At 41.9% G+C, this 140,129-nt stretch overlaps 6 protein-coding genes across 9 annotated transcripts in view; 2 read left to right on the top strand and 4 right to left on the bottom strand.

Annotated features, from left to right (window-relative positions):
- The window catches only part of LOC307016173 (insulin-like growth factor 2 mRNA-binding protein 1), a 61,332-nt gene extending 50,138 nt beyond the window's left edge, over positions 1-11,194 (bottom strand). The window contains exons 1-2 of the mRNA XM_079645209.1: positions 10,620-11,194; positions 8,436-8,496 (exon numbers count right to left, since the gene is read on the bottom strand). Coding sequence (XP_079501335.1) covers positions 8,436-8,496; positions 10,620-10,794 — 236 coding nt within the window. The 5' untranslated portion in view covers positions 10,795-11,194. The remainder of the gene's footprint in view (positions 1-8,435; positions 8,497-10,619) is intronic.
- A 7,286-nt stretch (positions 11,195-18,480) lies between these two features.
- Positions 18,481-35,656, bottom strand: LOC307017102 (uncharacterized protein). Of its 4 annotated transcripts, none has more exons than XM_079646574.1 (7): positions 35,310-35,656; positions 32,890-33,143; positions 31,654-31,903; positions 28,395-28,484; positions 26,593-26,844; positions 23,060-23,239; positions 18,481-20,142 (listed from the first exon to the last, which is right to left on the bottom strand). In XM_079646574.1, exons 1-7 carry the CDS (start codon positions 35,562-35,564, stop codon positions 19,975-19,977), a joined length of 1,449 nt encoding a protein of 482 aa, XP_079502700.1. In that variant the 5' UTR covers positions 35,565-35,656; the 3' UTR covers positions 18,481-19,974. The 4 variants fall into 4 exon arrangements, with proteins under 4 accessions (XP_079502700.1, XP_079502701.1, XP_079502699.1 ...); XM_079646575.1 differs by having other exon boundaries at positions 23,108-23,242; positions 35,310-35,641; XM_079646573.1 differs by having other exon boundaries at positions 23,060-23,242; positions 35,310-35,638.
- Positions 35,657-36,762: 1,106 nt separating this feature from the next.
- Positions 36,763-92,605, bottom strand: rab11fip4a (RAB11 family interacting protein 4 (class II) a). Its single transcript, XM_079646572.1, is given in 16 exon segments — positions 36,763-39,130; positions 41,794-41,937; positions 42,852-42,986; positions 43,070-43,207; positions 43,563-43,644; positions 44,297-44,437; positions 45,551-45,654; positions 55,928-56,036; positions 56,384-56,419; positions 57,657-57,791; positions 58,790-58,919; positions 58,922-58,935; positions 60,336-60,487; positions 87,712-87,800; positions 88,239-88,326; positions 92,316-92,605. Coding segments are annotated over 16 exon segments (1,764 nt in total). The 5' UTR covers positions 92,466-92,605; the 3' UTR covers positions 36,763-39,013.
- On the top strand, positions 68,070-69,267 carry LOC307017103 (zinc finger BED domain-containing protein 5-like). Its single transcript, XM_079646577.1, has 2 exons — positions 68,070-68,351; positions 68,590-69,267. Exons 1-2 carry the CDS (start codon positions 68,178-68,180, stop codon positions 68,980-68,982), a joined length of 567 nt encoding a protein of 188 aa, XP_079502703.1. The 5' UTR covers positions 68,070-68,177; the 3' UTR covers positions 68,983-69,267.
- Positions 92,606-93,445: 840 nt separating the features above from the next.
- Positions 93,446-109,676, bottom strand: coil (coilin p80). The gene is made up of 7 exons (XM_079645880.1): positions 109,362-109,676; positions 103,991-105,032; positions 102,722-102,820; positions 95,165-95,212; positions 95,020-95,089; positions 94,614-94,702; positions 93,446-93,852 (listed from the first exon to the last, which is right to left on the bottom strand). The coding sequence occupies exons 1-7, from the start codon at positions 109,610-109,612 to the stop codon at positions 93,805-93,807; spliced, it is 1,647 nt and encodes a 548-aa protein (XP_079502006.1). The 5' UTR covers positions 109,613-109,676; the 3' UTR covers positions 93,446-93,804.
- An 11,287-nt stretch (positions 109,677-120,963) lies between these two features.
- On the top strand, positions 120,964-139,946 carry scpep1 (serine carboxypeptidase 1). Its single transcript, XM_079645461.1, has 13 exons — positions 120,964-121,121; positions 121,257-121,399; positions 129,314-129,403; positions 129,668-129,823; positions 132,314-132,388; positions 133,052-133,124; positions 133,246-133,283; positions 133,775-133,903; positions 136,434-136,518; positions 136,601-136,714; positions 136,793-136,930; positions 139,396-139,559; positions 139,723-139,946. Exons 1-13 carry the CDS (start codon positions 121,073-121,075, stop codon positions 139,783-139,785), a joined length of 1,317 nt encoding a protein of 438 aa, XP_079501587.1. The 5' UTR covers positions 120,964-121,072; the 3' UTR covers positions 139,786-139,946.
- Positions 139,947-140,129: the final 183 nt, after the last annotated feature.

Genomic DNA, 140,129 nt, shown 5'->3' with positions numbered 1-140,129 from the left:
TGCTCAATGGTTAGAGCTGGCGGCCCATATACATACTTTGAATCCGACCTATTGTCCCTTTAAATATATCACACCCTCCAACTCGCTCTTACAAACATATAACTCTCTAATAACTAGCCCAAAACAAATATTGTAAAAAGAGTGCACACCTCCATGGACGTATTATTGACACGACAATAATACTTCTACTTCTACTTGTACGACCAACAAGTAGAACTAGCCCGAGGGCTAGTTCTACTTGTTGGTCCACTAATATTGATCTGAGTTTAGACTGTCACTACAGTGACTCCCAGTCATCTCTGGAGGAACCAGTGGTATTACAAGATGGCAAGGACCAGGGGCCTCATTTATAAAGGGATATACGCTCAAAAAATGGCGTACGTCCGCAATGTACATTTTGTCAATAATTATTTATATTACTGTAGCCTACTATTACATGTTAATAAAAAAAGTTAACTATCAAAGAAATCACATAAACTCAAGTATAAAGAAGAGACCATGTTGTAAGAAAAAGCTTAACAGATAAACTACAATTTTATTTATCATGAAAATAATAAAAGAAAAGAATCGAAAAAGAATTGGAATCGCAATTCTTGACTTGGTATCGGTATCGAAACCAAAATGTTTGTATCGTGACAACACTAGCTCATTAGCCTGCTAATTTCAGTAGATATATCTGAAAACACTATATATTTAAGCAACACTCTTCGAATGTCAAAGTGGAGAAGGTAACCTTCATTTCCGTGCTGGCCACACTACATTATGTTCTTCCTTTTTTTCCTTGTACTGTACGTCTTATTTGGATATGTTTTAAAGCAGAAAACTGAACTTTAGAGTATACTACAAACGTGAAATGCACCTTCAGAGGGAAGAATAAAGTTCTGTTGACCAAGTCGAAATCTGAAAACAGGATGTAAGCACGCGACTTAGATGTCCTTTAGACAAGTTTAAAGGGTGAGCTGTTAGCAGCCAGCATCTGTAGTTCCACTGACTTGAATTCAAGCTCTTTTTAGTAGAAATGTGTATTAGGCCAAGAGAAATTATAATGTTAACAGTTTTAAAATATAATCTTTTTAAATGTATCAGGACATAATAAACTCAAAAAAAGGGAATATTATAGTATCAGCAACAAAATACTTAAAGTGTCAAAGGACACATTAAGAAGAATAGCCTCTTTATATAGTTATAGTCATTCTTGTTTTTTTTGTTATTAACGAATATATTAACAGTACTTGACACAAAAGGTTTGATCAATTACAATGCATCATATTCTATGAGATTTGAATGAACATTTACAATGTGATGAGTACTAAAGCTCTTCAACTTATCTGATGAAATATGTAATATTTATTGTTCGTATATTTGTACGGTACTTATATTGAGGGAAATAGATAACTTTACACCACTGACTGCAGTCCATATTATTAATATTATTATTCATATTAACCATATTTATTTGACTGATAATTTTCATGATTACTACAATTCCTAAAGCCCAAGATACTGCTTTTCAATTAGCATGTATTTACAAATATCACACCATGATAAAGCCCAGAATCAGATCAAAATTCAAGGAGTATAAAATGCAAAAAGGTATGCTAACGGTCATCATATTCTAGGATGAATGTCTCCTCACATTGGTGACAGAGGGTTTATGTTTCAGCCTGCCTGAAATTCACTTCACCATTACACAGCCCCGCTGCACAGCACAGGATATGACAGTGACCCACAGCTGTACGGCCTTGGTGCTGAAAACAACACAATCAGCAGCCACTTCTCTGCTTGGGTTCTGAAAATACTGGACAGACAGAGCTTACAACTGAGAGAGCAGAAACACTTTGTCCATAAACACTCTGCAGTATGTTGTTCAGCTCACGTCCAATTTAAAAACACGTTTCATCCGTCTGTCTGCCTGCCTTCATTTCTTTCCCTGGATGAAATGGTGCAGAGAACATGGCACAGTACCAGGAGGGAGAGAGAGGGAGAGAGAGAGAGAGAGAGAGAGGGAGGGAGGGATGAACATACTGTACCAGAGTGAGAGAGAGATGTACATACTGTTCCAGAGAGAGGCTGAAGTATGAGCAGAGAGAGAGGAGTGAGTGAGAGCACGAGTGTTGGCGAGCAGCGAGGGATGGCCCGCCTCCCTCGCTGCTCGCAGGTGATGCCGCCACACGATTGGTCGCACCCCCTTGCTTTCCCCGCCCACTGTCCCCTCCTCCTCCTCCTCCTCGCTGCCATGAGAGGAGAGGAAGACAAACCATGGCGTGCTACTCCTCCTCCTCTCAGTGTGAAGGCCACACGCACACACACACTTTTTGAATGCATTTAAAGCAGAGCAAAGAAGAAGAAAAAGGAAGACCGCTGCAGCTCTTAAGAGTTAAAAAAATTAATAAATAGAACAGTAGACAACAAGTAAAGAAGCGAAATATGAGAACTGCAAAGAAGAGTCAGATTAAAAGGCAGGGAAGACTATAAACACTGTTAAAAAATGTTTTAAATGTCAACAGGAATTTCCTGTAAGTGAAAAAACGCTGTTGCTAAAGACTAAAACACATGGTGCACATAGAATGATGTGAGAGTATGTTACTGTGAGTGTGTGTGTGTGTGTGTGTGTGTGTGTGTGTGTGTGTGTGTGTGTGTGTGTGTGTGTGTGTGTGTGTGTGTGTGTGTGTGTGTGTGTGTGTGTGTGTGTGTGTGTGTGTGTGTGTGTGTGAGCATTTTTATAGCAGGGCAAATATTAGTAGGATACAATCATGACAAGTAAACATATAAAGCCCAACAATGGTGTTATGTTCATATTCTTTAGCAGGGATCACACATCAGAGTCTCAGCAAGAAGCCAGAGGACTCTGGCCTTCCTGCTGCAAAGAACACAGGAGCCCCGCCCCCATCTCCATCACAATGCATACAACTGAGTAATGAACACAGTAGCAGTGCATTAGTAACATGCTCGATGTCAGAACATTTATCTTATGCACTATTGAAGAACTGCCAGTGATGTTAAACCAAGGCTGCAGGTGAGACGTCAACAGATAGGAAGTAGTTCTGCTCACCAGGGGTGTTGGTGACCCTTCTGAGAAGGCACACAATCCCTCTGCGCCAACTAAACTTTGGTGATGCAGAAATAAAGCTACAGACTTTTTAAATGTCTTGCTTAGAAGAAACTTGTTCTACATTTAAACTCATATCAACTGCTGGAGGAATACTGTTTTCAGGGAGAACACTAAAAGACCAGAAGCGTTGTTCATGAATGTGCCAGTATCCTTCAGACAGGAAATGATGGAGGGAGGACAGAGGGAATGAGTCACAGAACCAGGCGGTGTCGCTTCAGTTTGTGAAGAACTTTGATGGATGGTTCGGGAGGTGGAGGGGTGTGTCGGGAACGAGACTGAAATGAGAGGAAAGGCCTGGGATTCACAGAAACTGCTTTTGATTGACTTCAAATAAAAGTCTGAGCCTACTGAAAATGATGACTGCAACACATAAAAAAAACAGAAAAACAGATAAAGGTGCTTCACAGTTTGGTGATTATGCCTTATCAAACTATGGGGGAGGAAACCCTTTTTGAGAAGGCATGGAAATCTGTGATGGGAAGATTGGTATGAGTGAGAATATGTTGGTGGAGTGTGGGTGTTTGTATTGAATCCGTCTCTTGAAAATAAGCAATATTGACACAAGAGTCCAGAAAAAGGGAAGGAGACACTGATGAAAATTAATATTCTCATTATTTTCAAAAGTCACAATGAAATGAACTTTGTTTCAATTATGCCATTCTTTTCTAATGTCGCTGTGTATTCTTTGCACACTACACAATTCTGTAAATGCAAAACTTCTTACTCTGCTTCACAAAAACGTTCAAATAATAATAACAATGTAAAAGTGCAATAAAAAGTGTTAAAAAGTGCATTAGTGTATTTAAAATACATAAGAGTATGTCATGCTTTTTCCTATAAATGATTGTCTCACAGTGCTGTTGTGTTAAGTCAGTTAAAGACCCAGAGGAGGGGGGACTTCCACACACATTGTTTGTTTATTGTGGATTTGTAATCCCAGATATACTGTATGGCATGTAAAGCCATTATGAAAGGCCATATGACAACATTGCACAGATTTACCTTAATATCTTAATCGATTTTTTTTTTAAATGGTAAACTAGAAAACTGGACAATAGGACATTTCTGCCATACTGATGACATTAGGTCCAACTTTGGGGGAGGGTGTAGCTAATCTGCCATATTCATAGAGCAAATATGCCAATGTTTGTAGACCAGGTTGCAAACTAAAGATACAAACTGTATTACATATAAAAGAACAAAAATAATGCTATGAAATCCTGCTGCACACACACTGACAAACACACAGAGGGGCATCACAAGAGTTTGTTTCAGACCAGCAGTTATGGTTCATTATTGTAAGCTAAATCTGACTAGAAGGGATTCCACTAAAGACCTGCAAATACATTACATTTGAATGTGTTGCATCTAAAGTGGAACAATGTAATAATTTGTGCACACTGTAACTTAGAATTATGAAAAAAATCAATGAAATACTAGGTATTTTGTCTTCCGTTCACACGAGACCGCTCGGGAGCGCTGGAGACGCTGTAGAACATATGCCGGGCCTGTAAGTGGCGCTGTACTTTTGCCACAAAATACACCAAAAGCAGCGAAGAAGACCCCCGAGCATGGTTGCCATGGTTGCCCTTCTGTTTATGCCCCGCGGTGGATTTAGCAACATGTAGTTCATGTAGTTCTCCATGTCCACTTGTTGCTGATGGTTGTGGTAGAGGAGCTGAAGATTTGCACTAACATCTGTAGCATGGTCATTAGCAGTAGCTACTGACCATGCTACAGCAGTGAGCAGCAGAGGTGGGGAGAGGTGGGGCTATGCAGCGCCGTATAGACTGATTCTATCTATATGGCGCTGGGGCTATGGCTTCATCATTATCAGGAAATGATGGTAAAGGGCAGGGGTCGGCATCCGGATCCGGATCCGGACCCAGACGCCGACCTATACGGACCCGGATACGGACCTATAATCAATACATTAATAGGGGATTTCAATTTTGACGGGACGATTCTATTTTAACCCCCGCCGACAGGGGGCGAAAGAGACAAGTGAGCGATACAGGGAGAGAAACACAGAAGAAGAGACGAGAGCGCGGCAGAGAGAAGCAGAGAGGAAAGTGAACAGGCGTGTTAGCGGCAGACAGGGAGAGACAAATAATTACACATGGCGCTCTCCAAGAAGAGGAAAGTGGACAGTGAGAACAGAGCTTTTAACCCTGAGTGGACGGACCCATTCATGTTCATCCTGCCCACTAGGAGCACAGAACCAGTGTGTCTCATTTGTTCAGAGACCGTGGTGTTCATTAAAAGTGCCAAAACGCCACTATGAGACAAAACACAAAGTGTTTGACCAAACATTCCCTCTCAAGTCAGAACTGAGGTCATAAAAAATAAGCAGTCCAATATGATCAGTTCACCAGGATCAAAAATAAATATTGTTCCAGGGCAGGCTAACCGAGGCTAACCAATGAGCACCTGACTGTGTATGAGAATGGCCCTTACACAATTTCAGCCCAGATTTAAACTCCTGGCAGGACAAGCTCCAGCTCAATTCTTGCACTGAACAAAACAAAGTGAGAGAGGGACTACAATATAAGAGGGAAAGAAAGAGAAACTTTAAAACGGTTCAATTGTTATGTGTAAAGACTGATATTGTTTTACAATCGTCTGAAACTGTTAAGTCATGATGTGAAACGGTTAAAAAGAAAAAGGGAAACTCAAGCTGCTGCTACACTTTATTTTATTTATCTAAAATTAAGCACTTTTAAGATGCACATATTTTCAAAAGCTATTTTATTTATTTTCTCTATTTTATTTTTAAATGCAGCCCGAGAGGAACATTACACATATCCACAGTATTTACTGTATATCTGTATAGTTCAATGTTAATTGACAATAAATATTGTTGTTTTTGAATTGTACTTTCTTTATTTGATTGACAGCCAGTTATTGATTACATGCAGACGTTGATAAAGCTACAGACTACTTCAATATATATCACACTAATTCATAAAGCAAGTTAGACATTTTCTCTAACTGGACCTCGTTGAATTTTTGTTGAATACCCCTGGTATAGGGCGTACACAAACACACCTCCACTGACATTCTATTTCAGAATGAAACTGCACAATAGTAACTTAGCCTATAGGCCTATGCAGATATCATGATGCGGTGTCTTTTTGACAAATACGTAGTTATTCACACGTAAGCACACATACCACATATTTGCAGCGCCCTTTAATTAATGTGCCACTGCTGTAGTGCACTAATTGTCGTATTTTAAAGATTTACTGAATTATTTTGTAAATGCGAGTTAAATCACACATCTAGTTTGTGTACATATAACCAGTACAGTGTCGGTGTAACACATGAGGGCGGGCAGAGCTGCAGCAGGCCGGCCGGGTGAGCTCAGCCCGGGGACAGTCAGCTTCAGAATCCCCTGCGCCATTTTGCTGCCTGACGTGGAGTATACTCCTCTGTGCCTGAACGTACCACGTATTGCGGAACCACTGAGGGCCCCAGCTCGCCCACAGTGGCCCCTTATCCAAAAACACGCTCATAGTGGTGGCTCTTCAAGGCTATCACAGGTGCGCTACAGCCCTCTCGTCTCCAAACGTGGCGGGGGTCCTGCTCCTGCACTTTGACAAGTCACTCCGCGCCCCCGCAGGAAAAAGGCTTTCTGCGGACTCTTCTGCGCCACAGCCATGTTGCAACATTTATTCTTCATGGTCTGACTGTGTGGTGCAAGGCAGGCACACCAACACAGGCCAACATCTAATATTTTGCCACATTTACGCACAGATACACTAATGCTGGTTGTGTTCAAATGTTCATAAAGCCACATTAAGCGACTAGCATGACATCTACGTCCACTGCCCTTTCTGATCACACACGCACACGCATGGCCATATGGCGGAACATGGAGAAGTGCTGCTGCTCACCTCGTATCTGTGCCAAAGGTTACAACAGTGAATGATGGGCTGGAGGCGAATTCCATAATACTGTTTAAAGCAGGTCAAGTCTGGATCTCAGCACCGAGCAGCTGATCCACAATGCACACAGTTTACCATTAATAAGCCACAGGTTCGTCTGCCCATTCAAATACTTTGGAGCCATAAATACAAAACTGAATCAGATGTTTTTTATATGCAAAATATAAAACCTCTGTCTTATTTTAAATGCACAGCTGGCATTAAAATACATACAAAATAATACAAATTAAAATGATAATATTTCACGATATAACAATGTGAACACGTTAAAACTCAACATTCACAGCTTATTCATGGTCAATTTAAACAACGTGTGTTAAGAAAATTGGGAAACCGTTTAATAATATTAATTTTTGACATTAACATTTTGGAAAACGTAAAAACGCCAATTTCACAGTGAATTTTACGTGAATCCGCCACAACGAATCATATTCGTTGTTTTAAATAATGACAGATTAAATGTATCGTGTAGGCCTATGTATTTTTGTCGAGATACAGCTCACGATAAAATGATGTGTCCACAATGAATGGGGGACGGGTGGGGGGTCTGCAGCCTGCTGACGCTTATTATAACTTTATGAAAACAATATATAGCGACATGCATTTAATCAACCAAAACCGGCATTTCCAAATATAGACAAAAGAGCTCCTCAATCTGCCGGCTAATAACGGAAGCTGTCACACACACACACAGCACCAAAAACTCAGGCTTCTACGTCAAACACACACCACGAACACACACCCTCCAGAGGAGAAGTACTCCGATATTGTACTACTCCAACTTCAGTAAAAGTAGAAATACGAAAGTGTAGGAGAACTCTGTAAAATCACTTATTATGCAGATTTGTCCATTTCAGGATAATATAGATGATACGTTTTATAATTATTGATCATCAAAGCTGGTAAAGGTGCATAGTTTGAATGACTTTGTATAGGCTACTGCAGGGTAGCTTGTGGATTCACTCCAGGTGTAACTAGAGTCTTATTTAAGAGTTGATCATATTGTTTATAACTAATTTATAGGCCTACCTTGAAAATTATTAAAGCTAGGCTACTAAATAAATGTAGTGGAGTAAAATCACAATATTTACATTTGAATGGGGTAGAAGTGCAAAGTAACATAACATGGAAAATACTCAAGTAAAGTACAAGTACCACAAACTTGTAAGCTACCTAAGTAAAGTTTGATTAAATGTACTTAGTTAGGCTACTTTACATCATGGTCACTCAGCATAGACACACAGCCCTGAACAAACAGCATGAACACACACCAAGAACCAGAAGTGTCATGGCGGCGGGTCAAAGTAGCACCAAATGAAAATTCACCAGAGTACACATTCTGAAAGAAGGACACATGAAGTTGGAGGGGGGGGTACCTTAGCTTCTTGGGGACGGAGTGCTCCACCTCAAGACGTTTCCCCTGGATCTCCACTTTACCTGAAAGATACAGAAGTGTGCAGTTAGAAACACACCACGGCTAGCTACATGCTAACTAACTAACTGTCCACTGTGGGGGCTTTGACGTACCAGGGTCAGAGCTGAAGGTAAAGCAGCTCAACAGCTGGCTTTGTTAAATGATACAAAGTAAAAAAAAGAAAGACAAGAAGCTGAGAGGAAGGTGAGGGCTCCAGAGGGCCCGAGCCTGTCACCTGAGTCCGATAATGAGCTCCTGAGAGCCCGACACATGCACCGTGACAACCGTTGAGCAGGAACTCGCTCTCTATGGGATTAAAAGTGATTTCGGAATATTAAAGGCAAAGTAAAAGAGGAAAGAGAAGAAGAAGAAGAAGAAGAAGAAGAAGAAGAAGAAGAAGAAGAAGAAGAAGAAGAAGAAGAAGAAGCTGACATGACGACTTTCCCCTTCATGTTACACAGTGGCGGCTGGTGGAAAATATTTTTGGTGGGGCTATGGAAATGGTGACGACAACCATACTAGGGTATTTAAAATCAGGAGACTAAATACGAACTTTGTGTGTGTGTGTGTGTGTGTGTGTGTGTGTGTGTGTGTGTGTGTGTGTGTGTGTGTGTGTGTGTGTGTGTGTGTGTGTGTGTGTGTGTGTGTGTGTGTGTGTATGTGTGTGTGTGTGTGTGTGTGTGTGTGTGTGTGTCATACTTGCCAACCCTCCCGACACCCGCATTTCTCCCGATTTCTGACAAAATCAGATTTACTCACGACTGTTTCCACTCTGACTTTAATACAGGTACACCATTGTTTGGTTTCCATGGTAGCGCGTCTCTTTAGCAGCGCGCGCAACTCAAAGTCTGAGAGGGTGAGGAAGATGAAAACTGAACAAGAATCGACAACTCGACCCTCTGATCACTCCTTTCCTGTAAAATACAGGTCCAGCCCACACATATGCTCCATGGTGCCACAGGCCTTGCCCTTACAACTACAATAACCATGCAAATGTTAATCTACAGCTCCGGCGATCCACTAGCACCGGAGTCTACAACTGCAGACGCAGCCATCCCCTACTGTAGCGTCACCTTGGATACGAGTCTAAACAGACACACAGGCCAGGGCGCTGAAAGGGCGCCCTTTGAGCATCAGATCTGGCGACGCTGATTGGCTGAAATTATGTTTCGGCGGCATAGTTTACAGATAGCAACAGTCAGCTTGTTGGTTGCAGCTGCTCTGGCTGAGGGCTCTTTTCTACCGCCCGGACGAGAGAGGGTAATGATACACGCTGCGGCCAGGCAGGAAACATGTGACTTATCAGTAACTTTAGACTTCGTAAAACAATTTTAAACAAGATTTTATTGTAGATTATACATTTTACTGATACCAACTATATAATATTTACCTTGTTCTTTAAAAATAAAAAAAATAAAAATTTGGAAATATATTTTTTAATGAATTTTTTATTTTTAATGACAATCAAACATGTGGGAAGAGGGGGGGCGGAGCCCCTAGCGCCCCTATGGACCGGCATTGTTGTAACATTGTTACATTGTAGGAAATCCTGAAAAATGCAAAGCACGGACACTGAATCCAGCTTTCACCATCACTGTATCCCGCACTGATCATTTAAATATATTTCTACAAGGATAGGCAATAATAGGCCTATAGATAAACATCTTTAGACATATATTCTATCTTTGTCACAGGGGAGACCCGGCTTAAAGGGGGAGGGAGCAGCGAGGCTCTCAACAGCCTGTTTCGGTCAAATAGCCTATGTCCAGATAGTAAGCACACATGCACACCGAGATACAAACCAACGCAAACACACACACACACACACGCACACACACAATTGTAATAATGTGAGTTAAATGCTGGCCTCGGGCTCAGGCCGCACTGTGGAGCTGTAGGTGGGTGACACCAGTGTGTCCCTCCCCCTGCAAAAGTTGAATGGCTCCCCTGGGTGGATAGCTCTCCACACGCCATTAAACCAGCATCAATGAAATCATTTTGTGGATGTATTTTTATCCAGTATGCGTGAACCCCGGGCCGCTATACGGTGCACCGAGCGGCTCCACCACTCCCTCTACAATGAATGAATGAATGAATGAAAGTAAAGCTGTGGCTCGGAGGCGGACAGCAGGCCACCTGGACTCACCAGAAAACGTCTCGATCGCTTTCATCGCCCACTGGTCGTCCGGACAGTCCACAAACGCGTAGCCGGTCTTCATGAGGAACTGTCCGGAGTACGGGATCTTGTGCTCGTCGAAGGTTTTCCCCAAGTCCTCGGCAGTCACGCTGTCGCTTAGATTCCCAATGTACAGCTTGTGCATGGTGGCAATTGTTGTTCCAAGTCCCAAAAACGATTATTAAAAAAATACAGCCCGGAGTAACTGAAATTAAAAGCCGGCTAAAAAAGTTCCTGATTCCGCTAATAACGCAACAAGATGTTGCCACACTGACTGAGAGTAGAAATCACAAAAATATGTAAAAGAAAAATAAGATCTAAAAAAGTAGCAAACGAAACGCGTGTTAATACTAACTATATAAAGATCCGTTAAAAGTGTAAAAACTGGTAAATCCAGGAGAATTGGAGGTGCAGGCGGCCGGGTGAAGCAGCCTAAAGCCTGTCTGTCTGTCTGTCTGTCTGTCTGTCTGTCTGTCGGTCTGTCTGTCTGTCTGTCTGTCTGTCTGTCTGTCTCTCGCACTGTGAGCACTGGCTGTACTGGTGGATGCTGATGGGTCTGTGCTGGAAGAGTGAGGAAAACTATGGCGGGATCCGCTGTGGAAAATGCGTTCCTCCCCCCTCTCTCTCTCTCTCTCTCTCTCTCTCGCTCTCTCTCTCTCAGTATCCCCCTTCAGCCTGCTGCCGGTGGAGGGAGACGCCGCCCCTCACTGATTCACGTTTTTTTTGTTGCGAAGGGGAAACCACGTGGTGTGTTTAGAGTAGGTTATACAGGGGAGGAAAGGGGGGGCATCCCCTGCTCATAGGGTATTCACCAGATCAGTGCGCGTGTACATATCCGCGCGCACACAACAAGCCGAGACCCCTAATTCGCTGCACCGGGGCTTTACGCAGCACGCGGACACACATGCGCTTTGTGCGCTCGATCTGCTCGTGCGGTAAAGAGTGCTGTGGCCTACAGCGAGGAAGATGCTGCCTGGACTCCCCCCCCCCCCCCCCCTTTCATTGGCGCATTTCGGCACATTTCGCCAATGAAAGGGGCAGAATGGTCTGCATGATGTTACATAAATGACCTATGGTGAACCTCGGGCTGTGTGGCACGCACGGGGAACAAAAGGTCCAGGGCCCCATTTACCTATAGGGGCCGCACGCGCACGGGTTACTGGAACCTGCTGAAAGCCTCTCTCTGACCCAGGGGGCCCTGAGAGCCCCGTCCACCCGCACAAGGTGTCGGATACATGCAAGCTCAGCGAGGCCCAACAGGCGGAGGCTCGTGAGCGTCATGTGTGCGGGCGCAGAGGAAATGACGCTATGGCGCAATTGCTGGGCTATATAGCAGCACGCGCCCTCCAGCATGGATTTCTCAAAATGGAGGCAGTTACTAATGCCCCCCCCCCCCCCCCCCCCCACCCCGACGTGGCACGAGACCTCATAGAACCTGGACCAAAAACAACAAATATAGGAAAGAGGTTCTTCAAAATCATAATGTAATGTTCATCTCCATTATGAACGTGGTGTTCTACACTACATGGTTTGGTATTCTCATTCCTGCATTACCTGCACATTACTCTTGCAACATTCTCTTGCGTTATTTAATTTCTACTCTGTTATTTTCTGCACAATTTGTATTGTTTTTGTATTTGTTTAATGTCTTATATATCTTTATGTTGCATTGTTGGTGCTGGTGGAGCCTGGGACTTCAGATTCTCATTGCCACATAGGACCTACTGTGCATATGAGTCGACAATAAAGCCTTTGATTCTAAAAAATGTAATAGCACATTTGTGCTATAGCCAGAAACAAATGAATAAGCCTTTATGGACTAGATTGAAATCAACAAATGGAGTAAACATTTGACCATATCATATGCTGATCATATTCATCTAATCATCATATCCAACGTTAAAACCATAATCATGTCACTGCTTAATCACATTGATAACTATTTTAGATGAGCCAGTAATAATGTCATTATGTTTAATTGATGGATATGTATTATGCGTAATCCCCCTTTCTCTCTCACACACACACACACACACACACACACACACACAAATGCACACACACACGATGGTGAATTCACAGATTTAAAAAAGGCCCAGGATACCAGATATTTTGAGGAGCTTTTCTCACAAATGCAACATCTTTTTCATACACTTGAATTATGATTCATATTGGAATCTAAAACCAATAATCATTTTCTAAGTGTTTGTTTCTTACATTTGTTTGCAAGAATAGGTGTGTTTATCTCCAAACATGTTAGTGTGTGAATGTTATCATTTCCAGATCTCCCTTATGCTCACACATGTTGAGCATTGCATTGATACTGTGTGCTTTCCAGTGATGCATACACAAGGAATATTCAATATAAAGGCTCAAAATTCCAGAATGCGCAGAAATAAATACAGTAGTTACGCCACAGACCTTTAGTTTCACACTTGTCTTAACTTCAGGCACTGAGGACTAAACTCAGATGATGTTTGAGACCAGAATATTCTCTATCAAGAGCAGAACGAATTGAGGAAGTCTGAGCAGATGTCATAGGAAGCTTTCATTCCTATATTCAGGGAAATATGCTTCCCAGAGGCTAGTGGAGAAAGAAAAGTATTGTCTAAGAGTGGAGGTTGTGAGGGGCCCGAGCGACACTTCCTGCTGAAGCCCTGCACAATGTGCCCTGTGGAGGGTCCCTGACAGAGCAGCATCTTTTACACAAATTACAAGTCATATATAGTTGTTTCTTTGTGGCGTCTTAAGCATGACCGGAGTATACTCTGACCTGTAATAGTGCACATTGAAAGAGCTGCAGTTAGTATTCCCGTTCTTTACAGATGTCAATACTGCAATATATAATAACTGTAATAGAGAAAGGCTCCTGCATTGAAAATACAACATCATTATTACTAGGAAACAATGTACTTCATGCATCAAAAGTGAAAGTTATAGCAATGTCCAACTTTGGCCCCTGTAAGTGTTGCACTGTGATAGTAATGTATTATTACTAAGGATGAATTTATTTGAATTGTAATTGTCTCGGCTATGTTCATCTCTAACAGTGCATCATGGGTCCTTGTGTAAAGATATCCCTCTGAGATGTAGCAGAAATATAAAGTAGCAGAAAAAAGAATGATCTGTACACACTTTGTCCATCCATCTTCCTCCTCCGTCCTTCCCTAAAAACATTCACTAACTGCACTCAGCAGAACACCAAACCTGGATTAGTCCGCCGGTGAAAATAGTCCCCACTTTTTCCTCTTGTTGTTTGACACAACCAAGGGTGACAGACAGACAGGAAGTCAGAAAGTCTCAAAGACAAGCTCACACACCGAGTGTTTCTCCATTTGAAGGCTGCTTAATTCCTTTGTAGGTTGGGTCCTGCAAATTTGGTTGAAATATATTTTGATTTGCAAATATAAATAACAAAACAAATGTCAACAAATATTCGCTACTCGAAAACAGCAACTCCCATTATCAGAAACATTCATTTGATCTTTCTACATAATCTTTGTTAGTGCAACAATCACCTGTGTATGGTCACTGTAATGCACTGAGTCCGAGGACTCCTTCCTTTATTTAGGAAGTGTCTTTGTTTTGTGTCAAGTGATAGAATTAAGGCACTAAATTCACTTTTATAACATATACATCTAATATAATGCAATGCAAGGCTCTCAGGTATTCTCTATTAACACATGATATTCAATGATTTCATTTATTAACCCCTGGACGATAACAGCACTTGTGCTTCAGCAAGGTAAGGTAAGTTTAAAACTTACTGCCGAAAATATATGTCTATCTAAGAAGTAGAAACAAGTCATACTACAATTGGAAGAAAAACATGTTTTTTAGAAAGTCATTGTATTTAAAAAAAGACATGCTCTTGCAGTGTTTGAAGAAATGTCTCTGTTGTGTTGGCAGTATTCTCTTCACCCTGCTGGTACTTTGCACGAGACACAGTTTAGAGAAGTGCACTGCTTTACATCATTATGACTTCATGCTCTTTATCCATTTTTTTGTGCAATAATCTGATGCCCTAATACCCTGTGCAGATTTCTCTCATTGGGTTTGATCTTATTTGATCGCTCATTTTGAACCGAAACGATTGCTGTATATCAGATGCTGAAGAATCCTTTTTTAACATTGGCCCAGCCGCCGGGTGTATGGAGATTTATATTTGTAGTGAATGGTGTTAAAGTGTTAGGTGAGGGACTAGCAAAGACAAAAAGCAACATTTGAAGTCATTGTTTCCAAAAACACAAAATGTACTATTTCTAATGTGATGCTGGTGCTTTGGTCCCAGAATGTCACAGAGCCTTTAGGGAGAAATGTGAAGTCGAATTGAAGAAACTTTTTGGAACTAAGAGCCCCAAGCAAACATACGTCCCAACAGCTCCTTGATGCTTTAACTACAGGAGAAAACTACATTCAGATTTGACCTCTGTGATATTTTTCAGCTATGGGTGCCTTTTGGATGGGGCCAGGGCCACGGACTGCCATGGGGCCTCCAAGCCTCAGGCTGCACGTGGTGTGTGGCCCACTAGGACGTTAACTGCCCGGGCCCTTAGTGTGCACACCACAAGCTGAACACTATGGCCCCTGGGTGCAGGGTGTGCCTTTGTTGCGGCAAACAAACCCAACCTGTCTCTCAACACGGGGCCAGTGTTTAGAGAAGGGCCTGACTACGGATGTGTGGGTGAAAAATCATGAAAATAAACTTCAGTTGGCAACTGTGACGGAAACCAAAATATTTAATAATGAAACAAGCACCTGAACTGAGTCCCCCGCTCTTCAGAAGTTATGTTCAAGTGTTCATTGTTTCATATTTCATGAATGGGAAGAGGCTCAGCAGGAAGTCACTCTTTGTTCTTCCAAACCGTTCACGCACACCTGCCTCTGTTGGTATGTGCAGTCATGGGGATTGTTCATGAGACAAATTGGACAGTGTTTTATCAAGTTGTACTTTAATGAATATTGGAAACATTCCATTTTAAGTAGCTGTTCAACTGAATACCTTTTTAAACATCTCTCTAAAATGATCATGTTCCCTCACTTTATCAATTGAGTGAATGCTTAATTTCTTTCTTTTTTAAATGATACGATAAAGACCACAAGCTAGGAAACACGTGTTTAAATGTAGGATACTTCTGTAGTATTCTGATCTGTTGGTAGAAGTCCTAATAATCGAGTCCAAGTATCATCAAAAAATGTACTAAGGGCAAAAGAAGTTGGCTGGTTGAGCCTTTTGGCTATTATAATATTGGATTACTACTTACTCATGATATCATTAATGTTCATTTAAGTAATTTATATAAATAGTTATCAACGCAATAAACCACATTTAATTTTGTCTTAATTGTGTATACAGACTTTTTGCACTACTTTTTATTTTGCATTTTATGTTGGATTGTTGGAGGAATTCAGGTCAGAATAATTTCATTGCCATTTCTACACTAACAAAGCTAGTGTAGAAACGGCAATGAAATTCTTGACATTAAAACCTTTGAATCTTTGAAACAGTGTATCGTATTTTATAACATCAACATAACTCATTAATAAGTCACTAAAATAGCCTTGAGTACAAATAACTTCCTAGCAATGACATTATTTTTAAGTATTTTGCAGACTTAACACAAAGAAAATCCAACGCAAAACCACATTAGAACAAATATATTACAAATATGCAATAACAGCTACATCATGTGAATTCGAATTCAGGAGAAAAAAATAGTCTACTATAAATGTAATAATCAGCTGAATAATAACCTTAACAAAAAATAAGAAAATGAAATAACAAGAGAGTGAGATTTAATAAACGATATTAAGTGTTAATTTGTAGAATGTTTTTTTAAATGGATATGGAAGTAGCATTTTAGGAGGAACAAGTGCAATACTGAAAGGCAGCTATTGATTCTTAATTAGTACTTCACATGCAATCAATAGATAGCCTGCAAAACTCATTGAGCAGAATTAGCCTATCTTATAGTAATTCAGTTGTTCTTTAAGTCTGGCTTTTGAAGTGTAATTGCTAATGTTGTTAAAGACTGCACAGTAAATATAAGAACTGAATTCTCCTTGTCTCCTATTGTCCGGAACACTACCGCCCCCCACCGGTGTGAGGCGGGGAGCTGAGGCAGGGGAGGCCGAGGCCGGGGCCTTCTGCCGGGAGGCCTGCTGAAATTCATCGTCCTGAACGAGTAACAAACACTTTTAGTTTGAAACGAATGTTTTTAAAAGTAGCCTAATTTCATTTATGGAGGCCCAAATATTCATTCTTCTTAGTCAGAGTTTAATTCAACGTTAAAGTAATAACTCTCTGCTTTCATTTCTTTGATTGTTATTAATCAAATGATATTATCAAAATTAATGCTTAGCAAATGCCACATTTTTGCACAGGAAATATTTGCTTTTTAAAACTTCCATTGACTTATTTCGCGGGATGCAAAGTGTTTCCGGTATGCGCACCGCGTTTAGGATATTAATTAACGCACACATTGTTACAATATTATTACAATTATAATGAGTCACTAATCACTACAGCCCGCGGGTCAGAGCAGTGTTAGGGACCGAGCCCCGGTAGAAGCCCCGGTAGGATCACCGGACCGGGCCTCAGAGGCCCCGAAAGGAGCCCTGCCGTCGGATGTGAAAATGATTGTTTATTAATAACAAGCAATGATACTGAAACTACGTCTCGTGCACCGACACGTGGATTTTAATTCACAGTAAACCGCAAGGCAGTGTCGCGCGGCCGAAAACTTCAGAGCCTTTAAACGAGCCGGAAACCGCGCGCGGGTCGCTCCATTAATTCCTATGAAATCTCAATTAATGCGCGTTCCCGCCACGTGCAAGCGGGTTGTTGAGATATTTGGACTTCACGTGATTAACTTGACGAAACATGTCATGTCATTTAATGATATTTGAATCTATTATTAATAACAATTACAAGCCGCAATGACGAGTCCACCAAAGCTGTTTACACTAAAATAACCCTCCTGGGGGGCGAGTGTGGCCCCCCTGATGCAGGTCAGGCTACACTGTCACAAACACAACCTCCACTCTTTGAACACTTCCTGTTTCACAGAGGATTAAAGGGGATGCTTTTGAAAACTCTAAAAACAAGGATCATTCTGAATCCCCGGATGCAGACCAATATTTAACACTATTTGATGATGTTGAGATAAATCAATTAATCAAATTCTATGTATACATCATATTAGTTCACAGCAGTTCAATCTGTCATAACCTCGTCATGTAACATATAAGGTTGAAAAAGAAACAAAAAAAATTATATTTATCAGTTTGTAGAAAACTGCTTTAATTTTGACTTGTAAACTAGACGTACAGCTCCTCAATAATGACCTAATGGTTGTCCTGATAGACTGTAGTTTGACTTTTTGATCCAACAAATATTTTGGCTCCATATCCATCATCACCGACACGAGCGCCGAGCACTCTTCGTGAACAGGAGGATCAGTGGTGTGAGTCTCAAAGATTTGATCAGGTTCTTATTCAATTCGATATGAGGTAAATTAAAGATATGTCGCCCTCTGGTGGCTGGAACAGAACATCAAACCAGTGTCAACAGAAAAATAAGAGGACACTTTTCAGGTAAATTTACTTGCTTTTCTGGAGCTTTTTTATCCTCATCAGATCATTGGATGTTCAGTTTTTAGAGAACCATAGTGTCTCTACTCTGCACTCTTCATGGATGAATCTGCTATCCATATCCATGTGAAATACCTGCATGCATCTTTTCATTTTACAGAAAGTCAGTCTTTTGATTTAGAAAACAACACTAGGTACTGGGATTAGATCGTGGTCTACATAGGAGAAGCAGCCCTGATGGTGATAATAATAAAACATTTTATTTGTATAGCACTTTTCTAAATACTCAGACACTTTACAAGGAGAGAGAAAGCAACGATGAAAACATGTCATGAATAAAAATAGAAACAACTTTAAAAAGAGAAAATACAATGTCAGTAGAATTGTGGGTATTTCAGTGAACACCATGTTAGCGAGATAACGTAACAGAACTACATATTGGAAACATGATTAAACTGTTATTCATTAAACGGACCGTTTCAGATGATTCACCTCATCTTTTAATTGGAGTTATCTGGCCAGTTGTGATTGGCTGTTTGTTGAGACACCTCACAGGAAGTTGTGAGACGCAGGCAGGACGTTTTCTGAAAGGGAAAGCAACACTGGAGGGTGTGTTAGGGGGGAGTGTATTTTGGCCACTGAAGCTTGCGGTGCAGCCGTGGTGATCGTGTGTGTGTGTCGTGATGGGGGGGATGAAAGGCAGTGTGACATCCTTACAGCCCACACAGCTTTAGATAAGGGGGGGGGGGGGGGGGGGTAGGACAGTAATAATTATACAGCACTTTTCTTAAAGTGCTTCTTAAACATGTTAACAGTCAGTTTGGAACAAAAGGGATGGAGAAGTGAATGTTCTGGATGTGATTCCCAGCAAACAGGTTATTAAAACTACAATAACAACAAGCCACCACGTCAGGAAAAAGAGTGAGCTTCAGTTGTGTTAAAGAAGGAAACCGTGCCAAACTAGTCCTTGTGGCGGGAAGCGATGAGGTCCTTTAAACAGCAGGGCTTCAGTCTTCACGTGAAGAGGGGCCCCACTGCACACATGTTGTCAGCGGGGCCCCTTCCTGTGGAAAACGGCTTTTAGTCATGACACCCCCCAAACGTACAATATACACAAACTTCATTCTGGAGCAAGTAACAAAGAAAAGTTTCCCTTTCTCTTTCCAGAGCCTTATCTGACTAAATGTTGGGTTTATGTTCAGAAACATAAGTGAGGGGAGAATTTTGTCACATTACTCGACATTTTGGCGCCCTGGAATGTTCAGATTCAGACTGGTCTGGATCTGAATCCCTCGTCGTTCAGGGTTAGGAATGCTATCTTAATAGAAAATAGCCTTTTGTTTAACATGGAAAAAAAGGGGAAGGGGTGGGTAGAGACAATATTCATAATGGGAAGGATAGATACGTTCATAACTAGAGTGGGGGGGGGGGGGGGGGGGGGGGGGGAGAATGGGGGACAGAAATTCTTAGTGAGAGGACAGATATTTGAACTTATATCCAGTACATGGCATAGATCATACATGAGGGGCAAGGCAACACATTTTAACCTAACTACTCAGTAATCAATCTCAACTAGTTCTCATGGGGTGGGGTCCCTGTCCCCGAGCCCAGAGGAGGGGTGAGGCGCTGGAGGGGCGTCCAAAGTCCTCCCCTCCTTGATGCTGGGTCCAACAGGGGGTAGGGCGAGGGTGTGTGGGGGTGTTGGAGGGGGGGGGGGGCTGCAGGGTCCCTCTCATTGATTGTAGAGAGAGCGCTGCTCCCACGGCATGGCCTGGATGCTGCGCGGAACGGGGGAGGGCTTCAGCGTGGGCGCGCCGTTCGGGTGGAGGGAGTGGCCGATGGGGTTGATGGTGGTGAGGGGCCGCTGGGGAGCCAGAGAGAAAGTGTCCTGGTGCTTCGGCTGCAGAGGGGGAAGAAGTGGAGGAACGTCAAATACCAGTCACAGCAGAGACATCTCCGATGAAATAGCAAGGTGACACACAGAGAGACACACACACAGACACAACAAGAAGGTGTAGTTAGAGATGGAGCTGCGAGAGAAGAGAAGGGCCACATTACATTGTGAGCATATTCCTGTTCCTACATTAGTGTGTTCAGTCTGCGACTTGGGGTCAGATTCTTGCTATAAAAGGCACTCTGATCTGATGACATAAATTTGACTTCACACTAAAAACCTGTTGGATTCACTGACTAACAATAAGATCTGAGGAATCCAAGTGGTCCATTAAACTAGATAGCTCTTGATTTTTCAGTGTTGCTAATGTGATCAAATATGAAGACTTGTGTGCAGCCCCAACTCCAACGTGCACCACCATGCTAAGAGAGTGGCAGGTGCGAAAGTGTGAAAGGCGGGACTAGGTTAGCAGGACAGCCCTAGGTTAGTGTCCTACTGTCAGGTCAGAGCCCGAGCTACACCCGGAGAAACCCGGAAACTGAGTGGGGAGGGGCTTTTCGAAAGCCGCTGTTAGAGAGCGGTGCAGGGATGGTGTAATTTTGGAGGTTGACACAGCAGTCAATACATTTAGCAGATTATAAGATCTGTCGCAAACACACGTTTCTGATACTTACCCGTCTTGTTCAGCAGGATAATCTCCACATATTAACACCACTTCTATAGTATTTGAAGCTTAAATACATCGGCAAAAGAATGCTAAAAAGGCTAGGCTATAAACGAGCTGCATCACAATCAAATGACTTCACGTCACAACCGCTAAGCTAAAGGAGGATAACCCCGGGATTCCACCGGGTTCGTCTTCGCCGCAGTTTTGTTCCGACCTCCTACAGCGTCAAACCCCACCGGGCGCGTTGCAGAAGCGGAGCGTCTTGCGTCTGTCTCCTGGACAGGCTACTTTGTACAGACAAAGTTAATAATAATTGTAATAGTCCAGTTATAAATGACACAAATCAAAGATGTGCTGCTGTATTTTAGTGGTAAAACAATGCATTTATCATCATAATTATTCTATAGGCTATATATACATTTAAACAGTGCCTGTAAACCGAAGGAGAACGCTGGCACTTATTCTCCTACTTGAAAGACTACGGAGGGATGGAGTCTGCAAAATTAGTTTATTTTGGGGATTGACTGGATGCTCTGACCATTCCACTTCCTGCCCGGTGCTATGCAACGCCTTGCGTCGAAAATAGACCAGCCTTCTGAGCCGTAACGCGGCGCGTCTGGTGGAATAACACGCATTGACTAGAATGGCCGCGATCGTTGTGCACGCGGCGGCGCAGCACAGACGGACCCTGTGGAATCCCAGGGTAAGGCTAAGGCGGCGTTTGGTAGTCTTAAGTAGTCCAACATGATGAATGATTTAAGGGTTAAGGACTCCTTCAAGCACCCCTCTTTATTCTCCTATAATCTGGTATTAGTATTTGGACAGGCTAATACATGGCAGCTAGAGAACAACATATGTGCTCCTCTCTTGTAAACATACAAGAAGATACAATAAGATAACGTATCTGCATCTGCTGACAAGTCAGGGGGCTGCTAATACCGCATGAAGCTTCTGTGAGTCTTAAGAAAAGAGGTTGCTAGTAAGTCTCTAGATGGGACTACTAAACGCCTTCATGCTGAACATTAGCCGCCTTTAGCTTATTGATGGTGACGGGAAGTCATGTGACCTTGCTGTAGTTCCTTTATAGAGTGCCACAGTGACACGTCCTAAAACCCGGAAGTAAACTCCTTCCGGTTCCTTCGACAAAAAAAGCAATGCAATTTCTCCATAGGATTTTGGAAAATAGCTCGAAATAAGGTCTGTGGTTGACACACATTTAAGAGACGGATCACGTTTTGTTCAGTTGGATAATCTCCACATGTCTAGCCTACATTTATCATTTTCTAATAATAAATCTAGTCGCCAGAAGCAAAATGCTAACGTTATGCTATAAACGAACTACAGCAGGGTCGCTGCTTCAACGTCACGCCAACTTAAGATCCATATTCAAACATACAGATTGTAAATGGTACAAGTTGAAGCGTTTGTTTTAACAGTTTGCAATAGGCAGGTACTTGCTTTCAAGCAGAACACGGGGAAAAACAAACTTAGCGGGTGTGTTTACGTGTTCGGTAAACAAAACGGCATTGACAACTTCTGTAGTCCTATTCAGCCCCTTGTTAACAACCATCGTTTTTCAGACACTTAAACTCTTCAAAAATCACCAGTGGGGTCAATGCTGATGTATTTAATGTCGTAGAACAAAACGTGATCTGTCTCTTCAATTTGTGTCAACCACAGACCTTATTTCCAGTTCTTTTCCAAAATCCTATGGAGAAAATGCATTGCTTTTTGTCGAAGGAAGTGGTAACATGCTAACTTACTTCCGGGTTTTAGGACGCGTCACTGTGGCACTCTATAGCCTAGCGTTAGCTTTTTACTCCTGGCTATTACGAGATGTCTTTTTTTAGCATTACATTTGCTTCTGTCGACCGCAGTCATCCCTTAACTTTTAGTTAAGTGGTGTATTTATGTAGAGATTATTCTGCTGATGTATAATAAACGTGTGTTTGCCACAGATCTTACTTTTAGCAATATTCAACGGGGTCGGCCTACAAAAATACGTCATTGCTGCACCACTTTATTTCCATCTCGGCTCCTAATATTTTAAATGAAAACAGCAGACTAAGAGCCTAACACTGTGCCCCCCTCAGACAGCAGAATCTCTAAAGGAGGAAAGACCAGAGCTGAGAGCAGAGGCTCTGCTGGACGGACATGTTAGTCCTCTCTCCTGGTGTTAGTAGGCAGACAGAGAGCAGGAAGCTAGGAAGCCAGCGGGAGTGGGCGGCGAGTGGGGGGGGGGGTTCTCTCTCCTACCATGGGGTTGGCGCTCAGCCTAGTGTATCCCGAGCTCATCTCCTTTACCTCAGGCACCAGGGGCTGGAGCAGGGAGTAGGAGGAGGACGGGGGGGCACTGGAGGAGGAGATGTGTTTGTTGGAGGAGGAGCTCCTCATGCTCTGCTGGCTGCTCTGAGAGGAGACGGAGCTGGGGCGGCCCTGCTGGAACACAGAGACCCACACTCAGTACAACACAACCACTAACATGTACCTAGTCAAAGAAAATATCGATACGTTCAGGTATTGCAATATTATGTTTTCGGATACTGAATACATTTTTCGAAAACACTAAATAATTAGCAGTTCACATCAGGGCTTTGCTCATACATGCAGCTAAACCATTTCTATTTGCTGACCTTTGCTTCTCTGTGTGTGTATGTTTCATTTTCCCATCCTCAATTTAATATCGGAATATGAGTCATAAAACCTGGAAATTAGTTTGGTTTTCTCAGCACATCTAATTCCCTCGTCGGGGATGGTTTTTTAGAAAGAGTTTTTGGTTTGATTCCCAAATAAAGTCTGTGGTTAATACACGCTTACATTTTTTTACGCTGTATTCTAAGACATAAAATATGTGAGTAAATACCCCGCTGGTGAATGTCTAAATCTTTTATTAAAAACAGTTGCTGACAAGTGGCTAAATGACACTAAACGTAATGAAACCAAACATTAGCTACCTTTAGCCTAGCGTGACATCATGTGACCTTGCTGTAGTTCCTTTATAGCCTAGCGTTAGCTTTTCACTTCTGGTGATAGTATTAACACATCAATATTTCTAAAAAATATTTTTTTTTCTCAGATATTCCAAAATCCAATGGATTAAAAAAAAGAAAAGAAAAAAAGTCACAATAGGCGCTTTCACACCGGAGTACTTTTCCCAGGAATAGTTCCTTTGCGAACCTTTTCAACCCTTTTTAGTCCCTGCTAGAGAGCAGGGACTTTCCTGGGGAGAAAAAGGTTCCAATTTCTGATTGGCTGGGCGATTTGCAGACCACGCCCCGTAAAACTCTGAAAAGTTTTTGTGAAGCTGCCATTTTCTTTGCTCGCATTAGCATTATTAGCATTAGCCCAGCGCACCAACGGAGAGAGACTAACTTATGGCAACACAAAAAAAAACATGGGAGCGGTGGAGTGATGAGGAGGTGTCGGCGCTTCTGGCGATTTACTGGGAAGGCTTCAGTAGAAGCTGCTGGGAGTCCCAGCAGCTTCTACTGAAGCCAGTCCCAAACTCCGGGGACTTCCGGCCAGGGACTTCGGGCGGCAGTATACGCCGTGAAGTTGTTTACGGCTTGCCAGTAAACCCAAAGCAGAAGAAGAAGAAGTGACATCAGCGGCTGCCTCAGGGACTTATTCCGGTGTGAACGCGATTTATTAGATAGTTTTAGGAAATAAAGGTTCCGGGGAACTAATGGCGCTTTTCCACTGCAGGGCCTCGCTCGGCTTAGTACGGTATGGCTAGGCTTTGTTAGGCCTCGTTAGGCCAGGTTCACTTTATGCTGCGTTTCCATTACAGTTTAGGAACTGGGGTAGGAACTATAGTAACGCAATGTCGGCGGAGCCGTGACGTCATCTTCAATGCGAACCACAAAACCAACCTCAGCCGTTAGCTGTTAGCACTCAGAGCTCACAGCTCCTCATATCTGTTCAGAAACTAGACAAAAGTTAAACAAGTACAAACCACAGACTGTCTGTGTCATGGCGAGTACAGTCGCCGCTTTATTTATGTCTGTATAGGCCGTTGTTGTGAGTGTGGACGGTCAGAGCATATACAACGTTAGCTTAGCCAATCTCCGTTTAGAAAACACGCATTTTAAAAGGTTTTTCGCCTGCCGTCTGTCTGCAGACTTGTCAAAGCATTAATTCATGGTTTTTACTAACATAGTAAATCAGTATGTTGTTACTTCGGCATCATTTTGAAAACGTGTATTACAATTTAATCACGGTCAAATATGTTCATTTTGTTGTAGTTGCCAGCGATTATTTCACTAGTTTAGCATACTCAGCCCGGTTGTTGGCCCGGAAAGAACCTCGATTTTGGAGAGCCAGAAAAACTATGAAAAAGTACCCGCTAGCCGGAACTACGCCTAGTGGAAACGCAACCAAAAAAGGCACGCTTAAACCGCGCGGTAGTGGAAATGCACCTTAGTTCCGGGAACTATTCCTGGCAAAAGTACTTGGTGTGAAAGCGCCTATTGGGTTTTTGTCGAGGGAGCCCTTCCAGATGTGCCCGCTAAAATACGTCATAACGGCACCACTTTATTTAGAGAAAATACAAATATTGAATGTTTTACTGGACAATAAAATACTGCAGTGCTATTTCCGACACAAAACGGCGAGACCCTACATCGGAAGAATCACATGGTCAGATACAAGAGGACTTAACCAGAAAAAAAGTATTCATTGCATTTAGCCCTTTCATGCATAGAGGTCACTACAGTGGACAGCTATTCAAAAGGTGTTTTTCCTTGTATATGCATTGTTTTTTTTTGCACAGTTGCACCATCAGCCACTACATAGGACCCTATTGCATCATCCCATACACTGCCCCTCAGTGGAAAGTCAGTGTAAGTGCATGATACATGTCTCTAAACAAAGATGGACGACAGAAAGCCACATGGACCAAGTCACCCATCTATATCTTGCCAATCCTTTTATGGAAAGCGTCCCCTGCAGGTATAAAAAAAATGTAGTGACATCAAGTAACAACTAAGGAATCATATAATTCATAAATGATCAAAGTATTCATTTTATGTTTGCAGGAAATCATGATTAACCACCTGTCCACTACAGTGGACGTCATGCATCACTGGCTATATTTCAACTACAATGAATACTGGTACTGCTGCTGCTGTACCCAGGGCTGTCCCTCCCTACAGGCAGATCATGCAGACTGTGTGGGGCCTCACCTTGTGGAGGGGGCCACACCTTGCGGAGGGGGGCCTCATCTGAGGCGCACTTATGCTCTTATGTGGCGCAATTAGGGTGGCGCGGCACGGTTTCGCCGCTGCGAGGCTCCACTCGCACTCATCAAATAACTGCGTGGGGCCTCAAATTGGCCCCTGGCCCTAGTTATTCTTGAAAATACTTCATCTGCAATATCTTTTTGGGCCGTAAATCAATATACTTATGTTATTATAATGTAATTTTAAGTTTGCACATCTTTATTTATCATTTTTTCAAAATGTACATCTCTTCAGTTCAAACCCTGAACGCACACTGTCCACCTGAGTCGAAATATAAAAATCTCTTTGAAAAAACTAGGTTTAAAAAAAAAAAAAAATTTAAATCTTGTTTTTCATGCCCCAAGAGCAATAATAACACTTGTTAAAAAAATCCTGACTGAGGCTTTCATAATTCATGCATGAAAGGGCTATGCAGCAAACAGAAAGGCTGGAACCGGGTTTTAGCTGTTCGAGCGCCAACCTGTAGGATCACTATATATTGAGTGGTAAACCCTGTGGTATGGGAGGGCAGTACCCAGCCCTAGAGTTAAGGTTTCCTCTCCTCCATACCTGGTGGGGGTCCGGTTGGCTGCCCACGCCTCCCTGGGACATGGGGGAGACGCAGTGAGGGGGCAGAGGTTCCTGTTGGCCATGTGCCCCGTGCTGCGGCTGCATCATGGAGTTAGCGCTGTTCTGCTGCTGCTGCTGCTGCAGCTGCTGCTGCTGCTGTTGCTGCAGCTGCTGCTGCTGCTGCTGACGGCGGTTGGAGTAGTTGGCACGACGACCAACACCAGCCGCCCCACCTCCACCTGTAGCTCCGGACTGGAGGGAGGGGGGAACAGAGGCATTTGGTAAATCATATGTCTTTAGTAATGCACACAGAAGATATAGAGCGGAGGACCGGTGACGAATGAATGTGATGAGTCAGGTCCTTGAGCCAATCAGTGCAAAGCCCTACAGCTCATGTTTACAGACTCCTGAACATCCAATAGCCTTTAGTCAACCTGGAATGTGAGGGATGGAGTACACACAAACAGAAACACTCACACAAAGCTAGAACTTATTCAGGCCATCAACTCCTTTGCTACCAAGAATCCAATCGATCTTCTGTAACCGTGACAACTATAAAAGTAGCTTGCCTTGTCAGCTTGTCCTCTCACCCCGACACCTTTACATTGGTGTTAAAGCCTAATCATGCCACTGATCATTTAAAGCTACACTAGTCCTTTAAACTTTAACGTTAATCTTGAGATAAATTCAGGTTTTTTTTCAGAATCAGAATGTTTACAGTTTCCTGTCAAGCCAAAGTGATATTACAAGTGAACTGAAACTAATCCAGTTTCCCAATGTGTAGAGTAGAACACCAAATAGACAGAAAACAAGTTCCCAAACCCCATTTTACACACACATTTTGAGTTAGGAAGTTCTTTTTTTTTTTTATATAAATACAATGGACTATTCAACACATTTTCAGTACATTAAACAGACATTTGGTGCAAGAACAGACTGGCACCTCATCTTCTCTTTGTGATGTTTTTGACTGTTGATCTTGTTCTCCACCTCCACATTGGAGGTGTGTAGGGATTTGCTCCCAGCCAGTATAGATAGGAAAAATGATCATTTCCACTGATATGAGATTTCAATGTCACATGAGCACGAGTCTTATTTTTTTATGATGGCCGTGATGCATGTTAATTTGCAGAGTGATTTTCACGTTCAATTCTACTAATTTTGATAAACTGGATGGTCAAACCAACAGATATCATCTAATCAGACCTGCTCTGACACCCATCAATAAAGTGGTGCATATATTTGTAGCCCAACCCAGAACTGAGAATTGCATGGTTTGATTTTTCCTGTGATTTTGGAATATTGCAAAGAAAAGAAGATCTGTTGCTTACATGTTATTTATTTGTTTTGTTCAGCAGATCAATCTCCACATATTAACACCACTTTAGGATTTTTTAAAGTGTAAATGCAATTGCCAGAAGTGAAAAGCTAACATAATGCAATAATCAAAATGTCACTACAGTGACATTGATGCGCATCACCACCGCTAAGCTATAGGCGGCTAATGTTTGGCATGATAACTTTTAGTAGTCTCATTTCGACAAATCTTTGCAAATTCACCAGTGGGGTATGTACCGACACATTTTATATTTTAGAACAAAAAGGTGAAGGGCTCTTCAGCTCTGACCACAGACCTTATTTCAGCGGTCTAACTTGGTTTAGTTCCTGACCATCACATCTAAAACTTGTGTATAGGTTTGCCCTTTCTCACAGCTACAGTTCCACCTGCTGACGCTACCTTAAAAACATACACACAACACACACACTCATACACACACATGCCCACTGATGCTCACACCAACCTGGTTTTTGGCCACGGCGCTGCAGCGGTGCTGGGCCAGGTCCAGCATGGTTCTGTAGCTCTTAAAGCAGGACGGGCAGTTGAACCGGTTCTTATAACCCCACACACGCACGCACAGACACACACGCACAGACACACATATACATTTGGATTACTATTCCCGAGAGGAAAAATCCATTGAAATGTGTGCCTGCCCTAACCTCTAAACCCTGACTCTTTCCCTAAACTCAGCCTAACCCTGGTCTAACCCTGACTCCACACACACTTTCACTACAGGGGAGGGGGTGGAAAAAGGAGTAAGCTGGTGATCAGACGGAGAGAAAAAAAAAAAAAAAAGGGCTACAATATGTAACACACTTCTTACATTGGGGTGAAAAAACAGTGTTGCACTGCCAGTTTTTCCACGCCTGGCAGAGTAACATATATAATGTCCAATCCACTAGGAAATGTTAAACTCACCGGCAGGACTGGAGGTCACTGCCGGTGATTGCTGCTGTGAGTGTTGCTGTGGGTGCTGTCAGACTGAGCAGTGAAGCTCGTTTATACAGAGTTTGACAGCAACACTTCTCTGGTTAGTGTTCATGGTGGAAAACAAACCGAGTGTCAAACAAATAGCAAGTAGCATAAATAGATAACCAAAAGCAAAAGGGCGATGTAGAGCTGGGCGGTATACCGTTTCATACCAAGAATGTTATACCGTATGATTTACATTTTTCATATACCTTTGGAAAAGTGGCGAAGGGTGCTCGAGCGGCCGAGAAAGGAGTCTCCTATTCAATCATAAAATAAGTATTTAAATGTGCACACTGCAGTTTCAGGGGAGGGGGGGACTTGTTTAGATTTTCAAAGGGTGCTTTTGTTGTTAGTTGTTATGTGGTACGCAAAGTTTGCACAATTAAATGGTTTACATTTTGCAACATAAGACTCCTGAGGGCCACCACGGAGCAGGTGTTTTTGTGGGGCCAAAACGTATAAATGTAAATACATTTCCAATCATTGAAAAATAAATAAATACTGTGATCATTTGGAGAAATACTCTGAGAAAGACATGAGTTTTTGTCATACCGCCCAGCATTAGGGTGATGCGCGTCTGTTGAAACAACAGCTACGATTTGTTGAGTCGGAGTGCTTTTCTTAGGAGCAAACGCTGGGATGAGGCTCTGCCCAGCACCTTTCTGCCAGATAAAGACTCTCCTGGTTATACTAATGTTTACATGGAAGCTGAGGCACAGTGACTAATCAGAGCTCTTTAGCATAGTGCTGGAGAGGGCTGCAGCAGAATAGACTAGACCAAGTGAGACATCCAATGGTCATTATACGCCTCTTTGAAACCCACAGAGCTTTATTAAGGAAAGGAAAACTGGGATTCAATTGTGGTGGGCATTTCAGGTGGCTGCGTTCAACCATTTCACTTTCATGTAAATAAGATCCATCATTTAAACTAATTAAACTGTCCATACCTCAAGATTTTGGAGCTATAGCTGTGTCAGAACGTTGTGACATTTGTGAAGAATTGTTTCTCAGGGGTATCAGGGTCTCATAAGGTATACAAAAGATGCCAACTCTCCAAAAATTGGTAATAGATTTAATGTGTTTTAAAACCTTGTATTCCACTTTTAAAAGATTGAGAGAGCAATAGAAGCAGGAGCAACCCCATCCTCATACCCTCTGATAGTAGGAATAGGGGTTCTACATTGTGCAAAAAATTCCTTTTGGCACATATTCTGACTGATTTAGCAATTGTGATATGATTCCCAACATTGGAGGAATAGATCATTTTGCATCATAAATCTTCCTATTAGTGAAAAAGACATTGGCATGATATGGCGTGATTTCTTTAAGGGAATCTGTACCAAACAAAGAGAGTCTAATTAGGGCTGCAACAAACGACTAATTTGATAATCGATTAATGGAACGATTAATCGACTATTACTGTATGCCTTGCACAATTTCTCAAACACTCTTATTTAGCCATCAACTTTTAGATTTAGCTTGAGGTTGTTTTAGGCATGTGGAAACTAAGAGTGAAGACAATAAAGATTAATACTTGATTCAAAAATACATATATTATTAAATTAACTAAACACATTTTGAACAAAAAACTAACATTGCTTTTTATTTAAATTAAATAAATAATATTTCACATCAAAAGAAACAACAATGTTTTAAAAAATTGTACTAAATAATCTGATGACAGAATTGTAAACAGAATAGCTGAAACTTTAACAAAATAAATAACTCAGTTACCTCTAATCATTAACCCATGTTTGTATAACTGAGTTAAGCCTGTGTGTTGCTGCTAGCATACATAACACCTGACGTGGAAACGTTACTCGTGGATGGGGCTACAGAGCTACTAGAAAGACAGTCGAACCCGGTGCATTCCTCCGTCTGGATGTGTTGCACTTTTGCTAAATGTTTGGACAAATTGCTCGTGTTACCGCCCTTACATGCTAAACTCTTATTGCACTTTTGGTAACGAGCATTGTCCACATTGAGACGGGTAAAGTTTAACCAAACCTCGGTGCGCGTTCTCTCCGCCATCTCCGCAGTGTGTTGCTGCATGTAGCAGCCGTGTGTGTAAACTGCCCCGCCCCCTCCCACACAGACGGGAGAGAGATATCTCGTCTGATCGAAAATACATCATAGACGCATTTGTTTGTCTTTTTGCATATTAGAAACGAGTTGACGACACTAAGACTGCGATATAATGTTTTTGTAGCAATAATACACTACATATATTTTTTAAATGTTTGCAGTACCGATAAAAAGACCAATAACTTTGGAGCTTAACGGTGCGTAAAACACGTGATGACGTCACCAACGAATCGACGACTGAATTAGTTGGCAAACTAATTTGGTAATCGATTTTAATCGATTAAGTCGATAAGTTGTTGCACCCCTAAGTCTAATTAGTCACAGAATACCATTTATAGGTCGGGACATTTCTGCAGCACCACAATACTAGTAATTCCAAATGATAACGCATATTTTGCCTGTAACAAATATTGGACCGACTGTTTTAATATTGCACTAACCCATGTTGCAACTTTGATTACATTTCGATTTACTGTGCAGGCCTAATAACAATCACATTTAGGAAGTGTTTATGTAACAAAACCACACGCATGCAAATCTCACCATTCAAATAGAAAATATGTAAGCTTTCATGTGACTGCAATCACACATTTTTGTATTACCAATGCAGCTGCACACACACCGTCCCAGGCCCCCCCACTCTGTCCCAGAGCCCCACCCACCTGGCTGGTGTTGGCGGCGGCGGTGCAGCGGTGCTGGGCCAGCTCCAGCATGGTCCTGAAGCTCTTGCAGCAGGAGGGGCAGTCGAAACGGTTGGGCCCGTCGTCGTGGATCCTCTGGTGGTTGCGGAGGTACCGGGCCAGGCGGAAGGCCTTCCCACACAGGTCACACATGTAGCGCTTCTGACCGTGGATCCGCATGTGATTGCGCAGGGACATGTAGTTGGTGTAGGGCTTGCTGCAAAAGTCGCACCTATTTTTTGGAGACAAAAAAAACATGGAGGTTAGAGGGGAAGTTGGTTTAGGCTTTACCTGATGCCCTCGATATAGTAATCATTAGGGAGTAACAATGCATAGGCCAGTGTGAGCCCTATTTTCTCTCTTCGGCAAATAAGGTGACATGCGCTGATAGCTAGGGTTGCAAAATGTATTGAAATCTTATAAAAAATTACAATATTGACTAGTGCAATATCCCAATCACGGTAGGCGCAATATATGGTAAGGCTAAATATGTGAAAATATCTGAATTAATTATTGTAGAGATGAAGTGTAACAAACAATTTGCTACACATAGGGCTGCTCAATTAATCGTATTTTAATCGTATTTTAATCGTATTTTAATCGCGATTACGATTATGGCTTGCAACGATTACGAAAACAACGTAATCGAAATAAAACGATTGGTTTTTCAGTTGAATTATACTTAAAGTTCAGGGTAATCAACTGTTAAAAACATACTATTCACGTTTTTTTTCTCCAATAAATTGATGTTTTCAAAGTAAATGGATATCGTTTTTAATAATCGTGATATCGATTATTGACCCAAATAATGTCATAATTGAGCAGCCCTAGTCTTCAGTACAGGTGGCAATATTGTCACCTGCCTGCGCTCATCTCTGAAACCATACCATGTAAACAGGCTGGTGTTTTAATAATGACGCTGGACAAAATCTAAAGGTTGTCTGTTCTTTGAAGCATTAGAACCCTGAATGAGGACGATCCCAGCAACTTCAAAGTAGACAAACACAACCACTGACGGTTGGTACTTCTCGTCGAGTAGGTACTTGTATTCAAAGTTAGTATGATGAAAGGATAAAGAGCTATAATAAAGATGTATTTGTTACCTGGCACAAAAGGATAATAAATAACATCATCCAAACTGTTATTCTAAACATCGGTATTGGATGAAAAATGTGACATTGGTGCAGCCCCAGTAATCCTCTGTGAGTGAGACCCTACCTGAAGTCTCCGATCTTGTGGGTGAGCTTGTGGTTGAGCAGGGAGCTGGCGTGCTTGTATGCGCAGGTGCACATGTCGCACACGTACGGCCTCTCGTCTGACTCCATGTCGTCTGACGCTGACGTGGCTGCTGGGGGGGCCGGAGCCCGGGACTCCAGAGACAGGCTGGAGAGAGACGCTGAGGACAGGCTGGAGCTGGACAGGGCTGCTGAGGACGAGGGCAGCTGATCACACCAGCTGATGGTGGAGCTCGGCTGCAAGAGGAAAGGACAGTGAAGACACAGCAAACATATCAACAAGTCGTTACATTGATTCTTCATCATCCTCCTGGTAGCTCGGAATGTTGATATGAAATGATATATTGCAAAAATATGTATTTCTTGGTGTGTGGAATAGGTTGCTGCTTGAATTGAAGAAACACTAGGTTCATCTGGGGAGATGATGAGAGTGCATTCATCCCTCAACATTTCATCTAAAACATGAAATGTGCCTTTACACTGGTGAGTCTTATAATAAATGTGAGAGGTGTAAAGTAAAAAAAACACAGCTCAGCCCCACGGACAGTCACTCATTAGAGACAAGGCCCATAACAGTACATTGAAGGTCCAATCTGACAACAACTTTAAGCTGTTAAATGTGAAATATAAAGCTATCTTTTTTTCATCCACAAACCGTTGGCTAGCCAGGCTAATGCAACACATTGGCTACAATCTGTATAATTTGCTACTTGCAGTACATGACAAATAATTGGCCCCGTAATCAGCCAAGAGTCAAGTGTGTTAACACCGCTCTGATGTCAGCAGATAAAGTCTTTCTCTAACAAAGGTTTTGTAATGGTACAGTGCCATTATGTTTGTTTAGTATGGAGACTGATCGGTCAGTGTAACTATAGAAAATGAACAACAACCTAAGAAATCAACTCCATGACTGACTGCCAAAAATTGAGACCAATGTGATCTAATGCATCCAATATAACAGCTCTAACACATATCTATCTTAACAAAGGTTATCATTTCTAGGTTGTTAACACTTTCTGCATTTTCTCTGAGGTTCAGAGATCTGAAATAGCAAAACGAATTATAAGTGTATTGTAAATGTCAATGATATTGGATGGTTTCTATAAGGAACATAGGGGGAATGCTCCAGGGGAGACATGTTTAAAAAATATATATATTACTGTTTGTATATACAATCTGCACTTGCACTCTGTTAATACTCTGTCAATACTTACATCTGTATATTGTAGATGTGTTGCTCATTCAATGATCCCTGTATTGTCAGTCTTTAAATATGCACCTTGTATTTATTTATATTTAGCATCTAGCATTTCTGGTTGGATACTAACTGCATTTCCTTGGCTTGTACTTTGCACAATGGCAATAAAGTTGAATCTAATGTGATTTAAGACCAGAATAAGCACAAATTGTATTTAATCAACAGTGTTTAAATGCACATAGCCTGAAGACAGCGGGGCAACATCAGGTGAGTGACACCTGGAAAGTACTGCAAACTCCTGAAATATAAAACTTCTGTTTGAGGAAACCCAAACTCATGCTAGGATTTAATTAAGATTCCAGTTAACACGGTGTTATGAAGCTACTTTAGTGTGACAGAATAAAGCCAAACAGACATAAAAATAAGCCTGTAATATATAAATCTAACTCATATCAGTCCATGTGTGCACTGTGCACAGTGTGTGGGCACAGAGCGACAATGAATGCACCGCACAGTGTGCATCACAAAGAGCGCTTTCAGAGTCCTCCGCGGGGCGTCTTCCGCTCCTGTTTCCTGCGGGGCAGTCTGCTACTGTTTACTTTGCGCTGCTCGATAACAATATTGCAGACCTCATGCAAACAAACCTGCATTCGCTGCTCACATACACCTTCTACGGTTCACTATGTTAGAGCAGACCGTATAAAGTATCGTCTAATGCGAAGCGCTACCTAACAGTAACACGCTGGTTTAAATGCAGGCGAAGGTGTTCGCTAGCCGGACTGTGTTGCCTGGTGTTAGCATTAGCTCGGTGATGCTCCGCTACAATAACATGCATTTTATGCAGTTCTGGGCGCCTCTCACAACATATGTGGCATAGGGCTGGGCATATATGTTTAATTTCACAAAATAACTTGTGGCAGATGAAGGAGATACAGTATGCAGGCGCATATTATTATTAGCCACCTAGCTCGGGGGCTAAGAATCAAACTAGGCCGTAAGACGCTCAACATGACGGTTGGTCCGTTAGCCAACAGCTAACGGAGCTAACAGAACCTGCAGCTTCACATCACACACTGTTGCTAAACTGGACTTCATGCACTCATTTTACACTTCCGTGTAGAAAGACCATTTGCTTTGTGCTAGTTAGGTAAATAGTTTGACAAAGCTACGGCTCGTTAGCTGGCGTTAGGCAGCTGCTTTCTTACTCCGGAGTCGTTGGGATCCTTTTTCCAGAACAATTGAGAGCAGTGGCCGAAAGTCTCTGTCGATGTCACATAATTCACTCCGTTTCGATCCTGAAAGTCTCCGTGTGTGCTGCCGGTGTTTGTCCTGGCGTACATCGTCGGTTTTCGGATTATTTGACTTTTTGTGACTGAAAAGAAATAGGGCCGCTTTGTCGGGATCTTCTTCCGAAAAGAAAAATATTTCTTCAGTGAGATGAGCGTTTTGGCGGCGGTCATATCGCAGCACACGGAGCATTACTGTCATCTGCTGGCCTGGAGTGTGCACGCACGGTTTACTCATTCGATATTGTATGAGTGATATCGTTTATTTTTATAAGGTTAATCATGTTTATTTATTGAAGGTTCAATGTGTCATTCACAATGTCATGCCCTTTTTCTAAATTAAAGCCATTATTGAGAATGCTTTCGACAAGGCCTAAACAACTATCGAGCCATTTCTGATCACAGAACACGGTATGTTGCCATACAGATGTGGTTCCCCTTCCTATGTGACATGCAGGTCCACCCATGGCTACTGGCTAGAGCACTATCTTTGCAAAGGTGTGCCTTATTTTTGTCCCAGGCCAATCAGAGCACTGGAAAGAGTCTTAAAGACTCAGCGTTAAAAGTTAGCCTTTTAGACAGAGGGGGGGATACAGTTATGTTTAGAGAGAAAACATGTTTGTTTGTTTTTTTAAACAATAAAGCATGTTAACCTGTTCTTTAAGTAAGTATGCTTCAGTGTGTGGTGACGAACTGCTGGTCTGGTTACTTTGGCTCCACTTGCTTGAGATTAGAGCCCAATTACTGTACTGCTCCAGGGCTACTGTGGCCCCAAAGGGCCCGCTTCACTGCATGTCAATCTGTTTCGGTAACTATCTTAATTTCAATATTGTGGTGCAAGAAGGAGTCTAACATGTGACATATTAACCACCTTGAGCTTAGTGGCTAACGGTCATGTGATCGTCATCCATAATGCTATGCATCTACTTCTTTCAATTGAATTATCGCTTTCACTATTATTAAAGTAGGGTTAATATGTTGAGATTATCCTGGTGAACAAAACATGTAAGTATCATAAACATGTGTTGGCCACAGATCCTATTTTCTGCAATATTCCAAATTGAATAGAAGAATCCATTGTTTTGTTGAGGGAGAGGTTGCGATGCTAACTTTTAGCTCGGCCCACACAAATACGTCATCACTACAGGACTTTATTGTGTAAATGTACAGTTAAACTGAGACATTTTAAACACCTGTGCTTGTATATGACAAGTAAAATGTCTGCTATGAAAAAGGCCTTTAACCATAGCTGCTGTATTTGCCTCGCAGTCGCTCTGTAGTTCCCTGTACAATTCTAGTTTGTATAACTTCAAAAAACTCTACAATAAACCTTTTGTTGCTCCAACTGTTTTTGATTCACAGGAAGACGGAACGGAAGTCATGCACTTTTATTTTGGCACCTGACTTCTACAGTAGAGGAAACAAACAAAAGGGCCCACTGCGTCATGCCAAAGCACTTTACTTTATTTACACATTTATTTGTGCGATACACAAGTATCGCACAAATAAATGAAATTGAACAAATATGAGATGTGACTATAATATTTTTCATCATCTTTTATAGTATTCCAATACTTTGGCTATGACACTTTTAAGTGTGCTAAGCATTATTGACTTCATAGTGCAACCTACAACACATATTTTGATATTATGTCCAAACTCTCCAAGAGACTTTTGATAAGCAACATGAATATGAACTAGATTCTGTACAGCATTTACAATGTATGAAATCACAAATACTGCGCCTTAAAGAAAACATGTACATATACAAAAACATTACTCACAAAGGCAACAATGGACAAAATCATAAATGGACTGCTTAAATTAAATATTTGTATAAATTATGTAAATGCTCAAAACCTGTGAAAAAAACAGCAAATAAACAATGAAAAAACGTTATATACATATATGCTGCTCTCACTGTGAAACACCCTGGGAATAGCATTTATACTCAGATCACACTGTGCCTCTACAAGTACATGTGAAACAAGTTTCATATCAAGGTGAAATGATGTTAAATGGCACTAATTCACAACATAGCATCAAGTGCTTCCCCTAAACACACTGGAGGCATACATCAAGGCAGTTTTGTTTGAGATGATTAGATAGCTTTAGTTCAATTGCTTTTTTTCTAGAGAACTCTGCAAAGTTTACAGTAATATTAGACTATTCATAAATGATACTGATGAATAGATTAGTAATGACCCTTTGTAAGAGGCTGGGTAACAGTATAAGGTGGCCTGTTTAGTGTCATCACAATGTTTCCAGCTCTTAAGCTCCATTTGGTAGTAACACATTGGAAATGTAACTTGATGCCCATAAAACATTGAAGTGATTTGGCACATAATACTCTCTTAGCACCTTGAAATACCGCTTACAGAACTAATTTGGACATCCAGATGTGTCGGGACAGCCACATTAAAGGGTTGGAAGCTGTTTCATCAAAAAGAACTATGTCAGTGTTTATGCATGTTGTAGTCATTTACTACATATTCAATAATACTTCACATTTTTGAAAGAAATTCATGTTTTGTAAAACATCTATTCATCAAGAAATACTTCCACAACTTGTGGTTTCACATGTGTGTTTGTGTACTGAAATAAGTGCATACAACTTAATGCTGAGCTAAGCTAGGTTAGGTTAGGTTAGGTTAACCATGTTCTGATGCTCCCTCTGCTTCCCATGATTCCCATGCAGTTTGAAAGTCAAATAGCTTTAAGAATGTTAGCTTGCTTATGCTTAGCATCGCCAATCAATACAAACAACCACATTGTTCACATTACAAATGAACTGGAGCTCATTTGGAGTCTTACTCTGAGTCAAATAGATTTTCATATGACCTGATTGGTTGCAGGCAAGTCTGTAAAAGCACCTTACATTACGGCCTGCTTTAATTTGTAGAAAGATGCCAAACACTGCTATGGTCCTTTAAAGCTTAATCGCTTCATGTCCTTCACATAAATCTAGCCTACAGTTAGAATCAATAACAATTACTACAGTGTGTACAAGAAAAACACCAACATATGTTTTTGTGCACTCTCAAATATTTCCCAGTGCTCACATTTCATGTAGTTATCGAATATATATATATATATATATATCTATAACACATTGGACGGATTCAACATGACACAGCAGTTCTACAGTGATTGCCTCATAGATAAGCATTTGGTTCTAGTTGAAATAAAGGTGTTTGTTTGAGTGTGTGACTACAGTTTCAGTTATAATTGCTGAGAATATTTAGCACATTCAAAATGTAAAGTTATAATCCTGAAGATTTTCATGAAATAAGATCCTGTATCTGATCATTGGTAATTATCTCTATAGCGGTTTATTGTAAGTGGCAGCCTCTTCCCTATTTGAAATTCGAACTATTGACAGGAAACAATTCAGTGTGTAAACCAGTGTGACTAATGAAGGTTATCACTATACCCCATTATTCATCAGAAATGCGTCTAGAAGAAAACATGATATGGTTGTCAGTCCCTTACAAGCAGGATGGATGTTTGTTTAGTTCCGTCAGAGAGTATGCTGCTTTCCTGTGCACTAGCAGGGGCTTACATCATGAGGATTATAACTTTAAGGTGAGTACAGTAACAGAGTGCTTGTGTGAGTGTGTCCTTTAACCCTTGATCTCCAGGATGGAGGGGTTGTGGTCGAGGATGGCCAGAATGATTTTGTCCATGTACTGCCTCAGACGCAGGTTGATCTCCTCCTGCTCCTTCAGCGCGTCCACCAGCTGAGGGACACAGACACATCAGGGACTCATAGATTCATGCTTTGGCACAAATGAGTAATACACAAACAGAACAGGTAACACATGACAAACACTGACAAACTGAAACGTTGACTTAATGAAATGTATTATGTCAACACATTTCACATAACTGCATAGGTTCATTGAAAGCAAGAATATTTTGTGTTTTAACTTAATATTATTGCTTGCAACTAACCTAATACAGTTATGTGAAATCTCTCGACATAATACATTTCATTAAAGTCAACGTTTCAGTTCTGTCAGTGCAGGAAGAGGCAAAAAACCCATTGGGCTTATTTACAGCCTCTATCGAAATAATGTAGGAAAATCACACTTTTATATAAAAGACAAGAGATCAATATACAAACAATTGCTTGACTTCAATAAGAAATTGCAAACATTGAGAACAACAAATAATAAACTTAAAATGGTAATGAAATAACACTGATGTGAGTATGGAAAGCAGGCATCATACAGGTATTTTGTAAAGCAATGCAGCGAGGTACAGTGAGCGTTAGTGATCGGAAGGCCATTCCAATTTCTTCCTCTGAAACGGACGGAACATGGAGCTCTCATATCTGTGAAGGCACCATTAAAGCCGTCTGTTTCAGAGGAACACACTTCTTAATTCATGTGAGACACTGACGGGTGGGGGGGAGGATTTGATGAGTTCCATCAAAATGAAATCCTTTTTTAAATATGTTTTGAAGTGCATAGGAATGATCCCTTTACCTGCAGTGGTGTAAAGTAACTAAGAACATTTACTCAAGTACTGTACTTAAGTACCATTTTCAGGGACTTGTACTTTACTTGAGTATTTCATTTTTTTTGCTACTTTGTACTTTTCCTCCACTACATGTATTTAATACCTTTAGTTACTTCACAGATGTGGATGAATGATGTGGAATATAACCAAGTGTTAAATCAGAGTTTAGTTCCACCTGGAGTAAATTCACAAGCTACCCTGCAGTATACAAAAGCCGCATTCACACCGCAGGACTTCCCCTGGTACTTTGGTTCTTTAGTTCCGTTAGTACCAATAATGTCGCGTTCACACCGCCGGGACTACTCAGTGCCGGGAACTCTTTTGGCCATTTTCAGTCCCTGCTAGAGAGGTGGTACGAACCTGGTGATAAAAGAGTGCCAATTTCTATTCTATTTCTATTGGCTGGGCGAATTGCAAACCACGCCCCGTTAGAATCTGAATTTTTTTTGTTAGGCAGCCATTTTTGTACTTTAAAGCAGTTATGACCACACAAACTACAACACTGGAGCGGTGGAATGATGAGGAAGTGTCGGCGCTTCTGGCAATTTACTCTGAGGACGGGATGCAGCAGCTTCTACAGAAAGCAGTTCCCAACTCCAAATGTTTTGAGCGATGTTCGCAAAAGCTACTTGAGCGGCGTGATGCCGTTATTGTTATGTCTTGACTGTGCAATAAAACAAACCAACTGGCGAAGCTTTATTTATTGTGTCCACCCCAAATTTGCAGAATAGAAGAATGTGAGAGCAGACAGGTGTCGGTGGTTGAATTTATCTACAATGTTGCAACCCTTGTGCAGCAATGGCAGGGGCAGAAACACATGTCTTACACACATAAACACAAGTAATTTATCATGTCATTTGTTTTAGATAAATAAGGGAAAAACACCAAACAACGGTTAATGTCCTTTTCCAAAATCAGCCTGAGGGGGTAATATATAATAAATACATAAAGATAAAGTCCATTGTTATAATGGGGTATTTTATTTTTAAATTACCCTTATAACCCAGCCTCATGGTGCACATGATTCTTTGCTTGGACATTTTTTTGGTTTGATTCATTTGAGCTCGGATTCTAGTAGGGACATAAAGTAACACGTATCTTAGGAAGATATGAACTTCATCTTGGTGAAGTTGATGATGAATTCACTATTTAGTAGATAATCATGTGACACTTTATCTTTGCACTACGGTCTGTCTGCTGAGCCTACCTATTATATATATCATGTACAGCGGGTGGGCTTTATACCCCCTCCCCCATGTAGTTCTTCTTCTCTTGTTTTTTTTTGTACTCGCCGGGAAGTGGTTTTGCGGCCTGTCAGTAAACCAAGAGAAGAAGAAGACGAAGTGACGTCAGCGTAATCTTGCCTCAGGGAAAGTACTGCGGTGTGAATGCGATTGGCACTAGCCCCCTGGCGGATGCAGTGCCGTGGTACTTTAGTGCCGGCACTAAAGTACGGCAAGTCCTGCGGTGTGAAAGCGGCTAAAGTCATTCAAACTAGCTGCACCTTTACCAGCTTTGAGAACACTTTCATGATCAATCATTAGAAAACATATCATATATATTATTCTGAAATGGACCAATCTGCACAATCACTACTTTTACTTTTGGCACTTAAACTATATTTTTGATGATAATACTTTTGTACTTTTAATTGAGTAACCTTTTGAATGCAGGACTTTAACTGTTACAGAGTATTCCTACACTCTGGTACTAAGTGTACAAGATCTGAGTACTTCTCCCACCTCTATGTACCTGAAAATATTTAGTAAATAAAAACACAGATGTGGTAATCGTTGATGGCATGAACTGTAAGAATGTGAAGCCTGTTAATGAAGGAGTTTACAGATCATAATGAAGGCCGTCCTCCAGCAGCTCTCACCTCGTCTCTGGACGCGTTGTCGATCTCGGCGGCCAGGCACTGGGCCTTGGACGGACAGGAGAACAGGTTCCTGGCCTCGTACAAACTCAGACTGAGGATCTGAGCGTTCAGGTCTTCGTTCTGATCCCGCAGCTTAAAGTTCTCCTGAGGAAGCAAAAAGAGAACAGCTGCTTTTCAGAGGGTAGCGTGAGGAAACTCTCCACCTTGTGCAGCACACAGACTAAAGGTATTAAATATGCTCAGGTATGCTCAGCATCTCACAAAATGCTAACAACTGCATTAAAGTAGAATTGAGCTCGCATCGCGATTAGGAAACTTTTATTCATCCTAGTATTCTTCTTTAAAGAAATAGTTCGCCATTTTGAAATACCCTTTACCCCGATATCTAATGCTATCTTTATAAGAAATGACATTTCCTCATGATATGTAATCAAAGAAAATAAAAAAACATTTATTTTATTTTTATTTGACATTTTACTTCTTAAAGTATGTTTATATAAATATATATTTTTTTTTTATTAGAAATTCTAACTTTAACTTATTTTGTTTAGATTTGTATTCAATTTTTTTTGTTATCTTTTAAATTCTAAAATGAAGCAAGTGTCACAAAACCCAATAGCCCACAGAATGAACAGATATGAAATGACCTTTTTTATGAAATATGTTGTTATACAGCCATGAAATTATATATCCTTTTTTTAAATTGTACTTGATTTCAATCTATCGTTTAGTGGACAATTTACTTTAACTTTTGATATTTATATAAATATCTTTATTTGTGTGATCATTTTATGCAGATTCTTACTTTACCCTATTGTGGTTTGTGTACATTTTCTATTCCATTTTGATTCTATCCAAATTCCCCCGGGATAAATCAATGATTTGGATTTGGACATAATTATCTAGATATGAAATGACCTCTATCCTGATATATATCATTATATTCATATTGGAATCTGAAACATATTGTTATATAAAATGAACTATATCGTGATAGAACACTTGTGACCCAGCCCTTCTTGGGAATGAAAGTGGGGAAAAGAAAAAGATAGAAGGACCTGTTTCAGCCTCTTGACTTCGTGTTCCATCTCGGTCTCTCTGGTCCTGGAGAGGCTCTTGCCCTGCCCTGGATGCTCCATCTCCATCTTAAACAGCTGCAGGTAGTCCAGCTCGCGGCGCAGGTCATCGATCAGCTGCAGAGAGAAGACACCGTTCAATGTTGCTCCTGAACTCTCTCCATGAAGAGATGGGTGATCTGTGTGTTCCTGAGCCTCACCTCCTGCATGGCCTCCTTCTCCTTGTTGAACTCGTGGCGGTTCTGCCACAGTTTGTCCATGATCTTCCTGTAGAGGTCCATCTCATCCTTCAGCCTCAGGCCCGTGTCCTCCAGCTTGTCTGTCATCCTCTGCTTCTCCTGCACACACAAACAAAATCAACACTTGCTCTACTGTTACTTGTTTGGACTATATTTATTCTTGTTAAAATAATCCTGTACTACCAGAGAAATGTGCCAAGATGTTGGAACAACTATGCAACCAAAAGTGGGTCTGTAATCTGTGATGGGTGCTGTGGATTCACTGTCTATATTAGTTTTCTCTTCAAAATAAGTTGGACCAACCTCTGCATTTTTTTTCTGTCTGTTCTTTTAAGCCATGTTGGCACATTCCCAGATCTCACCATAACATGTTCAAGGTAGTTCAAATATAAAGTAGTTCATAAATAGATACAAATGACAGCAAAACACACGCAAATAGTAAAGTCCCACTCACCTGGTCCAGTTTCTCAGTCTGCGACTTGAGTCGGCACACACTTATCTTCATCTCTCCGTTCTCTTCTTCTAACAGCTGTAGCCTGTGTGTCAGAGACAGTTTCGTTTTTGTAAAAAACTGTCAAATAATATCGCCAGCTGTGTCTGCAATCAATGGAATATAAAAGACTACAATTCCCACAGCGCCAGCCTATTAACACACAATATTATGAGCAAGCGGTGTGGGAGACGCCGACGAGACACAGTTCTCAATTTGACATTTTTGAACGTGACCTTCTTTATCATTATCATCGAACAGAAACAGTCTTGCCCCTTTTGTTTTCCTTTGTTTTGGCTCTGGTAAAGGACTATTTCATTAGTTCAATGTTTATCGAAACTATTTGATTTGATTTTGATTAACCTCACGAGCTGCCTATCATCAATCCAACCTTGTAAGCCAGAGGCATCACAATTGTGAGTCAAATGAATAACATGACAGAACTTTAAAGAAAGTCTCCATAATGGCCTATAGAAACACAGGATGGAAGCTGCGACACTGTTTCTACAAATACACACAGCACCATTAAGAGACAAGATAGATCCAGTTTGACTCAATGAATGATCAAAGAGTGGAAGACAAACCAATGCCCTGGTACAGAGGATACATAGTGGTTTGCAGCTTGGGTCAGTGAGCTGTGCCACAAAGAGGCACTAACTGCTCTCAGACAGCAGCACATGTGTTGGTGAAGAGCAGACCTGTTAGAGAGCAGGTCGATCTCCAGGTTCCTGTCCCGGTCCATCTTGCTGTAGGCCTCGCGGTGCCTCTTGGTCTCCTCTTGCAGACTCTGGTCGGCCCGCGCCTCGGCATCTTTCACCTGCTCCTCCAGCTCGTGCACCCTGACATCAGAACACAGTCAGAGTATACATGGCAGTGTACAGTTCTGAAATATATCTCCAATACAGCATTCTCTGGAATATTTTGTAAGCTTATTTAACTTCAGCTATACATGTTTTACTTTCCAGCTCCTGTAATCTCCTTATGAGAGCGACCCACAACACAGAAATGAACCCAGAGCACCCCCTTATGGACAAAACAACACCCTGGCACAACATGAGCCATAACATCACAGAGCTGGAAGAAGTACTCAGACCTAGTACTTGAGTACCAGTGTAGGAACACTCGGTTACAGTAAAAGTCCTGCAACCAAAATGTTACTCAAGTAAAAGTAGAAAAGTATTAGCATCTAAATATAGTGAAAGTAGCGACATTAAAAGTAGTCATTGTGCAGATTGGTCCATTTCAGAATAATATATATGATATGTTTTATAATGATTGATCATTAAAGTGTTCTCAAAGCTAGTAAAGGTGCAGCTAGTCTGAATGACTTTTCAATTCAAATCATTATTAAAAATGTGAAAGTAACTAATAATAACTTAAATAAATGTAGTGGAAGTACACCATTTACCTCTGAATTGTAGTGGAATGGTAACAATGTTAATACTCCAGTAAAGTACTCTCAAAATTGTACTTAAGTAAATGTAATTAGTTACTTTAGATCACTGGTAATAAAGCTCATGGAAGATGGAAGTGTAGGATTTCCAGATGAGGTTAGACCTTATATCCTTGTCGAATAAATACATCTTCAATTGGGACAGATTTTTTCAGATTCCTAACCGACACAAACAAACAGATTCAACAAAAAATATGCCCGATTTCAGAATTCCATATGAATGGGAATACTGTAGACTGCAAAGCACCATGCTGGTCTGCAGAGAAACTGAAGTAAAACCACAAAAATCATCAGTTCAATTTGAATTCTGACGTACTACGTTTGCTGGGGCCTGTCAAACCTTTTCCCTCCGAGTTCCCCATAAGCCCCCAGACCCACAGGCTTTCCCAAAGCCAATAACTGCTTTCTAACTGAAGGTTTATGACCCTTCCTGTTATTTTTGTTTGTGAACACTTTCAGGACAACATAGAAACATGACTACAATAATGACTTTTCCTACCTGTGGACAAGGTGTGTGTTCTCCTGTTTGAGCTTAGACTTGAGGTCACTGTTGGCCAGATTGTCGCTCTCCAACTCTGTCACCTTCTTCTCCAGATAACTGACCTGAGGAACACAGAAATGCTTTAGACCCCCCCTTACACACACATTACTCATGTCTGAGGCCTTACCAGGGACACCTAAACACACACTGTCCTTTCAAAGGCTGAGGAGACAAGGGGTGTCACGGTTTGTGAAACAAGCAGGACCCAAATGCAGATATAAACTGAAACTTCCTTTATTTCAAGGCTATGATATATATGTACAATGACAAACAGAACACTCACCGCAGAACTAGTCAGGGAACAAGACGAACCGCCCAAGACAGACAGACAACCCAGAACTTAAATACACACAAGACTCAATCACACAACAAGACAGAGGTGAGGAGGGAGGAGAAAACACAGGGGCCCAGGTGAACATAATCAGACAATTAGACAAACCAGGGAAACTAATGACAAGAGGAAAACACAGGGAAAAGGACCAGACAATAACCCAAAGGAAAACATGACATGGAAAACAGCAAAAACACCCAAACCTACAAAACTATAAACGTGACATAACATGAGAATCGTGACATAACCCCCCCCTCAAGGGACGGATTCCAGACGTCCCAAAAAAACAAAAATCCAGCAGGGTGGGTGGAGGGGGTCTGGAGAACGGGTCTCGGGCGGACGGCCCGGGGGCAAGGCAGAGTTCAAAAAGGGGAATTCGGGCGGACGGCCCGGGGGCAAGGCAGAGTTCAAAAAGGGGAATTCGGGCGGACGGCCAGGGGGCAAGGCAGAGTCCGAGGAGGGGTGAAGACCAGACAGCTCCGGAGGCCGGTCAGGAGCCGGTGTCGGCAAGATCCCCCATGGAAGGACACAGGACCGGCAGGACCCCCAGCAGGAGAGCAGTCGGCGGAATCCCCAACGCGACAGGACATGGAGTTGGCAGGACCCCCAGCGGAAGAGCAGTCGGCGGGACCTCCAACGTGACAAGAAATGGAGTTGGCAGGACCCCCGGCAGAAAAGCAGTCTGCGGGACCTCCAACGGGACACGACATGGAGTTGGCAGGCCCCCCGGCAGAAGAGTAGTCTGCGGGACCTCCAACGGCTCAGGACATGGGGTTGGCAGGACCCCCGGCAGAAGAGTAGTCTGCGGGACCTCCAACGGGACCAGACATGGAGTTGGCAGGGCCCCCGGCAGAAGAGTAGTCTGCGGGACCTCCAACGTGACAAGACATGGAGTTGGCAGGACCCCCGGCAGAAGAGTAGTCTGCGGGACCTCCAACGGCACAGGACATGGGGTTGGCAGGACCCCCGGCAGAAGAGTAGTCTGCGGGACCTCCAACGGGACCAGACATGGAGTTGGCAGGACCCCCGGCAGAAGAGTAGTCTGCGGGACCTCCAACGGCACAGGACATGGGGTTGGCAGGACCCCCGGCAGAAGAGCAGTCTACGGGACCTCCAACGGTGCCAGGTTGGGAATTGGGAGACATGGAGCTAGCATGCCTGGGGCTAGCAGGCCGGGAATCACACACTGAGAGGAAGTCCAAAATCCAGCCAGGTAAGAATTTAACTAAACCTGGTTTCTCCATTGCCCTCTGGTGTGCCTCAGCCCGAACGGCCTCTCGCTGCTGACCCCTGGACGCTCCCAACCATCGACTAGAGCAGACAGCCAAAGCAACGGTTAACTCCAATATCTCCTGCTCGAAAGGATCTGCTGCGCCCATATTTCAGGTCGGTTCGTACTGTCACGGTTTGTGAAACAAGCAGGACCCAAATGCAGATATAAACTGAAACTTCCTTTATTTCAAGGCTATGATATATATAGACAATGACAAAACAGATCACTCACCGCAGAACTACTCAGGGAACAAGACGAACCGCCCAAGACAGACAGACAACCCAGAACTGAGGTTACCTACTGTAACCCCAGCTTCTATGAGTAAATGGCGCAGCCCTCTAAGGCTATCGCTATTGGGTAATCCCCCTGCGCCCCCGCGCAGCACTGAAACACTTGTAGTCCACGCCCACCCGCAAGGTGGGCCCCACCCTCGGGCCTCCTTCCGGTATAAATAGGAAGGTGGCCCGGCAATCTGCTCCCATACAACATAACTTTTCTTCAGCTATTCGTAGAGCCAGTGGGGCCCCGCACTTAGAGGGCTGCGCCATTTACTCATAGAAGCTGGGGTTACAGTAGGTAACCTCAGTTCTATTTCGTATATGGCTTCGCCCTCTAAGGCTATCGCTATTGGGTTAAGGGCGAAGCATGATGTAGTCTGCGCCCCACTGGGTCCGCCCGGCACTAGAAGCACAGACATACCTGCTCAATAACACCCCCCTGCCTGATGTGCCATGCGTAATGGCTCATCACCGTACCTGGAACATAGCAAAACATGCCTATCTTCCCGACGGGGTGAAGGCTGGGAACAATACATACCGGCCGCTGTGAGAAAGTAAAGACGAAAGTCCCACCTCGTCCTGCGATCGTAGTGGGGGAACAGCAGCTCTCTGCGTGCGGACAGGCAGGAGAGCGCCCAGCTGGATCCCTGACGTCACTCACTCTGACCAGGCACTCCGTACAAAGTGTGTTAGAGGAAAAAGGAACATCCCTCCTATAAGAGGGGAAATGGGCCGCTCTACGCGTGCCCAAAAGGCAGGAGAGAGGCGCACAGCTGGCTCCCTGACGTCACTCACCCCGACAGGACACCCAGTACAGGGTGTGTCAGAGAGGAATGGGAGACATCCCTCAATTAAAAATGAATAAATGAACAGGGGGAAGACCAAGATGCAGCCGTGCAGATATCTTCCACTGACATTCCTCCGTGCAAAGCCGTGGAGGAGGAAATTCCTCTGGTGGAGTGCGCCTTGATGTTCTCCGGGGGCTCCACCCCAGAGGAGACATATGCCTGTGACACAGCCTCACACAGCCAGTAGTGTGACAGCCGTTGTGCAGACAGAGGTTGCCCGATCGAGCTCTCTCTATATTGCACGAACAGGCGCTGAGAACGGCGCCAGGCCGCCGTGCGCGCCACATAGCAGGACAGCGCGCACTGGACAGAGGTGATTTAGAAAAATAGCGGGGGTAAAAACCGCGCAACACACTGTTCCTGGGATGACAGGAGTGTTTCTTGTATCCCATGGAACTGCTGGGGGGAGAGGCTTCTCTGTGAAGTGCCGTAATGGTCTTCATGGTGACGAGCCACGCCATCGCCGCCGCTGCCCGTGAGGCAAAAGGGCTGCGAGGGAGTTTCCACACGCTGCCTTTCACTCCGTCTCTCCTCATGAGGCGCGTACACGCCCAGGGGATGAGAGGTGTGTGCATGCTGTCCACACGAGGCGTTATAACGGTGCTCGTGGTTATTATGACCGTGTGTAGGAGGCATATCTGGGACAGAGGAAGGCCGTGAGTTCTGCAGTTTATAAACCAATAGGTTAAAACAGCAGGCTTCTGCAGCGAATGAACCAGTCGTCCTGGTGAAAACATTCCAGCACCTGTTTGATCGTCAGCATGTGGAATACTGACAGATCCAGGATGTCTCATTCCCCCAGTCTTTTTCGGGATTAGAAAAATAACGGGAGTGAAAACCCCTGATTTTCCTCCCTTTGAGGAACCCTGGAAATATCCAGCAGCTCGGATTGGAGCGCAAGACATAGCTTCTGGGAGGACAGGAGTGTTTCCTGTATCCCATTGAACTGTGGGGGATGGGGGAGAGGTGAACTGCAGGACGTATCCTCTGCTGATCAGCCTGCTCATCCATCTGTCCATCACACACACGCGCTGCCACTCTGAGAAACACTCTAAGAGCGGGCGCACATGCTCGAGATGTTCTGTGGTCGTCATGGCAACGAGCCACGCCAGGGAGTCTCCACACGCTGCGTTTCACTCCGGCTCTCATCATGAGGCGTGTACACGCTCAGGGGATGAATGGAGGTGTGTGCAGTGCTGTCCACACGAGGCGTTATAACAGCGCTCATGGGTTTATTATGACCGTGTGTAGGAGGCGTATCTCGGACAGAGGAATGCCGCGAGCTCTGCAGGTTATTAACCGAGGTTAAAACCGGCAGGCTTCTGCAGCGAGCCCTGCTGTCTACTTAATCAACAGATTAGTGGCAGCCGGCTTAATTAGCGAGCTCTGCAGGTTATTAACCGATAGGTTAAAACCAGCAGGCTTCTTGCAGCGAGACCTGGCGCCGTGGCGCTGCGGGCGCTACCGCTGGGGGCACTCAGCCTGGAATACTGCTCATTCCCCCGTTCTGGCTTCTCTGTGATGCCATTGCCCTCGCCGCCACTGTGAGGCGAAAGGGCTGCGAGGAAGCCTCCACACGCTGCGTTTCACTCCGACTTTCATCATGAGGCGCGTACACGCTCAGGGGATGGATGGAGGTGTGTGCAGTGCTGCCCACATGAGGCGTTATAACGGCGCTCATGGGTTTATTAAGGCCGTGTGTACGAGGCGTATTGCGGACAGAGGAATGCCGCGAGCTCTGCAGGTTATTAACCGAGGTTAAAACGGGCAGGCTTCTGCAGCGAGCCCTGCTGGTAATCAACAGATTAGTGGCAGCCGGCTTAATTAGCGAGCTCTGCAGTTAATTAACCGACAGGTTAAAACCAGCAGGCTTCTGTAGGGAGCCCTGGCGCCGTGGCGCTGCGGGCGCTTCCGCTGAGGGCACTCAGCCTGGAATACTGCTCATTCCCCCGTTCTGGCTTCTCTGTGATGTGCTGTATGGTCGTCATGGTGACGAGCCACGCCATTGCCCTCGCCGCCGCTGCCCGTGAGGCGAAAGGGCTGCGAGGAAACCTCCACACGCTGCGTTTCACTCCGGCTGTCATCATGAGGCGTACACGCTCAGGGGATGAGTGGAGGTGTGTGCAGTGCTGTCCCCATGAGGCGTTATACCGGCGCTCATGGGTTATTATGACCGTATGTAGGAGGCGTATCTCGGACAGGGGAATGCCGCGAGTTCTGCAGGTTTATTAACCGATAGGTTAAAACCAGCAGGCTTCAGGGAGCCCTGCTGTCTACTTAATCAACAGATTAGTGGCAGCCGGCTTAATTACCGGCTCCGCTTCCTCGGAGGCTCTCGCGGAGCAGACCAGGAGCGGGGGAGCTTCACTCCCCTTTGACTCGCCTCCGGGAGACCCTGTCTCTGGGTTGGCGGGGGAGCGGAGACGTGGGACGGAGCCCCTGCAGCCGCCGGGGCGGTTGCTGTGGGCGTCTCTCCGCTTGCGGCCTCCTGTGGCCGGCGTGGACGCCGCGACTGCTGCGGGCGTTGGTGCCGCTGTGGCAGATCAGCCGACTGGAGCCAGCTGTACATGCTGGCGAATGCCGTCCACCTGTTCCGCGGCCGTCTTCATGAACTGGGGTCCGAACAGCCCGTCCGGGCTGATTGGAGTGTCCAGTAGCACTTTTCTGGCCGTCTCCGTAACAGATGCCGCCGCGCTTTGGTGATGGAGAGGGGGAAAGCATGTTCGGCCGCCAAGCTGGCACCCTGCTCCGACTCTGTCTCCCCCGCCCGGGGGAGAGGAGGGAGGGGAGAACCGAACGGTGAATCGTGGAGGGAGGCGGGGCATTGCCCTCGCCGCCGCTGCCCGTGAGGCGAGAGGGCTGCGAGGAAACCTCCACACGCTGCGTTTCACTCCGGCTGTCATCATGAGGCGTGTACACGCTCAGGGGATGAGTGGAGGTGTGTGCAGTGCTGTCCACATGAGGCGTTATACCGGCGCTCATGGGTTATGACCGTGTGTAGGAGGCGTATCTCGGACAGAGGAATGCCGCGAGCTCTGCAGGTTTATTAACCGATAGGTTAAAACCAGCAGGCTTCTGCAGGGAGCCCTGCTGCCTACTTAATCAAAGGATTAGTGGCAGCCGGCTTAATTACCGGCTCCGCTTCCTCGGAGGCTCTCGCGGAGCCGACCAGGAGCGGGGGAGCCTCACTCCCATTTGACTCGCCGCCGGGAGACCCTGTCTCCGGGGTGGCGGGGGAGCGGAGACGTGGGACGGAGCCCCTGCAGCCGCCGGGGCGGTTGCTGTGGGCGTCTCTCCGCTTGCGGCCTCCTGTGGCCGGCGTGGACGCCGCGGCTGCTGCGGGCGTTGGTGCCGCTGTGGCAGCTCAGCCGACTGGAGCCAGCTGTACATGCTGGCGAATGCCGTCCACCTGTTCCGCGGCCGTCTTCATGAACTGGGGTCCGAACAGCCCGTCCGGGCTGATTGGAGCGTCCAGTAGCACTTTTCTGGCCGTCTCCGTAACAGACGCCGCCGCGCTGTGGTGACGGAGAGGGGGAAAGCATGTTCGGCCGCCAAGCTGGCACCCTGCTCCGACTCTGTCTCCCCCATCCGGGGGAGAGGAGGGAGGCGGGGCAGGAGTTGCTTCGGACTCCTGCTCGGCACTCTGCCCCAGGGACACGAGGCCCCGTCCGCGGGCTCGTAAGCCTGGACGGGCCAATCGTCCTCCTCGGCCACAGCTGCAAGAGTGTCCGCTCTCCGCTTCCTGTCGCCCGAGGGGAGACGAGCGCAGTGCATGCTACCTGCTGGTTTAGAGCCGCGTACGCGTGCTCTGACCCCTGGCAGGATTCGCATACTGCTTTTATCTCTGCAGGTCATAACTCATTATGAACCCAGAGCCACATGAGGGACAACCACGGACGCAGTTGTTGCTCATGATGATTCTCAATTGCTGTGCTTCAGTAACTGTGCTGGTTTGCTGAAAAAAAGAGGGAGCAGATTGCCGGGCCACCTTCCTATTTATACCGGAAGGAGGCCCGAGGGTGGGGCCCACCTTGCGGGTGGGCGTGGACTACAAGTGTTTCAGTGCTGCGCGGGGGCGCAGGGGGATTACCCAATAGCGATAGCCTTAGAGGGCGAAGCCATATACGAAATAGAACTTAAATACACACAAGACTCAATCACACAACAAGACACAGGTGAGGAGGGAGGAGAAAACACAGGGGCCCAGGTGAACATAATCAGACAATTAGACACACCAGGGAAACTAATGACAAGAGGAAAACACAGGGAAAAGGACAAGACAATAACCCAAAGGAAAACATGACATGGAAAACAGCAAAAACACCCAAACCTACAAAACTATAAACGTGACATAACATGAGAATCGTGACAAGGGGGCTGTACTAGGAAGCAAGATTAGTGTGTAAGCCTGGTGTGTTGAGCCAAAAGAGTTCCCATGTTATGAAAGTGGCTCTCATTTAAACTGGCTATATCCCATTACATTACATGTTACTTGTTAGATGCTTTTATCCAAAGCGACTTACATACTCAACACTGTGGACAATCCCCACAGGAGCAATTTGGGGTGAAGTGTCTCATGGACACAACGACATGCTGACTGCAGTGGGGTTTGAACCTGTGACCACCTGATCCCAACACCAACGCACTAGTCCACTGCGTCTATGACAACTTATGCTGCAGACCTGACCAAACCTAATCGGCTAAAAGATCCTTTCACTAATTATTACCTTTAAAATAGCTTCACTTTATAGACAATACTACAGTAGGACATACTATATGCATTGTTTTGTTTTTCTCAGCCGCAATCAGTGATATCAAATGTATGTGCAAATTTAAATGAATACAATAATACAAGACATTGTGATTTTAAATGAGGGTAAATTGTACATTAGTGACGGTTATGGAGCAGTGTTGATCAGACGTAGTTCAGTCGTCGCTCTGCCATAATATTGTAAATGAACTATTTGGAACACGGGAGGTAAAAGGAAAAAGCAATTTACACAGTCATAAAGGTGTTACTAATGCCTCCACGCAAGAAAACAACTAGAAAGGACAACGCTTTGGAAACTTTATCCGAAGAAGATTGGCCACCGCTGTCTCCACCTGGCCTTACTCCCGACATGGAACACGAGGAGGGAGAAGAGCTGTTGCAGGATAAACCCTCAGGTGAAATTCTGAGTGCAATCAACAATTTAAAGAAAGACCTGAAGTTAGACTTTGTATCAAAATGTAATACGGTGATGCACTCAATACAATCTATCGAAGGCGAACTAAAACAATACTCTGGCCGATTAACGGAGGCTGAGCGGCGGAAGACGATGCCTCAGCGCTGAGTGAAACAACGAAACAGCTGAGACAACAGGTGGAAAGTTTGGAGGCGAAAATGGCAGATCTGGAAAATTGTAGCCGCAGATCTAATGTGCGACCGATAGGCTTGCCCGAAAACGCTGAAGGGAAGGATGCATGCACCTTTCTGGAAAAATGGATCCCTGAAATTCTGGGTGCCGGATCGTTTTCAGCACCGCTCGCTATTGAAAGGGCGCACAGATTTCCATCTGGTAGACCGCCTCGAGCACTTCTGATTGAGTTCTTAAACTACAAGGACAAAACCAAAGTGATGTCGGCTGCATATGAAAAGGGTAAAATCCACTTTGACAAACATCATATGATGTTTTTCCATGACGTCGCCAAGGAGATGGATAAAAAGCGATGGAGTTAAAACGAGGTTTGTTTGTAACCTTTATTTATCCAGATTGGTCCCATTGAGATCATAGATCTCTTTTTCAAGGGAGACCTGCAGAGACATGGGTCTGCGGTATGGAATACAATATCCATCCTCTTCCCGAGTGACACATGACGGCAACTCTCACCTCTTCACTTCTCCTACGGATGTACACACGCTCCTGAAAAAGATCCAGGAGAGGCCCAGAGATTGAACAGTTCTGTGAAAGCACCTGGTGAGATTACCATAAAGAATGGCCTACAGTATATTACTTGTTACTGTAAAAGGACAAAATCTGATATATATACACTGTCAAAGTAAAGCTTTGTCTTCGCAGTATTTAGCAGTAATAATATTTATGTAGGCTATACACTGGTAAATCTGTTTACATTTATTATATTACGCTGTTGAACAAGTGTGTTTTCTGTTATTGATACTGTTAAGAATAAGTGCTGTCCTTGAACGGTTAAATCTAAGTTATGCATTTACACTCCCAAAATCACATTTTATATAATTTTCATTAGATATAAAACAAATTAATAATCCACATTTTAGATCCTAACAATGGCAGCTAAACTTGGTGTTTACTTATGAATACATTTTATTTGAAGAGTTTTAAACTTGCTGCCTAGTGAATGAAAACATCGACAAGTTAAAGTGAAAATATTTTATAGAAGTTTTTTGTTTTATTCATTCCCTTTGTTAACATTTCTATAATTTGTATGGAAATTAGGTTGGAGAGACACTTTAGGGAATTGTTTGTAGACATTTATTCTGTTCCTTAGTATTGTGGACCGAATTCAGTGGAAGTATTTGTTTGAAGTGTTGGAGAGGTTTGGAATAGGCGAAGGCTTTCTCAAATGGATCAGGACGATATATGTATAAGAACCCAACAGCTGAAGTGGTGACAAATAATATTACTTCTACATCCTTCTCAATGTACAGATCTACACCCCATTGCTGTTTGTGTTAGCAATGGAGCCATTTGCCATGGCTATTAGAGACTCTCCATCTATATCTGGGATCTCAGTAGGTGACTTGGATCATCGAATATCACTTTATGCGGACGATGTTGTTCTTTTTTTATCAAATCTTGAGTATTCTGTACCATCTCTGTTCAAACTAATTACGACCTTTGGGAAATTTTCAGGCAACAAAATAAATATGCATAAATCCTCAATACTTTATCTAAATGAACAAGAGACGCAGCAACCTAGAATACAAACTCCCTGTTCAGCTCATAGGGAAGGATTCACCTATTTAGGAGTAAAAATCACACCAGAAATGAATGACCTGGTTCCAGCCAATTATAACCCTGTTGTAGACTGTGGTAGAATCGCCCAACAGATGGACTTTAATGCCAATCTCCTTAATCGGTCGTGTTAACATCTTAAAAAGGAATACATTACCCAAATTGCTCTATTTGTTTCAATCAATCCCCTTACCCCCACCGAGTCATTTTTTAAAAAAATGTAAGAAAATATTTACCAACTTTATCTGGAATAATAGACGCTCTAGGCTCCGTTTTACCCTACTCAATTGCCTTATGACAGAGGGGGTCTAAAACTGCCCAACCTACGCTGGTAATATTGGGCAGCACAACTGAGAGCAGCCATGTGCTACTTCTCCCCAGAGGAAGCTCCAGCGTGGGTCAAGATTGAAGCATGCTCAGCTCAAGGGTTATCGCTTAGTAGCTATCTTTATTCTTATGAGCCAAATAAGCTATGGAAAAACACAAAAAAAAACCTTTCTAAGAAATACCATACACATCTGGCTTGAGGTCCAAAGATATATAGGGGACACCCCTCCACTGTCAGGTTTCACCCCCATATGATTTCGATAGAGCGGGTCACATTTGTGCCTGCATGTGTGAGTGTGTTTACTTTGTCTGTGATGTCGAGGTCGCAGGAGTCGATGCTGTCAGTGAACAGATCCTCCGTGCTGCTGCCCTGACTCGATCCAAACACACTGTGGTTGGCCTGGAACAGCTGACTGCAGGATGGAAATCCCACACACACACACACACACACACACACACACACACACACACACACACACACACACACACACACACACACACACACACACACACACACACACACACACACACACACACACACACACACACACACACACACACACACACACACACACACACACACACACACACACACACACACACACACACACACACACACACACACACACACACACACACACACACACACACACACACACACACACACACACACACACACACACACACGTCACAAGTGATTGCCCCCCCTCAGTGCAGTATATTTTCATTTAAAGGTCATCAGGAAGGTTGGGTCACTCACCGTCCAAACGCTGTGCTGGTAATCTTTCTGTTAGGGCTGAAACACAAGAGAGAGACCTAGTCACACACTGACTGCTGACACTACACTTACTGTTAGCATGGACACTTCTGACGCGCAGAGAAAAAAAACATCGGTAAATCGATAGTTAGTTGCTGCTCTGTGAGCATAATGCTCTAATGGGCGGTGTTTTCAGGATCATTGCCAAGTGCACCAGAAGGCACTTTGATTCACTTGGTGGTCAGGCTCCCTTGATCACGGGGTGTGTTAAGAAAGAACGGTCCTAACAGAGTGGGAGTGATTCATCATTTTTCATGGGGCTAAATGAACTTTTTGCGATGTGTTAGTGTCCTAAACCCCTGTATGTAGATGTGCAGCAGAAACTGTAGGATAATCACCATACGTCTGGACAGAGTCCCTGAGCTAAGACCCTCAGTAACGTGTCATTACAGACAGCTCTGATCTACTGAGCTTGCATCAATGACATAACAGCAGATAGGGCTGTCTTAACAACTTAATACATCTTGTATATAACTTTTAAACAGTTAAATATTGTTACTACTGGATGCTACTACACAGTTCTTAAATAACATTGAAATATAGACTTACAATCGCAACTTACAATTTAATAATAATTTAACAATTAAAATATGTTAGTCTACTTATTTTATTTACCTTTAATGTGCACTTTCCCTTTGCTGCAACAATTTCAATGTTCCCGCAGTGTGTCGAATAAAGCATTTCTGATGACTGATTATTCATGTATCTGTTGAGTTAGCATTCAGACTAAGAAAAGAAAAAAGGGAACCTAATGCTAATTTTGGGCTCTGATGTCTTATCTATCAGTAACCATGATTATTGATGGGGTTTTTCCTCGATATAAGCTGTAAATGAAGACTTTGGCTGACACATGCAGTGGTTAAGGTCCCAGAATGCTGACTCATTCAATCCCATTTACTTTTACTTTGCTCACAATTTAAGCCATTTCTAAATAAATAATATCATTGATCTACCATCTTGTTTTTGTATACTGTATTATTGATGATGTATTGCATCTCACACAGACACACAAAAACCTGCCATCGCATCCAATGGGATATGGTTGCTATAGCAACAGCTCTAGCTGGCCGGGCCCTCAGATGTGGGTGTAGCGTGTGAGTGCCAAGGACGAGTCAGGGTGGATTTGGCCAGATGGGGTTTGATGGAAAGGAGAGTGTGTCTCTGCTCTGTAAGGACTGTGGTTTGGCCCTGTTGTGTTTCTGCTCGGTTGTTTCACCTGTTGGCCTTCAGGTTTCTCAGGCGAGCCTCCAGGTCGTTGAGCAGATTTACTTTCTTGCAGCACTGAGAGCAGTAGATGTCCAGCAGCTCGCTGTTATACAGCTGCCGCATCTTCTGAGGAGTCTGCCCCGCACTGCAACACAGAGAGAGCATCGGTCTACAGGTCTGAAGGGGGGCTGTGATTATAACACCTTGGAAGTCAGAGAGGTAGTGAATACACGAGACAAGGGCTAGCAGCATATAATGTAACAGCAACCATCAATAGAAACAAAATACTCAAATAAATTAGGTCTAGACATTTAATATAATACAAAACCTTTCAGAGTTAGCTCAAATTAAAACAGTTTTTGTTTCTATTTAAGGCATCTTCCTTAAAAAAAGGCCTTTCTCCATGATGGTATGGATTACTCTGTAGTGACAGTAAGTATTTGTTTTTTTCTGTATTTTGACATTTTACTCACATTGGGATCAATGTTTGACTGCTGTTAGCCTCTGCTCTGTTTCCTTTGTGCATTGCATTTTGGGAGAAGTGCTTTCATTAATGCCACACTCTTGAATCAAGCTACATTTACTGTAGGTACCGATTTTGGGAGTAGAAAAAGTAGAAATATCTAAACTTTCTTAGAATCAGGATAACAATTAATATTATGTTTGTTAAATATATATGTATATAAAGTATAGTGAAGTTCAAGCACAGAAAGTCTGAGACAGAGACGATACAGACAGTTATGACTAGGATCTGTGGAGCCATCGAAATGACTCATCTGTAGATAAAGAAGTGTATTGCTTGCCATGTTGAGGGTAAAAGGGACAGGCAAGGGCTGTAGACTTGAATTGTTCATTTTCTATTCTCCTTGGCCAAGCCTTTTGATCAAACCTTCAGTTTGTCAGACATCAGATCAGTCTGCAGCATCCTTTTTCTCAGTACTCTGCTCATTCAATTTCCATCACAGCTTTGAAAAGACACGCCAAGGCTTTGCTACGGACCTAACATTGGCAGCAAGTGAACCGAGGGAGATCAAAACTTTGGTTTGATAGGGAGGAAAGTCATCTGCCGTCCAGTCCCTCACAAATCAGATAATAATACCAGAGCATGTGATTCAGGGTGTGCGCTCTAACTGGACCACCAACCTGGAGGGAAGCGAGGACCCCAGGTCGGAGAAGCCATTTGTTCGGGTTTCCTCTTCTGGGCAAGGGCTGCTGGGAGTGAAATCCACATCCTCCCCCTCCCCGTAGTCCTCAAACTGCTCCTCTCTGGAGCCGAGCCCATCAGGCGGCTGGGCTCGCACAGCAGGGAGCAGGGGAGGAGGGAATTAAACACATTTAGATTTCAGACATTTTTTTTATGTTGACAGATTACATAGCTGTTGTTTATATCTTAAATATATCTTATTTTGAAAAAAGGTTGATGATATTCGCTCTTCTTTTTTACCTCTGCCCGTCCTACCACCTGTCCTCTGGACCCTATCCCTTCAAACCTCCTTCAGACTATCGCTCCTGATATTCTACCATTTCTCTCCCATTTCATCAACACTTCTCTAACTTCTGGTCACTTTCCAAACAGTCTCAAGGAGGCAAGAGTAAACCCTCTCCTAAAGAAACCCACTCTCAACCCGTCTGATGTTATAAACTACAGGCCTGTCTCTCTCCTCCCGTTCCTGTCTAAAACACTTGAACACGCTGTCTTTAAACAACTCTCCTGTTATCTCCATCAGAACAACCTTCTGGATCCGCACCAGTCTGGTTTCAAGGCAGGTCACTCCACAGAAACTGCTCTCCTTGCTGTCTCTGAGGAACTGCACACTGCTAAAGCAGCCTCCCTCTCCTCTGTTATCATCCTTCTGAACCTGTCTGCTGCATTCGACACGGTGGACCATCAGATCCTCCGTTGCACTCTCCTGTCTACTTTTCTCTATTTTCCTGTTCTTAAAAAGCTCTTCAAAAGGTTTTGGCCCAGGCTATTTATCCGTCATTTCAATCCAATCCAATCCACTTTATTTATATAGCACATATTAAAAACAGAGGGTTTTACCGAAGTGCTTCACAGCAGACATAACATTATAATAAAATATAATATTACAATAATAGATAAAAGGCACACATAAGAATAGATAAAAAGGCACATAAGGGCTATGGACAGACAACTAAAAGCATAACAATCGATAAAACATAGCTCAAACTGACTCGAAAGCGAGGGAAAAGAGGTGGGTCTTCAGACGGGACTTAAAAGTTTGAGGGGTGGGCGACAATTCCTAGTTTTTGGGACTACCAGAAGCAGCTGATCAGCCGACCTCAAAGCCCTTGAGGGGGTGTACACCTGTAGACGGTCTGAGATGTACTCTGGGGCCAGCCCATTAAGCGATTTAAAAACAAACAATAAAATCTTAAAATGAACTCTAAAATGGACACTCCATTTGGATGGAACAAGTCTGTTGCGACGTGGTAATGGAATTTTAATAAATTAATGTTCAAGTTTAACCAGCCTCCTGTGAGACTTCACCAAAGGTTTTGATGGAACATGAATAAGAACTGAGATATCCTTGCAGACTAAGTAGGCTAGGAACTTGGTGCACTGAATAAACAACCATTATACACAGGAAGGGGTTCTTTAAAAGCTGAAAATGCTCGCACAATGTAATGCAAAGTCCGCTTCTGAGATACAGATCGATCTCCTCACCTGTCCCGCCGAGCTGAACCCGAAGAGTCGCAGCTGTTGCCGTTTTCAGCGCTGCTGTCCATGGCACACTCCCCGTCAGCACAACCCTCTCCGTATTCTGGGTAGGAGCGTGTACACATGATGATGGGAGGGCCCAGCTTGGCCTCGCCGTTCTACACAACACACAACATCAGGGCTTAGCATGGCTAAACTTATCATTACAAAACACAATTTGAGACAGAGTTCAACTTGAAGGTACCTGCTGTCGTTTTTGTAATTATTATGCAACTGGAAATGAAACACAGAGAAGTCCCAGTACTGTAGTGCTGGTGCTGAGGGCCAGACTTCAGAGTCATGGTGTTCATACATGGCAAACTGCACGCTAAAGCATACCCAAAGAAAGCTAAACTGCTTCATTCAAGCATATAACATTTCTGAGCCTGCTCGATTAGAAAAAAACAAACAATTGCAAAATACTTCATGATATTAGAAGAGTTGGCATTTCTTATTCATAATTCTCATAAATAGTGAAACCTTAAATTATTATGTTTGTGATTTTTTTTGAGGCAGATCTGCACCACAAATATGTTTATTAAGTCTGAAGACAAATATTTGTTGGCCGGGTCCCATGTCATTCTTTTCCGGTTATTATCTGTCCCCTTGTGTGTTACGAAGGTTTTTCGGCATGTCAACGGTCTGCAGAGTCACAAACCCTCAAAGTACACCCTGTAGCGAGTAAAACTCTAACACAGAAAAGATCTGTCGATGCTGCCCCAGAACGCCTCGCTGGAGATTTCTCTTTTTCCATTGTTTTTCTTCCTGGTCATAGTGACGTAACGCTGAGGAGCTTCGTGTACACACACACACACACACACACTCACTCAGCCTTATCTTTTCTCAGCCTTATCTTTTTCTTTGCTCCGCGGAGCTCCGTACACACACACACTCGGAGCTCAGGCTGTGAGTGTGTGTGCTCAGGCTGAGTTCCTCTGTGTCTCGCTGTCTCGTAGACCCCACGCAGCAACCAGGAAAGGACACCAGTAATCCAGCTCACACTGTCTGCTCCTCGAGCCTCAAAGGGCGGAGCAGCCAGCCCTGCAACGTCCCGCCAACACGGCACCCAGACCCCACGCAGCATTCTCATTTGTTTGTCATTACTGGTGTCATTTTCTGGTTGCTAACAAATGCCATTGTAACACATAAACACTGATGATCCGCTGTAACGGTAGTTGACTCATCAGAACAGAGTGGGCGAGCAGACCAATCGGAGCACAGTGGGCTCATAGAGAGGGGGGGGCAGGAGCTCCAACAAGCCGTTTAGGACAGAGAGTGAATACACATACTATACAGAGATGCTGTATGAGAAACCAATGTGAGTTTGGAACATTGAACAATATAAATCTATTCTAGTAGACCTCAACAATGGAATTATGATCAGTAGAAATGGCCATGACATGGGACCTTTAACGCAAATGTTGCCAAAAGTTGTGCTTCCTGCAATTTGAACATTGCACTAGAACTTATTGCGATTTTGATAGAATTTAGATAAATGTGAGGCCCTAATGATTTCCCGAGCTAGTATTTCATGTTCCTGTTATTAACTACTATCTACAGCCTTTTATTGGTTCACACAGACTAATGCGCAATATATCAAGGAGTTTAATTTGAGGAAAATAATGTGTTACATGTACAGTAAGAACATTTGTTATCTTGGAAAATGGGAATTGAGAAAATTGGTCACATATTTTAGAAGGTTGAACATTAAAATATAATTGAACAGCATGATGCTTTGTTATATATTTATGCTATACTCTTTATAAACATGAAACCACTTTTAAAAACATTTACCCCTTCAATAATAACCACAATTCAAGTACTTCAAGTTTTACATAAGATCTTAGCATTGTTCTGTCTCTTAAAGAACAGAAGAAGAGACAGATGTGACACATTTAAAATATTTGTATAAGATGTCAAAAAACATACAGAGTCTAAGGTGCTTGCCACACGAGGACGATAACGGTCGTATCTGCTACAGTTCTCTATCAGATAGACGGTTCGGCCACACGAGGCCGGCACGGAAACGCAGAAAACGACAACGGGTCCCAAGGTGGGTAGATCTGCAAACAAAATGCTCTGGGGGTGCAAACGGCTCCGTGTTTACGCCTATACTGTTACGATTTGGGAAAGGTAGGACCCAAAAGCAGACTACAAAAAAAGGTAAGTTGGTCTATAAAACAAAAGCAAGCTTTATTTTAAAAGCTGATGGCAAAAACATGGCATAAAACACAAAGGAAGCACAAGGAAGATACAATACCAAAAAGCTGACGGTGACTGACATGGAGGGAGACAGGAAAAACAAACAATGAACCGACAGGGGAACACAGGAAGAGACAAGACTAAATACAGGGAGGGGTAATCACAAGACGAGAAACAGCCGGGCAGGGGAGACAGAAACACACAAAAGGTCAACAGGTGAACACAATTAGACAATCAGACATACCAGGGAAACTAACGACATGGAGGAAAACACAGGGACAAGGACCAGACAAGACCAGGGCTCAACGCTAACTTTTAAAAGTGGTTGCCAGGCTGGCAACCAGGCATTAGCTTTTGGTTGCCAAAACTGAAATACGGTTGCCATTTTTAGTCACCTTATATTTTAAATAATTAAGATACTATACAGTTATACATCAACTTAATAAGGAACATGTGGCACAAAAGAATGTTCAAATGCTTTACAATAAGTAATTAACACAATTATTTGAAACTTAAGTGGTAGTAAACGTGTCCACCCTCAATTGCTGGTATACAAAATCCAGTAGTGCAGCTGTTGTCATGTTCTTCACAGATCCCTCACAAATGAATTGAGCAAGTCACTAGTTTCTTGGTCATCCGTTGTCTTCTTTTCAAATGTGGGTTTTCTTGACCTTTGTGCTGATCCCCACCATAGATCCACTGGCCCTTCAGCATCAAATTCTAGGATTGGCCAGACTAATACATTTCTAATGTTAAAGGAATTACAAATGAAAACCATTCACAGTTAGTTAAGAATTAGATATTAATTATTAATGCTGTAAATTACCTTTAATATGTCCAACTATATTTAAAATGTGTTACCTTTTTATAGAAGTGATTATATTTGTATGCCAATTTCTTTCTATGGTAAAGTTTTGTTTTGCACTTTTATTTTGGTAGTAACAAGATCGGGACGCTTATTTTGAAGGAACTTTTACCAGAAGTGAATGCGCAACGGAGCAGAATGTACATATATATTTCGCCTCCCAAGACTTTACACATTTCCTCTTTGCTTTTCGTTCGGGTTCAACTTGCGCTTTATCAGTTGAATCACTTTGAACATTCGTTTGAGATGTTGACGGGTTGGCTGAACTTTTTACCCCAAAGTCAAACAACTTCATTTGCTTCGACATTTTTTGTAAAACAAACACACGGCGCACCACGCACGCGAGTGAACGTGCATCGCTTTCTGGCTCCGTAATCACACCAATGCACGTGCAACTATCAGGTTCCGACTGGTCACAACAATAATTAAATATCACTCTTAATACAACAAATGATTAACATTTATCTATTTTGGGGTGCACATTTAGCTGTTTGCTGTCCTTATTTCTTTATGTTAAAAACTGGTTGCCACTGATGGCAATCAAAGTTCAAGAAGTGGTTGACATTTTTTCTAAATGGTTGCCAATGGCAACCTGGCAACAGTTACTGTCAAGCCCTGAAGACACAAGGAGGAAAACATGAAACAGGGAGAACAGAACAGCAAAATAAACCCAAACCAAAACGTGACAAAACACAAGAATCGTGACAAAACATAAGAATCATGACATATACGATCATGTCCTGATAATGATGACGCAATAGCCCCGCCCCGGGCTCTCAGAAGAGGGGGAGGAAAAGAGAGGCTCAGTTTTTTATTCTTATATTATTATATAGAGTTGTTATCAATTTGTTTTAAAGCTCAATAAATAACAAAGAAGACCTTTGACCGGCACTTTTCTAATTTTGCCCGGAAGATTTAAACTTTAATGGTCATGTTGACTGAAACTCTGCCGCACGGCCCCCTCGTCCCTTGGAAAAGGCGGAGAGGTGGGTGTTTTTAATCTGCTGGTGGACTAACCGGAGAGAATTACAGCAGGAGCACACGCTCGCCTCGGGGAGGGAGAAAAAGAGCCAGAGCGTCCACAGCGGAGAATAAACAGAAGGGCAACAGCGTCTCCAGCGCTTTGGAGCGGTCTCGTGTGAAAGGACACGTTTCTGGTGCCTGTTGCGTGTGGACGGAAGATTTTTTTAATATCGATTGCGGTCCGTTTGCGTTATCGAAACCTCAAATACGATTGTGACAACTCTCAGGGACACAGTCACTTCTTTTTTCTTTTTTTAAAGCTCATATAACCTGACCTGGGATTCAATATGTCTTGAATAAAATAAAATTCAACTTGCAGACAACTTGATAAAGTAGACCTCTAGACATGTCAGACACTGAGTGGGATAACATAGCATGGCCACATCTGTGTGCCATCAATAATGCACGTGCACGTCTGGCTTCACCCAACACAAAGGCCGATTCCACACTCAGCTGAGTGAGGCTCCTTTTCTAAGGTGTGGGTGTGGGTGTAAATACAGTCGTGAACATATTTTCCGTTTGAAATGTGATATTTAGGAGCTGATTGGCTTTGGTAACAGTACCTGTAAATATTCCAAACTGTACAAACAAATGCACATGTTTACCACTTTCTACAATATACACGGGTATATTTGATACTAATAAACAATACAATACAATAAAATGTTTGACTATAAAGGGTCTATTTCTAGTTACTATTTAAACGCAGCGTGTTCCCTGACCAACACAAACAGACTCGATGTGCATGGGGGGAGGTTGGGGGGGTCACACACACACACACACACACACACACACACACACACACACACACACACACACACACACACACACACACACACACACACACACACACACACACACACACACACACACACACACACACACACACACACACACACACACACACACACACACACACACACACACACACACACACACACAGCTTAAGAGACTGCTGGTAGGGTCTATTCATCAATTATACACACGTTTCTGTCTGAGATAAACAGTGTGCAGGTATAGGTATAGGAAAAACAGTAAATGAGGATTATAATTGTGGTTTTCTGTGGACAGTTGTTATGTTCTAGACAACTTTTTCTTTCTTTTTTAACCAAAACAGTACCTGGACACTGACTTTATATTTAAGAATTGTGGATTTCACTGCCTGTTTACACATCAACATCATGCCAACATAAGAGAAACAAGGAGGCATTGTGCTGGTTAGTGACATTTGTCTAACCATCTACCTCCTTTTTAAAGGCTTGTGGAGTTCCACTGCATTTCAACATGACCGTGCTGTGTATTGTTAATCGCTGAAGGCTAACCTTCTGAATTGTGTGTCTGTGTTGATTCAACTGCCTCTCCCTCAGCAGAAATGTTTAATCAACAGAACCCAGAACACCTGTGTGCATTCACAAAGACCAACACCAAGGTGGAAGATGTCTCACAAATGCTGTGTGGACATGTACTAAATGCACCACACAGACACCCTCCTAACAAATCAATTGTGACTGCAATGTCTCCTCTCCACTATGTATGTGTGTGTGTGTGTGTGTGTGTGTGTGTGTGTGTGTGTGTGTGTGTGTGTGTGTGTGTGTGTGTGTGTGTGTGTCCTCTAAACAAACATACACTTACTTTCCTTTATGGTGATCCTAAAGATGGAGGCTCAGTGTGAAGAACACACACATCACTGCAGCAGCTCACTCACTTATCTGAACACAAACCCAGGTTGCGGTCGAATAGTCCATTTAGCTTAGGAACCTTCCTAACCGAGTGAAATGACCCGGAAGTACCTCAGTGGCAGCCATGATAAGAGCCTTTCGAATTCTCTAGATCACTGGTTCTCAACGGGGGCGGTACCGCCCCCCAGGGGGCGTTCAGAGAACATCGGGGGGCGCTGGAAGCAATATTTTTGAAAGGGGGGCGTTGAGGTGTTCTTGGGGGGGCGTTCACGCATAATGTATTTTTGTCATGAAAAACGCTGGTTCCTGTACAAAAAGCAGCTGTCAGCATCTTTTGTTGCTATAGGAAACCACAACTCTGCTTGCGATTGGTCAGCTGTCAGCAGTGTTATTACGGGTACGTTCGTAAATGCACGAACGGTCAGTCCGCTCGGACAACCCGTCTGTTCCGCCAGAGCACCCAACTGTGAGCGCTCAGAGCGCAGCGCTCTGGACTGTGGAACGGGGACGCTCGGAGCGCTCTGAGCGCATTTACGAACGTACCCTACAAAAAGCAGCCGGGAGCGGACCGGAAGTCGTAGTAATTTTGGGATCGCGACTGTTAATAATCTTTGTCACTTTGTTAAATTTTGATATGTTTTGATATGACAAATTCCACTAACAGATTCGAACTAAGTGGTCAGTTTATGAAAATAATACCCGTTTCTATGTCTGCTACGACATTAAAGAGCTGGCTAGCCAGGCTGCTCCACACAGAGCTCTGTTTGTTCAAAATTACAACGACTTCCGGTCAGCTCCTGGCACGATGTCTCGTCATGTCACCAGCTAGCCCTCTAGCGTTTGCCGCCATATCGTGACACTACCCCCCCCCTAAATATTAGCATCATAAAACAACAAAAATCATATCACATCAGCAAAATGGCCGCGAAAAAGATAAAATGCAGTCAGTACTCTATTGAATTTCTTAGCTATGGCTTCATACCGTCTCCTACCAATGCACAACTCCCAATGTTTTTACTTTGCGAACATGTATTTTCGAATGAGGGAATGAAACCCTCACGTTTAAAAGGAGCACCTTACCAAGATCCACCCGGATAAGGCAGATAAGGAGCGTCCGTTCTTCCAGGCCCTCAAAGAGAAACATGGTAGGAGCACCATCAGCAGTCTCTTCGCTAGGAAGACCACCCAGACTGACAGCGGGCTAATAGCGTCATATAACATCTCCTTGCTGATAGCCAAATGTGGGCAGCCATTCAGAATCGGAGAGAAGTTGGTACTCCCTGCCATCAAAGAGGTCATATCTACTGTGATGGAGCGTGATCCCACACAGGTGCTGAAATCCATCCACTCAGTAATGACACCGTAGCACGCAGGATTGATGAAATGGGCGATACAGAGGAGCAGCTGTGTGCCATCCTGCGGGAAACTCCATTCAGCCTTCAGCTGGATGAGACAACCACTTCTGACAACAATGTTCTGTTGATGGCCTATGTCCGCTATAGCACCTCCAACAGTCAGGAGATGACTGAGGAATTTTTATTTTCCAAATATCTGGTCACAGACACCAAGGGCCAGACCATTTTTAATGCACTGGATGCTTATCTACAGGAGAAGTCAATCCCGATCAACAACATCCTCGCATGTGCTACTGACGGTGCCCCTTCCATGGTTGGCAGGTACCGTGGCTTCACCACTCTGCTGAAGGAGCAGGTCCCGCATGTCCTCACAGTCCACTGTGTCTTGCACCGCCACAACCTTGTGGCAAATCTAAAAGTCCACCTCTCCACGACTCTCTCAATGTTGCAGTAAAGGCAATAAACAAAATAAAAGCCCACGCCCTGAATAACAGATTGTTCCGATAGCTGTGTCAGGAAAATGATGTGAGACCTTTGAGCGTCTTCTTCTCCACACTGATGTCCGCTGGCTCTCAAAAGGAAACTGCCTTGCTCTTTTTGTGAGCTGTTTGACAGCATCGTGGAGTTCCTGGAGGAGGTGGATGCAGCTCTCGGGGAACAGGTGTCATCCAGCCGCTGCGACATCATGTACCTCGCAGACTTCTTTGGCAAAATGAATGAAGTCACGCTGAAGCTCCAAGGAAAAGGAGTTACTCTGATCCAGAGCAAGGCGGTCATCCACAGTCTCACCTCCAGGCTGGATCTATACCGGCAGAGCATAGGCAGGAGGCCGTTTGCTCATTTCCCGCTGTTGACCAAGGTGATCTAGCCTAGGCTACTAAATAATGATAATAATAAATAATACATGTAATAAATGTAGGCTACTCTATGCAACACTATATTTGTGGTCCTGGTTAGTATAAATAACTTATGTTCTGAATGTATTATGAGAATAAAGAAACATCAATTAGTAAACTAATTCGCAATAAAATAACCAGTTTAAAATCGGATGGTAACATTCTGCACCGATAACAATTTCCTGGTTATACTCATTGCAGGTGTCTGAGGCTCTTACCGATGAGCGCCTCCTCATTTACACAGACCACCTGAGGATGGTGAATGCCGACTTGAAGATCCGCTTCAGAGATCTTTTGGACCTTGATGTTCCCACCTGGGTGGTGCAGCCCTTTCAGGCGGACGTGGCGGAATGCGAGCCAGCAATACAGGAGCATCTCATCGAAATCCAGAGTGACGATGAGGCCCAGGCTATTTTCCGCTCCTTTGGCTGGGGCAACATGTGGGTCAAATACTCTCAGGGTTACCCGGCTCTCTGGGAGAAAGCGAGGCTGCTTCTTCTGGCTTTCCCAACCACATACCTCGTGGAGCAGGGATTCAGCCAGGTCCTCCACATGCAGTCCAAGTACCGCAATCGCTTGAACTTGACGGCCTAAGGTGCACTGCGACTGAAACTAAGTTCTCTGCAACCCGCAGTGAAGAAACTGGCGGAGAACCACCAAGCGCAGGGCTCACACTAACCTTCCCCCCCCCCCTCAATTTGGCGAAATGCAACACCTTTCCGACCTGCTAGTTCTGTAGGCCTAATGTACAGTTTTGTAGCCTACTGTTTGTTCTGCACTGGACATGTGTGAAATTGCTGCTGTTCCGTAGCAGTCTGTTTGTATTCTCTGCTCTTGTCTGAGTTTGTTTAACACTCATAAATATCATTTTTATTCACATTCACATGGCTTTTCTGCTCTCTGGTAAACTAATGATAATGATATTCCAACTGCCCAGTTAAATCAAATCTATTATTTGGCATTCAGTGACAAGCTTTTTAAATGAAATAACACAGAATATTAGTCAACATTAATATTCAGGGAAGAAAATAAGTCTACTTTTTTTGATGGGGGGCGGTAAGAGACCTGGATAATGGACAGGGGGGCGCTGGCCCAAAAAAGGTTGAGAACCCCTGCTCTAGATGATAGGAAAGGAGGTTTCAAACTTCCTTTATAACCTCCTTTAGCTTAGGGACCACTGGACTTCCCTTTAAAAAAGGAGAGGAGAAAAAGCTGCCCCACAATGCCTTGCGGCCGCAGCATTTGCCATCACACAACATTCGGCCGTTCACGGAAACAACCGATTATGACCGAGAAATTATATCATGAAAGTTACGGTGCTTATTAAGCATTTTAAAACGTATGTGGTAAGTTGCCAAAGTGCTTTGTTTTGAACGTTCATCAGTATTATAATCAAAAAGAGAAATATGAACGTTAGTTTTTACTGAAATGATCAAATAAAGTGAACATTTAACATTAAAGTAAACATTTCACAGTCTTTACTGAGCTGTGTGGGGTTTGTTCAACTTTTAAAATATGTTTGAATGGTGATGTACACAGTGATAGATGTTAAGGACTAACGTTTATAATAAATACATTTGTATTGATTTTAAGATCTTTTCATACAATCATACGTATTGGGATCATTTGTATTAATGTGGACTGGAGAGAGAGGGTGACGAGCATAAGTTTCACTTTCCTCTTTTATTTCAATTCCAACTTTGGTCATGAAGAATATGTTTCTCTGTTGTCCACGTTCATAAAGCATAAAACAACAGCATCAGAGCATGGTGCAGAGTCTCTAGATGAGTTTACAGTAGTCCCTCGTTCTTATAATACATCATGCAGTCCGCTGTATAGAAAACTGTAGTTTCCCCACAGAAGCAGACGCACATTCATGACGCAATACGCAATAGCGCAATACGCAATTGCGCAATACGTAGTGAAAGGTGCAGTCGGATTCTCAAAGCACCGCAGTCGCTTTTCCTAATTCCTTTTGAATTCTCCTATCCACTATCCCTTAACCCCGTGATGTTTCACACAGAGGTCAACGAATAGACGATAGGGATAGACGATAGGAGCTGATTTTTGGATTATTCGACTGCAACCCAGGCTTTAGCTGGGACAAAGCCGCATCTCTCTCTCTCTCTCTCTCTCTTCTCTCTCTCTCTCCTTCTCTCTCTCTCTCTCCTCTCTCTCTCCTCTCTCTCTCTCTCTCTCTCATCTCTCTCTCCTCTCTCTCTCTCCTCTCTCTCCTCTCTCTCTCTCCCTCTCTCTTCTCTCTCTCTCTCTCTCCACTCTCTCCTCTCTCCTCTCTCTCTCTCTCTCGTTGCTAAGCAACAGTTCAGCAGGGTCGATCTCCAATGCAACACACGCAGCAATTCATGATATTTTTACATTATTTATGCAACTGTGCATGCTGAAGTCCTAACATGAGGTATGGCAGCTTGCTATAAATGATAACAAATAAAAGAATACTGCGCGGCAAAAAAGTAATAGCAAACAAAAGGAACATTGTCCATCCATCATCCATCTTCTCCCGCTTATCCGTGATCGGGCACGGAGGTAGCAGTTCCAGCAGAGAGCCCCAAACTTTATTTTCCCTGGCCACATCAACCAGCTCTGACTGGGGGATCCCAAGGCGCTCCCAGGCCAGCGAAGAGATATAATCCCTCCACCTGGTCCAAGGTCTACCCCTCGGTCCAAGAGACGGCTGGACGTGCCTGGAACACCTCCCTAGGGAGGTGCCAAGTGGACCACTGGCTCCTTTCGACGCGAAGGAGGAGCGGTTCAACTCTGAGTCCCTCCCGGATGACCGAACTTCTCACCTTATCCCTAAGGGAGACACCAGCCACCCTGCGGAGAAAACCCATCTCGGCCGCTTGTACTCGCGATCTCTCTCTTTCGGTCATGACCCATCCTTCATGACCATAGGTGAGGGTAGGAACGAAAATGGCCCGGTAGACAGAGAGCTTTGCCTTCTGGCTCAGCTCCCTTTTCTTCACAACGGTGCGGTAAAACGACCGCAGTACCGCTCCCGCTGCTCCGATTCTCCGGCCCATCTCACGCTCCATTGTTCCCTCACTCGAGAACAAGACCCCGAGATACTTGAACTCCTTCACTTGGGGTAAGGACTCATTCCATACTTGGAGTGGACAGTCCATCGTTTTCCTGCTGAGAACCATGGCCTCAGATTTGGAGGTGCTGATCCTCATCCCAGCCGCTTCACACTCGGTTACGAACCGATCCAGTGAGTGCTGAGGGTCGCAGACCGATAAAGCCATCAGAACCACATCATCTGCAAAAAGCCTTGGTGCAATCCTTAGTCCACCGAACTGCAGACCCCCTCCCCCACGACTACGCCTCGAAATCCGATCCATGTATATTACAAACAGGATTGGTGACAAAGCGCAGCCTTGGCGGAGGCCAACCCTCACCGGAAATGGGTCCGACTTACTGCCGAGGACCCGGACACAGCTCTCGCTTTGGGAGTACAGAGATTGGATGGCCCTGGGTAGAGACCCCCTCACCCCATACTCCCGCAGCACCTCCCATAGTAACTCCCTGGGAACCCGGTTAGACGCCTTCTCCAAGTCTACAAAACACATGTAGACTGGATACACGTACTCCCAGGCCCCCTCCAGGATCCTTGCGAGAGTAAAAAGCTGATCCGTCGTTCCACGACCAGGACGGAATCCGCATTGTTCCTCCTCAATCTGAGGTTCGACAATCGACCTCTCTCTCTAGAAAATAATCTAGCTGAATAGGAATGACATTGAATACTTAGTAATAATACTAGATTATTATTGCAGTTGTTAAATGTTTGAAACATGGTTTAATTGGTATAAAAAATATAATTATATATTTAAAACAATCTGTGATGACAATCATGTTTTTCCCGACATGTTTCTAAAACTGTTCCTTCAAAAATATGTCACCAGTTCCCTTGATTCCCATTTTTGAAGAAGTGCAAAAACATATGGTCTCACAACTTTAAATACATTATAATTATTATTTTGAACTTTTATTTGTCTATGTTAAAAGAAGATGTGACTTATATCTCATAACATATAAAAATTGTTTGTATCAATAAGTCAACATCCGGACATACTTAATGTTAGGAAAAATCTCACTCGTCACCGGCTTGATCTTCAATATCAGTATACTGATATGTATTTATTATCCTTGCAAGAGTGGAAGTAGTCATCACATACAGAGGTTGCATGGGACAAATAGTTCCCAGAGTAGTGTCCTTGACATGCTTATATAGAGGGGTGCACATAACTTCTATATATCGTATAAGGCTTCGCCCTCTAAGGCTATCGCTATTGGGTAATCCCAGTGATTGGAGCACGCAAACGCGGCTCTCACTCCCCAGGTGTCGTGCACTCATTGTGTCCATCTCCCTCTGGCCCACAGACAGCGGAGAGCAAACGCTCTCGCTGCTGCGGCCGAGGATGATTGACTAGTCCAGGAGTCTTACTCCGTGGACCAAGCCCTTGACTTATTGGATCCGAGTGGCGGGCAGCAGTCAGGCGACTCCTTCACCTCCATTCACGGATCACCATGTAGTTCCCCCATCCTCCCTCTCCTCCGGACGGAGGAGACAGGGCGGGGGCCCAGTGTCAGCCCGACAGCAGAGCCTAGGTGAACGTGCCTCAATGTCTGGTTTACGAGCCTTCTCCTAAATGGCGACATGATGAGAGCCGCTGTGCAATACAGCGTGTGGAGGTGCATAAACCAGCATATTTTTTTTTAACGTGTCGGTTAACAGACGGCTGGGCTCGCCGTTTGAGCCGGCTGTTTTTAACCTGTCGTTTAGCAGGCAGCAGGGCTAGCTGCCAAAGCCAGCTGTATTTAACCAGTCAGTTAATAGACAGCAGGGCTTGACATTTAAACAGGCTGCTTCAAGCCTGTCGGTTAGCCGGCAGCACGTTTTTTCTTCTGTCCCAGTGCCTACTACACACGGTCGTAATGAGCCTAGGGCTGTTATCCCAGCTGGACATTTTTGGTTCAAAAAACATTCTGAGAATGTTACAGTCATTGTTCTAGGAAGGTTTTCAGCGGGAAGTTTTTGTTTGTTTCCCAGAACGTTCTTCTGAAAGGTAGGATAACGCTCTCTAAAAACATTCTTAAAATGTTTGGTGATAACCTTCTTAAAATGGTTTTGAAAACATTGTTAGAACATTATGCCCTACTATTCTTATAACGTTTTCAGCAGAAGCTTTTATTTTGGTTCCCAGAATGTTCTTCTGAAAGGTAGGATAACGTTTTCTAAAAACATTCTTAAAATGTTTTTGATAACATTGTTAGAACATTATGCCCTACTGTTCTTAAAACGTTTTCGCCAGAAGCTTTTATTTTGGCTCCCAGAATGTTCTTCTGAAAGATAGGATAACGTTCTCTAAAAACATTCATAAAATGTTTTTGATAACATTGTTAGAACATTATGCCCTACTGTTCTTAAAACATTTTCAGCTGCAAGTTAGATTTTTTATGTTGCCAGAATGTTATTATTTTAGAGAAGGATAACATGCTTTATGTTAAAGAAATTATGCAAATGTTCTATGGTAACAATTTACTAAAATATGTTTACATTATTTGAACATAAAGACATAATATTCCTGTAATTGTTCAACTCAAAATTCCTGGGTAAGTGGACTGACCACTGTGGTCATTAGGATGATTATGATAGGTGAAAGGTGAAAGTAAAATTTGTTTATTAGAAAAGGGGAGCTGGGAGTGGAGGTTGGTTATGGCGGCAGTGGGAAACAGTTGTTCCAGGGTGGGTAGAGAGGCCTGGCTGGTGTTGGGAGTGTGGAAGGCCTTGGATTCCTCCTGGGAGAGACACAAAAATCAGTGTGAGGCAAAAGCAGGCAAAGTTGTCAAAGAATATGCTGGTAAAAAGCTAGAGTGGCACGCAACAAACCGTTCACGGCAACAATCCGGCAGGGAATGAGTGCAGGCTGCAGGCTTTCATAGTATGGCTGACGAGCAGGTTGCAGGTGTGGTTGATTGGAGATTGCTCCCAGTCGTGTAGAGCAGACCAGCAGGCAGAGAGAGAGACACACACACAGTAGAAAGAAACACATACAAACACTAACAGGGGTTTCAGGGACGGGCAGTGATAGTCGGTCCGTTCTTCTACGTATATGTCTGTCTTTGGTTTTCTAAGTGTTATTCGATACATATGACAATAGAGATATGTGGATAAACAACAAAAACACTTGGGGTATAATGTTCGAACAATGTTATCACCAAACATTTTAAGAATGTTTTTAGAGAACGTTATCCTACCTTTCAGAAGTACAGTCTAGGAACCAAAATAAAACTTCTCGATGAAACCATTCCTAGAACAATGAATGGTAACATTCTCAAAATGTTTTTAGAACCAATAATGTCTAGCTGGGAACTCAGACATGCCTACGCAAACATGCAATATCATGAATTACGTGCTTGTTTTTTTCTAAAAAGGAAAATGTGGTGACATCAGATTTCTTTTAAACATCCTTTTCAAACAAATGCAACAAATTTGTTTTTTTAAAGCGCACTACAAATAAATCTGACATTGACCATGACCCTGTTAATATTTCGCATCACAGGAACATTTTATAAAAAAATAATAACCCCCTGAAAACATTATCCAAATGTTGCTTTCAAAATGTTCTTCTTTGGTTATCATGTAACATTGAGGGAATGTTCTATAAAAGAACATCTTTAATGTGTCACCCAACAACGTCCAAAACACATCCTTAGAATGTTGGAGGCAAAACGTTCCACCTTTGTTAACATATCACATTAAAGGAACATTTTATAAAACACTTTCTGTCATCTCAGGCCTCAATAACATCCTGAAAACATTTTCAGAATGTTGTTTGGAGAATGTTCTTTATTTGTTATCATGTAACATTGAGGGAACGTTTTATAAAGAACATCTTTAATGTGTTACCCCAAGAGCGTCCAAAACACGTCCTTAGAATGTTGCAGGCAAAACGTTCCACCTTTGTTAACATATCACATTAAAGGAACATTTTATAAAACACTTTCTGTCATCTCAGGCCTCAATAACATCCTGAAAACATTTTCAGAATGTTGTTTGGAGAATGTTCTTTATTTGTTATCATGTAACATTGAGGGAACGTTTTATAAAGAACATCTTTAATGTGTTACCCCAAGAGCGTCCAAAACACGTCCTTAGAATGTTGCAGGCAAAACGTTCCACCTTTGTTAATCACATGAAAGGAACATTTTATAAAAAAACGTTCTTTCATCTCAGGCCTCAATAACATCCTCAAAACATCCTCTGAATGTTGCAGTTAAAACGTTATGTCTTAGTTAACCTTAAACCTTATAGGAACATTATTTGAAATAATAAACATCCTAAAAAGGTTATTTTAACATCAGATTAAAACATTTCTTTAAAACCTTATTAGAACCTATAGGTAACATTAGCCAAAGTTGTGAGAACGTTCCCTGCTAGCTGGGATGTATTTATTATAAATGTTAGTCCTTAACATCTATCACTGTGTATATCACCATTCAAACATATTTTAAAAGTTGAACATACCCCACACAGCTCTGTAAAATGTTGACTTTATTTAATCATTTCAGTAAAAACTAACGTTCATATTTCTCTTTTTGATTATAATACTGATGAACGTTCAAAACAAAGCACTTTGGCAACTTACCACATACATTTTAAAATGCTTAATAAGCACCGTAAGTTTCATGATATAATTTCTCCGTCATAATCGGTTGTTTCCGTGAACGGCCGACTGTTGTGTGATGGCAAATGCTGCGGCTGCAAGGCATTGTGGGGCAGCATTTTCTCCTCTCCTTTCGGTAAGGGAGGTTCAGTGGTTCCTAAGCTAAAGGAGGTCATAAAGGAACTTTGAAACCTCCTTTCCTATCATCTAGAGAATTCGAACTGCACTTATTATTAAGATGTATGCGCTCATAAATATTAAGAAAGTTATCACCAAAAATGTTAAGAATGTTTTTAGAAAACGTTATCCTACCTTTCAGAAGAACATTCTGGGAACCAAAATAAAATTCCCCCGCTGAAAACGTTAAGAACAGTAGGGAATAATGTTCTAATAATGTTATCAAAAACATCTTAAGAAGGTTATCACCAAACATTTCAAGAACGTTTTTAAAGAACGTTATCCTACCTTTCAGAAGAACATTCTGGGAACCAAAATAAAACATCCCGCTGAAAACATTCCTAGAACAACGAATGGTAACAAACATTTCTAGCTGGGAACTCACACATGCCACCGCAAACATGTAATATCTAATTACAGCTTATCATTAATTACGTGCTTGTTTGTTTTTTTCAAAAGGAAAATATGGTGACATCAGATTTTTTTTAAAACATCCTTTTCAAACAAATGCAACAAGTTTGTTTTTTAAAGCGCTCTAGAAATAAATCTGACGTTGACCATGACCGTGTTAATATTTGCCATAACAGCAACGATTTATAAAAAAATAATAACATCCTGAAAACATTTTCAGAATGTTTCTTGTTGAATGTTCTTCATTTGTTATCATGTAACATTGAGGGAACATTTTATACAACCCTTTCTCTCATCTCAGGCCTCAATAACATCCTGAAAACATTTTCAGAATGTTTCTTTGAAAATGTTCTTCATTTGTTATCATGTAACATTGAGGGAACGTTTTATAAAGAACATCTTTAATGTGTTACCCAACAACGTCCAAAACACGTCCTTAGAATGTTGCAGGCAAAACGTTCCACCTTTGTTAACATATCACATTAAAGGAACATTTTATAAAACACTTTCTGTCATCTCAGGCCTTAATAACATCATCAAAACATCCTCTGAATGTTGCAGTTAAAACGTTATGTCTTAGTTAACCCTAAACCTTATAGGAACATTATTTGAACAAATAAACATCTTAAAAAGGTTCTTTGAACATCAGATTAAAACTTTTCTTTAAAACCTTGTTAGAACCAATAGGTAACGTTAGCCAAAGTTGTGAGAACGTTCCCCGCTAGCTGGGATTGCGTACTGTGTGAATAGCACTGCACACACCTCCGCTCATTCCTCAGCAGGTTTGAGCGTGAACGCGCCTCAATGTCCAGTTCATGAGCCTTCTCCTAAACAGAGACAGGATGAGAGTCGGTGTGAGATGCAGCGTGTGGAGGCCCCCTCGCAGCCTTTTTGATCCGGGCCCCTCTTGGGTTGCTTCACGGGCAACGGCGGCGAGGGCTCTGACATGGCTCGTCACCATGACAACCACAGCACATTCAGAGCATGTTGCATGCTCTCAGAGTATTACTCAGAGTGGCGGTGCGCAGCGTTCGAAATGGGGGGGAGCTAGGGGGAGCTTGGCTCCCCTAAAGAGGGGGGGAGCTCCCCTGAAGGCCGACTTTGAGATAAATAGGGGGAGCCCAAAAAAATTGTGCATATTTTTTTCACAGATTAGAAATGTTGAGTTTCTGTAAATAAAAGTTATTGAAATAAATAATAGTCATTGTTCATTACAGTTTCTGAATATTCGTTTTATATTTTGTGCGCCGGATTCTTCACGCTACTTACGTTGCTATGGCTACGGCGCCGATGCCGGCGGCGTATTTGAAATTTTCATATTGATTTTTTTTTTAACTCTGGCTTTTTAATAAAAAATATGGCGAAACGAAAACAGCCAAGCCTCGCAGCTTTTGGATTCACAAGCAAAGAAGCCTAAAAATGACAACGTGAACCGAACAACTTTTAGTTGGCCGACTGTAAGCGGCGTTAGGTTCGAGTTTGACATCTCCACACCGAGGGAGAGGCCTGCCGATGCGAAGCCTGAAGAGGCTTCAACAACGGCCACAGCCGCCGGCGCCACCTGCACCTGCAACCTGACGATGCCCATGACCTGTCTTTTAACTGGACACAGAATAGATGGAGTGAGTGGAATGAAAGGTATCCATCGATTTTCATAACAAATAAAAAATGTGGATGTGAGATTTGCAAAGAGGCAACAAGTATAATGATCTCCCTGCCGCTCGCAGAAAAATCCACCGAAGTGCACCTTTAAAAAAAAAATTGAGCAGGAGTAGTACAGAGACTCAGACCTGTGTCACACGCTTTGGCGCCTCAACGGGATTTGGCTTTGGTGTTACGCGCACTGGGTAAAGCTCCATTTGAACCTTTAGATTAGGTTCCCCTGAAGTTTTTGTCAGCCAAAGTAGCTCTGCTCTTGGCTCTGACATCAGCTAAAAGGGTGAGTGATTTGTCTGCTCTCTCTGTGGCTCCGTCATGTCTCCAGATCCAAGGAGATGGCAGCTCAGCTGTTTTGCGCCCTAAACCAGCTTTTATGCCAAAGGTTATCACAAGCTCTTTTAGATTGAGAGTGATAACTTTGGATGGCTTTGTTCCTCCTCCTCACACATCAGACGAAGAAGCCACATCTCATCTCCTCTGTCCCGTGCACGCTGTCCTGCTATATTGCACGCACGGCTGCGTTGCGCAGTTCCCAGCGTCTGTTTGTGCATTACAGAGAGCGCTCAATAGGGCAGCCTCTGCACAACGCCTGTCACACGGGCTGTGTGAGGCTGTGTCACAGGCGTATGTCTCCTCTGGGATAGATTCCCCGGAGAACATCAAATCTCACAGCACCAGAGGAATTTCAACCTCTACGGCTTTGCACGGAGGAATGACACTGCTGCATCTTGGTCTTCCCCCTGTTCTTTTATTTGTTTTTATTTGAGGGATGTCTCCCATTCCTCTCTGACACACTCAGTACTGAGTGTCCTGTCAGAGTGAGTAATGTCGGGGACTCACTCAACTGTGTGCCCTGTCTCCTGCCTGTCGGCACTCAGAGAGCTGCCCTTTTCCCCTCTTTTATCGTAAGTGGGACTTCGGTCTCTACTTTTTATAGCGACAGGTATTCACCTTCATTCCCTCATGGAGGATATTCATTTTTAAATGCTATATTTCCAGGGACTGTGATGCTCCTTTATGCATGGCGAAATGGACATGGGTTATTCATTGAGTAGATGTGTTTTTGTACTTCTGGTAACGGACGGACCAGTGGGGCGTGGATTATATCCTGCTTCGCCCTTAACCCAATAGCGATAGCCTTAGAGGGCGAAGCCTTATACGATATAGAACTGGGGTTACGTACTGTAACCCAGCTTCTATGAGTATAGGCGCAGCCCTCTAAGGTTCGGCCCCACTGGCTCCGCGAATAGCTGAAGAAAAGCTGTTTGCGTGGGAGCAGATGGTCGGGCCTACTTCCTATTTATACGGAAGTGAGTCCGGAGGTGGGGCCCACGTCATAGGTGGGTGTGGATTAAGTCTGTCAGTGCTGCGCATGCGCAGTGGGATTACCCAATAGCGATGGCCTTAGAGGGCTGCACCTATACTCATAGAAGCTGGGTTACAGTGCGTAACCCCAGTTTCTCAGTGAGGTACTCAGATGAGTACCTGGAGTCAGTCTTTGGTACTCCAACTTCTGGACCCATGCAAAATTATGTGATGAAGCCCTCTGTGTCGCGAACGTCGACGGGGGGGTGGGGGCGTGCTAGTGGAGTACTTCGGGAACGTCGACGGGGGTGGGTGGGGGTGGGGGACGGGTGCTAGTGGAGTACTTTGTGACCACAGAGCGTCAACGTTGTGATCAGCTGATTTTGCACAGTACCCAGTGTGTGCGCGGGGCACAGGGGGGTCTCCCTCCGCAGCCGGTTGTCGTAATTTTGGCACAATTATGTTGTACAGACCGCATCTGTGCACATGGAGACCGACTCTGTCTTCCAGTGATCTAAGCGCCTTCTGGAAAAGCTTCACAAGTACGTCGGTACGCAAAGGCGCTTAGTGACACAAGTGACGGTACGAATTTCAGATTTTTGCCGATTTAAGCAATAAATATGACAGTCATATGTCTATATCCATAGAGGCTGAATCATCATGTTAATCGTTTTCACATAGCTATCATATGCCTAGAACATTGTGTCCTGACGCTCTTCTAGGTAATCATACATCATGTTACGTACACAGTTGGTCCTTTTTTATCATGTGCTACTCTGATATTGGAAGAGTACATTCAGGATCTACATCCTACATCTACATCAGGACTTACTTTTTAAGTTAAACTTAACCCATAGTCACAAGTTTGATTATCTCATTAGGTTGACATGTCAACCCTCTCTCCTAAAAATTAAATTCCCACAGAACTAAACTGCATTCTCAATTACGTTTAGCTAGAAACGTATTTTCTCCCACGTTACGTTCGTTATGAACGTATCTCAAAGACGTTTATTCTCTACATATCTTTGCCATTTATTGTCTTGCTTATGATAATGATAATAGTCATTTATAAATATCATTTTAGAGCACACATTTGAAATCAGTAGGCGAGGCTGTAATTTCGTCAGCTGTTACTCTCATGAGCGAGGCAGAAACTAATAGTTTTATCATGCCAAAAAGCTGCTCTGTTGTTTTTTGCAAGTCAAACATTAAAACAAATCCAGAGTTACGTGTTTCTGTACTTCCTCTAAAAAGAAAGGACAGTAAAAGAAGATCTCTGTGGCTTCAGGCTTGATCGCCGTTCAAATGACAGCGTTGGTTTCACCTAAAGTGGGCGGGGCTATAAAGTGACGTAGATTTTACTCTCATCTATTATTCAAAACCATTCTATTTATTCTAACGTAAATTACATGCCAGTGTTTTATCTTTGTATTTATTTGTTTTTATTTTAAATCGTATAATGTCTGACTTTTTTTGCCGTCTGTGATGAAAAGAAATTCTAATTATTCTAATTTCCTTCTAATTAGTTATTCTTTTCTAAACAACACACTGTTATTTACACAAGAATAACACACAATTATCCTTGTTTTTATGTATTCGTTTAATTCTATAATCTTGGGCTTTTTAGCCGTAAATAAAGTCACCGACAACAGACGTAGGCCTATAAGGGACATTTCGAGCGATACAAACCACAAACCATATATATATACAGTTAAAAGAAAAAGTATGTGAACCCTTTGGAACTACCTGGATTTCTGCATAAATTGGTCATAAAATGTGTTCTGATCTTCATCTAAGTCACAACAATAGACAAACACAGTCTGCTTAAGCTAAAACCACACAAACAATTATATGTTTTTATGTTTTTATTGAACACACCATGTAAACATTCACAGTGCAGGGTGGAAAAAGTATGTGAACCCTTGGATTTAATAACTGGTTGACCCTCCTTTGGCAGCAATAACCTCAACCAAACGTTTCCTATAGTTGCATATCAGACCTGCACAACGGTCAGGAGGAATTTTGGACCATTCCTCTTTACAAAACTGTTTCAATTCAGCAATATTCTTGGGATGTCTGGTGTGAATCGCTCTCTTGAGGTCATGCCACAGCATCTCAATTGGGTTGAGGTCAGGACTCTGACTGGGCCACTCCAGAAGGCGTATTTTCTTCTGTTGAAGCCATTCTGTTGTTGATTTACTTCTGTGCTTTGGGTCGTTGTCCTGTTGCATCACCCATCTTCTGTTGAGCTTCAATTGGTGGACAGATGGCCTTAAGTTCTCCAACAAAATGTCTTGATAAACTTGAGAATTCATTTTTCCGTGGATGATGGCAATCTGTCCAGGCCCTGAGGCAGCAAAGCAGCCCCAAACCATGATGCTCCCTCCACCATACTTCACAGTTGGGATGAGGTTTTGATGTTGGTGTGCTGTGCCTTTTTTTCTCCACACATAGCGTTGTGTGTTCCTTCCAAACAACTCAACTTTGGTTTCATCTGTCCACAGAATATTTTGCCAGTAGTGCTGTGGAACATCCAGGTGCTCTTTTGCAAACTTCAAACGTGCAGCAATGTTTTTTCTTGACAGCAGTGGCTTCCTCCATTTTATGACCAACTTATGCAGAAATCCAGGTAATTCTAAAGGGTTCACATACTTTTTCTTGCAACTGTATATCTATGCCACAAACCAACCACTGAAGAGATTACCCAAGATTAGGGATGGGTATCGTTAGGATTTTATCGATACCGGTACTGCTTATCGGTATCAGTATTTTTCGATACTCTTATCGATACTTTTCAATAATTTGGTGCTCAAAATTATAGACATCAATACATGATGTGAAGATTAAACAGTAATTGTATAGAAATAACTGTATAACTTATACATTAGCTTCTCAGAAGCAATGAAAGGCCAAATTATTATATACTGTGAGTGTTAATAAACTAAAAAAAGACAAGGTGATGTGCCTGCAAGACTTCACTCAGGTAAACAAAAACATATTACCCGTGCGCAACAGCTAACCTGCCTGCGAGTCTTCGCTCAGGTAACATTTACACACGGCGCGGCTGAAGCCCGCTAGCACTAGCAGTATCGCGAGCACCGTTTTAGATTCAATGAGTGTCTCGTTTGCAAATGCTTCATTAAGTTGCTTGTGTTACCCCCTTTACACGCAACTAATTGAGTACATAGATTGTATCTTGCACTATCGCCACAATTTTTTTAAAAAGTGCACCCAGACCTTCGATCGCTTCGCTCTGTCCGCAATGCCTGCGGGAGTCTCACAACAATAATAAGAGCGCTGTTGAGAGAAATGACGAGTGGCATTTACAGTGGCCAACCAGAGGGGTCTCAAACCGGATACATCACACGGGATGAGGGTTCCCAACCAACCAGAATGGTTTAAAGTTAAACTAAGGAAGTAGACGTAACACATATACCGATAGCAGCACCGTTTGTCCAGCGGCTTAACGGTATACCAATACCGTTCAATCAGGTACCGGTATTGACTTAGTACCGGTTCTCGGTACCCATCCCTACCCAAGATCCTCAGCTTGAAGCTCGTTGATTGGATGTTTTAGCCGCAATGCATGTTGGGATATGATGTTAATGCGATATGATATCCGAAAACATTTAAAAAAAATTAAAAAATACTTTATTCCGAGTGTTCTTGCTTTTCTCTTTGGAAGTCATCACATAACTGCATTGTAATACACGGTTCGGATGCATTACATATTACACATCTGCCGTAGTTCTTTATTTATAGAGCCCTGATGAGAAGACTTCTGGACAAACAGGAGAACTGCCGCCAAAACTGAATATGTGACGTGGATCATAAATATATCAACAATTAAACAACATCTTGCATTTCTTTTCACAAAATACGTCTCCTCGCAGTATCAATAGTATTTCGGCTGACTTTTATATTTGATCCAATTGGCAGATAGGTTATATTTACACCATAATGGTGCACAGCTGATAGAAAAGGACTTGTAGTTTTTAAAGATATTACTGATTTTCTTTGAATATAAGAATGTAAATACTGAGTTGAGAGAATAGTCAGGGGATTTGGGTGATGGGAGACACATCTATGGAATCACAATTTCAATAGCTTACCATTAAATGACGGATATACCTTTCTGTCTGTGATGTTTTACAAATTCATGTGTAGAAGTAAAACATGAGAAATAGTAGAGCAATATCCTGTAAAATTATGTAAAAACATGAATAAAACTGGTAAACTCCACATCTTCAGATGTTATACATACATAAGTGTCCTACACTAATAATACAAAGTTATTATTAGTATACTGTGTGTACCTTGTGTGCACCGCCTAGTGGTTATCTACAGATAGATATATTAAGCCTGACAAAGTACTTAACGTCTAATATATTGCTTTCCTGCAATGTTAACTATGTTGAAGCATTTATTTTAACTGATATTATATACATTAATTATACTCTTATGTATGTAGATAGTATAAGAAATGTGCGGAATTTGACAGTTTAATGGTTGAGGTATACACAAATATTGATAGATGTCTTGTAATGCACTGTTGCATAACTACACTGTAGTTGTGTATATGATATGTCAATAAACCTTAGGAAATCTTGAAAGGGATGTGCAAAATAGTAATTATATACAGTTTTTAATTAACTATTAGTAGAGAATAACGAGTAATTAATATACTTTATAGGGATCTGCAGATAAATGTTTAGTCTTCTCAAGCACCAACTATCAAATATCTCTCCTGATTGTTGGCACTTGACAATCACCTTCCCTGAATTTTACTAAGGTGTAACTAAAGTCTGCTTTAAGGGATGTTTATATTTCACATCATTAATCAGAATCTGCAAAGTAACTAAAATAAATGTAGTGGAGTAAAAATACCAGGTTAACCTCTGAATTGTAGTGGAGTAGAATTACAAAGTAACAATGAGATGTCATGTGGGTACTGTATATATTAATGCTGCCCATTATGGATACAAGCAATTTTCACCCATTTAGTAATTACATGTTTTAAATGTGTACACACCAACTTGTTTCCTATCGCCTAAACCTCCAGGGCTGTACACAGTTTAATACTGTGAACTTCTAATTTTGGGAAAAACAAAAACGTATTTTAAAACTACAATTCCCAGGAGAGACGTGCCATAGAGAACATGTTTCGAAACAAAATAGCCAGCACGTGTAGTTCTGGGGGGCGTTCGAGTCCAGTTTTGAATAGTCTGCCGTGGTTTCGTTCCATTTCAAAGAGCTTGACGCTCGGCGTAACCTTGGCGCACGGCCACTCCAACATCCAATCCCAGAGCTTGAAGATTAATCACAGGGCTTGTCAACGGGACTGTAGTCCCAAACGATAGCTGGGGATTATGGGTAGTGTAGTGTCTTCGGCCATCCTAAACTGAATTTTTATTTGGATATCATATCGCATTAACAACACCACATCTGGCGTCACAGAGATCTTCTGTTACTGTCCTTTCTTCTTAGAGGAAGTACAGAAACACGTAACTCTGGATTTGTTTTAATGTTTGAGGTGCAATAAACGACACAGCAGCTTTTTGGCATGATAAAGCTATGATTTTCTGCCTCGCTCATGAGAGTAACAGCTGGCGAAATTACAGCCTCGCCTACTGATTTCAAATGTGTGCTCTAAAATGATATTTATAAATGACTATTATCATTATTATAAGCAAGACAATAAATGGCAAAGATATGTAGAAAATAAACGTCTTTAAGATACGTTCATAACGAACGTAACGTAGGAGAAAATACGTTTCTAGCTAAACGTAATTGAGAATGCAGTTTAGTTCTGTGGGAACGTACATTTTAGGAGACAGGGTTGCAAAGGTGTAGTATTTGTATGGTTATTATTGCTTAAGTATAATCTTTTCTTTTAAGGTCCGGTATAGAAACACTGTTTACAGTTTCGGCCATTAATACAACTTCCATTGAAAACCTATCAAGACCTGTAGAGCTGTGATCTTGTTAATCTGCTAATCTGTGTTTTATGTAAATGAGTTGTGCGATTGCCCTGACGTGATTGGCTGCCATCTCCTGGTCCGCCCCCTGAAGATTGTGATTGGAGCCCGGCGGGCCCGACGCACTCCAATCGCAACGCACAGCCGGCAGACACCTGCTGGAGATGACTACAAAGCCTGGGGACAATTATCACTCTGGAGGCTCTGTATGTGAACAGACGTCTCTCGCTACGTGCTCTGGGATTGATTGTGATTCTGTTAACAGGGGTTAACTCGTGTGGTATTATTGTGTGGTTAGTATTGTGTGATAGTTACCTCAGCTGTGTTTTCTTACAGCTTCCTTTTCTTTAGTTTGTACCACTGCAATAGTGAGGGTTATTTTTGCTTAGTATGTATATACCTTGTATTTAAGTAGGCTCACTTATTAGAGTCCTCCCTTCGTTTGGTTGCCCATTTAAACTTGCGCCCTTGTGGCCACCTTTGTTTGTTAGTTAAACCGGTGCTTTTGTGGCACTTTGTTTGTTTCAGGCTGCCTGCCTGCCATTTTGTTGCTTGCTGTACAATAAAACTCCTTATAATTATTACCAATTCCATGCTGGTGTATGTTGCATTCCTCTTCCCCTAATTGGGACGTAACAGTACTCCTCATCAAACATGAGTGAATGAGGTGCCACACAGTGACAGGAGGAGAAGACTAGTGCTGCTCCATCTCCGTGCACTGTGAGGAAAAGTCATCCCCTCTCCTCCAACTATGAAGGTGATCACTGACTCAGATTTGAGGATGCTCATGCTAAAATAACTGTTTTCACTCAGTAAAAAAAGGCTCAAGATTCCACCATTGTGGGCTCAACAATGTACCCAGGGTCGGCGTCATGGGGGGTCATTCGCGGGCCATGCCCCCCAAAATGAGTCACTGTGCCCCCCCAACGCAGGGCGGGCAAGCCTTGCCACTTTTTTTTTTTTTTTTTATCACATAAGTGAAAACGTTTCCACTAAAAGTTTTTGTGTGAAATAAATCAGAAATAAAGAATACAAATATAAAACACAGCCTGAGGTGTGCTCACTGCTGCTCTCTGATTGGTGTGTAGCTTGACCAATGACCCCCGACCTTTGTTTTGCTATCATTACGTGGCTGTGTGTTTAGATGAAAGCCCAGTGGCGATCTGTTACACTGATTATACAGTAAAGCCATCGAAAATAATATGATACAGTACAGTACAAGTACTTCTGGGTCTCTGTGTTTCATTCAAGCTCGGCTCTGTGTGTGTGTGGCACGAGCGCATTTTGTGTGAGTGCGCGAGCAGTAACATGGAATGTTGTTGTTAGCATCTGGTTAGCTAGCTATGCTAACGGATATAAAGAGCTGTTTCTACACCAAGGAGGAGGAGAGTCCTCTCCTGTCAGACTGAGAGGATCTTATAACCTCAGCTCAGTGAGGTAAGGACTCTCAGTGTTTAGATACTTCACTTTATTGTAAGTTATCTCAGTGGATCTCAAACGGTTTGGTTACCAATTATGTAAACAAGTATTTGCCAGGAAAACTTTTATATGATCATTATAGTTATTAAAAAATAAGAGATTAAATCAAAAACAGGTATGAAATACTATAGGACAGTAACAGAAGAATACAGTTTAAAAGGGGAGTGATTAGTAAAATATCCATAAAAAAGGTAGCCTACATATGTTTACAGTTCTGTTTCATCTGGATGTTGAGAGATGTAGTCATAGATCTCTTAATTTTGCTCTCAAAGTGCACCAGATTGATGCATTTAACTTCAATATTTAAAAAAAATCTTCCCGGGGGAGCATGCCCCCAGACCCTCCTAGAGGAGGTTAGGTCCACCCCCCACCTAAAACATGTTCACATGGATAGGATGCTAAATACATTTGCACACTTTTTATATGGTGGCCTATGTCCATATGTTTCTGTTTTTCATGTATGCACAAGTCATAGGTGCGCTATAAAATAGCACTACACCCCTTCAATGTGTGTGAAAGACAATAGACTTTACAGCATGTTTGTTTTAATTGAAGTTGCGTTGGTGTTTGTGTGTTGGTTGTTGATTGCCCCCCCGTTCGATTTGTTCTAGAGCCGACCCTGAATGTACCTGGTAAATGTAACCGTTGTCAGTGACAGATGGCTGGGTGGAGGCCACACTGCGAGGGCCCACAGCCATCTTCAGGATCCCCTCACAACCTGCAACAAGGGAGGAAGAACTCCACCTCAATACAGCACAATAATCCTTTTATCGTTTGGCTTTTCCATTTCAAAATGAAATAGAAGAAATGTAAGAGATTTATTTTCTTAAATATTTGTGACTTATAATCTTAGAGAATGGTATTTGTTTAAATGTTTCTGTTTAGGATTTAAAACAGAAAAGACAAAAAGAAGAAAACCAAAGAAAAGAAGGAACGATTTGCAGATGAATACATCACTTCAGGAAGGCTATCAACATGTTATGGAATAGTTTAACATTTTGAGGACTACTGCAACTGCAGTAAGCTTAACACAACGCTTGGAAACGGAAGGAAAAGAGCTAGCCTGGCTCATCCTAATGCAGATTAAATGCAGTAGTGAGCTGATTCTCCACTCTACCTCTTTGGTACGTCATTTACATATGTATGCATGTCTTACCTTTAATGGCGAGCACTCCGTGGCAAAAGTCTTTGAAGTTGATCTTCCCATGAGCGTTAGGATCCAGGTACCTGGTTAACTTCTTCACCTGCAACAGACACGAGACATTTTTACAACACAGTACTGCACCCTGGATCCTCAGACCGTCTGCATCAGGCATTAGTTCTGTTGAAGAGTATAACCCTCTTTCATCACCACAATGGCTGTGAATTTAAGATATGCTAGTGACCTGGCTTTATGTCATAAATGTGTGCAGATTAGCCGCTACATCATTTTTTGTTATTTTGAAAAAGAAAAGATCATTTTTGGTAAAGATTTCTATTACAGTAGGTCAGAGTGTCCAATAAGTATAAGTGACCAAAACCTACCTAAGCGTCCTCGGGTTTATGAAAGGCGCTATATATGTATAAATATATGTAAGTTATTATTATTATCACCTACCTGGATACAATGCATGCTAAGCTAACATGGTGATTACAGTTCACATTATACGGGCCACATTAGTTTGCCAACATTGTGATTGTCAGTATAATGTAACAACAACAGATTCCAACCAATCCATGTCGGACTCTGCAGGAAAGCTAGCTAACATTAGCTGTTAGCAGCAGGTAAACAGAACAAATACACACACAACATTTAAATGAAATGTTTTCTATGTGCTTTTATAATTATAGCATTGTTACCTTAGTGGAATAAGGGGATTTGAAAGGGATCGGTGTTCAATGTCTCAAATGTAGCCTCTGCATTTACCCATGCTATCAGGAGCAGTGTGTAGCTATTAGATACACCTTACAGGAAGCCTTGATATGAAATATATATAGAGATGAATAACCCCTAGTGCGCTTGCAGTAAAGGAACAGCTGTGTGGTATTCAGATGTTATTTCATACGCTGACTGCAGAGAATTAATCACCATAGAAACGGGTGTTTTACAAACGACACTTGAGTGCTGCACCGTCTCATAGGCTGCTTCATTACTTAATAACCGACCAATCCGCTCAGAGACTCCTCGCCAGGCTCTCATCGCCATGGTGACAAAGAACACAGAGATGAGAGGCGATGTGAGGGAGGGAGATGGAGGAAAAGCTACCTCTTAGTACGACGGAGTTATTTTTAGTAGTGTGTTCATGGTGCTCAGCCGCCATGACAGCTTAAAGGAGAATCTACTCTCATTCTTCTGAAACACTCACAGGCGCATCCAGGACCTCACCTGCACCTTCCTACAATACTGATTCACATTTAGTTCAATATAATGTTTTACACAGCTGTCTTCAAACCATATGGTGCGACTAAATACAGTATAACAAATTAGGCCTCATCTGAAGCCTATATTTTAAATTAAAACTAAATTTAAAAAAAAACAAATTAAAGACCCCCATGGTTCATCACTGCAGATGTATATATGTAATGTTCATTTACGTCTTAAACTGGAAACATGGCTGATTATAATATGTGGTAAAAATGTATGAATAGACAGGTGTGTAGGTACTTTTATTTGTGTGTGTTTGTATTGCTGGCTATGTGTATATACATATATGTATTTAAGGGTACATAAGTGATTGACATAAGGACTTGTATATGTATATGAGGTTTTGCTAAAGTATAATTTATAAATTATTGTATATTTTTATTTATATTCAAAACTGAAAAATGTATAGGCTGCGAAAATATCTGCCATCCTGTCCATCCAAAAAAATAAGAATTCAAAATAAGCTTTTACATTTATGATGACAATATCTCAAATATATGTTTTTAGCTGCTTTTAAAAGTATGATTTATGAAATATATAATTAAGAACTATATACTTTTAATAGACTAAAGACATCTTTGATTGCAGTTAAGAAGGCCACATTATTTGCCTCAGTATTTATCAAAGTAGATTTGGATAAGGTTTGAGTTATGTATCGATTTGATTCTAGAAAGTTAACTGGAATTAATTGTTTATTAAATCATTTTTTTCAGTGAAACGAAACAGCATCTCAGTGCGTGCGTTTTTGTAGGAAAGGTTATTGGACATCCATCCTCTAACCTCAGGTGGCTTAGGAAGAGTCAAAGTCTAGGATTAGCCACTTCACATATTTTTAAGATTTAATTCAAATTCTTCTGGGCAGCCACCGGTTTGAATTTTTCAGCAGGGTATGAAAAAAACTGCTATGAATAAGTATACATTGGGAAAGCTTTATTAAGCGTTTATGTGTAAATGCAGTTGCACACTTGGAGCGTATTGAAAGCTGTTGAGGATTCAATGCCCAATGTTTAATATGCAGCTAAAACATTTCAATGTTGGCAGAAAGATCAAACTGCCAGAGCTCATGTAAACAACAGGCTTTTGAAATGTGGCAACTTGACATGACAAAAAGGTATCTAAAACTTTGCATTATACTTTTAAACTCCTCTTAACCCCTCTTAACCATAGACCAACTTTGGTATTTTCTAGAAGGAGGGGAGATAGCAGGTAACAATAAATGCCACCTGTTAATATCAGTATCAGTGCATTAAAACAACCCAAAGAGTGGAGAAAACAGTATTTCTCCAACACCACCAAAGTGGTTTACATCATCTGAACGCTGGCAACCTGAAGATTAGAGATGCACTCAGCACTGTGTAAGATATTGAATAAACTTTCCTTTGAATGGGGTCCTATCTTAATGTTTGAAGAATATTAGATTGATTAACATTTCCATGCTCTACTACGTCTCAAGTTGTTGTGGTAGTTTTTGGGATGATAGATTTTGTAACACAGAATTTAAATCAGTTTAAATTATTTTTGATTGATATCAAATGGTCAAAAAGCTTTCACATTCGGAGACATTTTTCAGCAATCGGATAACTCTTATTATTCCATTAGCGAACTTTCCATTCGCTAATGGAAACTGAGTATAGCACCTATAGTGACTTGTGTTAAGTAACTAAGTACATTTACTCAAGTACTGCTATTAAGTACAATTGTGAGATACTTGTACTTTACTTGAGTATTTCTATTTGATTCTACTGTGTACTTCTACTCCACTACAATTCAGAGGTGAATGGTGTACTTTCCCTTGACTACATGTATTTAATACCTTTAGTTACTTTACAGATGTGGATGAATGATGTGGAATATAACCAAGTGTTAAATTAGACTTTAGTTCCACCTGGAGTAAATTCACAAGCTACCCTGCAGTATACAAAGTCATTCAAACTAGCTGCACCTTTACCAGCTTTGAGAACACTTTCATGAGCAATCATTATAAAACATATCATATATATTATTCTGAAATGGACCAATCTGCACAATGACTACTTTTACTTTTGGTGCTAATACTTTTGTACATGACTTGTAACAGAGTAGCCTATTCCTACACTCTGGTACTTTTACTCAAGTAAGATCTTAGTACTTCTTCCAGCTCTGCCTATATACTGAAAAAACGGAAACGTTGACTTTAATTAAATGTATTATGTCAACTGTATTAGGTTAGTTAAAAGCAATAATATAAAGTTATTTGATGTCCAGTTTAATATTAAAACGACAAAGTCTAGTTAGCTTAACACTGAACATGTAAAGAACATACAGTCAATAGTTAGCAACTGAACACACATGCAAAGCACCTATAATCTCATACTAACATGTACATTTACGCGTTATTATTCAGCTAACTATAGATAGGTAAGCACCTACTGAAGAGAAATGTAAAATACCTATATTAGGCCTATATATCCAGCTAAATATTGAAAAGACATGTTAGGCAACTACAGTCTATAGTTAGCTAAACACTGAACATGTAAATAACATATCAGTCAATAGTTAGCAACTGAACACCCGTGAAAAGCACACAGACTATATTTAGCTAAATAATGAACATGTAAAGCATGCAGTATAGTCTATAGCTAAACACTGAGCATGCAAGGAACATATAGTCAGTTAGCTACTGAATACATAGCCGAATAGCCTTCGAAACACTCATGTTGGTAAAGCACAGATCTTATAATTAGCTAAATAAAAAACACCTATATTCTACGATTAGCTGAATACTGATATAAATATAAAAGCACAAATGGTCTATATTTAGCGGAAACGTCCTGTCCTCCAGCCTCTCACCTCGTCTCCTTGGCCGAACTGCAGCCCGAGGTCCACCAGGTGCTCAACGCGGATGAATCCGTCCGCATCTTCGTCACAGACATCGAAAACCTCCTTGAGCCTCCGGAGAAACTGCAGGAGCTGCTCCTGGTCAGGAACATTTCCTTCCATCGCAGAGCTGCTTGGTATTTTTTTTTCCTGTTAAAGAATGTCTGTGACGGTCGCCATCATCACCGTCGTCTTCTCCTTCATCCCGTCCTCCGCTCTCCTCCGCCGAACCGACTGCTGCTGCTGCCGTGACATAAGCTGCGGCGCGTGCTCAAGAAGCGCGAGAAGTGACGGAAAAGGCCGATGATAAACGATTGAGGCACGAGGCATTGCGTCACAAGCCGGCAGCTCATTAATAATCCAGGTGTGTTACCTCGTTACCAGTCTCCGAAATATGCCCTTTCAGCTGTTTTCAAAGATGCAGTAGAGCCAAGTTCAACAAAAAAAGAGAATATAGTACACACAATGCAAAGAATGGCATCAAAGATAATAATGGTTGGAACTGGAAGAATTCAAGATTATGATTTAAAGCAATGCATATCATTTCTGAAAATACATTCTTCTTGGTTGCATTCAGATGCAATAAAGCACAGCATGAAGCAACGCTCATATATTAGCAGCTAATACATGAGCAAAGTTGAAATGTGTGTCTGTAACCAACATTACTTAGTCAGTTGCAGACAGCAAACACATCTTCATCTAATTTTTGAACATAATCACTATGTAAATGTGTATCCCACAATGCAATGCAAAAAAGAAATGGAGTTAGTACAAGCAGCTAAAAAAATATTTTTGAAAACTGACCATGGTGGTGACACAGCTCCAGGTAGATCCTTATAAAAAATAACCAAAAAAAACATTGAGCTATGGTGTTTAGTTCGCTTGACCTTAAGTTGGATTGAATGCAGGCACCTTATCCTTTCCTGTTAATACAATGGGAGAGTTGGGATTCAGCATGTGCCTTTGTTTCATATATTTGATGTAGTAAGTCTACATTTTAAATGACATAGGGAATCAATGTTTCATATAGCATTCTTGTCATTCTTTTCTTCTCCTGGAAGAAATGGCTTTTCATGAAAGGAAGCATTACTACATTGCAATAATACTATAGACCAAGGATTTTATTAGAAAAACGGTTTATACAAGACTGATATCAACCCAATACTGTACAAAACATAAAACCATTATGTCTCTGTCCTGGAAGTCACTCGTTCCACCAACATATTAAAACACAATACTTCGTATCTTGAATGCAAAACATATTCCACTTTTCAATACTTACACCTACACTAGCTTTTCTGAGCAAATAAAGAGTTATTGAGGAGTACATCTAAGAGTATATAATCAACCTTCATCACATTCCTTAGCCGTAATGTACAATGCACAGGAATGACTCCCCAGTTTAAGTCAAGCTGAAGGATCCTGAAATAAAAAATAAGTAGAGAAACAGCTTGATCCATTTTTAGATGATCAGCCTTGGTTCCAGCAGGGAGTCCCAGCGCTCTGTCACCTGTGGGATGAGATGAAGACGAATATGCTTAGAAATATGCTTATACGCATATGAATTATTCAGCACTTTCAATGAGTAGGTACTTGTTGCCATCAATGTGGCATTAGCTGCTTTCGACCAGCATTTGGGTAGAAATGAATAGGCCTGGTTAATGTTCTGTGAGGTTTATCATATCTACGATGTGATCCAGTCCAGCCGCTTTGGATCTCAGCACTACTGCTCACAACTTTATACTCTTTATAACACACAAAACCCTTATCTGCTCTGAGTTTAATATATTTATTACAGTTATAGTCGTATAGTGTAGTAGTACAATGTGCACAATTTTATGTTTGCATAAGTATTTGTTTTAATTGTTATTGAACATTTTTGACATTTTGTTTGTTTGTTAAAAAGGTCCCTTATTATATATGTATATATAAAATAAAATGTGCTTTATTAATCCCCATTTGGGATTTTGTTGTTGTTGCAGCAGCATAAAACAAAACAAGGCATTGCATATAATAACAAATTATAAGAGTAGAAATAAAACAATTCTAAAATATAAACATCACAAAATAGAATAAACCAGCATTAGAGAGTAAGAAAAATATACAGATGACAGTTCAGATAACAAATCTATAAACTGTGTGAAAAATAAAAACACTATTGAAGTAAATATAATTGACAAACAGACATGAGATTTATTTCCCTCCTTCACCTTCCTTTCCCTTAAGGTTAAAGTATTCCTTTAACTATAAATCAGTAGTTCAATATGTTACCTGAGAGCCTCTGGACACGGCGTACTCCACGCTCTCAGAGCCGTCTGCGTTCTGATACACAAGGTCAAACTTGCCCGGCTCAACAGGAGCTGAGGAAGAATGATTTTTTTTTTTAATGTATGCATTACGACACCTTGTCAAATTCCTTGTGCGTTTGAACCTACCTGGTAATAAACCTGATTCTGATTCTGTTTACATATAGATAAGCCTCGCCTACTATCCGGAGCGTATAGTTTGAGTGACAAGAGGAATACAAATCATATCGCGTTCAAACTTGTGCGAGTACTGCAATGCGATATTTTCTTTGCCCCCAGTGTTTTGGAAGACAAACCTTTTTGAATGTTGACACTTTAAATTAGCCATTTTTGAATAATATCAATGATGTAAGTGGTGCAAGGGTCCTTACCTTGATAGGTATAAAGAAGTTCCAGATCGATCTGTTTGGTGGTTGGGTCAAAGCTCACAAGCTTTCCTTCCTAAAATGAGATGCAACATGTGGGTCAGTAGTGTGGGGATTCCAGTATGATGAAGTCAGAGAAAATCACACCTACCTTATACTCTGATACTTCCGGTGTGTAGTTCTCTGTTAGCTCTAGTAACTGTGAACACACACAAATGTTTATTGTAAATACATTAAAAAGGAAAAATAGTGGTGAGTGTTACGGCTGCTGTTTCTGCCTGCTCGGTAACCTGTCTGGGATTGTTTGCAGCTGTGTGTGATTATGTAAATGAGCTGTGTGGTTGCCCCAACGTCATTGGCTGTCATCTCCTGGTCCACTTCCGAGGACACTGATTGGAGCACGCCGGGCCCGACGTTCTCCAATCCCTGTGCAAGCCCAGCGCACACCTGCTGGAGAGGACTACAAAGCCTGGGAAAAATTATCACTCAGGAGGCTCTGCTGCGATCAGACGCCTCATACCTTTTGCTCTTGTGTCATGGACACTACAGACTGTGTTTGGTGTGACATATGTGTTTAGTGACGAATGTCAACATATGTGCTCAGTGTCGAGTGACAATTTATGTGCTTAGTGACGAGTGTCGAGAGATGTGTTGAGTGTGGATATATGTGTTTAGCGTAGTGTGCTTAGTTTCCCTCCTTCAGCTGTGTTTTCTTACAGCTTCCCTTCTTTAGACTGTACCACTTTGACGGTGAGGGTTATTTTGGTTATTAGCTATATTTCTTTGTATTTAAGTAGGCTCCTTTTTTAGAGTCCTCCTTTTGTTATGTTATTTGTCAACCTGTGCCCTTTTGGCCTTTTTGTTGTTTCAGGCTGCCTGCCTGCCATTTTGTTTCACCTTGCTTTATAATAAAACCATTTATAATTATTACCAATTCCAATCTGGTGTATGTTGCTTTCCTCTTCCCCTAGTCGGGACGTAACAGTGAGCAATAAACAGCATTACACCTACTGGTAATTAGGGCTGCGAGTAACTCTTATTTTCAACATGGATTACCAGACACAGTGACATTCTGCTCTGCTTAGCTAGCCACCAACAAGCTAGCCATGGGCAAAGTTAGTGAGTGTAAGACCCTAGCCACACGGTAACGAAAACTAACCGAATTCGATATCAAAAAAGTATTCCGTCCACACGCAATCGGCACCAGAAATGTGTCCGTCCACACGAGAAAGCTTGACCAGCTGGAGACGCTGTAGTACATATGCCGGGCCTGTAAGTGGCGCTGTACTTCTGCCACAAAATACAACAAAAGCAGCTTAGAAGACTTCACGATCATGCATGGTTGCCCTTCTGTTTATTCTCCACGGTGGATTTAGCAGCAGCGGTGGGGAAAGAGGTAGGGGCAGAGCCGGCCCGACCCATTAAGCGACATAAGCGGCCGCTTAGGGCCCTGCAGCCACTATGGGGCCCCCTAGCAACAACAACAAAAAACAATTTAAATAATAAGTAAATCTCAGTACACCGTTGCTGTGATAAGTATGTTTAATGAATTGTGTTAATATACCTAGATTGCCTACTCTCAAAGTCATGTATTATATTATTGAGTCAATAACATAATACATTAACCATGCTTTGCCTGAACCTCATCATGACCCAAGAGAGGACGGCAGGATTGTAATTTCCCGTGTTCAGTAAATGCAACAGAGGCAAGACAACAGACCAACCAGAGAGTTGAATTGAAATAAACATCTGTCTTATTGGCTGACAGGTACCTATCCTGTGAGCTGTGACAATGTTTAAAATAAACTGTCAGTCGGACTCAGAGGTTTTTGAAGATGGACATAAGAAAACATTTTCTTAAAAAATACGACAATTCTCAAGTGGTGGCTCACACAACAACCCCAGAGCCACCACTTGAGCCAGGTAAACAAGGTATGTAAATGTCAGTAAACTCCCAAGTTAAGCGAACATGTAAGCAAAGCATAAATTACAGCTACGTTGACGTTACTTTGAATCGCGGGGGTAAGCTAAACCGTTAGCAAGTATAGCTAGCCAGATATATTAAATAAACACTTTGTCATATAATCTAAATGTAATGTTTTTTAGCGTTACCTGGTGATTTCAAAGAAAGCTCTCTGGGAAATGTTGACTTACTGTTCGACATGAAGCTAGAAGCTACCTTACAGTACACAGTTGATCCGGAGTCCTGTCAGTTAAAGTGTTTCATAGTTAGCTTAGCTAAGCATCCACCTAGCACTGAAATATATGGATGTGATGTGACAGTATATTTCTGAGAAAAAAATCAGCTGAAATGGTGGCATAGTTGCCACTGCTTTACGTGTCAACAGCATGTTTGAACGTATTTGCAGCAGTAAATGTGGCTGTTTGGCCACTGACGTTGCCATAACAACACCTGAATTTAAATGTGCAACCTCTTTTTGTGACAGATTTTTGCAAAAAATTATAATTCTTCTGAATGATATTCCTATTGACAGCTAGTTTCTATGTGAACATTATCAGATCGACAGCCGGAGACAATAAATGAAAAACAGTTATGAAATACTATATGACAAAACAAGAATACAGTTTAAGTGATTTGTAAAATATCCATAAAGAAAAATCTGTTTACAGTTCTGTTTCATACGGGTGTTGAGAGATGTATCCATAGATCTCTTATTTTTTCTCTCAAAGTGCACCAGATTGATGCTTTTAACTTCAATATTTAAAAAAAAACTTCCCGGGGGATCATGCCCCCGGACCCCCTTAGAGGAGGTGAGGACCCCCCTAGAGGAGGTTAGGTCCACTGTGTTTACATGCTTATTTATACAATATGTGTGCTTATGCTAACATCATAAGACAAAAGTTGGTTCTGTGTTGTGTGTAGTGAGAACACGCTAGAGCAGGGGTAGCCAACGCGGTGCCCGCGGGCACTAAGTCGCCCGCAGGGGGGAAATTGGTCGCCCGCGTGCATGTTCTAAAAATAGCACAAGTCACCATGGAGCTCCGCCTAAAAAAATTATTGAATACATTTTTTTTTTTTTAAATGACAATATTGAATATAACATTTTAAAAGCACACATTTTATATGTACATATGTAAGGGAAATGGAGATTTGGTGCGTGAAATTGAACTCTGACCCCAGATAGGTTCAGAGTTGAACTCCACGGACCAAATCTCCATTCCATCCTTAGCTGAGACAAGCTAGCATGAGCAGCTACGATCATGGGGCCACACACACACACACACACACACACACACACACACACACACACACACACACACACACACACACACACACACACACACACACACACACACACACACACACACACACACACACACACACACACACACACACACACACACACACACACACACACACACACACACACACACACACACACACACACACACACACACACACACACACACACACACACACACACACACACACACACACACACACACACACACACACACACACACACACACACACACACACACACACACACACACACACACACACACACACACACACACACACACACACACACACACACACACCTCAGCCTGCCACTGACGTTCAACCAGTAAACATCAGCTGTTAGCAAACAGAGATCACAGCTCCTCATATCTTATCAGAAACTGGACAAAAGTTAAACAAGTACAAACCACAGACTGTCTGTGTCATGGCGAATACAGTCGCCGTTGTTATGAGTGTGGAATGAGCATATACAGGACTGTCTCAGAAAATTAGAATATTGTGATAAAGTTCTTTATTTTCTGTAATGCAATTAAAAAAACAAAAATGTCATACATTCTGGATTCATTACAAATCAACTGAAATATTGCAAGCCTTTTATTATTTTAATATTGCTGATTATGGCATACAGCTTAAGAAAACTCAAATATCCTATCTCTAAATATTAGAATATCATGAAAAAGTATACTAGTAGGGTGTTCAACGAATCACTTGAATCGTCTAATTAACTCGAAACACCTGCAAGGGTTTCCTGAGCCTTGAAAAACACTCAGCTTGGTTCAGTAAACTAAATCACAAGTATGGGGAAGACTGCTGATCTGACTGCTGTCCAGAGGACCGTCATTGACACCCTCCATCAGGAGGGTAAGACACAAAAATAAATTTCTCAAAGAGCAAGCTGTTCACAGAGTGCAGTTTCAAAGCACATCCACAAAAAGTCTGTTGGAAGGGGGAAATGTGGCAGGAAACGCTGCACAACCAAGAGAGATGACCGCAGCCTTAACAGCATTGTGAAGAAGAGTCGCTTCCAGAATTTGGGGGAGCTTCAAAGACAGTGGACTGAAGCTGGAGTCCAGGTATCAAAAGTCACTGTTCACAGACGTGTCCGGGAAATGGGCTACAATAGCCGTATTCCCATGGTCAAGCCACTTCTGAACTCAAGACAACGGAAGAGGCGTCTGACTTGGGCTAAGGAAAAGAAGCACTGGACAGTTGCACAGTGGTCCAAAGTCCTCTTTTCAGACGAAAGCAAGTTTTGTATTTCATTTGGAAGTCAAGGCGCCAGAGTCTGGAGAAAGGCTGGAGAGGAGCAAAATCCAAGTTGCTTGAAATCCAGTGTGAAGTTCCCACAGTCAGCGATGGTTTGGGGAGCCATGTCAGCTGCTGGTGTTGGTCCACTGTGTTTCATCAAGCCCAGAGTAAATGCAGCTGTGTACCAAGAGATTTTAGAGCACTACATGCTTCCGTCTGCTGAAAAGCTCTATGGAGATGAGGAATTCATTTTCCAGCATGATCTGGCACCTGCCCACAGTGCCAAAACCACCAGTAACTGGTGTACTGACCATGGCATTACTGTCCTCGATTGGCCTGCAAATTCCCCTGACCTGAACCCCATAGAGAATATGTGGGGTATTGTGAAGAAGAAGCTGAAAGACACCAGACCCAACAATGCTAATGAGCTAAAGGCCGCTATTGAAGCATCCTGGGCATCCATAACACCTCAGCAATGCCACAGGCTGATTGCCTCCATGCCACGCCGCATTGATGCAGTAATCCGTGCAAAAGGATTCCCAAGTACTGAGTGCATTAATGGACATTTTCAAATGTTTGATTGTGTTTTGCTGTTATAAATCTTTTTTTTTTTACTTGGTCTGAGGAACTATTCTAATTTTTTGAGATAGGATTTTTGAGTTTTCTTAAGCTGTATGCCATAATCAGCAATATTAAAATAATAAAAGGCTTGCAATATTTCAGTTGATTTGTAATGAATCCAGAATGTATGACATTTTTTTTTTTTTTTTTTTTAATTGCATTACAGAAAATAAAGAACTTTATCACAATATTCTAATTTTCTGAGACAGTCCTGTACAACGTTAGCTTAGCCTGGTCGACCCAATCTCCATTCAGAAAACAAGCATTTTAAAAGGTTTTTCGCCTGCCGTCTTGTCTGCAGACTTGTCAAGCATTAATTCATGGTTTTTACTAACCGTTTAATCACGGTAAAATATGTTCATTTTGTTGTAGTTGTAGCTCCCGAGCCAGCGCGTCTTGTTTGAATGATGCGAGTAAACACAGCTGGCAGCAGCGGTGAAACTCGAGCGATTAGAGCGAAGTCGCGTACGGTGTGAACGCAGCATTACAAGACCCCTGATAGATCTCGCGAGAATGTGTATAAATATAGATACATTTTCATAACAAAACAATGGGGTTGCTATAGCAATGGTAAATCATTGTTAATAATTATTGTGAGGAATAATTAACATTAACATGTGATCAGACAGTCCTTCACATACAGTAAATTAATATGTATTCTGATTATTATTAATAATAATATTATCATTAAAGGTGAACCGTGCAATTATGTTATTCAGGAAGTTTGTATCAAACAAGTAGCCCTTCGTATTACTCAGTACCCTTGAAGTAGCCCTCGGTGACAAAAAGGTTGGTGACCCCTGCGCTAGAGTGAGGGTGGCCCCCAAGCCAAAGCTTGCTTAGGGCCCCCAAAAGTCTAGGGCCGGCCCTGGGCAGGGGCCAGGGCTCTTGCTCTTTTTCTCCCTCCCCGAGGCAAGCGTGTGCACCTGCTGTAATTATCTCCGGTTAGTCCACCAGCAGATGATAAACACCCACCTCTCCGCCTTTTCCAAGGGACGAGGGAACAGTGTGGCAGAGTTTCAGTTAGATATTTTTTCGCCGGTCAACATGTCCGTTAAAGTTGAAATCTTCTGGACAAAATTAGAAAAGTGCCGGTCAACTGTTTTCTTAGTTATTTATTGAGCTTTAAAACAAATGAATAACGACTCTATATAATAATATACGGAGTCTCTCTTTTCCTCCCCCTCTCCTGACAGCCCATCAGTATTTTCGTTATCAGGACATGATCGTATAGGCGGAGACACGGAGCCGTTTGGCCCCCCGGAGCGGTGCGTCCACAGATCTACCAACCTTGGGACCCGTTATCGTTACTGTGATTCCCTGTCGGCCTCGTGTGGCCGAACCGTCTATATCAGGTGTCAAACTCAAGGACCGCGCGCCAAATCCGGCCCGTAACCTCATTTTATTAGGCCCGCGAGAGCTCGCAAAGAATATAAACAGTTTATTATAGGGTTACATACTGCTTAAGCACGTTGCCCATAAACTACATGTCCCAAAATACATTTTGTTTTGTGACAGCGCACTGAAGCGACTTCCTATCAGCAGCGGCACTCACACTGAGGCGGTGAGTGACCAGTAGGGCTGTACACGAACATTCGAATATTTGTTCGTTGGAGTACTATTCGGGTTTCAATTTCGTTATTCGGATATTCGTTTTATTGGTTTTTTCCACGTTTTTTTTTCAAATAGAATTTATTGAAATCTCCTATAACAACGTAAGAGCTTGTTCGGGGGGTGCTAACACTTAACCATAAACGTTATCGTTTACTTTCTCCGTCTTTATATGTAGATATTACTTTTCTCCGTTAATCTCCGTCAAGTTGTTTCCAAAGCAACAACAACTTCCTGTCAACAGCACTACCTCTCCTTCAAAATAAAAGCATGTCCATAAACAGGAAGCCAAGCCAAATTACACTTAAGACATATACAACTGCAACGAAGGTAACAAACACAATGCGATATCCTTTTCAATTTCAAAGAACACAAATTGGGTTAATAACTATAAAACAACAATACTGTAGAATAACAAAATGAATGCCGTGAATACACCAAAATACACGTGTTGAAGCGGTTCGCTGCTGATTATACGCCCCCCCTAAAGGAAGGAGGAAAACTTCCACGTCCCCCCCCCCCCCTCTGTGCCCCCCCCCCCCTCCATATACTTTATTATTCACAACAAATATATTACACTAAAATGGTATCTCACTCACTGTTTGATAAAATATGATGAGGCTAACAACATTTCATAAATTCATGGGATTTATGTAACAGTAAGAGAGTGAAATGTTAGTCTGAGCCCACATACAGTATTTTTGTGTCTATGTGCACAATACATCGATGCACAACCATGTGCTTTCAGACGTAGTTATTGCCAAAACCAATAATACTCCAATGCAGAGGCAAAACATTTTTTATATGTATATTTATATAGTGTTAAATTTACAACTGGCCCTTTGAGGGCAACCATAATGCTGATGTGGCCCGAGATGAAATTGAGTTTGACACCCCTGGTCTATTTGATAGAGAACTGTAGCGGATACGACCCGTTTCGTCTCCGTGTGGCTAGGGCATTACCTTGAAGGCGATCTTCTGCCCTGGCTGGGGGGGGGCGGCCAGCAGAGGCAAGGTGCTGTAGTCCCGTTTGGGGGCAGCTTGTGCTCCGTTTGCTCCGTTCTACAACAAGGGATGAACAAAGTATGGTTGAATGGTGCAATCGTTTTTTTTAACTTGTTTCTCGTTAGATGTTAACAATTAGGTCATCTCTCAGACTAGTGTCAGTTTCTTTATTTGTTGTTACTTTCTTTTAAGTAAATGTTTTCAAGTTCTGTACTTTAAGTAAAATAAATGGAGGTACTTGTACTTTACTGTAGACAAATGTTGTACTTTTTCCTCAAATACTTTTATTTAACAGATTTAGTTACTTTTCTGATTTAGATTATGAATACAAAATATAAATCAACTAACACATTATTATATTTTATTATAGGTTAAGCTAGCCAGGAGTGCATCACATAATTCAAATGAACCACACTTTTTTCAAGTGCAACATTGAAGTTATGAACACATTAATACATTAATAGTTATAACACAATCATTTAAAATATATTATATATGCTTATTTGTGCATCTTCATGAAGAGTACTTTTACTTTTGGTACTTAAAGGTGACCTATCATGCAAAATGCACTTTTGTACGTCTTTTATACATGAATATGTGTCCCCTGTGTTCCAGGGAACTCACCAAGTGTCAGAAAACACAACCCTCTCTATTTTCCTCCATACCCAAATCTCTAAAAAAGGGGCTGCAACGGATCTGATACAGACTGATCCAGATTTGAACACTTCTATGACGTCACAGAAGTTGCGCTACGGCTATTGGGCCAACCCCACCAATCAGGAGGAGACAGCCACGGACATTGCCGTTCGAAAGCGCTGGAGACGCTGTAGTACATATGCCAGGCCTGTAGATGGTGCTGTTCTCACAGAATCAGCACATGAAAAGACAGTGTTAAATTGAGCGAAATGAGGAATGGCTAAAACGCATGATCTGTTTGGAATTTTGAAAAATAAAAAGTATAGATATGCCTTATATAGGTATGGTCCTACACTATATTATTCAAATATAGCATGATAGATCCACTTTAAAGTATATTTTTATGCTAATACTTCTACTTATGTACAATTTTGACTACAGGACTTTTACATATAGCTGAGTATTTTTATACTGTATTGTTACTTTTACCTAAGTAAGTAATCTAAGTACTTCTTCCATCACTGTCCTATTTAAAGATGACCTAAGCAGGAACTGAAATCCTACTGAATCACAGACATTAATGAGACACACCTGAAGGACCACTGACAGGTTGGTCAGTGAGTCAGTGTGGCAGGACGGCTCTCTGGCTCCGTTGTAACTGGACCCTCTGAAGCCCCCTGGTCCTCCACCCCTGCCCTGCTCTACAGGACTCCTCTGCCCGATGTGTCCCGTGCCCTGCTCTACAGGACTCCCCCGCCCAATGTGTCCCCTGCCGCGGCCTCTCCATGGCGACATGCTGCCCCCACCGAAGCCCGGCTGCTGCCCCGGCCGGCGGATCACCAGCTTGATCTCATCATCACTGTCTGAGTCAGAAGATGCTGCGTGATTTCGCACCGCCACCTGCTTCTGTGCAGCATTGGTGGCCTGCTGGGGCTTGGACTCCTTACTTATTGCTCCTTTTGGGGCTGTGGAGGTTAAATAAGTTGTTTTGGGCAGGCTTTTCACAGCGGGGGCCTCATCAGAGGAGGAGCACTCGGAAAAGGATGAAGGAGGAGGGCGTGGTTTAGTCTGGGGGAGTTTGGTGGTTGGAGGCGCCTTGGAAGCAGTAGGAGTGGAAGAGGGCGTTTTGGGTGTGGGTGCTTTGGGTGTGGGTGTTTTGGGTGTGGGTGTTATGGCGGCTGGTTTTATGGCGGCTGGTTTTTTGGCAGCTGGTTTTTTGGCAGCTTCATCGTCCTCGCTGCTGCTGCAGGAGTCTGAAGAGGAGACCTTCTTTGGTTTTGTCACTAGGGGCTTCTTGCTGCTTTTAGCTGGCTTCTCTACACTATCTGGGGTTTTTGGGGGAGAAGCAGCTGCTTTGGGAGTTTCCTCTGCCTTCTTTTTCTTCTTCTTCTTCTTCTTGTGTTTTATTTCTAACTTCCCATTCTTCTCCTCTCCTGAAGCCTGCTTGGTATCGGTCTCCATGCTCTCCTCACACTTTTTTTTCCTCTTTTTTTTCTTCCGATCCACACACACTGCCTTCTCTTCTGGACAATCCTCCTCTGTGGGTCTCTGTCTCTTTTTGCAGTTTTCACTTGCTGCATCCGGACTGCTGCTGCTGTGGCCGTTAAGATGAGCCAGAGAGTCCACCTTCACCCTGGAAAATCAAAAATTAAGTCTTTAAAAAGGAGGAGACAAACATTGTAAAATACACATTTATATCTTTAGAGTTTATGACTTTCTTGACCATTCTTCCGGGATCAAGCACAGTGGGGTAGGGATTTGAGAGGGAAACCAAGAGTAATTACCCATAGAAAGGTCGGAATAATACACGACTACTACTACTACTATTACTACACTGATAGTACTATACAGTATGTATTAAAGTACTGTGCGTGCAGTGTTATGGGTACAATACTATAGGTAGTAGGCTTGGGCGGTATCATTTTTTTCATACCGCCATACCTTGCTGACATCATACCGTGGTATACGGTATATGACGGTATGACTTTGGTCGACTTGAGCGAGGTGGCGTTCGGCGGCAAATAGATGTTTCGAACGGTATATTATATGTTCGGTGTAAAATGCAGCCCGAGCCGGTAGACGCTCGCAAAGTGCCGCGACATGCGCGCAAGTGCAAAACAAGGGCTGCATACATGACACATTGTGCAAATGGCACATTTTGAGATCGGATACAGGACGCGTTTGTAGATGTCCGACGTTGTTTCCATTGTGAGCTAAGTTAACAATATATCATCATACATAAACATTTTCCGAGAGTAAATACTTGACTTATTGAATAAAGTTTGCTATATTCACTAACTAGTTTGGCAATATTATTCCGTGCATGTGTTAAAAACCTTATTTCCATTTGATTCATTGGATTACTCGCGTGAATGTTTAGCACGTTAATGCTTTCGTTTTTAAAACCGTCCGACCTCCACTACAAAACCATCAACCAGTTGCATAGGATTAAAAAATGTCAACACTCACTCACCCCGTCTTAAACATTCCCAAAGAAGTGCCTCTGTCTCTCGTTGTGCTGGATGAAGTCACTGGCGACGAGTAAACCCAAAATAGTCCCAAACAGGCGCAGAGGCATTTTTCTTTTTTACTAGTTGTCCGAGTTCGGGGCCGGCAAATGCTGCCGCCATCTTGCTCAGCTCAGCTCTGTGCTGAGCTCTGAGAGCGGGAAAGATGGACTGCCCTCCCCTGCCCTCTGCTGGCGCGTGCTGTGCATTACAACCAATGTCGTCCCTGTCAAAACTCCGTGTCAGTGTAATAGAATGAAACGCATCTGTGATTTGGCGCACAGTCTGTGACTTCACGGTATTGAAAATCATACCGACGGTATTTCGAAATACCCTGGTATACCGTAATACCGTCCAAGCCTAATAGGTAGCCTATATTGCTATGGGTACAGTACTATTGGTACAATACTATGAGTAGCCTACAGTAGTATTGGTTCACAACCATAAGCATTACGGGTACAGTCTTATTGGTACAATACTGTACTGTACTATGAGTATCCTACAGTATTAGGCACAGCACTATGAGTAGTCTACAGCAGGGGTTCCCAAACTTTTGAGCCCACGACCCCCAAAATAACAGTGCCAGAGACTGGCAACCCCATGTCAACGGGGGGGGGGGGGGTTTAATCAGGGCTGAATACAACCTTTTAATTGTTTTATTATTATGTTTATGGTTGTTATTTGTAGGGCTCTGTCCTAATATTTATTTTTGTTTTAAACTATGTTGAAAGATTAGTTTAATATCATTTTTTTATTTTGCTATGAAATTCTGATTGAAATTCTGAATGAAATGAAAAATGAAATTCTGCGCGCGAGACAGTTTTTTTGCTGGGTTGAGTCGTGTGGGTTTTTGAGAGAGATGCGGCACAGCAGCCTGTCAGTTTACTCTTGCTAGGTTAGTTTGGCTATTATCATTTATATTTATCTGCAACAATGGATATCAGGAAGTGGTTCATGAAAGGAATATGGCAACTCAGCGCCAGATGCAGGCAGGCACATTAGAAGAAATCAGTTGCGTTACCAACGTAACTGATTTGCCACGGACAAGGGAGGCTGGCAATCAATTATATTTTGAAGAGAAATTGACTCAAGCCGGCTCTCTCACAAACTCCGGCTCTGTGCGCAAGCAGACCGCTGCACACGCCATCTGCTGAAGCTCTGATTTAGATGTGTTAGGAGTGAGATATAGATTATTATCTAATATATGCATCTGATGAAGCATTGCATGAAGTCTGTTGATGATCAGAGGCTGTTGTTGGGGCTGCATAAACGTTTTTTTATTTTTGTTTTGTAGACAGACCATGCAGGCCTCAGAGAGTTAAACTTGGGCCTGCGACCATAGTTTTATTTTATTTTGTTTTGAAAATCCACAGCGGAGGTTTGTGTCGTACTACATGCGGTGTATTTTGCATATCTCTCAGTAGCCAACAATCTGTGAGTCTGTTGGCTCGGACATTAACTTGTGTTTAAAATAATACTACATAATAAATGTAGTCTACATTTCATAATAAGAGGTGTAAAACCTGAGAGGATTTTAAATCGCATTTGAACTAAATGCTTATACAATCTGTATTTGTATTGTTGATTTAATGTGTGAACGAGGCAATATAGAGAAGGTTAAGCTGTCATTATTAGGCTGTAATTTGTTATATACTGTTGGAATGGGTAAGCAGGCCTATTGTTTTTGGAAATTTGTGGAGTTAGGTGGTCCATGAGTGTTTTTTATTGGTTAAGTGGTCCTTGGTATGAAAAAGTTTGAGAAACACTGCGCTAGTGGATTGTCAAAGGGGGAGCCTCGTTGCGGGGAAATTATACAGATGGCTAGTCCGCCCCTTAAAAAATGTCTATGCAAACGTTATTATTAATAATAACAAAAAAAATTAAATTATTAAAAAAACTTAATCCATTTTTTTGTTTTCATTTTTATTTTGTAATCATCTCGCGACCCCCACTCGGGCTCTCGCGACCCCCACTTTGGGAACCCCTGGTCTACAGTACTATGGGTATAGCAGTATGGGTACAGTAATAAAGGTCCAGCAGGGCTCGACATTAAGGACTGCCCGATGGCCCGGGGCCATCTAGTATTTAGCTCGGGCAATGAAGCCTCACCTGCTGGTTGCCCGATCGGGCAATCTATTATGCCAGTATCATGCAGCTCGCGGATCCAGTAATGAGTGACCCGACAGTAAAACTAAACATATCTATAACTAGTTACGGTAGTTTGAGAGGTAATTAAAATAGCTACGAGTGATATTCTAACCTGAAGTGTGTGTTTTGTTCCGCTCATCGCTGCATGTGATCATGCAGAGCTGCGTGTCGACTCGTCAGCAGCAGCTGATCTCTCTCTCCCGTCAGATTAGACTTCACTCGCGTTTATGTCCATATCGATCAGATCCAGCTAGTTCTAGCTAATGATATGAATACCTGCTTATTAAAAGACACCTAAACAATAAGTGTCGCTATGCAACCGGGTGAGGCCACAAAGTATAGCGCAGCATTATGCATTTGTTTACATGCCCACCAGAACCCCGAGGCATTACCAACAGATCAACGCACAATCAACCCAGACAGGACATCTCTTTCTCCACATTACGTGTTAGACATTAGAATTGACTATTATTGTCTGTCACATACTCTTCTTCTCTGTCACATAAGTGGCGCAACTGAAGCGGTATTGCGCTAAAGGGAAATTATTTTTGACCGAAGAGATTTAGATTTGCCGGCTAACGGGAACTCCGACGTCACCATTTTGTGTGCTTCGCGGATGCGCTCGGCTCCTCTCGACTGCTGCTCGGGTCTGCTCGGTCTGCTTCCGGATGAGGAAGCATTCATTCGACCAACTTACAGTAGATAACATTACAAACATTTTTAACAGGAGCCATAATAGTGTAAATAATGTTTGTTTTGGCAGTTATAACTGAATGTAATGTTTTCTACTTTTTTACATCTGGGAAGGCATTTGCCTTCATCAGATGGAAAGTGTCTTGACCAACAACTTAAGTATTTCTTATAGCTATGCAGGGCATGCAAGCGAGCAAACAAGAACAAACAAACAAGTGAAATGAAGAATAAAATTGAAATTGTACAATATAATATTGTGATGGTTCATCTTACAATTCAGTCTAGAGAATGCACCAGACATCTACAGTAAGACCTGGAAAAATTTTAATGTTCTAGGGGGAGGCCCCCCAAACCCTTCGTGCCATTTCGTCCGTACGCATTTTTCAGGGCAATCTCTATTGGGCTCAGGGCCATCTGTAAATTAGCTTAGATGGCCCACAGGGCCATCTCCCAAAATCCTTAATGTCATGCACTGTCCAGTACTATGGGTAAAGTACTATGGGTACATTGCTGTGTGGATACGGTAGCCTACTATGGCTACAGCATTATGTGAAAAGAACTATAAGTGCAATGTTATGTGTAGTACAGTATTATTGACAGAAGAGCACGCGCACCTGAGGCTGTCGTCATCGCGCACAACACAAACGCTCTCGGTGTGCGGCAGGTAGCAGTCCTGGAGGAAGAGCTGCAAGACGCTGCTGCGGCTGAACCCGAACTTCTCCCGGATCAGGCTCTCCAGGTCCGCCACCACCCGGCAGGTGTTCAGGTCCGCGAGCAGCCAGCACATGCGGCATCCCGCCACAGCCGGAGGCGGGTAGTCGAAGTGGAGGCGCACGCGGATAAAGTTTTTACCGTGAGCAGCCATGAGCACGAGAGGACCAAATCACCGCTCTGTTCCGCCGGAAATAGTCACTGTATTTCTAACGGGGAGTTTCAGAACAAGAGTGTTAAATAATGTAGATACGTCTTTCACATTTCTTTCTTTGTTACTGTTTTAAATTTACCAAACAGAGTGAAAAAAGAGCCAAAAGTTAATTATCTTTTAGAAAATAATCTGTCCAAATATTAAATTGCCTGATGTTAAAGTGTCGTGAAATTGGAATCGAATGGACCCAATATGTTACACATAACATACATTCACTATAAAGTGTATGTATTTATCATATTAATTCAACTGTTATCTTCAAATCAGGGTGTTTCTCAATGTCGAGGAAGGCTGCTCCAGAGCCAGGCTTGTTTGAGATGAGCTGCGGCTCGCCTCGAAAGTAGACTTCTTCTTCTTCTTCTTCTTCTTCTTCTTCTTCTTCTTCTTCTTCTTCTTCTTCTTCTTCTTCTTCTTCTTCTTCTTCTTCTTCTTCTTCTTTTCTTCTTCTTCGGGCCTTTCTCACTTCTCTTATTTTTCGAGAAGGATATTTTTCATTTCCTCGCTCCTCGGTCTCGGTCTCACCGGAAGTTGATTTGTCTGCACCATCTTGAGTAGCGTCCCAATGGCCTTATTTTTGTCGGAGGACCGAGGAGCGAGGAGCGATAATGGAGAAGCGATAATCGAGGAACCACCAGACCATCCTCCGATGAAATCCTCAGACACTCGCCCGCCCCTTACTGTGTATCGCTCACTGATTGGAAGATGCAGGGCATGCACTGTTCTGATGCTTCTTGACATGAGAGCAGTTTCCCAGCGGAGTGAAGAAAATACATGAACCTCATGGGAGTCACTCCTCATTTTATACCGTCTTTTGTGTCAATTAATGTATCATTTAGTTACAAATATGTGATATGTCTGAACAACAAAGTGGTCAAAAATCATTTTATTCATTTTTTGGAAACATTTTCATGATCTCTTTTTTCGTTTTACATTTTCATTTATTATCATTTCCATTCAGTCAGTCATTAGGTGCTATTTACAATGTTAATTTGCTACATATCCAAACAAACAAACAGAGTGTGCAATCCAATGAATATTAATCTAACTGGGTTTTGATATACATATCTCTTTTTCTTCTCTCAATTATTTATATTTATTTTGTGCACTCTAATCAATATTAATCAAACAATCGTTCGTTTATACATTTTAAGAATGGCGTTTATCTTTTTTGAGAATTAGTTCTTATTTTAATTTTATTTATTTGGGTCTACAACAGATGATACAAATGTTTGTGTCAGTAAATGTGTACTAACAGAGGCGGGGGTGTGTGTAGAAATAACGGGGACAGAGCTGGCTGCAGTCAGACGATCAGCTGTGCAGCCTCATCACAAACGGACGTTGCTTCACGTGACGCTTCGGAGGAAAGGACGTCCCATTGCTCTTAAAACTAATTTCCCTGCTTCTCGTGGTTTCCTTGCGTCCCTCCATGCTTCCCTGGTGGGAGGGACTAGTCACAGGGAAACGACGCAAGTGAGGGACGCAAGGAATCAATGTAACTGAGGTGAGAAAGGCCATTCTTCTTCTTCTTCTTCTTCTTCTTCTTCTTCTTGGCGGATTGCAAACAACTTTAAGGTGCATACCGCCACCTACTGTAAAAGAGTGTGTATCACCATATCATCCTATCACTACTTGTGAAATTATACCACTGTATTTACGTTGTTTTAAATTATTCCAATCAATCCTGTTTCACTCAAATACTTAAGAATGGCCTTCCTGGTATCTCTTACCCCCTCACCTTCTGTTCCCAGTATCCCCATCACAGGCTCCACTCCCTTCCTGCCTCTGACCCTGTCTCTTAGTTTTTCCCTCTCTGTTTTGTACATGTTGCAGTGTAATATGATGTGTTCCACATTTTCTTTCACTCCACACCCCCTGCATTCTTCAACTTCACTTTTTCCCATTATAAACATTGAGCCGTTTAATCCTGTATGATCCAGTCTGAGTCTAGTGATGGTGATCTCCTTCGGTCTGTTCCTTTCTGTATAGATCTTTATTATGACTGATTTCTGCAACTTGTGGTATCTCCTCCCTTTCTGATCTTCCTCCCACCTTTTCTGCCATATTTCCATACACTTCTTCTTAATTATTGCTTTTCCTTCTCCTTTTCCAAGTGAAACTGGTATTGCTATTTCCTTTTGTAACGCCTCTTTTGCTAACTTATCAGGCATGCTCATTCCCTTGAACCCCCTCATGTGCATGCACCCAGCATAACTGCACATCTATTCCCCTCCTCTAAAGTCTCAGTAAGCAGTGGTTAAGTTCAATGATTAAATCTTCTCTAAGTGTTATTGTGGACTGTATGCTTTCCAAAGCAAATTTGAGTCTGAGTCTGTGCATATCACCACCCTATCAGGTCTAACCTCTTCAACTCATTGTAGCCTAATAATTGCTGCGAGTATTTCAGCTGTATAAACTGATAGGTTATGTGACACTCGTTTTGAGATTGATATTTTGAATTCTGGTATATATGCCTTTCCCCACACATTCTTGCTTCTTAGATCCATCTGTCTAATTTGAGGTAATTGTAATACTTTTTGTTCAGGTACATACTCGTTTTAATTCCCACTTCATTTATTTGCCACTCTTTTTTCCTTTCTACAATACTCACATCTATATTAGCTTCTGGGGAAAGCCATGGGGGAACAAGGCTAAATGGGCTTGCTTTGGCAAATGTGATGGTCTCCACTCCATTATGCCCTCGTTCTCTCCTTACTCGTCCAGCCAAACCCACGCCCCTGGAACTTTGTATATTCCCAGCAATCCTGTCTTATTCTGTTTGTGATATGTTCCTCTCCACTTCCTTGTAGCTTGACCCAGTTTGACAGAGCAAGTTTCTCTCTTCTGATCTCCAGAGGTGTCTCTCCTCTCTGAGTCGGCTTGACTCGGTTTGCATTCATAAAGAATGCACAAATGTGTTTAATCGTTAATGTCAGATATGTACTAAGTAAATACATTTGTTCCTGCTCAAGATTAGATTCAACTTTATTGTTATTGCACAGATTACAGGTACTGAGACAACGAAATGCAGTTTAGCTTCTAACCAGGAGTGCAAAAAGCAGTAAAGTGAAATGTAATGTACACAATCTACAGAGTAAAATATAGAATGAATTGAATGATGAATAAACAGTGAGGGGTATGAATACACTAGATATACACAGCAGCCTGTGAGCAGTATTAACAGTGTGTATGAATATGCTAAGATATATAAAGAATGAAAACGGTAAACAGTGCAAGTATAGTATCAAATATATATATAGATATTCATTTCATGATGATGAACTTTGTGGAAAGATTATGAAAATTGTGAATGGAAGTTAATGGAAGTGGCAACAACAAACTTTTGCGGAGCTAATTGGAGAGTTTCATCACCAGCACGGAGTAAAAACCACCAATGAGCGCTCAGCTCGAGATACAAGTGAGTCGTTTCCATCGATGTATAATAAGAATTGGATACAGCGTGGGAGGCGGGGTCTCGTTCTTTCCTATGAGAGCTGCTCATTGGCGCATGATGACAAAATGGCCCAACTTTTGAGAGAGCGAAACGTCACAGATTACCCATCATGCCTAGCTTTCAGAGCAGAATAACCCGTATGTGCGCTCACAGAGCATGCGGGTTATGGCTAGAAAGGATCCGTCTAGTGTAAATATGACGTCACGTTCTCGTTGTAACTCTCGTTGTAATCGGAGCGGCTCGGAAACACATCTACAGCAGTAACATGATGCAACATACACATTAATGCAGCAGCAATATTAATAGAGAAACATCAGACATAATAGTAAAACACCGCAAGGGAACATTTTATTGCACCAGGGGCTATCTTGGGACTTTTACTGCGACAACATTGACTTGCCTGTGAATACAAAATAAACCATAGTGTTGGTGATCTACAGTGTTGTCATTCTTCTTTGAACACCAGCAAGACCGCTAACACCCTATTTCAACAATCACACTCCCTGTCATTGAATTAATAGATAGTTTAGCTTCTCACAATCATTTGCTGTGGCCAACTGATGTTAACGATCGTAACTGAAAGCCAGCCTGCCAAACGTAAACATTCAGCCACGTGACATTCAGCCAAACTCTCGCGAGAGTTTTACACAAGACGGATCCTTTCTAGCCATAACCGAGCATGCGCCCCTTAAGCCCCGCCCCCAGAGCTCCCACTCTCGGCTCAGTAGAATGAATGGAGACAGAAAATAAATCTAGATTCGGCTTTTAGTGCATTTTACAACTTTAAGGACCTAATTATTATAATAAGGGCTATAAAATAGTTCATACTGGGTAGTTTATTTAGTTTAAAAAAAATTATCCGCTGACTTACAGACGTTTCTTTCCCAATGTTAGTCAATGGGGAAAAGTCTTTCTGGGCACAATGACGTCACGGACTGATACGGAAATTGTAGTACTGCCGTTTGGACGCAACGAATATTTTCATCAGAGTCCGGCGCACTTCCTGGGGGCTTGCAGTACAATGACTCAAGGGAACTGTAGTTCATTAGAATGCTTTCAATGCTAAAACATGTTTTTCGATTTCAAGTTTGAGGAAGAAATCCAGGATGTTAGATTTGACCTTGCTACACCAGCAATATTGTCCCTAAGCTTTAAGGGATGAATGAGATGCTCTTTGATGAGTGTTCCAAACCACAGACTGTACACAAAAATAAAAAGCACGCCATGAGTCAGCTGACTTCGCCGAACGTGAGTGGACATTGCGATAGTAGACGGAGATTGGAGTGAACGTTGAAGTGAGTGCGAGATTGAGAGCAGCTAGTGGAATGGCGTCTTTGAGTCCTGGAGAGGAGGATATGGAAAGTTCATCTGAAGGAGAAGGAGGGTGGAATTAAGTAAGGAAAAAGTCTTCAAGAAGAAGATAGACATGTCAAGTGACAGTCTTAGTGAGTCTGATTCGCAGAATGAATTGAAGAAAGTAAAGAAAAGGATTGAGAATGAAGAGTGGAAAGTGATCGTGGAGTTTGGTGAGCAATCCGCAGCTAAGCTACATCCAGTGGCCTTGACTAAAGCGATTCACAAAGAAATTGGATCGATAAAGCAAGCAAGATTTCTGAGCAAAGGACGGATGTTGGTTGAATTGATGAATGCAAAACAACAGGAAAAGTTACTGAAAATGAAGACCCTGAATGAAGTTCGAATTAAATGCCATGTTCCTGGAGCAAATCGTAAAATACTTGGAGTTATCAGTGGAGTTCCCATAGAAATCGGCATAGAAGAACTCAAGAAAGAAATTAAAGGGGGATAAGTGTCTGAAGTTAAGCGTCTTCCTACTAGGTATCAGGGTAAGATAGTGGATAGTTTGTCTGTTCTTCTTCAGTTTGAAGAAACAATTCAACAGAAGATAATGATCGGTTGCATGAGCTTTCCAGTAAGAGAATTCATCCCTAAACCTCTGCGGTGCTTTAAATGCCAAAGGTTTGGGCATGTGGCAGACAAGTGCAAAGCAACTAAGCCCAGGTGTCCAACATGTGCGGGGGAACATGAATATGGTAGTTGTACTGCAGGTGAAAGGTTGAAACTGTGGTGGGGAACATAGTGCTGCGTATTAGGGCTGCGAAGTGCAGAAAAAGGCCAAGGAGGTGCAGAGATACAAAGTGCAAAATAAAGTCTCATATGCTGAAGCAACAGAAAAGGTTTCACTAAACATAGCTAGGAAATCCCAAGTAGCAGCAAGTATGTTCTCTTCAAAAGATTTTCCCAAACTCCCACAGGCAAAGGAAAGCTCCACAAAGTGTTCACATAAGTGTGTGATAGGAGAGGATGCATTGATTGTTAATAAGTACACATTTGTGGCCTTTATTGGAAAAGTGGTGAATGTTGCTTTGCAACAAACAAAAAAGAGGTCAAGACTTAAAACAATAGTGGAAGCAGCAGGTGAATTTTTGGGGATAAATGATATAACCGTTGAAATGATACATGATATGCTAGCCACCAATAATGATGATTCACAGATTAGTGAATAGATGAATGGTTTTTCTCATTCTGCAATGGAATGCTAGAAGCCTTATTGCAAATGGACAATAATTCAAGACCTATCAGTTAAAAGAAAAAACAGACGTTATTTGTATTCAAGAAACATGGCTGAAGACTCATTTGGACTTCATAATTGGGGGATATACTGCTATAAGACAAGATAGAAATTATGGCCAGGGAGGGGGATGTGCAATCTTTATCAGAGAAGTAATGTCTTATATTAGGCTAACATTTAAGAACAGTCATGATTTAGAAATAGTGGGTGTAGAAGTTTGGATTAATAAAAGGAAAATTAGTGTCCTGAATTTTTATAATCCATGTAATAAACTCAAAATAGAGGAATTAAACAGTCTTTGCCAAGGAAATGAATTAATATGATGTGGTGATTTTAATGCACATAATACAATGTGGGGAGGGAGATCAACAGATTACAACGGACAGGTGGTGGAGGACTTAATGGAGGCAAAGGAATTAGTTTGTTTAAATAATGGGCAAGGTACAAGACTCAATTTTAGGAACATGGAACAGAGTCTGCGATCGACCTAACTCTTGTAACAAGTGAATTAGCTTCTGGTAGTAGTTGGGAAGTATTGGCAAATAACAGTATTCGGAGTTATCAACTTCCGATTATAATCAAGTTAGATATAAGTCATGTGGTTGAGCTAGACCAGGGGTGGCCAACCAGTCAGAGGATAAGAGCCACATTTTTTCTATTTTACTGTAAAGAGACACATCAAACACACAGTCACTGATACCGTTTGTTTCAGTTTTTTGTTTTCTGGAGACAAGATTTCAACCACGTCACTGATGCATTTTTGTGGCATTGGGATATATATTTTAAATCCTCTGGAGCAGAGAGAGGAGCTGTGGATTATTGTTATTGATTAATGCATCAGTGTTTCTTAGGGTCAAAAACACTAAACTCACAACATAAAATGAAAGTGTTTAGTTTATTTAATAAAAGAGCACATGTTCAATGTGAAAAGTGACAGTAGTTATAGATTATTTGCAATTTGGTGCTATATATATTTTTAAAAAAAATTATATATATATTTTAAACACCTTGAATTTCAGGGGGGCGCGGGGCTCCGTTGGCTGAGCGCAGCGCCCCTCCAAGACAATGGTAGGGGAAACACTGGATAGTGTTTAATCAACGATAGGTTTTCCCCCCCTCAAAGGTGATTGGTTCACTGCATCGCAGGTATTATTGTGATTGGCTCTTGGGCCACATCAAAATTAGACGCGCTGTCATCCTCTCATACTGACACCTGACACCACACATACACACGTAGGGAGAGCCGGGACGAAAGTAACACGGGACGAAAGTAACGGAGCGATTTTATCCGAGCCCAAACAACTTTGACCGGACAAATTACGTCAGAATTATAAGCATTCAATACTTAACAGACCAACTAAATATCAGGTTTAATTGTCAGGAGTAGTGTTGTCACGATACCAACATTTTGGTGTCGATACCGATACCAAGTCAATAATTCCGATTATTTTTCGATACTTTTCTTAAAAAAAGGGAAACAGTCTTAAATGTAATTATTGTGCTTTATTTCACACCAGAACCATAACTACAACAAAAACGTTTAAACAATGAGAACAATAAATAAAAATAAATGACAAGAATTCGTATTAAATCAAATTAATACATTTCTTACAGACAGGCCTTGTGGTGTCCGTAGGCTTGCCCTCACTGTCAGAGATATAGCTAAAATACATCAAAATGTCGCTTCTGGGCGTCTTTTTTGTCAACAAGCCGAGGCGCAGCGGCAGTTGCACTCCCACTTGCAGGCTTCTCGTTTTCTCACATGCTCTGGCAACTAGCAAGTGCACAAGAGAGTGGAGGGACTGCAGGCACGGCTGCACTGCAGGGATTGGAAGCAGAGTGCTGAACACACACGGCTCTTATTAAAACGGCGCTTTCTCACCGGAGTACTGTCCTCCCCGGTCATTCTTAAAGTACCGATACTAATGAAACGGAGGAGTAGTAACGTTTTTAACGGCAGGGTATCGCGGTATACCTTTCAAGTATCGGTACGCCGTGCAACACTAGTCAGGAGTCAGTGTCTCTCCCCCAAACTCACACATATAAAATTCGATATGAACTGAAGAGCCGCATGAAACTAGGCAAAGAGCCGCATGCGGCTCGAGAGCCGCGGGTTGGCCACCCCTGAGCTAGACGGTATCATGAGATGGACTTTTTCTAAAGCAAATTGGGAGATGTTTGCTAAATTGTGTGATAATGAATTTGATCAGATTGATATGGCAGGAAGTATTGATGAAATAAATGGGCAATTTACTTCAAATATAATTAAAAGCGCTAATCAAACTATTGGGAATAAAACTGGTAAACTTAGTAAATGTGTTAAGATGGTACCGTGGTTGAACAAAGAATGTAATGATGCAATCCGAAACAAAATCAGGCTATTTGGAAAGCTAAGAAAGACACATTCATTACACAATTTATTAGAATATATAAAAGGCACAGGCTCAGGTAAGGAACATTGTTAAAAGAGCAAAAAGGGAGTGTTGGAGAGGATTCTGTTCAAGTATTGGGAGAACTACACCATTAGATAAAGTATGGAGAATGGTTAAGAAGATGAGGGGAATAAGACAGCAGAGTAACCTGCCAGTGTTAGAGAATGGAGGGGAAATTGCCACTGGTGCCATGGAGAAGGCAGAAATTCTAGCAACATTTTTTGTCAAAGTTCGTTCTTCGGAAAATTTGACAGAAGAAGGTAAGCTAGGAAGTGTTAGATGAACATCCTAATGTATATGAAGAAAGACATTCATCGCAGAGTGTTGTAAATATACCTTTTTCTATTCAAGAGTTGAGAAGAGCATTAAGTAAGTGTAAAATGACTGCTCCTGGGAAAGATAATGTATGTTATATAATGTTGACCAAATTAAGTGATTTTGCATTAGGAAAGCTGCTGGAGATGTACAATAAGATCTGGGAGAAAGGGAAGCTGCCAATAATATGGAAAGAGTCTGTCATTATTCCTATTAGAAAACCTGGGAAAGATCCAACCAGTCCAAGCAGTTATAGACCTATAGCTCTGACATCGCACTTGTGTAAAGTTATGGAAAGAATGATAACAGAAAGGCTGACATACTACATTGAGATAAATGAACTAATGACTCATTATCAGAGTGGGTTTAGATGAGGGCGGAGTACTTTAGATCCACTGCTGTGCCTGGAGTCTGAAGTCAGGAAAGCCCAAGCGAACAAGGAGTGTGTTGTAGCTGTATTCTTTGATGTGGAAAAAGCTTACGATATGATGTGGAAGGAAGGATTATTAATAAAACTGGACATTATGGGTCTGGGAGGTAATGTATATAATTGGATTATGGATTTTTTGTTTGGCCGTGCCATCAGAGTCCGAGTTGGCAATTCATATTCTCGAAGGCATGAAGTTGAAAATGGAACCCCGCAGGGGAGTGTCATCAGTCCTCTTTTATTTTCTGTTATGATCAATGATATATATACACAAGTAGGATCTGATATTGGTAAGTCACTTTTTGCAGATGATGGAGCTATTTGGAAAAGGGGCAGAAATTTAAAATATATTGTAGCAAAGATTCAGGAAGCCATTACGGAAATTGAAAGCTGGTCTCTGACATGGGGGTTTAGATTGTCGGTGGAAAAAACTGAAACTTTATTTTTTACGAGGAAAAGGATAGGTGAGGAGGTTAGGTTAAAACTTTATGGACAAGATCTAAAGAAAGTGAAGACATTTACATTTCTGGGAATATGGTTGGACGAGAGAGTCACATGGAGTACTCACATTGATAAAGTAGTAGATAAATGTAAAAGGGTTTTAAATGTTATGAGGTGCTTGGCAGGCACTAAGTGGGGGGCTGATAAAGCTGCTTTGAGGAACGTATACACAGCCTTAATAAGATCAGCCATAGAATACGGACTAATAGTGTATGGTTCAGCTGCATATTCTTCTCTTCAAAAGTTAGATAGAGTCCAGGCACAAGCACTAAGGATATGCTGTGGGGCAGTCAGATCTACACCAGTGTCGGCACTTCAGGTAAAGGTCGGAGAAATACCAATTTCTTTGAGGAGAAAATAGTTCATTGTTAATTACTGGGCAAATCTACAGGGCCATAAAGATACTCACCCTACTATACAAACTGTACAAACAAGTAAAAAAAGAAAGTTTTTGGGTTTGTGTTTCGGAAATATGTAATGAATTCAAAGTTAAATAATGGAATATTAGTCCGACGGTGTTGTTATCAGCTGTTCCACCATGGTTGCTACCTCAACCTATAGTAGATTTATCATTATTGAAACGGTTACAATCAATGAAAAACAAAATCAATGTACAGGCTTATGTGAACACTATTCTACATGAACAATATGGGCAGTTTATATAAATATTTACTGATGGATCTAAAAATCCAGAAAAGGGTCTAACTAGTTGTGCATTTTATGTTCCTGAGTTAAAAGTCAAAGTGGGAAAGCGTACAAGTGATCACATTGCAGTATATACAGTAGAGATGATGGCTATCTCTCTAGCACTTCAGTGGGTAGAGGAAATACAGCCAATGCGAGTGGTCATTTGCTCTGACTCCAGTGCAGCTCTGGAGAGTATAAACAACTTCTCTTCTGAATGTCGTCAGGATATTTTACATGACATTTTACACATCATGTTTAGGTTAGTTCATCTGGGAATTATTTGTGTGGGTTCCAGCGCATGTGGGTATTAGAGGGAATTAAGTAGTGGATCAACTGGCAAAATGTGGTTTGAAAGCAAACCAGATTGATATTATGGTACCCATCAGTAGAGCAGAATTCAAATCTTTTACAAAAGTGGTTATCAAGCAACAATGGCAAAAACTATGGGACAGTAACACCAAAGGAAGACATTTATACCAGATACAAAGGGAAGTAGGAACAGGAAAACACTTGGGGGAGTAGTAGAAGAGAACAGCAGGATAAAATTGGGACACTCAGGATTAAACTCATCACTGCATCTGATTGGAAAACATCCAAATGGCAATTGTGATGGTTGCCAACAACCAGAGACAATACATCATGTATTTTTTAGCTGCCCGGATTATAACAGACAAAGATTCATTCTGAAAACTGCACTGGAACAACTCAACGTCAAGGACATGGATTTCAAGTCAATATACGAAAGTAAATCAAGAAATGAAGCAAACAAGCTGATCTTCAAATTCCTCAAAAGCACTGGTTTGAGGACAAGGATTTAGTATGAACATTTAATAACTCAACAGTAGGTGGCGATATATGCTCCAAGTGGAAGCGATTCGCCATTAAAGAGAAGAAGAAGAAGAAGAAGAAGAAGAAGAAGAAGCAGCTGACTTCGCCAGTGGTCATGTGATTTCTTGTAGCGATAAAGCCGCACAGTTCCAGCGGAGTCAGTCTAACAATGGCAGCAGTCTGGACTCTGGTTGTACTGGCTCTTGTCCTCAACACGGGTAAGTCCTTATTGTTTTCATGACTACATTCTGCTGCTAAAACAATCTAACGTAGTTAACATTCATGTTTTCTTGCGCCTGTAAGTTATACGGTAAGTGAACACCCAGTGAAGTGTGTAATGTATGTCTGTGTAGGGCTCTGCAGCCCCCTGGCGGCTAAGGAGGACTGGGGCTATGTGACGGTGAGGGACGGGGCCCACATGTTCTGGTGGCTGTACAGCCCCTCTGATGGCCAGTCTGCGGGGCCCAGCGGGCTGCCTCTCATCCTGTGGTTGCAGGTAGGACTGCTGCTTCCTGTTCCTCATTACGGTCATGCTTTCTGTTTCACCTGACTGCCAGGAAACTGTTCTGGCTGAATCTTTGTCGAAATTGATATTGTTGTTGTGTTGCACGGCATTCCAAAGAGGGCTATCCACAGTGTTTGGTTAGATTTAGTGGATGGGAAGTTCAGCTGTGGCTCAGGGCAGGAGAGGAAGAAGTACTCGGATCTTGTACTTGAGTAGAATTACGAGAGTGTAGGAATACTGTTTTACAAGTAAAAGTCCTGAAATCAACAGTTTTGGCATCAAAATAATATACTAAGTAGCCTACCAAAAGTACTCATTCTGCAGATTGGCTCATGTCAGGTTACTGAAACCTGTTACTCCAGGTGCCACTGAAGTCTGATTTAAGTGTTGATTATATTTCACATAATTAAACCAAATCTGTAAAGTAACTGAAGGTAGGGCTGCTCGATTATGGCAAGAATCATAATCTCGATTATTTGGGTCAATAATTGTAATTGTGATTATTCATTGACTTTGAAAACATCCATTTATTGGAGAAAAACTATTTGAACAGTATGTTTTTAACAGTTCATTACCCTGAACTTTAAGTATAATTCAACTGAAAAAAAAAAAATATAGATATATAAAAAAAGTAATAATAAAAAAAGAATCGTTTTATTTAGATTACGTTGTTTTCCTAATCGTTGCAAGCCGTAATCGCGATTAAAATATGATTTAATTGAGCAGCCCTAACTGAAGGTATTAAATAAATATAGTGGGGTAAAAGTACAAAGTAGCAAAAAATGGAAATACCCAATTCAGGTACAAGTAACTCAAAATTGTACAGTACATGTAGTAAGTTACTTTACAACTCTGCTCAGGGGATAAAATGGTCCTACCAAGTAGAAGATCAGTGGTTGGACCCTCAGTCCCTTCAGTCAAAATGTCCTTAGGCAAAATACTGAACCCCAGATTGCTCCAGTAGGTATGGCCGTTAATATGGAGGTGATTTTGTAAGTCGTTTTGGATAATAGTGTCAGCTTAATGTAATGTGTTTTGTGGCTGTGAAGAGTGCACCAACTAGTGAGGGACAAACTGGGCTATGGAGAACATGTGTTTTGTTGCTGCCTATCACAGGGTCTCTCATACTTTGTATTGAGTTAGAAAATGTATTGTTTGGTTTGTCACAAATCCCTAAATGATATGGTGGCTCAGGTGGTCAACCTGTTGAAGTGTCCATGGGCAAGATACTTGGCCCCATAGTGCTCCCATCTGTCGGCATGTCTACTCTATTGAAGTGTATGTAAGTTGTTTTTGATAAGAGGAAGTTTCCAATTTTAGAACTTTCTTTTTTTTACCATTTTAAATTAGTTTGGGTAGACACATCCAGTAAACACAAACTTTTGGCTATGTCTTCTCACATTTAGAGGGTTTTTATTAGGGATGTCCCGATCACCTTTTTTTGCTACCGATCATTTGATTTTGACCATTTGCCGATACCGATTTTTCCCGATCCGATCTTTATGCAATGCATTAAGAGAAAAAAAGAAAAAAAGCATTCAAGTTGTCCCTTAAGGTTATTTTTTTATTTAAATTGGATATTCTATCCAACATGGATATAGCTTCTTTCTTTCACAGCAGCATTGGATCAGTTCAGTTGTGCAGCATTGGATCAAAACAAAAATAAAGCTTATCAGTACTCTTTAGCTTACTGCTACAATTAGACACTGCGCCCTGCCCACTCTGTTGCCAGATTTGAGAGAAATAAACAACCAGGTCTATGAAAACAAGCCCCAAAGAAGCAACACATACATGATGTTGTGTAATTTGAAACCAAAACTAAGGCCTCAGGATGAATTTAAGACTTGAACATGGTCATTTTTGTTTTGTAACATTGAATACAAAATTTAAAAAAAAGTATTTAAAAAATAAATAAAAATAAATCCCGATCCCCGATTTTTTTTCCTCCAGATTCCGATCTTTTGAAAATCACGTGATCGGCTCCGATCCCCGATCACGTGATCGGATCGGGACATTTTTAGTTTTTATATGTTCTCAACAAAGTAATATCAATTTACTAAAAACTGCTGGTTGGAGAATGTTGCTCAACATGTCGAAGTGTCCTTAGGCAAGATGTGGTATTGAAAGGTTTGGAAGTCACTTTGGATCAAAGAAACAACATTGTGTGATCATCAATGCAGGTTTCAAGACTCTGCAAGTTGATATTTACATCATGGAATATGGAAATGAATGTCTCTGGTTTAGGATTAGGGCTAGCTTAACATTGAACATTGCTGTGGTGTGTTTAAAGCAGTTGAAAGGTAGCTTGTTGTAATGGGCATCGGCTATAAAACCCTTCTGTAGTGTGACTGAGTGACAGCAGTGTCGCTGCAAAGAAGAAACTGACTCATGAAGTAAAAATAAACAAGCTTAAAGATACTCTTGTGCAGGGGCGGACTGGGGGGAAAAAGTTGCCCGGGAATTAATTGACAGACAGGCCCACTTAATGCGCGACATGTATCTGCCGGTCGGCGACGAAAGTATGTTACTTAACAAGAAACCCTATGCATTTTATGTTATTTTGGACGATTATTCATATAGTAATCACATTACCTGAGCCCTTGAGTTGCCCAATAAAATAGTTTGCATATAACAGCATATATTTAGTGATTTTAATGTTAACATATCATTGATGCAATAACATTTTGACCCAATTTGCCTGACTTGACAAATGGAATAAAACATGCACAGGAAGCATCCTCAATGTGGGTGAGACAATTTAACAGGGGGTGTGGGCAGGTGGTGGACCTCACCTCCCCTAGGGGGGTCCGGGGGCAAGCTCCCCCGGGAAGATTTTTTTTTAAATGTTGAAGTTAAATGCATCAATCTGGTGCACTTTGAGAGCAAAATTAGGGACTAAATCTATGGCAGTCAGTAGGGGCTTGGACTGTGAGCCGTAGGGTCGCCGGTTCAAGTCCCCGACCAGACCTACATTTGGATTGTGGACTTGGACCTGTACAATAGCTGCCCACTGCTCCTAGTACTAGACTCCTGGTACTAGGATGGGTTAAAAGCAGAGAACACATTTCACTGTGTGGTCTGCATGTGAGACCATTTAAAGAGGGTTTCATCCCTACCAATTCTTCTTCTTCTTCTTCAACACCCATATAAAACAGAACTGTAAACAGATTTACTTTTTCGTTCAACATTTATTTGAACAGCAAGTGGAGACTGCACCCAAAACAATAAACCTGCTAGCTAACTAGCCTAAACTCAGTAACAGCCGCGCGACCTCTGAGTCAGACGTCACTTCCCCCTTTTCTATCCTACGGGTACAGCCCCTCCCCCCTCCCCTATGCAAGCCCCTCCCCCCTCCCCCCTCCCCTATGCAAGCCGCTCCCTCTGAACCCAGGGCTCGCTACAATACTGTATACAAAAACGCCTTTACGCTTTGGAGCTTGTTTATCCATCTGTAAGCAACTGCCAGCTAGGTCTCTCAGTCACTCACTCCTGATCGTTCACTGCGCAGTGACAGCTGCTACGGGCCTGATGTGGGAAATTGAAACTGATAGATAGAACAAAGGTAGCCTATCAAAACGGCCCAGCCCAGTGGGCCACACCCCACTGGCCACACCCCACTGGGCTGGGCTGGGCCGGAAGACTTACAAATGTGGGCCGGTAGGATTTAGGTAAGCAAAAAAAAAAGGGAGTGGCCGGAACACTTACAAATGTGGGCCAGTAGGATTTAGGCACATTTTTTTTTTTTTAAATCTTTAATTTTTTTCAAATGTTGTTGGCAGAATAAGTGAGAAATGGATTTAACTTCTGTTTGGCAGCTATCATACTGAATAAATATTTACTGTGAATGTATGCAAAAATGTATGGCATATAGCTGTCTAACAGAAGTTAAATCCATGTCTAGCTTATTCTGACAATGTACTTAACCCCAAATAAAAGAACCCAATAAAAAGAGTTGTTAAATAATAGTGAAGTCACGTTGTAATAACAATAACTCATCTCTCCCGGTTTTTTGTGTTCTTTTTCTGCTTTGCCAAACGCCACTGTGTGAAGTGTCCTAGTTGGGTTGCCGTACGGAGTTGTCCAGTATGGCGGACCATCTCGCACATGTAGGGCCGTCTGTGCAACATGCATCTAAATTCTCATAGGAAAGATTGTGGGATGAGAGGTAAGAATCCACTGCAGTAAAAATGTCCTCACCCCGGGTGGTAGTGGTAGTGGTAAGGTTGACTGACATAAGAATGTCCTGCTTCAAATCTTCCCCATCGATATATTGCACATAAACGATCAGCACAGCCTCGTCTGCTACAGTTGTGGTTTCATCAAGTTGTATGGCAAATGGCCCCTTTCCAAGCTTTTCGAGCAGCTGCAGCTCGCAGTTACTTGCCATCTTGTCAATTCTGTCTTTCACCGTGTTGTTTGACAGTCTTACAGTTTTTAGCTTCTCCGCCACCTGCGGGCCGCACAGTTTCTCAACCATCTTAATGCAAGCTGGCTTAATGAGCTGCTCGCCAATGTTGTGCGGTTTCTTTGCCTTTGCTATTAAAAGTGCACATTCGAAAGAGGCCTCGGTGGCCTTCTGTGCATCGCTGCCAGCCCTAACAAACGCTGTTCTAATATCCATTGGCTTGTTTGCCTTTGCAAGGTGTTGTTTCTTTATGAAAAAGTCCCGATCACGCCCGACTGTTTCTGGGTGCATGGTCTGTTGGTGTCTCTTCATTTTGCTGGGTTTCATGCTTTCGTTGGCTAGCTTCTCTCTGCATATCACACACTCTGGGGTTTTTTGTCCTTTCCCTCCATGAAACCGAAGTTAAGATAGCTCTCTAGGTAGGTCCTCATTTTTTCTTTTTGATTGCCGATGAGCTGTCATCTCCTTTATGTTTTTCAGACATTTTTAGACAAAAATATTCACCTTTTATGAAGTCGGTCGCTAGCTAGCAAGCGTAGCAAACTGTTATTATTATGAAAGCTGACACAGTAACGTCAATGTTGGCGCGAATCGGAGGAGTATCGGATGAATTTTTAGAATTTGTATTTTAATCAATTCATTTCTATATATTATTGTAATGTAGAGACAAGGCTTTTAGCGGCAATCATGTATTGCGTTACAATATGTAAAAAGAAATATGTAAAAAAAAAAAAAAAATTTATTCTAAATATGATATTAGGCCTCAAATCATCTGAGGCCTGGCGCCCCCTCTGCGATCTTTGGCGACCCCCCAAGGGGGTCACGACTAGGGATGCACCGAATATTCGGCCACCAAAAATTATCGGACGAAAATGGTTAAAAAGGCCCTTTCGGCCGAAAAAATATCACCGAATGTCAGAGAACAGGGTTACGTTGATCATACTCCGCATATTTGTCCGGGTGTTTTGATTTCAAGTGGTCGAGTAATACCCAAAGTGGTGAAAGTCTCCCTTTGCAGAAAAACAGCCCCAAAGCATGATGTTTCCACCCCCATGTTTCACAGTAGGTATGGTGTTCTTCGGATGCAACTCAGCATTCTTTCTCCTCCAAACACGTCTAGTTTTTACCAAAAAGTTATATTTTGGTTTCATCTGACCATATGACATTCTCCCAATCCTCTTCTGGATCATCTAAATGCTCTTTAGCAAACTTCAGACGGGCCTGGACATGTACTGGCTTAAGCAGGGGGACACGTCTGGCACTGCAGGATTTGAGTCCCTGGCGGCGTAGTGTGTTACTGATGGTAGCCTTTGTTACTTTGGTCCCAGCTCTCTGCAGGTCATTGACTAGGTCCCCCCGTGTGGTTCTGGAATTTTTGCTCACCGTTCTTGTGATCATTTTGACCCCACGGGGTGAGATCTTGCGTGGAGCCCCAGATCGAGGGAGATTATCAGTGGTATTGTATGTCTTCCATTTTCTAATAATTGCTCCCACAGTTGATTTCTTCACACCTAGCTGCTTACCTATTGCAGATTCAGTCTTCCCAGCCTGGTGCAGGTCTACAATTTTGTTTCTGCTGTCCTTTGACAGCTCTTTGGTCTTGGCAATAGTAGAGTCTGGAGTGTGACTGTTTGAGGTTGTGGACAGGTGTCTTTTATATTGATAACAAGTTCAAACAGGTGCCATTAATACAGTTAACAAGTGGAGGACAGAGGAGGCTCTTAAAGAAGAAGTTACAGGTCTGTGAGAGCCAGAAATCTTGTTTGTAGGTGACCAAATACTTATTTTCCACCATCATTTGCAAATAAATTCTTTAAAAATGTGATTTTCTGGATTTCTTTTTTCTTTTTTTTTCTTTTTTTTTTTCTTTCTCATTTTGTCTCTCATAGTTGAGGTATACCTAGGATGAAAATTACAGGCCTCATCTTTTTAAGTGGGAGAACTTGCACAATTGGTTGCTGACTAAATACTTTTTTTCCCCACTGTATGCATGTATGTATAACATCTGAAGATGTGTAGTTGTATTCATGTTTGTACATAATTTTACAGGATATTGCTATACTATTTCTCATGTTTTATCTCTACACATTAATATCTGATTTGTAAAACATCACAGACAGAAAGGCATATCCGTCATTTAATGGTAAGCTATTGAAATTGTGATTCCATAGATGTGTCTCCCATCACCCAAATCCCCTGACTATTCTCTCAACTCAGTATTTACATTCTTATATTCAAAGAAAATCAGTAATATCTTTAAAAACTACAAGTGATTTTCTATCAGCTGTGCACCGTTATGGTGTAAATATACCAATTGGATCAAATATAAAAGTCAGCCGAATTACTATTGATACTGCAAGGGGACATATTTTGTGAAAAGAAATGTAAGATGTTGTTTAATTGTTATATTTATGATCCACGTCACATATTCAGTTTTGGCGGCAGATCTTCAAGTTTGTCCAGAAGTCTTCTCATCAGGGTAATAAAGAACTACGGCAGATGTGTAATATGTAATGCAGCCGAACCGTGTATTCCAAAGAGAAAAGCAAGAACAAGTCGGAATAAAGTATTTTATTTTTTAAAAATGTTTTCGGATAACATATCACATTAACATCATATCCCAACATGCATTGCGGCTAAAACATCCAATCAACGAGCTTCAAGCTGAGGATCTTGGTTAATCTGTTCAGCGGGTTTGTGGTGTGTATCGTTCGAAATGTCCCTTATAGGCATACGTCTGTTTCCGGTGACTTTATTTAAGGCTAAAAAGCCCAAGATTATAGAATTAAACGAATAAATAAAAACAAGGATAATTGTGTGTTATTATTGAGTAAATAACAGTCTGTTATTTAGAAAATAATAATAAATTAGAAGGAAAAAAAGATTTTAAAAAATACAGAGTTCAGTATTTTGAGGCTCTAAGCCCCATTTCTTTTCATCACAGACGGGGCAAAAAAGTCCGACATTATACGATTTTAAAATAAAAACAAATAAATAAAAAGATAAAACACTGGCATGTAACTTACGTTATAATAGAGTGGTTTTGAATGATAGATGAGAGTAAAATCGACGTCACTTTACAGCCCCGCCCACTTTAGGGGAAACCAACGCTGTCATTTGAACGGCGATCAAGCCTGAAGCCACAGAGATCTTCTGTTTGTCCTTTCTTCTTAGAGGAAGTACAGAAACACGTAACTCTGGATTTGTTTTAATGTTTGAGGTGCAATAAACGACACAGCAGCTTTTTGGCATGTTAAAACAATTCGTTTCTGCCTCGCTCATGAGAGCAACTGCTGGCGAAATTACAGCCTCGTCTAATGATTTCAAAGGTGTGCTCTAAAATGATATTTATAAATGACTAATCATTATTATAAGCAAGACAATAAATGGCAAAGATTCTTAATGTTTTTCATTTTTTTAAAGCACTTGAATAGCCTTGTGTTGAAAGGTGCCTTGCCTCTCCCGAGCATGATGAGGATGTTTGCCCCTTGTGTCTTCAGGGGGGGCCAGGAGGATCAGGAAGTGGCTTTGGGAACTTCGAAGAGATCGGACCTTTGGACAGGGACCTAGAGCCCAGAAAGAGCAGCTGGGTAAGAGTTTGTTGGAGCGTTTTAAAAGTCATGCACATATTTGAGCAGAATTTCAACTCAGTTTAGAGGGTCTTCAGCATGTATTCTCTTCAGTGTTATGTTAAATACTTATTTTCCTTGTTTGATGTTGCAAATGGAGCTGCTTTGATGCAAGACAAATGTCTGACTTGATCTGACAATATAGTATTGTATCTTTCAACAAATTGTTCCTTTTCCGACTGATGATGGTCACGTTGTTGTCGTCTGGTTGACCTGCTGTTTCAGGTGCAGGCAGCCAGCGTGCTGTTTGTGGATAACCCTGTGGGGACGGGTTTCAGCTACACAGACCGGCCCGACGCCTTCGCCACCAACGTAGCCACGGTGGCCTCGGATATGCTGGTGCTGCTGCAGCACTTCTTCACCCGTAAAGCCGACCTCCAGGTCTGTCACCAGTACTGAACAGTGACACATGTTGACCCTGATTCATTTTATAATACTGAAGGTCTCTAAAACTGTTAACACTCCAGACATGCTGATTTGAGTATAACTCACTTTTCATCACACTGAGGCTGGAAGTTCTGGTCCCGATGTGTAGAACAGAGCAGTTTCCAGCAGCTATCGCTTAAATGAACAAATTGTAGCAGCCTAGGATACTCTTATTTTTAATTTAATATATTTTTCTGTGTTGTGTTCAACGTGTGTCACCTTGTCCTTAAACTTCAAACCAAATCTACCTACGGGCAGTGTTGGAAGAAGTACTTGTAAAAGTAGCAATACTAAACTGTAATATATTATTAGTTAGAAGTAAAAGTCCTGCATTCAAACATTTATTAACTAAAGGTACAAAAGTATCGGCTTCAATTTATACTTTAAGTATTAAAAGTCAAAGTACTCATCATGACTAAAGGCCCCTTTCAGAACCGTGTAGATGAAATGATTGGATTATGATCAGTGGTGGAAGACTTACTGGGATCCTTAACGGATCATTTCTCAATTTGGGATCCATCTAAAAGTAACAATACATTATTGTCAAAATACTCCATTACAAGTCAAAGTAAAGAAGTTTTATAGAAAGAAAATGTACTTTTAAGTATAAAAAATGCTAATTCTGCAAAAAAAAAGGCATCTATAAGTGATTTAATGTTATATTATGTCGTATAATGTATATATATATTATACGACATATAATATAACATATTAAATCACTTATATATATATATATATATATATATATATATATGACAATATTAATATTGTTGCATTTGACTGTTTTAGACAAAGTTTTGATACACAATTTATTTATATAAATAACTTTTTGTAATATATATTGTATTGGTTCACTTTTTTGTAACTTAAACAGTTAGTCCACTGTTTTTTAATGCAACATCTTAATAACCTGAACTTACATCACTACAAGCGGAATATGAAAACTATATTTTTCGTACATATGAATGACTAATACTCAGTCTACACAGAACATGATGATACTACAGTAGCTGCCTAGTGTATCCTTTAAGGCCTTTGTTTTCTGACAGAGGAAAAACTGCTAGTATCTATATTCAACTTCAGTGTTTCCCCTAGGTTTACTGCCTTGGCAGGGTGCTGCTCGGGTACCTCGAAAAAAAAATTCGGGGCACCCAGATTTTTTTTATCCTTTGGAGCAGAGAGAGGGGCTGTGGATTATTGTTATTGATATCGTACAGTAACAAAGTATTTGTACATTAAAAAGTAATAAAGTACAGTGTTACTCTGTACTTTAATACTTTAATTCAAACTGTATTCCCTTCTTATCATGTAGCCTACACTTCTTCCTTTCATTGATACATTTAAATCACCTGACTACAGCATATAACATACCTGCTGCAACCCTGTGCTGCTGCTGCTTCTCTCTGCCTCATCCTCTATTGCTGGACGCAGCTCCACCTCATCTGATCTCTGATATGAAAGCAATCGTGTTATGATCATATTGAGCTATTGGTGCGAGTCTAACATTAAACAAGCAGTCTGCTTGTCATACATTGCTGACGATACATTTTAAGTGGCAATTTGTTGAGTCACTGCCGCTAAATGTCGGTAGCATCAAGCTAGCAAATCCTGCATTAGCCTCACATCAACAAGTGACAGAACATCCAATTATCCTGAGCTAATTTACTGAATAAACCAACTCACATCTCCTGTCTTTTTTTTCACCCAACTCATTAGACTATTCTTCTGCTGGCGTTTGATTGTTGTTTTCTGTCAAATTCAATACTGTAGTTCAAAACCGCGGTACCTGCTCACCATCTGTGAGCTATTTTTAGAATGCGCACGCTACGTTCGTTGTCGCGTTCGCGCGCGTCCACCTGGGCAGGCTGTGTGTGTCCTTCTCCTGTGACGATAACGGCTTGCGGTTAAAAAATAATAATAAACAAAATTGAAACTGGGGGGACACACAAACGGGCAGACTGCAGAGCTGTTGTTCTCCTCCTTTCCTCCGCTCTTGTCTCTGATTGTGAGTGTGTGCATTCTCGTGTGTGTGTGTGGGGGGGGGGAGCCCCGCCCTTCAGAAACAGAGCGGAGGGAGAATGTGAATACGCAAGGCTGTGGACACTGAAACATGCACATTGGATAAATAACATAGGCGTTTAGTTTATTTAATAAAAGAGCACATGTTCAATGTGAAAGTGACCGTAGATATATTACTTCAGTTGCAATTTGGTGCTATATATATATTTTTTTTTTTAAATAATAAAAAAACAAAATGTAAATTAAAAAAAACAACAAAAAAAACACCTTGAATTTTCAGGCAGGGCGCGGGGCTCCGTTGGCAGGGCGCAGCGCCCCGCCAAGACAATGGTAGGGGAAACACTGAACTTGATATACTGTATCTCATGTTTCATGGTTACAGCCTTGGCTTTTTAGAAACGGTTCTCCCTAATTGTCTTTGTGCAGAGCGTGCCTTTCTACATCTTCTCTGAGTCGTACGGAGGGAAGATGGCCGCTGCGCTCTCCTTGGAGCTCACTAAGGTGAGTTCAGAGTCCTTCAGGGACGATGGAAGTTCCCGTGTTTAACAGCTGCCATGTGATGATGAGTGGGCAGACATGCAAGTCAGCAAGTTCTTCTGTTAAGTACACGTAATCATTCTAAATGTTCTGCTTTATACATTTAATGACGACAATACTGTACATTTTGCAAATTTCTGTTCAATACTACCATTTGTTTAAAGTACAAAGCTCATCCTCTTTAAATTCTAGTATACTGCACATATTTTATTTTTAAAATGTGTCACTTTTATATATTTCTACCTCTTAACATTTATTTTTATTTCAAATAGTTTTATACTAGTTCTATATTTGCTCCTTTTTCACAACCTATTTAATTTGACTGTTTATGTTTGCCCCATTATACACAAAAGCAAATTATATTTATAGAAACCTACATGTCAAAAAGCTGATTCTCAGAAGTGTCATTGTTTTGAGGGTACACTTGATACTTTTCAATGTAAATGTTTCCAATATGACAGTGACTAGATTTTTGGTTTCACAGCAACTGACACATGTTGGTGTTATTGATTTTCTTTTTTTTGTTCTCTACCATCTTTCTCAGGGGCAAACCGCTTTTGTCATTGAGATGAACATCTTGAGGATTCATCACCGTGTTGAACTCTAATGTCTCTCCTCTATTTCCAGGCTATAACACAGGGGACGGTGAAATGTAACTTTGCTGGTGTGGCTCTCGGGGACTCTTGGATTTCCCCCCTGGGTCAGTATCATTTATAACGCAGTTTAATGAATTGCTCAGCATTATGTAGTTGTAAAATCCTTGACCGTGATCAAAGCTTTATCAAAGGTGTGCTCTGAAAAAAGGTTTCCTCCACCCACAGACTCCGTCATGACCTGGGGGCCGTACCTCTACACTACTGTAAGTAACGCACCTTGGACACACTTCTTCTTCAGAGCTGGGTTACACAAACCTTCTACTTTACTAAAAGTAGTGATACAACAGTGTAGAAATATTATCAGTATCAAAATGTCACTTGAGTACAAGGGTAGGGGGCTTCAAAATACAATTAAAGTACCAACAGTAAACATTCTTATTATGCAAAATGGACTATTACAAAACAATACATATCATATTAATGTCAATAATTTAACACCTCAATGTAGCAGATTTTAAAGGTAGAGCTCATATTAATAATTATATACAACTTGCCAAAAACACTATATTTTTGTATGAAGAATATGCATCGTATATAAATGTAATGCTGTAAAAAGTACAATATTTAGTGGAGTAGAAGTTTATTCGCCATAACATTCTCATTGCGTACAGTACTCCAGTAAATGTTCCTAATTGCTTTCAACCTCCTTATTATAATTTGTCCCGTTAAATATCTGTTCCCATGTGCCATGCAGTCCCTGCTGGACGATGCGGGCCTGGCGGACGTCAGCAGTGCGGCGGAGGCGGTGAAGCGCGCTGTGGAGCAGGAGCAGTTTGAGAAAGCCACAGAGCTGTGGTCGGTGCTGGAGACGGTGGTGGAGCAGGTCGGTACTGTCAGGGTCTCACACGCAGAGCCATAATCTCTGCTCATGCAAGTTATTCTACATGTTAAAATAGACTGTTGTATAGTGACCGGGGCCATGATTCATGTCAGCTTGTGCCGTAGAGAGTCCTAAACATGGAAATTATTTCGCATTTTAGCACTTCCAGCTAGTTTTTGTCACCAGAAACCCCCCAAAAAGGTCTATGGTTTACACAAGCTAATAAGACTTTTGTTCTCAGACATTAAATACCCCACTGGTGAATGTCGGAAGCTTCCATGTATTATTAAAACAGTAGTTGCTAAATAAGAAGACTGAATGTCATCAAACCAAACATTAGCTGCCTTTAGCTTAGCGCTGGTGACTTGAAGTCATGCGACTTCAATCCATAATAAAAGTCGTTTTAATATCTGGAGATTATCCTGCCAAACTAAACATGTAAGTATCATAAACGTGCCTTTTCCACAGATCTCGATTTCAACAATATTCTAAAATCCAATGGAAAAATCACATCGGCTTCAGTGAATGGAGCCTTGTGAATTAAAGGTCCTATGTCATGCTTTTCCGGTTATTACCAGTCCCCTCGTGTGTTATGTAGCTTGTTATGCATGTAAACGGTCTGCAGAGTCCCAAGCCCTCAAAGTACACCCTGTAGCAAGTAAAAGTCTAACACAGAAAATACACACACTCAAGGTGTGTGTGTGTGTGTGTATATATAGAGATAAGAGGCCTGTAATTTTCATCCTAGGTATACCTCAACTATGAGAGACAAAATGAGAAGAGGTAAAACGGCAATGACAGAGGTCAAACGTTTTCTGTAATTCTTCACAAGGTTGTCACACACTGTTGCTGGTATTTTGGCCCATTCCTCCATGCAGATCTCCTCTAGAGCAGTGATGTTTTGGGGCTGTCGCTGGGCAACACGGACCTTCAACTCCCTCCAAAGATTTTCTATGGGGTTGAGATCTGGAGACTGGCTAGGCCACTCCAGGACCTTGAAATGCTTCTTACGAAGCCATTCCTTTGTTGCCCGGGCGGTGTGTTTGGGATCATTGTCATGCTGAAAGACCCAGCCACGTTTCATCTTCAATGCCCTTGCTGATGGAAGGAGGTTGTCACTCAAATCTCACGATACATGGCCCCATTCATTCTTTCCTTTACACGGATCAGTCGTCCTGGTCCCTTTGCAGAAAAACAGCCCCAAAGCATGATGTTTCCACCCCCATGTTTCACAGTAGGTATGGTGTTCTTTGGATGCAACTCAGAATTCTTTCTCCCCCAAACACGTCTAGTTGAGTTTTTACCAAAAAGTTCTATTTTGGTTTCATCTGACCATATGACATTCTCCCAATCCTCTTCTGGATCATCTAAATGCTCTTTAGCAAACTTCAGACGGGCCTGGACATGTACTGGCTTAAGCAGGGGGACACGTCTGGCACTGCAGGATTTGAGTCCCTGGCGGCGTAGTGTGTTACTGATGGTAGCCTTTGTTAGTTTGGTCCCAGCTCTCTGCAGGTCATTGACTAGGTCCCCCCGTGTGGTTCTGGGATTTTTGCTCACCGTTCTTGTGATCATTTTGACCCCACGGGGTGAGATCTTACGTGGAGCCCCAGATCGAGGGAGATTATCAGTGGTCTTGTATGTCTTCCATTTTCTAATAATTGCTCCCACAGTTGATTTCTTCACACCAAGCTGCTTACCTATTGCAGATTCAGTCTTCCCAGCCTGGTGCAGGTCTACAATTTTGTTTCTGGTGTCCTTTGACAGCTCTTTGGTCTTGGCCATAGTGGAGTGTGACTGTTTGAGGTTGTGGACAGGTGTCTTTTATACTGATAACGAGTTCAAACAGGTGCCATTAATACAGTTAACAAGTGGAGGACAGAGGAGGCTCTTAAAGAAGAAGTTACAGGTCTGTGAGAGCCAGAAATCTTGTTTGTTTGTAGGTGACCAAATACTTATTTTCCACCTTAATTTGCAAATTAATTCTTTAAAAATCAGACAATGTGATTTCCTGGATTCTTTCCCCCCATTTTGTGTCTCATAGTTGAGGTATACCTAGGATGAAAATTACAGGCCTCATCTTTTTAAGTGGGAGAACTTGCACAATTGGTTGCTGACTAAATACTTTTTTGCCCCACTGTATATATGTGTGTGTGTATATGTATATGTATATATATATGTATATATATATATATATATATATATATATATATATATATGTATATATGTATATATGTATATATATATATGTATATATATATATATGTATATATATATATATGTATATATGTATATATGTATATATGTATATATATGTATATGTATATATATATATATATATATATATATATATATATATATATGTATATATGTATATATATATATATATATATATATGTGGGTGTTGCATTGTTGGAGGAGCTCGGGGCTGAAGATTTTCATTGCACACTGTAGCCACTGTGCATATAATAATAAAACTCTTGAATCTTGTGTGTGTGCATCATGTTTGATGTGGTTTGCTTTTGGTTGTCAGAACTCCAATGGCGTCAACTTCTACAACATCCTGACCCAGGAGCCGGATGAGAGCCGCAGCTCTGCAGCAGGAGAAGACTATATCTGTAAGAATCTACAGCTCAGTTAAAACTGACTGCCGATAACCGAGACGTTCATTATTAAACTAAGAGGTTTGGTTCCCCACAGCTCTGCAGGTACGTCGCCATATCAGACCCCTCCACAGCCAATCACTGAGCCAGCTGATGAATGGACTAATCAGGAAGAAACTGGGCATCATCCCCCAGAACGTCACCTGGGGAGGTACTGTACCGATTCTTTAGTTCAACAACATGCATGCTTTTCCAGAGTTTATTTGTGTTATATGTGTGTGTGTTTCAGGCCAGGCAGAGGAGGTGTTCAGCTACATGGCAGGAGACTTCATGAGGCCTGTGGTGGACGTAGTGGACCAGCTGCTGAGCGCCGGAGTTAACGTCACCGTCTACAACGGCCAGCTGGACCTCATCGTGGACACCATGGGTAACTCCCTCACTATATTACTTTAAATGCAGCAGCAGTGTAAATGTACTCAAGTACTGTACTTGGTTACCATTTTTTAGGTACTTGTGATCAACTTGTGTATTTTTATGTATTGCTATTTAATACTTTCACAACATTTTTAAGGCAATTTTGTACTTTTTTTTTTTTAAACAAATGTACTTATTGGCTTCTTTGCAGGTATGGATTTATTATACAGAATATTAATCAACCAATAAATCATTGTGTTATAGGTTAAGCAACACAGCAGTATATCAAGTCATCTAAATAATCCCCACCTTTACCAAGTGAACATTGAAATCAATGCATAATAATTATAATACAAACATGTCATATTTAAATCTGATATGGGTCATACTGGAACATTTGTATTTACTTTTTGTACTTGAAGTACAGTTTGATGACAGTACTTTTACTTGAGGAGAATTTTGAATGCAGAACTATTACTTGTAACAGAGTATTTTTACAGTGTAGTACTTAAAGGCCCAGTGAAGTGCATGTTTTTGCACCAAAATGAAATGGCAGTTTCATTCCTTACATATCATTATGCCTGTTCATGGCTAAAATAATTTTTAATAATTCATAATTAATGAATTATTAATTTTGCCGTCTGAGCCTAACGGAAGTTGCAGACGATAGTGGCTGTGACGTCACAAGATGTACCCAGTTGCGATTGTAAACATGGCGGAGACTTTGGAAAGTGATACTAGTGTGAGAGAAATGATTGATTTGGACAGCTTTTCGGACAGGATAGATGAGGAAAGTGATCAATCTGGTGCACTTTGAGGGCAACATTAAGAGATTTATGGATACAGCTCTCAACACTCATATGAAACATATATTTCAATAATCAAAAAACATTGGAATGATTTCTTAACCTATTTTATACAACTAATATTACATAGATGGAAATATTAGTTTACATAGATGACCAAACCCACTGAGATAACTTAGGCTACAGTTTACCTCCCTGAGCTGACGTTATCTCTCTCAGTCCCACAGGAGAGCACTCTCCCTCTCCTTATTGTTGAAACAGCTAATCTCCGTTAGCTCCGAGCTAGCACCAGATGCTAACAACAACCTTGTAACTCTGTCAGTCTCTCTTTCTCTCTCTCTCGAATCGACCAGTGGCCTTTATTTATCATGATCAATCAAAGAATCTACGAAACAATGACACCAGCCAGGCTCACCTTCATCTTTTGGGAACAGAAACATCGCCACTTCGGCAGACTTGACATTACTACAGCCAGCGGCAATGCATCGTTTCCCCTGTGTTTTTCATCCCTCTTTCTTCACTGTCGCCTCCATTGTCAGGTTTTCTCGATTTGAAATCACTTCCAGTCGACTCCGACAGACTTTCCAGGAAAATACTAGCTCAAAAACGTTGAGAAATTCGACTTTGAAAAAGAGAAAAAACGAACGGTGGTGAATGTAAACAGTGCGGCGGCGTCCATCTCGTGACGTCACGCAGTAGATCGCAAGCCACGCCCACGAAGGCAAAGGTCGACTGCAGATTTCCCCGGAAAATTCAAAACTCGTCAAATTTGTTGCTATTCCAACATTTTTTGATATGGGTTCCAATGGACAATTTTGGTCATTACTATACGTATTAGCATAACAGATCATGCACAGGTGCACACTTCACTGGGCCTTTAAGTAAAATATCTGAGTACTTCTTCCACCTCTGTGCAGTGAGGCACTTCCTGTCACATGGTCTATTCTTCTGTGACATGGGCTGCGGTCCACATTGCATGCCTTTCTTTTCCCATATACTGCAGCTGCCCCCACAAAGTTTGCATTTTAGGCAAATTATTTCTTACTGGTGTATTCCCTGCGCAAAGGATTGTAGGTAAGAATAGCCAAAAAAATGATGTCTTGCACACTGTAAAATGGGACAAGATGCATCCTGGTATTTTAAGCATGCTGCATTTGACATAAAGAGTACAAGTTATAGTAAGGGTATGTGGTGCAGGAATGATTCCTAAACCGGGAAATTAGTTGGCATTTTATTACTTCCGGTTGCATCTACTTGAATTCTGGTTTTTCGAATGATTTTATTTTTTGGTTGGATTCCCGAAAAAAGGTCTGGTTAATAAAACCTTACCTAATGTTTTGTACTAAAATATAGTAAAAAAAGTAATACTTCACTGGCAACCGTCTAAATCTTTGTTTCTTAAAATCAGTGGTTGCTAACAAGTGGCTATATGAGACCACTAAAAATCCTCTTGCCAAACATTATCTGCCCTTAGCTTAGCGGTGTTGACATGTAACCATGCCAACCTATTGAATTTGTAAATCCAATGGAAAAAATCCCATTGCTTTTTGTCAACTTCTGGGTTGGCCTACAAAACTAATCACTGAACCTCTCTAAAGTGTGGGTACTGAACGTACTGAAGCGTGCCATTGGTCTGTACTTCTTGTCACATGGTCTGTTTTTACTGTCACAGGTCAGGAGCTGTGGGTGAAGAGGCTGAAGTGGGAGGAGCTACCTGTCTTTAACAAGATCAGGTGGACCCCCCTGGACGATCCCACCTCCCAAGGCGTTACTGGAGCTTTCTGCAAGACCTATAAGAACTTTGGCTTCTATTGGATCCTCAAAGCAGGTCACATGGTAAGTAACTGGCATTTGTTGTTACGTATTGGTCATTTGATATGTTTGACACTGCTTGGAGACTAATCCAGTTCAGTTTATTAAGGATATTTTTAGAACTCATGTTACCTTCTCATGATGGAGACTTTTGACTTCAGATGTTAAACTTGTCTTTGTGTCCCAGATCCCCTCAGACCAGGGCCCGATGGCCTTGCAGATGATGAAGATGATCACTCAGCAGGTTTAATCTCCAACTCTGATGCCAGCTGGAATGGCTCTGACAATCTCTATGATCACATGACCTTTTTTTTAAAATGTTCTGCTAAACCAAATCAAGACTCTGAGCTCTGATTAAAACACTGACCTGTTTAACTTTCAGCCAAAAAACAATAAAGGCACTTTACCTTGGTTGGTTGGTTGGTTATTGGCTAATGGTTACAAGCCAAAATCGTTATGACATCACAATAAAGTGACCAAAATCTTATCAGCTCATTTTCAGACAGGTTTTTATATAAATGGATCAGGACAAAAAGAGAGGGTCTTTTTTCCTGAAACTTCCAGAATCTCTTGACACAGAGGGGACACACGTTT

The sequence above is a fragment of the Notothenia rossii genome, assembly GCF_949606895.1.
Source record: "Notothenia rossii genome assembly, chromosome: 8".
Taxonomy (NCBI): domain Eukaryota; kingdom Metazoa; phylum Chordata; class Actinopteri; order Perciformes; family Nototheniidae; genus Notothenia; species Notothenia rossii.
The sequence above is the reverse complement of the archived record's forward strand: the minus strand, read 5'-3'. Positions and strand labels throughout refer to the sequence as shown.

What these genes read in the sequence shown, in the direction of transcription:
- scpep1 (XM_079645461.1), top strand. Translation starts at nt 121,073, where the DNA reads ATGGCAGCAGTCTGGACTCTGGTTGTACTGGCTCTTGTCCTCAACACG. An exon ending in AGCCCAGAAAGAGCAGCTGG is followed by an intron (nt 129,404 to 129,667) that starts GTAAGAGTTTGT and finishes CTGCTGTTTCAG; the next exon opens with GTGCAGGCAGCCAGCGTGCT. An exon ending in TCTCCTTGGAGCTCACTAAG is followed by an intron (nt 132,389 to 133,051) that starts GTGAGTTCAGAG and finishes CTCTATTTCCAG; the next exon opens with GCTATAACACAGGGGACGGT.
- coil (XM_079645880.1), bottom strand. Translation starts at nt 109,612, where the DNA reads ATGGCTGCTCACGGTAAAAACTTTATCCGCGTGCGCCTCCACTTCGAC. An exon ending in CGCGATGACGACAGCCTCAG is followed by an intron (nt 105,033 to 109,361) that starts GTGCGCGTGCTC and finishes TTGATTTTCCAG; the next exon opens with GGTGAAGGTGGACTCTCTGG. An exon ending in CGGAAGTATCAGAGTATAAG is followed by an intron (nt 95,090 to 95,164) that starts GTAGGTGTGATT and finishes ATCTCATTTTAG; the next exon opens with GAAGGAAAGCTTGTGAGCTT.
- LOC307017102 (XM_079646573.1), bottom strand. Translation starts at nt 35,564, where the DNA reads ATGACCGCCGCCAAAACGCTCATCTCACTGAAGAAATATTTTTCTTTT. An exon ending in AGGATCCCAACGACTCCGGA is followed by an intron (nt 33,144 to 35,309) that starts GTAAGAAAGCAG and finishes TTCCTCTTGCAG; the next exon opens with CCGAGCTCCACCATCAGCTG. An exon ending in CACAAGATCGGAGACTTCAG is followed by an intron (nt 31,904 to 32,889) that starts GTAGGGTCTCAC and finishes TCCAAAAAATAG; the next exon opens with GTGCGACTTTTGCAGCAAGC.
- LOC307017103 (XM_079646577.1), top strand. Translation starts at nt 68,178, where the DNA reads ATGTACCTCGCAGACTTCTTTGGCAAAATGAATGAAGTCACGCTGAAG. An exon ending in ATTTCCCGCTGTTGACCAAG is followed by an intron (nt 68,352 to 68,589) that starts GTGATCTAGCCT and finishes TACTCATTGCAG; the next exon opens with GTGTCTGAGGCTCTTACCGA.